This window comes from Miniopterus schreibersii (genome assembly GCF_964146895.1).
Source record: "Miniopterus schreibersii genome assembly, chromosome: 1".
NCBI classification, from domain to species: domain Eukaryota; kingdom Metazoa; phylum Chordata; class Mammalia; order Chiroptera; family Miniopteridae; genus Miniopterus; species Miniopterus schreibersii.
The window spans coordinates 52198549-52320444 of record NC_138101.1 but is presented as its reverse complement, the minus strand read 5'-3'; the positions used below and the strand labels follow the sequence as shown (position 1 = coordinate 52320444).

The 121896-nt window shown below is 40.1% G+C and overlaps 1 protein-coding gene across 2 annotated transcripts; it reads left to right on the top strand.

Annotated features, from left to right (window-relative positions):
- Positions 1-8360: 8360 nt before the first annotated feature.
- LOC308555292 (broad substrate specificity ATP-binding cassette transporter ABCG2-like) lies at positions 8361-83576 on the top strand (the record flags this gene model as incomplete). 2 transcript variants are annotated; one of them, XM_081133352.1, is made up of 16 exons in its annotated part: positions 37243-37576; positions 38888-39109; positions 42591-42650; positions 43257-43371; positions 43961-44113; positions 46401-46558; positions 59892-60043; positions 61602-61706; positions 63631-63878; positions 70801-70883; positions 74072-74161; positions 75811-75935; positions 77451-77605; positions 80158-80247; positions 81110-81192; positions 83168-83576. In XM_081133352.1, the coding sequence occupies 15 exons, from the start codon at positions 38907-38909 to the stop codon at positions 83313-83315; spliced, it is 1968 nt and encodes a 655-aa protein (XP_080989478.1). In that variant the 3' UTR covers positions 83316-83576. The 2 variants fall into 2 exon arrangements, with proteins under 2 accessions (XP_080989479.1, XP_080989478.1); XM_081133353.1 differs by lacking the exons at positions 37243-37576; positions 38888-39109 and adding an exon at positions 8361-8563.
- Between the last annotated feature and the right edge of the window lie 38320 nt (positions 83577-121896).

The window sequence follows — 121896 nt, the reverse complement described above, 5'->3', positions numbered from 1 at the left end:
TTATTTCCCTCTTCATCCCTAATAATTTTAGTCAATGAAAACAAAGTATTTTTAATGGGCACAAACATGTGAAAAGGGTTTTTTGTAGTTGCAAAGATCTCTGAAATAAATTTATTTTTGCATCTGTTTCAGTTGTAGCGTATCAAGAAAAATCTTATTCCTAGGCAAGTAGTCCAAAATAGTTTCAGGTTTTTGAATTGTTTTGTTCATCTGATAACTTTATGATATTCTCTGATTAAACAGAGATGACAAGAGAAGATTTATTCTGAGATACATATAAAAATAGCACAAATGAACACCAGCTTCCAATATGTTAAAGTTTGGTAGAGAGCACATGAAAGGGCACAAAATATTTTGGTAATATTTCTTAAATGTTTAAAAGAAATAAGTAAATACTTCCTATATTTAGAATGAACACGTTGTTTATTGGCCTTTTAAAAAGCTGCTTTATTGAAAATCATTTACCATAAATTTAAAAATATATATTTTTATTGATTTCAGAAAGAGGAAGGGAGAGGGAGAGATAGAAACATCAGTGACAGAGCGTCATGATTCATTGATCGGCTGCCTCCTGCATGTCCCGCTGGGAATCGAACCCGCAACCCGGGCACGTGCCCTAACTGTGAAATGAACAGCAATCTGCTGGATTACAGGCCGATGCTCAAGTGCTGAGCCACGCCCGCCATGGACCATTCAATGAATTTTAGCAAATTCAGAGCTGTGTAACCGTGACTAATCTTATTTTAAACCTTTCTGTCACCTCAAAAAGCTCCCTGCAAACTTATGCTTACCGGTGCCAGCTGTGCCCCTTCCCCGCCTCCCCCCTATTTCCTAGCCTTCCAGCTGAGAGGAGTAGATGGTCTCCTGGAAGCTGCGTAAAAATATTCGTGGTCTGTGCTCCTGTAAAAAGTGTCTGATTTTAGCTACAGACCTGGAAGCCTTGGGTCTTGGACTCCGTGCCTGTGGCAGAAGCACGGGGCTCTACTGGGCTGGGAAGGAGCAGTGTCCCAGGACAGCGCTCCTGCGCGGTGGGCCAGAATGCGGGGCGCATTCCTGTCCCAGGGTGGGTTCCGCGAGTAAGCCCTGGTCCTTTCGCCAGGGCGCCCTGATTCTGAATTTATCTGTCTGTGATGTTTCTTCTTTACCTGAGATAATTGAGTTCATAGTACCACCTTGTGGCCATTCTGCGTCATTACACCCTGGGTTTCTTGCTCTGGCTCAAAGCTTTTCGTTTACCTTTGCGCGTGATCTTTTTCCGCTGTGAAGATAAGAGAGCATCGCTGCTAATGTTTGGATTCAGGGATCCCAACAGAAGAACACACTTCCAGTTCCTGGGTCAGAAGAGACATTTCTGGCTCCTGGGGAAGGTGCACAGAAGGGCTTGGTCACCCCGGTATCTGAAATACCAGGGGGTACTCAGGCCCCTCTGAGTGTAGTTACCCACCCACTGGGGAGGGGCACTCAAGAAGCAGCACTATGGAGGGAAACAACTTCCTACTCTTGATTGGTTGAGAGCAGTTTAAGTTATGGGAAATAAAAACTCAGAAACTCTCCCTGCCCTTCTCCACAAAACATGGGCTGGTGCTATTATAAATAAGAAGTATGGGGCTGAATCGTGCACATTTATATCTAAATGGGTTAACCCGAGGAAAGATGACATGTGTCTATGAATGGGGCACTTTTGATTGGGAAAACTTGGTCTTTCATGATCTGAATTAGGAATTAGAATGGAAGTTTATTTTGGTACTCTGAAGCTAGAGGAAAGTTGCAGAGTCTAAAATAGCTTTCCCACAAGATTCTCTTCTAAAATGACTGAAATCTGTTATACATTAAAACAAAGAAACATAGCAATGGACCTAAATAGACACTTCTCCAAAGAAGACATGGTTAAGAGATACAAATGGCTAAGAGATATATGAAAAAGTGCTCAACATCGCTAATCATCAGAGAGATGCAAATTAAAAGCACAATGAAATATCACTTCACACCTGTCAGAATGGCTGCTACCAACAAATCAACAAATGACACGTGCTGGCGAGGATGTGGAGAAAGGGGAACCCTAGCGCACTGCTGGAGGGAATGCAGATTGGGGCAGCCACTATGGAAAGCAGTATGGAATTTCCTCAAAAGATTAAAAATTGACTTGCCATTTGACGCAGTGATCCCACTTCTGGGAATATATCCTAAGGAACCCCAAACACCAATCGCAAAGAACTTATGCATCCCTATGTTCATAGCAGCACAATTCACAATAGCTAAGATTTGGAAACAGCCCAAGTGCCCATCAGTAGACGAGTGGATAAAAAAGCTGTGGTACATTTACACCATGGAGTACTATGCAGCTGTGAAGAGGAAAGACCTTTTTGCCTTTGGCACAGCATGGAGGGAACTAGAGAGTATTATGCTAAGTGAAATGAGCCAGTCAGAGAAGGACAAATACCACATGATCTCACTTATATGTGGAATATAATAAACAAAATAAACTGATGAACAAAGTGGATACAGTAACCTAGAAGCTTGGAACAAACTGAAGGATCTCAGAGGGAAGGCGAGGAGGGGTGTGAGTGGGGAGATATTAATCTGGGAACTTGTGTGTTTATGGGCATGGCCCATGGACAGGGACATTGGTGTGGGGAGAGCCTGGAGGTGGGATGGATGTGGGGTGGAGGGGATCAGTGGGGTTAAAAGGGGGGCATCAGTAATGGTCTCAACAATAAAGATAAAGAAACATTAAAATAAATAAATAAATAAATAAATAAATAAATAAATAAATAAATAAAGCAAGCAAGCTTTGGAAAGCCCCTAAGAGACTTTCCCTAATGCTACCCCTCTCCCCCCTTTAAACACATTTATCCAACCCTCCCCCTTGCCCTAGAACATTTTCCTCCTCCTGACCCACTCTCCTAATTCTCCACAGCCATTTCCTGACTCACCTGAGCCCATCTTAATGAATCTTTTAAAAATTAAAGTCCAAGCATCACACTTAATCCTACCAGGACCTCCCCTTGCCGAGTAAGAAGTTGCCCTTGCAGCTGGGGTTTGAATCAATGAATTCACAGCACAGGCTGCCCCAGAACACCCCACCCCCACCTCACCCCACCAACAATAGAAACCTGTTATAATTTATGCCCCTTGATCTAAGGCAGAATTAAGGCCTATCACTAAGGGGATCCAAGATCATGGCAGATTAGGGGGAAGCTACACTAACCTCCTTCCAGAACCAAACAAAAATTACAGCTAAATTATAGAGAAATCATCTGAATAACCAACTGAAGACCAGCTGAAGAGAAGCCTTATAACCAAGAATTTACAGAAGAAGCCACATTGAGACTGGTAGGCGTGTGAAGGCTTGAGAGGTCTGGCCCTGCTCCCATGGGTGGCAGCTAAGGTTCTGGAGGGATATCTCAGCTGTGGGTGGTTTCCCCCTGAAAAGCGTGGGGTCTAAACCCCAAGCTGGTCTCTCTAGCCCAGAGCACCAGAGCTGGGAAAGGCTATCACATTACATCTGGTTGTGAAAAGCAGCAGGGGTTTTGTCTGCCAGGGAGAGACAGCTAGAGACACAGGCACCCTCTTAAGGGCAAATGCACAAAATTTTGTTTGCAGCCATGCACCTTGGCTCAGGCAGAGGAAGGGCAGAACAGACTAGAATCACATGAGGTGAGTCTGGGTTTGGAAGCTCTGGGGAGATGACTGAAGGGTCAGCAGCCAAGATTCCTGTGCTGAGTCATTCACCCATACCATAGAAGCCATATTTCTCAGTCAGGGAACTTTCCTCTACAAGGCATCAGCTTGGAGGAAAGCAACAGCCCCACCCTCTGGATTCCCTCTCACCTCACCAGGTGGAGCTTGTGCATTGCTGAGGAATACAACTAGAGGCCCTTTCAGTGACTGAGCTTAACAGGTAACCTGCAGACAGAGGTGAATCTCTGGGTGCCTGAAGACTTTTGCTGACCTGCCCTCAGGCCTGGTGCTGGTAAAAGCTGGCCTTGGCACACAGCTTGATCCTTTCTGTACAACCCAGGCCCAGCAGAGGCAGCCACAAACTGTGGATCACTGATGGCTCCAAACAGGTTGCCCAGGGTTAGTCACAGGCAGCGTCAGAAATTGGCCTGCACCAGAATCCCTCATAAGAGGCTCAGAACCAGTACACCCAGTGGTCAGCTTCAGACAACAGAGCAGGATCTAGTACAGGTCACAAGCAGCATATTCAAAGGGAGATCTTGGCAGACACCCAACCTTCCTGAGGCAAATTCTGCTTCATATGATCAGCACCTGGACAGCAGCTTGCATGCCTTGTTGAGGGCTGAGCCTCATAGTCAGCCAGCCTGAAGGTTGACATCCCACGCACAAACAGGCCAATAGCAATTAAGACTCAATTACAACAGAAGGGCCAATGTAACCCACACAAGGGACATTCTTAGAGCACCCAGCTCAGGTGATGACTGAGACTGTGCCACTGAGTCCCACAGGACATTTACTACATAAAGCCACCCTACCAAGATTGGGAGTCATAGATCTACCTAATACATAGAAACAAACAAAAAGCAGCCAAAATGAGGAGACAAAGAAACATGCTGCAAATGAAAAACAGGAGAAATCTCCAAAAGGGAGCTAAATGAAATGGAGGCAAGCAATTTATCAGATATAGAGTTCAAAGTAATGATTATAGGGATGCTCAACAGCGTGAAAAAGGACATAGAAACCATAAAAAAGGACCAGTCAGAAATGAAGAATGCAATATATGAAATACAAAATACACTAGAAGGAATAAACAGCAGGTTGGATGAAGCTGAGGATCATATCAGCAGTTTGGAAGACAAGGTAAGAAAACAATACACCCAATCAGAACAGCAAAAAGAAGAAATAATTTTTTTTTTTTTTTTTAATGAGGACTTTTGGGACAACATGAGGTATAACAACATCTGCATCATAGGGGTACCAGAAAGAGAAGAGAGAGAGTAGTGATTGAGAACCTATTAAAGAAATAATGACCTAAAAAGGGAAGATCTGTAATATTTTCAACAATAAAGATAAATTTTTTAAAAACTAAAAAAAGAAAAGAAAAGAAATAATGACCTAAAACTTTCTTAACCTGGTGAAGGAAAAAGACACACAAGTCCAGGAAGTACAGAGAGCCCCAAACAAGATGGACCTGAAGAGGCCCACTCCAAGACACATCATAATTAAAATAGCAAAGGTTAAAGACAAAGAGAGAATCTTTTTTAAAAAAATACATTTTTGTTGATTCCAGAGAAGAAAGGAGAGGGAGAGAGAGATAGAAACATCAAAGATGAGAGTCATTGATCAGCTGCCTCTTGCACTCCCTCTACTGGGAATAGAGCCCACAACCCAGGCATGTGCCCTGACCGGGAATCGAACCTCTTGGTTCATGGGTCTATGCTCAATCACTGAGCCACCCAGCTGGGCAAGAGAATCTTAGGAGCCACAAAAGAAAGGCAGTTAGTTACCTACAAGGGAGCTCCCATAAGACTGTCAGCTGATTTCTCAACAGAAACTGCAGGCCAGGAGGGATTGGCACAAAATATTCAAAGTGATGAAAAGCAAGGACCTATAACCAAGGTTACTTTGCGCAGCCAGGCTATCATTTAAAACGGAAGGAGAAATAAAAAGCTTCCCAGACAAGAGAAATCTAAAGGAGTTTGTTATCACCAAACCAGTATTATAAGGAATGTTAAAGGGTTTGCTTTAAGAAAAAGAAGAAGAAAAAGCAAAAGAAAACAAACCAGAGGAACACAGTAAAAAGAATAGAATGGCAATAAATATGTACCTGTCAATCATCACTTTAAATGTAAATGGCTTAAATGTTCCAAACAAAAGACACAGGGTAGCTGAATGGATAAGAAAAAGGGACCCATATATATGTTGTCCTAAAAAAACTCACCCCAGGAAGAAAGATACACAGACTAAGTAAAGGGATGGAAAAAGATATTTCATGCAAATGGAAAGGATAAAAAAGCTGAGATAGCAATGCTTATATCTGACAAAATAGACTTTAAATCAAAGGTTATAGTAAGAGACAAAGAAGGATACTACATAATAATAAAGGGAGCAATTCAATAAAAGGATATAACCCTTGTAAACATTTATGCATCCAACATAGGAGCACCTAAATATGTAAAGCAAATCTTGATGGACATAAGGGAGAGATTGACAGTAATATAGTCATAGTAGGGGATTTTAAAACCCCATGGACATCAATGAATAGATCTTGCAGACAGAAAATCAATAATGAAATGGTGACCTTAAATGACATACTAAAATGGATTTAATTGATATCTTCAGAGCATTTTACCCCAAAGCATCAGAATATACATTCTTTTCAAGTGCACATGGAACATTTTCTAGGATAGATCACATGTTAAGACACAAAACAAGTCTCAATAAATTTAACAAGATTGGAATCGTATCAAGCATCTTCTCAGACTATAATGATATGAAACTATCACAGGAAGAAAACTGAAAAGCACATAAATACATGGAGGCTAAATAAGATGCTCCTAAACAATGAATGGGCTAACAATGAGGTCAAGGAAGAAATCAAAAGATACCTTAAAAAAAATGAAAATGAGAACACAACTCAAAATCTATGGGACACAGGGAAAGCAGTCCGAAGAGGGAAATTCATAGCATAACAAGCTTATCTCAAGAAACAAGGAAAAACACACAAATAAATAATCTAACTTTATAGGTAATGGAATTTGGATAAAGCAAAACCCCAAGTGAATAGAAGGAAGGAATAATACAGATCAGAGCAGAAATAAATGAAATAGAGCCTTAAAGAAATACAAAATATCAATGAAACCAAGAGCTGGTTCTTTGAAAAAATAAACAAGATTGATAAACCTTTACCCAGAATCATCAAAAAAAAAAAAAAAAAAGAGCACCTGAGCCCAGATAAGTCAGGAATGAAAGAGAAGTAACAACTGACATCAAAGAAATACAAAGGATTGTAAGAAAATATGAACAACTATATGCCAAAAAATTAGACAATCTGGAAGAAATAGTTTCTGTTTTAAACTCTGTAATGGCTTATATATTGGTTTGATTTTCTTTTTCTTTTCTTTAAAGATTTTTTATTCATTTTTAGAGGAAGGGGGAGAGAGAAACATTGATGTGAAAGCCACACATTGATTGGCTGCCTCTGGCATGTTCCCTACCAGGGATTGAGCCTGCAACCTGGGCATGTGCCTCACTGGGAATGGAACCAGCAAACCTTTCAGTGCACAGGAAGACACCCAACCAACTGAGCAACACTGGCCAGGGCTGGTTTGATTGTCTTAATTACTTTTATACTTAATTCTAAATCTTCCTGCAATTTAAATATGTTCACCCATTAAGTAATGTGCCATCTCAAACAATTTTAAAGTTTGTCTTAGCTGATTGAAGGAGCATTATAAGCAGTGATATAAAGCCTTGCGCTATAAATTCAGAAACATTTCTCTTGTCCTAAACTGCCCAGCTAAGCCTTTTTTTTTTTTTTAATACCTATGTCATAAATTCCAAAACTACCACCCAAAAAATAAAAAGCAATAATAGTGAGTGAAGGTGATCATGTAGTCTGACCCTGATCTTGAATCTTATCATGATATTCTTTTCAAGCTAGGCAGGTTAAATTCCCACTCATCTTTTTCCTGTTTCATGAGTTTTGGGTAACTTTTACACTCTTTGTATTTATTTATTCGATATGTAATTGATATCTAATTGGAGTTTGTGTATTCTGAGTTGTGTCTGCCTCCGTGATAGGAGTTCCAAGGTTTTTCTTACCACAGTGATATGGGCTGTTCATTGGGAATAGGGCTATTTCTTGCAGAAAGTTTAAAATTGGCTTGTTTTTTTAAATGTTAATAATATATCTTATTGAAAAAATACAAAATATGTTTAGTCAAACTTGTAATCAATATAAAAATGACTAATGAGTTATTCTACATTTTTTTAAAGATTTAGATCTCTATTCTTTTTATTGTTTTTAGTTGAAATATAATTGACATATAACATTAGTTTCAGGTGCAGAACATAATGATTCAGTGATTATATATATTGTGAAAGGATCACCACAATAAGTCTAGTTAACATCCATCACCACACAGTTACAAGTTTTTCTTGTGCTGAGAACTTTAAAGATCTCCTCTTAGCCACTTTCAAGCAGATAATACAGTGTTGTTAACTATACTTACCATGCTGCAAACTACATCCCCAGGACTTATTTCTTTTATAACTGGAAGTTTGTATCAAAATGGACTGCTTTTAAACATACTGTTGTGTTTTGTTTACAACTTCATTTATTCAACTATCAATTTACTATTGCTTTTTCCTCTACAGAAAGGCAGGAGCTCTTCCACATGTCTCCCAGTAATGACCAAGTTTTTATCCCAATGTCACAAGCAAACACTGATGGCTTTCCCGGGATGACCCCTAAAGACCAGAAGACGTTTACTGAGGGAGCTGTGTTAAGTTTTCATAACATCTGCTATCGAGTGAAAGTGAAGAGTGGCTCTCTACTTAGTTGGAAAACAGTTGAGAAAGAAATACTGATGAATGTCAAGTATGTGCATGAACTTTTGTTTTAGTAGCTTTATTGACAGCAGTGAACTTCACAGGTGTTGCTATTCCAAGTACAGGTGCATGGACATTTGTGTACATGTCTGTACAGATACACAGACACATGTTTTCATTTGTTTTCCTCAACTGTGAGTGCAATGGTTGGATCACATGTTAAATATGAGCTTAATTTTTAAAAGAATAGCCAAACTGTTTTTAAAGTGGTTATATCATGTGCATCAACATTTGTTTGAGAAACTGAATAATTAATGTGTCACTTAGTTTTTCCTGGGCTAAGCCTTCTGGTTTAGTGGAAAGAGGCCTGGTTGTGTGATTTACAACTTCCCAACTGTGAAGATAGAATTGTAACCTGTGAGCTTCATTATTCTAGTCTGTGAACTATAAGATCACTCCCTGTACTTTATGAGCCAGACACGTTAGGTATTATGCACTTATATCCTTTATGTTCTAAATGCAGAGTCAGGGGGTTGAAAAAACAACGTATTGTGAAAGTCCTTTGGTTTTCTAAAAGACTTGTTTTAAATGAGTGGCTTGTTTATATAGTTGTTTATCATCTGTAACAATTTACCTAATGCTTCCCCACATTAGACAGACAGACAGAAACTATTTAAATACAAGAAAACACTAACTTAGCTTAAGTTATAAAGTGGAAGTCCAACGTAAGAGAATTCAGGATCCCAATCAATACAAAACTGTGATTTTCATTCTCTTCTTCCATTTCATTCTCCTCTTTCATCACTTGGTGCTGGAGTGGGCAGTAGAGCGAGGAGGGAAATGAGAATAGAACCTACTTGGGACCACATATCTCTCTCTATTCTTTCACAGATGACAGCCACTAGGATTGTTCATGTTCTGAATTCTAGAGAAGTGAGCCTGATTCCTCCTCTATGTGCAGTGGGGAGTGCGTCTAGGTCTCTCAGACAGCATGGCCTATGTGTTTTGTTTAGTTAATTTGTTTGTTTGCTAGGGGAAATAATTATTCCTGGGTGCAACAAGCACTTTTTTTTTTAGCTCTGTGAGCCTGGAGGAGTGGTTGTAAGAGCTCTTGGGCCAGGTATGGCCTCTAACCTGTATAGAATCAGACGCTTCTCATGTGTGCTTGATGCATTCTGTGGATTGTGGTTTTTTCTGTCAGTAGCAGCCAACTGCTCCCAAAAGGCTAGGAAATGACCAGTCAGGGAGAAAAGTTTTGTATGTGGCTGGGGAAGAAAGGGCAGGGACCTGGTATTGATTGGGTGGTGGTGAGGTCAGGGTCTGTGTAGAATTGGATAGAACTTTCTTCAGGCAGCGACACATACAGTCATGCCTACTTCTTTGTTGCTTTCTGGTATTGGTTAAGAAACCCTGACCAGGAAAGTAAGGAGAGGAAGGTAGGCACAAAGCTTTTATCTTTTGCTACATGCCTAGATAGAAGTGCCTGACCTTTCTGAAAGCTGACAAGGTTTTTGTGGAACATTATAGTCAAGAAAATGTTGGTCACTTTAAGTTTTGTGTTAAGTGGAAGGTAATAAGTAATTTGAATATTACTTATTCAGTAATAAGTAATGCAGGTTGGATGGATTTCAACTGCATACTGGGTGAGTTTTCATTTACCTTGCTTATGTTTCAGTAGATTAGTAACTCAGGACACTCAAAGTGTCATCTGCTCAAGGCTTCATCACGTTTTGATGGGTCAGTGGTATGCACTCCAGCAATGTATGAGTTATCATTATGTTTATTCCTGCATTCCTAAGAGCTGTGCTGAATCATTTTGTAATATTTTTTTATTTGTCAATTATAGTTGACATACACTGTTATATTAGTCTCAGGTGCACAACATAGTGATTACACATTCATCACCTTGCTAAGTGGTCACCCCAATAAGTCTCATAGGACACCAGAGTTTTCTTGCTTACTCATATTTCTGGTTTAGGCGTCCATGAGGAAGGTCATCCCTTTCATTCCATGTAGCATTTCTAATTATTCTCTCACGTGCTAGGGTTTACTGAAGAGCATTTCTGGATGGGAGAAAGGTTGTTCTCATTTGTCTTATTTTTGACTTGTGTTTGATAGCACCACCACCACTCAAAATAGTAATTATATTTCATAAACACCGATGAGAATCATGATTTTTATTTTTGCTCTGGACATTTGCATCCTCATTTGTAGAACTAAGTAACTAGGACCTGATGTCTTCTGTGGGGAAAAGAAGAGAAAACAAAATCTGACTATGAGAATTTAGAAAGGTGAGATATGCCTACCTATGGAAAGTCATTCTGCTATGCTTAGTTTCTGTCCATACCTGGCATTTTAGCTTTTCCTCATCAATGCTGAAGGTCTATGGGGGGAAAAATGGTCTGTTTTAGTAGTCGTGTGGATATCCTGTAATCTTCGGGGAAATTCATTATCTATTTGGAGATTTCTTAAGTTAATAATTTATTTTGAAAAAATTTCAAACTTGTGAGAACATAACCCTTTTACCCACCTTTTAACATTTCACTGCATTTGCCAGTCATTTTATCTCTTGAAATAACCCATTGTCCTTAGCATTTTTTCTGAACCATTTGAGAGCAAGCTGTCCATATTGTGCTCTATTATCCCTACCTCCTCCAGTGTATATTTTTCAGAAATAAGAACCCTCTCCTATGTAACTACCCAGTCATTGTCTGGGAGCAGCCCAGGGGATGCAGAGCCTCACAAAAGGTACAGCGGTGGGTCCTAAGGGGCCGTTGGTCCCCATGCTCTTCAGATAGTTGACTGACCACCACATCGTGTCTCCTCAGTCTCATCCAACCTGGTAGGTATTTTCCTGTCTCCCTCCAGGTGATATTGACTTTGATCAACTGGTCATGTTGGTGTCTGCCAGTCTTCACCACAGTGTTCCCATTTCCCCCTATGTAAATCATAAATAGTATAAGCAGAATTACCCCAACATTATTCTAAAACTTTATTTTACCCTCTAAGCTCCCATTGATATCTCCTGACTGAATCAGCAGTAACTATCACTACGATAGTTAACAAAGTGTGACTTTCTGCTTTCATCCATCTGTTTCATATGGACTAGTTGTGTTCTACTAAAAGGAAAACGCTTCAGTCATAATCTCTTCATTCATTTATTTATATCAGTGTAGACTCACAGGTTTACATTTTATATAGTAGCATTCAATAGTAATGCATTATCATTATTTATTTTAATATTCCCATTGTTCCAGTTTGGTCAGTGGGAGACCTTTCAAGGTAAGTCTTTTTTTTTCAGCTCATTATCTCATTTTTTGAGTATTTTGTTGGCACAGCAGACATTCCAGACTCACTGTGTACTTGCCCTGCCTCAGACCTGAATGAGCTGATATTCCTTGTAGAGGAATTTTGTATTTACTAAGAAAGATCTGGGTGTTTGGAATGTTCATTGGTATTGGGATGGCATAGCTCCTAGGCCTTCTCAGTGGACAGACCTAGGGAACATATATGAATGTATACATGTCTACAAACATCTAAAGCTTTTATGTCTTTCTGTGTATACAGATCAAAACCCATGACCTCCAATTCCAATCTAATTCCCTAGAGTTATTTCCACATTTCCACATTTGTAAAGCATCTTCTGAAAAAGTGAAAAACCCGACTCTCGTTATTCTAATGTTCTTACTGATTTCCTCAATCAGTTTTCTTATTTCTTAATATAAGCAATCACCACACCCTCCAGCTGTCTCCTCTCTTCCTCCCACCTCCCTTTGCAGCCTCTGATCTTGGGTGCTGGCCTTTGCTGCACCTCCACCCAGCACTCCCATCACCTTTGCACAAAGAAGGAAGGTAAAGTCTAATAGAAGTGACAGATGCATTATTTGAACATGATATAAGTAGGAGTGTAATTTTTCTTTCCAGTCAGCTTATGCCTATTTCCCATAAGCTTTATTTTACTTCTTATCATTTGTTTTTATTGCAAATATTTGTTTTTCCTATAAGTAATTATCATGTATAAAAAAGTAGGAACTTAGTTTTTCAACAAATTTTAAATGCCTACCTAGTGCCTAGGGACATGAGCCATTTTTCTTGTAGGTTCTGACTAGTGATGACATACTTTTTTTTTCTTTCATAGGTTTCAGGGGTACAATTTTATAATACATCTTCTGTATATTGTATTGTGTGTTCACCATCCTAAGTCTAGTCTCCTTCCATCAGCATTTATCTTCCTTTTACCCTCTCCCACCTCCCCACACACCCTGATGACATCTTTGTACACTAGACTTTTATTGACAGCTTGTTTTTGTTTTTTAAGGTTGGTTTGTGCTTGTTTTCTAATATCTGAAACTTTCAATGAGTGTACTAAATGCAGACTCTAAATGTTTAGAACTAGTTTTAACCAGAACCAGTAAAATAGTCTATTTCTGCATTTGCAGTGGGATCATGAGACCTGGCCTCAATGCCACTCTGGGACCCACAGGGGGAGGCAAATCTCCATGAGTGTAACAGAGAGTGTCAGTAAGCTTTCCCCTTGCAGTTTTTTGTTTGTTTGTTTTTTAACCCTCACTCAAGGATATTTTCCCATTGTTTTTCAGAGAGAGTGGAAGGGAGAGGGGTTAGAGAGAGAGAAACATTGATATGAGAGAGACACATCAATTGGTTGCCTCCCACATGGACCCTGACTGGAGCTGAGCCTGCAACCTAGGTAAGTGCCCTTGACCAAAATCGAACCCAGGACCTCTAACCACTGAACCAAATCCACTAGGGCCCCCTTGCTGTTTTAATGTGCTTTCAAAAATCACTTTTACGAGGGCAGGTATTAGTTGAATCTTTGCTGCATGACTGGTCTGGTTCCAGGTGCTATGGATCACATGCAGCCATCCAGCTGTGGTTCTGTCCTGAGGAGCAGGAAGTCCTATTAGGTGAGCTTTACTACCAGGATGTGGTAGATGATTGCCATACAGCTGTCAGCTATGATTTTCAATAATACAGGGTGGGGGGAGGGGTATGACATTGAAAGTGGGGAGATGGAGGGGAATCATAAATGCAGTGAGTCTCAGGAAAGGAGCATATTTGCCTGTGTTGGTACTTCAAAGGTCAGACAGCTTGGAGGGCAGTTAGAGAGGTCTGTTGGGTCAGGCAACAGTCCCTTGCTGTCATCTTTTTGGCTTTATTGTAGCATTCAGTAAATAAATAAATAAATAAAATAGGAAGGTGAGAATTTTTAAAAAATAGGTAATTTTAGTTAAGCCGTGGAATTTCTTTTAATTTTTAAAAATTTATGCATTGAATTTGGAGAGAGAGAGGAAGAGGGAGAGAGAGGAAGGGAGAGAGAGAAAGAGAAACATCAATGATGAGGGTAATTGATTGGCTTCTTCCTGCTCACCCCCTACAAGGGGTTGAGCCCACAACCTGCGCATGTGCCCTCACTGGGAATTAAACCAAGACCTCCTGAATCATAGGTTGACTCTGAACCACTGAGCCACACAGGCTGGGCTGGGTCATGTTTTCTTATCCATTCAGCTACCCTATATCTTTTGTTTGGAGCACTTAATCCATTTACATCTAAGGCTATTATTGATAGGCACTTATGTATTGCTATTTTTGTTCTTTATACCTATGTTTCTCTCTATTTCTACTTCTTATTACAGCAGTCCCTTTTTCATTTTCTGCAGTGCTGGTTTGGTGGTGATAAACTTCTTTAGCCCTTTTTTGTCTGGAAGCTCTTTATTTCACCATCTATGGTGAATGATAGCCTTGCCGGATAGAGTAGTCTTGGTTTCAGATCCTTGCTTTGCTTTCCCTTCTGGCCTGTAGAGTTTCTAATGAGAAATCAGCTGATAGCCTGATGGGAGCTTCTTTGTAGGTAATAGATTGCCTTTCTCTTGCTATCTCTCTTTGTCTTGAATTTTTGACATTTTAATTATGATATGTCTGGGTGCCAGCCTCTTTGGATTCTTCTTGCTTGGGACTCTCCATGCCTCCTGAACTTGTGTGACTTTTCCCTTGACCAGGTTAGGGAACTTTTCTTCAAATTGGTTCTCTAACCCTTGCTGAGTTTCTCCACCTCCTGGAACTCCTATTATGCAAATATTCTTACGTTTCATGTTGTCCCACAGCTTCCTTAAATCGTCCTCCTGTTTTTTAATTGTTTTATTTTTTTGGCTCTCTAATTGAGTGATATTTTCTACCCTGTCTTTGGTAAAGAATTTGGGTGGGAGTAAAAGAGAAAAGGGAAACTAATGAGAGGTTTATGCTACTAAACTACTGAAACAAAACATTCTACAAATATAATCTCCTAAATTTGTTGGGGGGCATTAATGGATATTTTCTCATGTTGAGGGCAGCTCACAGAATACTGCAGTTGATAAGATCATTTGAGCCAAACACGATAGTACAGTAGTACTGCACCTATATTCATGCTGTGATCTTGACTTCTAAGATTTCTTTACAAATTTTGCTTAACTTTAAATAGCCTGGGAAGCTCTAAAAAATCCCTCCAAGTCCAGGCAAACCAAAACAATTAAATCAGAATCTTTCCCAAGAGATTCCAACATGCAGACAGATTGAGAACCTTCTCGACCCTCAACGTGCATATGAATCACCTAGGAATCTTGATAAAAATCCAGACTCTGACTTTGTACATCTAGGGTTCCATAGAAGATTCTGCATTTCTAACCATCTTCCAGGTGAGGCCATGCTGCTCCTCCTTAGTCCCTTGAATAGAAAGGAAGAGATTAGACAGATAGTCTAGATTATCAGCTATCTAATCACTTTGCCCTGCCTGTTGTACCTTCCTTATTGCCTCTCTTGTTTCCTCTTCTGTACTTTCTGAAACCTTAGCATACCAGAAGAAACTAAAAATAAAAATAATGAGGTCTAGACATAGCCTAAAAATACAATACTTAAAAAAAAAAAAAAAAGGTGTGCACTCACTCTCTCTTGAGCCCCACCCTTTTCCTACCCCCTCTTTCCCCAGGATGAGATCTCTTTCTGGAGCATGTCTATGCCTTTCCCTGCTCTCCTTTCCCTTGGAATGTTTTCTTTGCCTCTTTCTTTCTCCTAAGCTCTAAGGGCTCTTCCTTTGCCCCTGTAACTTGTTTCCTGAGCCCATGCAGCCCAGCTGGCTCACTTCTTCCAGGGCTCACTTCTTTTATCTTTGTGACTTCTAAATATATTTTTGCTTGAAAATATATTTTAAAAAACAGTTCATATGGCAGGTATGTCCTGCCAAACAACCCAGCCTAAGCTCTCTGGACTAATAATATAAGGATGTTTGACATTTTATTTGCAAAATCTCACTTTAACTCATGTATGCAATAATCTTTCTCTCAATTTTCACTGTCTTGTACCTCCTCAACTTGAACCTCATACTTTATATGGTGTTGCTGCATATTTTAAGGAGGACTCTGCTCAAAACCATGACAATGTCACCAAATAGCCTTATTTTATTAAGAATATCAAGAGAAACTATTTGTTCTATGGATCATATTTTGTCATGATATGCTATTTTCTACCATATTTTAGGGTCCATACTTGTGATATATTAAGAAAATCTGTTAATTTTCCTCTAAGCAGACACGTATGATATTTCCTGGCATAATAGACTTCATAAAATGTTGTTGGTTTTTTGTTCTTTTAATAATAATAATAATAATGATAGTAATAATAATAGCTAACTTTTATTGTGTGCTTACCGACTGCTGGAAACGTCTCTAAACACTTTACATAGTTGAACTTATTTTGTCCTTCCAGTAACCTAGGAGATAGATGCCCCCTTTTTGACAGATGAGGAAACCAAGAACTTGGCCCAGGTGACAAACTATGAGGTAGTAGAAGTAGGATCTGAAGCTTGGCAGCCTTGCTGTATTATTTGTGTCACACTGGTTCTAGCATTGTTGTTTGTATGTACAAGTCTCTTGATTAAATTCTGGTTTATATATTTCCCTTTAAATAGACATAGGTTTTGGAGCAGTTTTAGGTTCACAGCAAAATTGAACAGAGTGTACAGAGACTTCCCACATACCCCTTGTCTCCACAAATGCATAGCCCTTTCTCACTGTCAACATACCCTTCCAGACAGGTAGATTTCTTACAATTGATAAACATACGCTGACACATTATTTTCATCCAAATTCTGTAGTTTGAATTAGGGTTAACTCTCAGTGTTGTGCATTCTAAGGATTTTGACAAATGTATAATGACATGTATTCACCATACTTGTGTCTCATACACAATAGTTTCACTGCCCTAAAAATCCTCTGTGGCAACCTCTAATCTTTTAACTGTCTGCATAGTTTTGCCTTTTCTTGAATGTCATAGAGTTGAAATCATACAGTATGTAGCCTTTCCAGATTGGCTTCTTTCACTTGGTAACATGAATTTAAGTTTCTATCATGTCTTTTCATGGCTTGATAGCTCATTCCTTTTTAGTGAAGAATAATATTCCATTGTCTGGATGTACCACAGTTTATTTATTCTTTCACCTACACTCAGAGTGGTGACTTTGAAGGTTCTTACGTGTCTGACTGGAATTTGAAGTCTGATTGCCTGGTTTGAAATGCCAATTTCTGTCCTCTGGAAAGCACCATTTTTTGTTTGTTTCTATGTTTGAATTAGTTCTCAAGTGATTAACTGCTGCTCAAGCAGAAGTAATTGGTGCTTCACAAGTAGTACTGAGGTAAGACCAATCTAGTTAAGAGGCTGGGCCTCACCTACATGGGTTCAGAAACTGGATCTTTTCAGTGTTCTGTACTGATGGGGCTCAAAGTTGCTGATTCATAATAACTAAACTCACAGAAAATTGAGGTATGAATCAGAATGATAATTGATTTTCCTATGGGACATTCCTTTCTGTGATCAAGTTACTTGAGTTTCCTAAGTAGGCACTTCCAGATATCAAAATAAATAAAAGTGGATACACTTAAGAGTTTTTTTCATCCAAGTAGTGGAAAATGCTTGTGTAAACTGTCTCTACCCAAAACAGAGTAAAACCTCTTTAGGGAGTGGAAATTTCATATTGCCCACATTCTGTGTTAAAAAATATGGTCAAGTATTCTCAACTGTAATAATTGTGACTAATGGTAATAAAGACACATTTATGGGATGCGTCTTCTATGCCAGGAACTATGCTAAAACCTTAATCCTCACAGGATCTTTGGAAATAATGATGATTAGACTTTGGTAGGTTAGGAAAGTTAAATGATTTAGTCAAGATTGCCCACTCATTTAGTTAAAACCAAGATGCAGGATTCAAATGCAGAGCTCTCTGGGCTGACCATACACCGTATGGATTCTCAGCAATTCATGGACTGTTTTGTTTTTTTCCAGTTTCTATATAGACCAAACTTTTTGTGTCGACACATTCTTTATTCTGATAAGTTATTGTAAAACTAGTTATACATTTAGCTTTGGCCAGCTAATAAAGATGATTGTGAAAAGTCTTCCATGAAATGTTATAACCTAGGATATTTTAAACATATATAAGAAATGTAGAGAATATTGTAATAAATAGTTATATGCCCACTATGAGGATTTTTAACCATGAGCATCGCTGTATCCTCTACAAAGGGATTCTTTAAAAATATAAATCAATCAGGGTGCTTTCTTCTCAAAATCCTCTGATGGCTTCCCACATCTAAATAAAAGCTCAAAGTACCAATGAGCCACTAAGCTCTACCCCATCTGGCTCCTTGGTAGCCCTCATTCCATCAGCTACCATTCCCCTCCCATTGCTGACACTGCAGACACACTTACCTTGCTATGTATTGCGTTGAAGATGCCAAGCACGTCCTGTCTCAGAGCCTTTGTGCCTACCACTTCCCCTATCTGCACCACTCTGATTTCTGTATATTCACTAGGTTTAAGTTTAATTGGAGGACAGTGGCTTCAACAATATAACATTTATGTCTCACGTATAAGAAATCTAGAGGTAGGCATTCCAGAGATAGTGTAACGAGAGCCCACATTCCTTCTGTCTTGTTGCTTTGCCATATGAGGCTCCTGTTCTCAAAGGAGTCATCTCAGTCCACAGCAGCCGAAGGAACTCCACTCATCATGTTTGGATTCCAGCCAACAGGAAAGAGGAAGAAGGAAAGAGCACCCTGTTGTGTTTCTGTGAAACGTTGGGGAAGGAAGAAATAGAACACCTCATTTAAAAAAAACTTTTTTTTTTAAAAGTTAAACCGTTGCTGTCTAAATAAAATCACACTTACCTTCACGGGAGCTTTTAAGGTGTTCTTTTGAACTGAACTTGTTTCTAATTATTCTTTTAGTTAAAATGTAGTCGAGCTTGATCTTTTTGTACCACCTGTGGCCCAGGGTCATTCAGATTTCTTTTGTGTTAGCAACAGAAACCTTTTTAAAAATTAAAATTAAATTTATACAAAAATATATTTATTGTTTATATGTTAAAATTTATAGTGTTTATTTATTAGGAAGTTAGTCCATAAAAACAAAGTATTTTTGGTGTGCACAAAAATGTTATGAAAAGGGTTTGTTATAATTGCACAAAGCTTCTGAAATAAATTTATTTCTGCATTTGTTTTAGTTGTACAGTATTGAGAAAAATCTAATTCACAGACTGGTAGAAATGGTGTCAGGTTTTTGTATTGTTTTTTTCATGTGACAATTTTATGATTTTCTCTGATTAAACAGAGATGACAAGAGAAGATTTATTCTGAGATACATATAAAAGTAGCACAAGTGAACACTGAGGCTTCCAATATGTTAAAGTTTGGTAGAGAGCACATGAAAGTGCACAATATGTTTTTGTATGATTTCTTTAATGTTTTTAATAAATAAATAAATAAATAAATAAATAAATAAATAAATAAATAAATATTTCTCTCTATATTTAGAATGAACACCTTGTTTATTGGCTTTTTAAAAAACTGTTTCATTTAAATTTATTTCCCATAAATTTTAAATGTACCATTCAATGAATCTTAGTAAATCCATAGAGTTGTGTGAACCTTACTAATACAATTTTAGAACTTTCCAGTCACCTCAAGAAGCTTTCTGCAACCCTATGCTCACTGGTGCCAGTTGTACCCCCTCCACCCCATCCCCCTTATTTCCTGGCCTTCCAGCTGAGAAGCTGGTGAGTTAGGGTCTGTATAAAAATATCCGTGGTCTGTGTTCCTGTAAAAAGTGTCTGAATGTAGCTACAGAACTTGCGAAAGGTAAAAATGAAAAGTGATTTTGGCCCAGCCAGAGTAGCTCAGTTGGTTGAACATTGCACAGTGCACCCAAGGGTTGCCACTTTGATTCCTGGTCAGGGCACATACCTGGGTTTTGAGTTCCATTCCTGGTTGGGGCAAGTACAGAAGGCAACAGATCAATGTTTCTCTCTCTCTCTCTCTCCCCCTCCCTCCCTCCCATCCTCTCTCTAAGCATGTCCTTGTGAGGGGTTTAAAAACAAAAGTGATTTTGTCTTTGGGAGGCCTGTGACCTGGTTAATTTTATGAACTTTGTAATAAACTGGAATGTTTCTATGGTATTAGAGGACAGTTCTTTTGATGTGCAAAGTTTTCACTGTATAATTATATTTTATTGATTGGCAAGTTGCAGATGACATTCTTAATGGTCTTGGACGCCCATCAAAAGAGAGACTTATTCCTGTTTTTAAGGGAAATGGTTTTAGTTTTTGACCATTGATTATGATGTTGGCTGTAGGTCTGTCATATATGGCCTTTATTATGTTGAGGTATGATACCTCTATTCCCACTTTGCTGAGAGTTTTTATCAGAAATGGGTGCTGCTAGATTTTGTAAAATGTTTTTTCTGCATCTATTGATATGATCATATGATTTTTGTCCTTCATTTTGTTTATGTGATGTATCACATTTATTGATTTGAGGATGTTGTACCAGCCTTGCATCCCCGGAATAAATCCCACTTGGTTGGGGTGTATGATCTTTTTAATGTATCGCTGGATCTGGTTTGCTAGTATTTTGTTGAGGATTTTAGCATCTATGTTCATCAGGGATGTTGGCCTGTAATTTTCTTTCTTGGTAGGGTCTTTATCTGGTTTTGGGATTAGGATGATGCTGGCCTCATAAAAGAGTTTGGGAGTTTTCCCTCCTCTTGAATTTTCTGGAATAGCTTGAATAGAATAGGTGTTAATTATTCTTTGAATGTTTCGTAAAACTTGCCTGTAAATCCATCTGGTCTAGGACTTTTGTTTGCTGGGAGTTTTTTGATTACTGCTTCAATTTCATTAGTTGTTATCAGCCTATTCAGGTTTTCTGCCTCTTCCTGATTCAGCTTTGGAAGATTGTATGCTTCTAGGAATTTGTCCATTTCCCCCATGTTGTCCAGTTTGTTGACATATAGTTGCTCGTAGTATTTTCTTACAATCCTTTGTATTTCTGTTGGGTCAGTTGTTATATCTCCTCTTTCATTTCTGATTTAATTTATCTGGGTCCTCTCTCTTTGTTTCTTGGTGAGTCTGGCTAAAGGTGCATCAATCTTATTTACCTTTTCAAAGAACCAGGTCGTGGTTTCATTGATTTTTTGTATTTTTTTTTTAGTCTCTAGGTCATTAATTTCTGCTCTGATTTTTATTATTTCCTTCCTTCTGCTTCCTCGGGGCTTTGCTTGCTATTAGCATTCTAGTTCTTTTAGTTGTTGTGTTAAATGGTTAGTAGAGCTTTTTCTTGTTTCTTAGGGTAGTCCTGTAGTGCCATGAACTTTCCTCTCAAGACTGCTTTCCCATAGGTGTTGGGTTGTTGTCTGTTCATTTTTGTTTTTTTCCAGGAAATGTTTGATTCTTTCTTGATCTCATTGGTAACCCATTCATTGTTTAATAACATGCTATTTAGCCTCCATGTGTTTGCATATTTTTGACTTTTTTTTATAGTGGTTGATTTCTAGTTTCATGGCATTGTGATCTCATGGGGTAAGAGAAACAAAAGAAAAAATAAGCAAATGGGACTACATCAAACTAAAAAGCTTCTGCACAGCAAAAGAAAACAGCCTCAAAATACAAATGAACCCACGGTCTGGGAAAACATATATGCCAAGGATATATCTGATAAGGGGCTAATTTCCAAAGTGTACAAAGAACTCATACTACTCAACAAGAGGAAGACAAACAATCCAATTAAAAAGTGGGCAAAGGTCCTGAATAGACATTTCTCCAAAGAGGGCATACAAATGGCCAAGAGACACATGAGAAAATGCTCAACGATGCTAATCATCAGAGAGATGCAAATTAAAACCACAATGAGGTATCACTTCACACTTGTCAGAATGGCTCCATCAACAAATCAACAAAAGACACATGTTGGCGAGGGTGTGGAGAAAGGGGAGCCCTAGTATACTGCTGGTGGGAATGCAGACTGGTGCAGCCACTATGGAAAACAGTATGGAGATTCTTCAAAAAATTAAAAATGGAGCTGCCTTTTGACCCAGTGATCCCACTTCTAGGAATATATCCTGAGAATCCTGAAACAGTAATCAGAAAGAATATATGCACCCTATGTTCATAGCAGCACAGTTTACAATAGCTAAGATCTGGAAACAGCTCAAATGCCCATCAGTAGATGAGTGAATAAAAAAGCTGTGGGACATTTAAATCATGGATTACTATGCAGCTATGAAGAAGAAGGATCTCATACCGTTTGGGACAGTATGGAGGGACCTGGAGAGTATTATGCTAAGTGAAATAAGCCAGGCAGAAAAAGACAAACATCACATGATCTCACTTCTAGGTGGAATCTAAAGAACTTAATAAATCGATGAACAGAATAGATTCAATGACATGGGAGCATGGATCAGACTGACAAATCTCAGAGGGAAGGAGGGGATTGGGTGGGTGAGTGGGTAGAATTAACCAAAGAATTTATATGCATATATGCATAACCCAAGGGCACAGACAATGGTGTGGTGAGGGACTGGGGAGGGGGGCCGAAGTGGTCAATGGGGAGAAAAAGGGACATCTGTGATATTTTGAACAATATAAAAAAAAAGAAAAAAAAGAAGAAGAGGGACTTAAAATACCCAACAAGCCCTGGTGGGGTAGCTCTGTTGGTTAGAGCATCATCCCAATATGCCAAGGTTGAGGGCTTGATCTCCGGTCAGGGCACATACAAGAAACAACCAATGAATAAGTGGAACAACAAATCAAGTTTTCCTTCTCTCTCCCTTCTTCTCCCTCTCTAAAAAAAATAATCAATAAATTTAAAAAAAAAAAAAGCAAAATGAGGGTATCCTTGCTAGTTGTGATACCTGAAATGATGTAAGTCGGTTCACATATAGAATCCCATGTGTAGTCAAAGAACAACTGCTATCTTCCACAAACTTTAATACCCTTTGTTTCTGAGACAGCACTTGCTGCTTTCAAACTGCTGTAAAAGTTGTCTTGAGTCTTTCAGTAAAAGAGGCAACACTACATAGGACTTTTCCCCACCTGCTTTTGACAGATTGACTTCATGGATTTAAAACTCCCTTTTCTGGAGCTGATAAGGTGACAATGCTCCTTTGAAAAAAATGCAGGTGAGACCTATCCTGTAGGTCCTTTAAGAAAGTATAGACCAAACAGGCCCTGTGGGTAAGTAGTAGAACTCATTGATCAAGTGTTTGGTGACAACAGGCAATGGTTACTTGAAGTTATGTTAAAGTCTATTCTTATAGTAGGTTGAAAAGAAGTGATATAAAGGATGGGTGGTATAAAAGCCTGGTGAGGATATAGAGGCTTCTTCATTGACTATCAAATGAGGGAGCACCGCCAGTTGTACTTGAGGGCGAGGGGTGGAGATAGTATAGTTCTGCATGACTCACCCCATGTTGCAAGCCTCACTGGCCTGACCACATTGCTTAAACAGGAGGAAGACCAAGAGGAAAAGCCCCTTTCATAGATCTGTTCTGATCTTGCTGAGAACTTAATGCATTCAGTACCACCTGTGAGAAACAAACAGGCCTAGGGCAAGGGTTGAGGCCCTTCCTTCTCTAGCTGGAACTGGAGGATTTTATGCATTGGTTAAAGTGTGTTGGGAATTTGATGGCACTTAAAGTTGTTGAACCTGTCTAGAATGCCCCATTGGTACAGTCGAAATTTACTTTGGACGTGGAAACAAATCTTAAATTGGACAGTGGACTGATGCAAGCGTATGGGTGGACTCTTTAGAGCCAATATACTTAATGTAACTGAATTATTTCTGAATGCATTATAGTAAGAGTTGTTTAAAAAAATTTATCGTGCCTATTTGTAGTCATTTTCCTTTCCCACCCCCAAGCCCCAGACAAATCTAATTTCTGACTCTATAGCTTTGCCTTCTCTAGGAACTTCATTAAATAAAATCCTGCTTTCTTTTTGTCTGGTTTCTTTCACTTAACATGCTTTTGAGGTTCATCCATCTTGTAGCATAAAACATTCATTTTTATCCCAGAACAGTATTTTATTGTATGGATATACTAGATTTTATTTATCTATTCACCAGTTGATGTATATTTGTATTGCTTCCAATTTTTGGCTATTATGAATAAGGCTACTGCAAACATTTCTTACAGGCCTTTTTGTGAATATGTTATTATTCTCTTGGATAGATTCCTAGGAGTGAATTTGCTGAGTCATATGGTAAATTAATGTTTAACTTTTTAAGAAATTGCCAAACTGTTTTCCAAAGTAATTGTACCACTTTACATTCCCATCAGCAATGTATGAGGATTCCAGCTTCTCCACATCCTCTCACCAACTCTTGTATTTGTCTTTTTTATTATAGCTATTCTAGGTAGTGTGAAGTGGTATCTCATTGTGATTTTATTTTGTTAACATTTTTAAAAAATTGATTTTAGAGAGAGGAAGGGAGAGAGAGAGAAACATCAATCATTGCTTCCCACACATGCCCCAACTGGGGATTGAACCTGCAACCTGAGTATGTGCCCTGACCAGGAATCCAACCTGCCACCTTTTGGTGCATGGGACCAACCAACTGAGCCACACTGGCCAGGGCTCACTGTGATTTTAATCTGTACTTCCCTAATGATTAAAGATGTTGAACATCTTTTCATGAGGTTATCAATTATTCATGTATCTTTGGTGAAATATCTATTCAAATCTTTTGACCAGTTTTAAATGTTGTATTTATCTTCTTGGTATTGACTTGAAAGGGTTCTTTATGTATTCTGGATACAAATTGTTTCTCTATCCTATAAATTTTTAAAAACGCATGTGCAATATTTGCATTTTTAATTTTAATTCTAGAATGAAACCAAAATGTATCAATGTTATTTACTTATTGGGGGAAAAAGTTCATGCTGTAGATACAAATTGTTTATCAGGTATATGATTTGCAAATATTTTCTCTCAGTCTGTGGTTTATCTTTTCATTTTTAAAATAGTTACCATGTAGGATAACAATATTTATGTAATAAGTTTGTGGAGTCCTTGAAGCCTCTCTTTGGTAACCTAGGATTATCAGACTACAATCTGAAGCCCTCTACTAGTGAGCATTTCATTGGTGTTTGAGCAAGTCATCTTCAGCAGGATCGTAGACAGTGGAGTTGAAAGGGACCTTACAATTACATTACCAAATGCCCTTCCAACTTTGCAAATGAACTCCTGCCTATTTGAATGACTTACTTGCAATGCCTGTATGCAAGGCCTGATGGAGCACTGGAGGCCAGCCTTAGATTTGAGGACAAGCAAAAACATCAGGGGTCATGAGTTCAGTTAAGGCAGAAGCATAAAGTGAAAAAGTCAGTATTTCCTGATAAGATGAGGTTTTCTGGCTCATGATGTAGAAATTTAGGCATCAAAGAGAAGTAAGGAAGAACTCTGAACTCTGTAGAAACCACGCTTTAATAATAGAAATCCACGTCAATGCCTATGGTCTTAAATAATAACAAAGGAAAAAAACCTCATGGTGTTACATTGTATTATGTTTAATATATACAGGCCAACTTAACACACTTACCTCAAACCACCGAATGCCTCCTTTACATTTATGATTTATGTACGTTTCTTTTTGTATACACCTTTATACTTACCTCATTTAGTCATTTAACAATGAATTTATTGAGGAGGTATAATAAAAAGTACTGTCCTTAAAAAGTAATTTATACTCTTATAAGAAAGATACCAAAATAAGCAGTTCTATAATTATGGACTAAATACTATAACATGTTTTATAAGTAGGTATTTTTATAAGAATAAAAATAATACCATGACACCAAAAGTTGTTTCTTTGAAGGGATCAACAAAATTGACAAAGCTTTAGCTAGATTGACTAAGGAAAGAGAGAGAAGATTCAAATTACTAAAATTAGAAATGAAAGTGAAAACATTATTACTGATTTTTATAGAAATAAAAATTCTTACTGAAAAATGCTACGAACAATCATCTGTCAACAAACTGGATAACTTAGATAAGATGGACAAATTTCTAGAAACATACAGTCTGCCAGGACCAACTAAAAAAGAAATAGAAAATCTGAATAGACCTGAATAAATCTGAGTCAGTATTCAAAAACCTCCCAACAAAGTAAAGCAATGGTCAAAATGACTTCACAGGTAGATTCTACCAAATATTTAAAGAAGAACTAACATCAATCCTTCTCAGACTTTTCCAGAAAATTAAATGGGAGGGAATACTTCCTAACCCATTCTGTGAGGTCAGCATTCCCGATACCAAAGCTACAGACAGGCACTACAAAAAAAAGAAAATTATAGACCATTATCTTTTGTGAATATAGATACAAAAATGCTCAACATTATACTACAAATTGAATCCAGTAACGTACTAAAAGGACTACGCACCATGACCAGGTGGGACTTAACTCTGGAATGTGAGGATAGTTCAACATACAAAACCCAATCAACATATAAAAACACCACATTAATAGAACGAAGGGAAAAAACGACATGATGATCTCTGATGCAGAAAAAGTATTTCACAAAGTTCAATACCCATTCCTGATAAAAATTTTAAAAAGCCACACTGAATAAACTGGGAATAGAAGGAGACTTTCTCTACATGATAAAGGCCATATATGAAAACACACAGCTAACATAATACTCAATGGTGAAACACTAAAAGCTTTTCCCCTAAAATCAGGAGCGAGACAAAGATGCCTACTTTACCAATTCTATTCAACATGGTATTTTCTGGAAGTTCTAGCCAGAGCAACTAGGCAAGGAAATGAAGGCATCTAAATTGGAAAGGAGGAAGTAAAATTATCTATGAATGCTATGTCACAGATGACATGATCTTATATGTAGAAAACCCTAAGGATTCCCCCCCCCCCCCACACACAAAGGAAACCTGGTAGAGGTAATAAATGAATTCAACAAAGTTTCAGGATACAAAATCAACACACAAAAATCAGTTGCTTTTCTATACTTCAGCAAAGAAAATCTGAAAAAGAAATTAAGAAAACAATTTTAGTATGGTGATTACCAGAGGGAAATGGGGATGGGGGAGGTAGAAGAGGGTAAGGAGGGATAAATGGTGATAGAGACATGACTGGGGTGGTGAACACACTATACAATATACAGATTATGTATTATAGAATTGTATACCTTAAACCTATTTAATTTTATTAATCAATGTAACCCCAATAAAGTCAATAAAAAAGAAAACAATTTCATTTACAATAGCATAAAAAAGAATAGAATACTTAGGAATAAATTTAACCGAGCAGTGTAAATTTATACACTGAAAACTACAAAAAAAAAATTGCTGAAAGAAATTGAAGAAAGCATAAATAAATGAAAAGATATCCTGCATTCATAATTTGAAGATTTAATATTGTTAAGATGACAATGCTACCCAAAGCGATCTGTAGATTAAATGCAATCACTATAAAAATCCCAATGACATTTTTGAAGAAATAGGAAAACTTATTTTAAAAGTCATATAAATCTCAAGTGACCCTGAATAGCCAAAATAATCTTGAAAATAAAAGAAGAAAGTTGGAGGTTTCATACTTCCTGATTTCAAAACTTACTACAAAGCTACTGTAATAAAAACAGTGTGGTACTGGCATGAGGACAGACATATAGACAATCGATTACAATAGAGAGCCCATAAATAAACCCTTGCATATATGATGGTAAATTGATTTTCAAAATGGGTACCAAGATCTTTCAATGGAAAAAGGACAACCTTTTCAATAAATGGTGTTAGGAAACTATATCCACAAGCAAAAGAGTGAAATTGGACCCTTTCCTTACACCATAGACAGAAAACTAACTCAAAAATGGATCAAAGACCTAAGGCTAAGAGCTAAAACTATAACACTTTTGGAAGGAAACAGAAATATCATTATTACATTGGATTTAGCAATGATTTCTTGGATATGACAGTGTTACTTATTTTACAGGATGCTTTAACATCTTTGGCCCATGACCACTACGTGCCAATAGCAAGTCTCAGACATTCTGACCACCAGAAAGATTACTGAACATTTCCATTTATCCTCTGTGGGGGGCATGTACTGCCACTAGTTGAAACCACTGCAGGACTGAAGAAAGTGCTTCTATGTTGTTAACAGCATATTTTCAGACATAGGAAAGAAAACTTCATCTGGTAGGGTATCTTTTCTGCCTACTGTCCTGAACATAGCTGGTTAAATTGCTTAATTACCACTTTGGAAACTTCCCTTATTTAAAAATTCACTTTTTCATAAAAATAATACATCTCATTTTAAACAATTCAAACTATGCAGAAAAATTTTAAAGTGGGTAATAAAATTAACAATTCATGCCCTCACCAGTGTGGCTCATTTGGTTGAACATTGCCCCTATGTACCAAAAGGTTGCTGGTTCCATTCCTGGTCAGGACATATGGCCTGGTTTTGAGCTAGGTCTGTGGTGGGGTGTGTGGAAGGTAGCTGATTGATGTTCCACTATCACATCAATGTTTTTCTCCCTCTCCCTTCCTCTCTCTCCAAAAAAAATGAATAAAAAAATATTTTAAAAAATTCACATTTTGAGCTTCACTCTTAACAAAATCTCTCTTATTTAATTTGAGGCCATAATACATATTTGGACATTTAAAACACAGGAGCTTTAAATAGTTTCATTTTAAGTGGTATCAATTAAATTTCTGCTAGATTAGAGTGACTTACATGTCTTTCCAGCTCCTTTCACTTCCTCCTTAGATTTTATTATTTATAAACTTTTATGTTTATATTTATATTATGTTCTATAAACATAATTTCCACAGTGAATAGTATTATTTTCTACATAAATATACTTATACACATTACCAATCTTTTTACTTTTCTCCCCAAGTTATTTATTTGATCTTTCGGTTAATTAGCTGGGTTTTGTTGTTTATTGGTATTTTTCCAACTAGCGTTCATGGATGCTGCCTGCCCTGACTTCTTTTATGGTCAAGAATATATGCCATCACATGACACAGAGTATAGGGCACTTAGAGAAATAGTATGAACCACACCGCACAGAAGGGACAGGGACAGAGTCTTAGTTTACATCTGCAGGCCTAATGGCTGGACATGTGAGTAGACTCTCAGAAAAGGCAAACTACAATTCGTGGTCACTGGACAGGTGATACGTGGTTTGGGACCTGAATTAACATTCTTTGCATGATTGAAAACACAAGCCTATCATTTAAAGGCTATTGGGATGGGTAATTTCCCCAGGTGTCTGAGAGAAGCAAACACAGACTTTCCCAGGTGAGCATATCCTCAAGCAGTCCTCAAAGAATTCCTCCAGATACACAGCCAACAAAAAACTCACAATAAAAAAATGATAAGAACAGAAATCCAGCAAGCCATGGAGAATAGAACCAGAACCAGAAACACAAAGATTTCAGAGAGTATAATGATCAGAATTAAAATAAAAAGAATTCTACTTGAAATATTTTAAAATGTGAAAAATGGCAATGAAAACTTAAGCAAGAACTGGACACTCATCAAATGATTAGGCCAATTTGAAAAAGAGCAAAATATTACTTTTAGAAATAAACAAACCCTGATCATTGAAATTAAAAGTTCACATGGATAGAAGGTTAAATAGAATATTACTACAGCTGTGTAGAGAATTAGTGACCTAGAAGACATATCTGAGAAAATTATCCAAGATACAGCCACAGAGAGAGAGAGATGTGGAAATATGTAAAGAGGCTGAAGAGACATGGGGCAATAGAGGTAGGCCCTTCAGGCTGTATACAAGTCTTCCCGTTTCCTGTTGCTGGAGCAGCCCAGAGGTGACATCCCTAGTCAGAACTCACCAGCAAAATTTGTGGGTTTTTTTAGGATTAACATGATTTATTTCATTATCAGTCTTACAAACTACCGCAATTGGGCAAGATCAAGATAGTGACTTGAATCTCACAAACTTTTGTTGAGGAAGAATCAGATTTAGGAAGCCCTGTTACTGAGCAGAGAGCAGTGGAGGCACCCCAGGTTCATCCGGCAGGCGTTAAAGACCTTCCCAGATGCAACAGGTGAGACCTGCCACTTCACAGTCACAGGCCCACTCCAGTGGCTCTCAGTACCCACTGCTCTCCTTTGGGGAGGCACAGAGGCCTCTAGAGTTATGAGGGAGGCAAGATGGGCTGGGGGAGCGTCCCCACCCATCTGCTGTCTCTGCCTCAAAATCCCAGTCCCCGAAGCAGAGCCACACATCCTGAGGCAGCAGTGAACACCGTCTCCCACCACCTCCTTGCTGAGGCCGGCCCCATCCCTGCGCTGGGCTTCAAGCTGTGAGCTGGCCCCAGTCCCCTGCTCCATGCAGTTTTAGTTCCCTTTATCTGGCCAGACTCCTTACCACCACACCACCATTACCTGCATTCTTACCTGTTAGGGTTTCTTTCCTGGAGATATTTATCTTGGATTTGCAATTGCCTGGACTTTTCTTGTTTTTCTTCCTTTATTTTGATCCACTGTAGTTGAGGGGGATTTAGAAGGGTGAGCAGATTTATTTTACCTCTTCTTTCTAACTTTTTTAGCAGTTTTTACAGGAAATAATGGTGTCATTATTTCTTATATCAGCACTAATACAAACAGCCAAATGTAAGCATAAATTGTTTACTAGCTGTATGACCTGGGGCAAACTGCTTAATCTCACTATGCTTCAGTTTCATCATTTGCAAGACAGAGATTTTAATAGAACCCACTTAACAGCATTGTTGTGAAGATTAAATGAGGTTTTAAAAAAAACAAAACAAACCCATAAAACCAGAAGGCTCTTAGAATATTGCAGGTAGTAAGTACTCCATATTTACTAGATATCATTATTGGCATTGGGTAAAAATTAAGGTCACATGTTTTCTAAGGTTACATTATTAAAAGTCTTAATTCAACCTTGTGACATAGGGGTTATCACTGTTAATGTGAGGTAAGAAATTGAGGCACCCAAGGGTCAACTAGCAAAAACTGTATAGGTGAGATGAAACTTGGGTACATCTAGATTGGCTTATGGCTTTGTCACTCACAGGGTAATTAATGTATGTTTCTTGGTCTAATACTGGTTCTGGGTGAAGCTATAAGTGTTTGGCTTCATTGACATCAGCTAGTATAATACTAAGCATGACAGCCAGATGTGAAAAAATTCTAAGACGTATATAATGAATCAGAAGTCATTTAATGCTCATTACACTTTAACTTTAGTTGGTCCCATAAATAAACTCTTATTTCTACAGGCAGTAAAATGCTTATAGTAGTCAGTAATGTATCATATGAAAGAGGTAAGTCTTTCATGAAAACCTCCTCCATTTTTACAACATAGCAGATTCAGGGATGGGTGGATAGGTCCCTGAATTATATAAGATAAACTCACTTTTACTATTCAGTCAATATATATTTATCAAGTACCTTTTGTGTTAAGGCTCTGAGCAAGGCTATATTTAGGAAATACCCTGAGATATTATTACCCTCATAATTTTCAATAATGATACTACAAAGTTTTTAGCTTCTCGGGTTTGAGGTCTTGAAGTCAGCTCTTACCTTTAATGTTCTATCAGTTACTAGGTACTATATATAGTACTATATATTCTTCCTTTATAATTTTTTTGATGCCTCTTTCCTCATGAATTTTTCCACCATTGCTCTACCGCAGTCTATATTTTTCATTTCCAGACTGAACTCTGCCTCCCCACACCCTTCATCCATTCTGTATGTGAGCAGATTAATCTTTCTAAAAAGATTACTTGGGCAATGTCATCCCTCTACACTAAACTGTCAATAGTTTCTTCCTCTCAAGCAAGATAAGTCTAAACTCCTTGGTTTGGAATTCATGGCTGCCACAATTTGGTCCCAGATGATTCTCTCACATTTCTGTTCAAGAGTGCAACCTTTGAGTTGCTTCTTGGGGAATAGGTTTCATGAACAAATGTTCTATACATGTTCTGCAATGATGAAACCTACTTAATTAACTTGTTTCAATCTAGCATTTCCCCATCCTTTCCCCCTGTCTGCCCCTCCCTGCATAACACTTATTCTAGTTTGGAAGATAAAATAGTCCTTCCCTCATTGGATTATTTATTACAAGAGGTGATTGTTGAGGGACTCAGGAGGGGAGTTCCCAAGCAAACATGTCTAAACATGGTACAGGCACTTCAGCAGAGGGCGAATGAGGACCCCTCTGCCTTTCAAGAACCAGTTTTTCAGGTGTACAGGGAACACGCTGATATAGATCCTCAAGTGGCTGAAAATATTTTCATGATAATTGGACTTTTATTAGCTAGAGTTTTCCAGACATTAGCGAAAAAATGTAGGCAGTAGATGGGGCATTCCGAATGAATCCCTTGCAATTGGTTGATATTGCTTACAAGAGTTACATCAAAAGGGAAATGAAAAAAACCCAAGTGGCCACCATCTTTTGTAGAAGAGGCCAATAGCCAAAGGCAGAGAGGGCCAAAGGAAACGAAAAGAAGGCCACCTCTGTCCCCTGATCAATGTGCACACTGCGAAAGCAAGGGCCACTGGAAGAATGAATCCCCAAAGAGGGAAGACAATCGGGGAGAGAAATGCAAAGGACAAAGAGCGCCCACGGTCATGCTAAAGGGCTCATGGGGCCCGGAGGCTCAGACCCTCCAGAGGCCTGTCTCCACTCTCCCCCAGGGCCTTGAATGGAGAAGCAAAAAGTGGGCCTTTTGATTGATACAAGGGCCACCTACTCCATCCTCAACAGCCCTCTAACCAATCTTCATTCCAGCGACAGTGATGGGATTCTCTAAAACTCTGGAGCAGCAGCCCTTTTTGGAGCCATTAGAATGTACGATTGGCGATGCCCAGCTAACTCATAAGTTTCTATATGCCCCCGGATGTCCCATTTCTCTCCTAGGATGAGATTTGCTTTCTGAGCTGGGGGCTCAGATCATCTTCCTCCCAGAGGAGCAACATGCCGGGCAGTTTTCTTGTACAAGATCAAGGTAAGCCTGAACCAGCCCCATTCCCAGCTGAAATAGAGGCCCAGGCACAGCCATCGGGATGGGCTCAAGGGGAACCAGGAAGAGCCAAATGGGCTTTGCCGGTCAGGATTGACGTAACACCAGGGGCAAAGATTCCCCTCAGCAAGCAGTATCCCTTGAAAAAGGAAGCCTTGGAAGAAATCTGGCTACTGATTAAAAAATTCCTCAAATCTGGTCTAATTTCACCATGCTGGTCCCCATATAACACTCCCATACTGCTAGTAAAGAAACCCCAAATGGGAATACTGGTTTGTCTAGGACCTGTGGAGGCTATAAGTGAAATCACTCAGGATATACATCTTACTGTGGCCAATTCTTACACTCTATTTAATGGGATACCTGGAGACAGTGAATGGTACTCTGTCCTGGACCTCGAAGGTACTTTCTTCTGAGTGCCGGTTGACCTGGCTTCACAGCTGCTTTTCACCTTTGAACGGCAAGACCCGTAGTCTTGACTCTGGTTAAGACTCAGTACTGTTGGACAGTCCTTCCCCAGGGGTTCAAGAACACCCCTACCATTTTCAGGGAGACACTAAGCAAAGACCTGAAAGAGCTGCAGTTTCAGAAGGGCATCCTGCTACAATACGTGGATGACCTCCTGATCACAGGACCCATATGTGAGGACTGTCTGGAAAACACTATTGACACCGTCAATCACCTGGCAAGCTTTGGCTATACGGTCTTGGCTCCAAAAGCTCAGATTTGCAAGCAGACTTTCTCCTGGAGCCTGGCAAAAGGAGTTTAATAGGGGACCATAAGGACACTATCATTCAGATGCAGCCCCCAAAGACCAGGAGGCAGCCGAGAGGATTTGGGGGAATAGCTGGGCACTGCCGCATTTGGGTCCCTAGCTTTGGACTCATAGCAAGACCCCATATGAGGCTCTAAAGGGGCCAGAGGACAGTCCCCTGGACTGGCATAAGGAATGTGAATGGGCCTTTGAGACCTTAAAGGCTGGTCTGGCAACGGCACCTGCTTTGGGTCTCCCAAATCTGCTGAAACCTTTTCTTCTGTTTAGGCAGGAGAGGAAAGAAATTGGACTTGGGGTTCTCACTCAGACTCTGGGGGGCCACCCACTGCCTGTTGCATACTTTTCTGTGAAATTAGATCATACAGTTCAGGGTTGGCCAGCATGCCTAAGAGCAGTGGCGGCCACCTGTGAGCTTATACAAGCAGGGAAGTTTTCTCTTGGCCAACCGATCACTCTTTCAGTGCCTCATCAAGCCCTGGGCCTACTGGAACAATGAGGAAGCTGCTGGCTGACCACAGGATGGATGGGGAAACACCAGGCGGTACTCTTGGACAATCCCAATGCCACTGTTAAAATTGTAAGGATTCTTAACCCTGCTACACTGCTCCCTGAACCTGATGGCACTTGCCTGTCTCATGACTGTGTCGAGGTCATAGACGAGGTCATGCTAGCTGGTCCGATCTTCAGGACTTCCCACTAGAAGGGGCTGATTGGACTTTATATGTAGACAGGAGCAGTTAGGTAGATCAGGGAAAGAGGAAAGCAGGGCAGATAGCCACATTGGACGAAACTATAGAGGCTGAGGCATTGGCTCCAAGGACTTCAGCACAGAAGGCTGAATTAATTGCTCTTACCAGAGCATTAGAATTAATAAAGGGAAAGTGTGCAAGCATTTATACAGACTCCAAATACACCTTTCTAGTTTTACATGCCCCATGGACATGTAAGGAGAGAGAGCTATTGATTGCCAGCAAAAAGGACATCAATTTTGTACCAGAAATCCTGGACTTATTACAAGCCATCCTAAACCCTGCCCAGGTGGCTGTAATTCATTGCCCAGGGCATGAAGAGGAAAATACAGAGATAGAAAAGGAAATAGGATTGCTGACAAAATGGCAAAGGATGTGGCTAAGGGTGAACATTTGTTACCATTAATGCCTGCCCTAGACTTGACCCTGTTTCACCCAGAATACTTTGGTGTTTCAGATCAGGGACGGGCAGAGAAATGGAAGTTTAAAGAAACCAAAAACAGCTAGAAAATAAATAAACATAGAATTGTCCTCCTTCCTGAATGACTGATAGAACTCATTTTAAAATGTATTTATGAGGCCACTCACTATGGAAGGGACACTGTCTTCCTACATCTATCCCTCGGTGACAGGCCCCAGAATTTCTTGGGTGATCCTTCAGGTAACAGCCAAATGCCCCACATGTCAGGAGGAACAATTCTAAGACAGATAGATCCTCATTGGAGGAAGGAGAGGAAGCAGTGCCAGGGCCAAATCCCCACTCAAAGATTGGCAGATGGACTTCACCCAAATGCCGAAGTCTAGGGGGCTGAAAATATTTGCTTGTTTTTGTTGACTCATTTCAGGCTGGGTAGAGGCAAACCCCACTCAGACAGAGAGGGCTTCTGACCAGTCAAGGCCCTTTTAAAGGACATAATCTCTTGATTTGGACTCCCCAGTAGCTTACAGGGTGATAGTGGACGGGCTTTTGTTTCTGAGATCACTCAAAAGGTCAGCAAGTTTCTTGGCATAACCTGGAAGCTATATACAGCCTGGAAACCACAGGCCTCAGGGAAGACTGAGAAAATGAAGCACACCCTAAAGGAGAATATACCCAAATTGTGTCAGGAGACTCATCTGCATTGGGATCAGGTGTTGCCAATTGCCCTGCTCAGGATTAGAGTAGCTCCCTGAAGCAGGATTGGTTTGAGTCCCTATGAAATAATATATGGGCAACCCTTTCAGGCTGCTATATAGGAACAGGAGATATATATGTAGGTCATGATGCTAAAATTAAGAATTATACGCAGCATTTAATCAAACACTGACTGTAATTAATGATTTGGCATATGCTAGGGATTTTTCTGTCACAGGTCCATTACAAGCCGAAGACAGAGTTTTATTCAAAACATGGAAAACTGGATCGCCAGACAATCAACTGGGCCCTGGGACATGCTTCTCACCACTCTGAAGCTGGCAGGGGTAAAGCCCTTGATCCATCCCACCAGAGTGAAGAGGGTGCCAGAAGGGGAAGAATGGGTGACCGAACACAAGGAACACCTCAAGGTTGTCTTTCAAAGGCAGCTTTCGTCATAATCGTGCTCTTGACCACTGCTGGTCTGGCTGGAGGTGAACTGATTCCGTTCAGAAGAGATGAAAATATTTGGGTGTATTTATCCATCCAATATATTTTTTTATCCTCAATAGAGGATATTTTTCCATTGCTTTTCAGAGAGAGTGGAACAGAGAGAGAGAGAGGGAGGGAGGGGGAGAGAGAGAGAGAGAGAGAGGGGGAGAGAGAGAGAGAGGGAGAGAGAGAGAGAAACATAGTGTGAGAGAGACACGTTGACTGGTAGCCTCCAGCACCCACCAGACCAGACCAGGCCTGGGATCTAGCCCTCAAAGGAGCCGTGTGCCCTTGGCCCCAATCAAACCCGGGACCATCCAGTCTGCGGGCCAAAGCCCAGCCACGGAGCCAGGTCGCTAGGGCCGGATATTATAATTTTTGTTTGTAAATGCAAACCTGAAACTATCTAGATGCAAGCACTAATTTCCGGGAGTAGATACAGCAGGTGGATTTTGGCACAGCCACACGCACTCATAAAGCCTGATACCAGCGCTTGTCCTGAATCTTGCAAATCCCTTTCCAACTTTTCCATAAGATCAGTGACTTGCAAAGAAGTGTTTATTACAGGACTATAAAGAGTACATTTAAACTGTTTCCAGTAATATTTACACTCAAAAAGTTTTCTTTCCACCCCCCCCCCATCCACCCCCCCATCCCCGCCGTCTCCCGCCTCGTAGATTTCGCTCCTGTTTTCCTGGGCCTGGGGCGCAGGAACCTAATTTCTGAGAAGCGCATTAAACAGAGGCCGCCACTGGCTCTGGACCGGCACCAGGAGAACAGCCTTGGCGCCAGCGACCCCCGGTGCTTGGGCGCGGGCCACCTGCGGTGACCAAATCCACCCAGGGCGGACGAGGTGTTGGTGAGCTGGGGTGCAGTCCTGTGATTACAGGGCTCGTCCCCAAATGTCCGTTTCCTACGAGCCCTGAACAGAGTTTTCGGCTTGCCCCTGAGTGTTGCGTGACCCGGACCCACGGGGGGTGGCGGCGGATCCCGCGCGGAGCTCGGTGCTCACTCGACCAGGGACCGGGGCTCGCTCGTAGCTTCTGGCGGCCAGGGGGCGGCGCCACGCCTCCCGCCCTCCCGCGGGCGCGGACCCCGAGCGGGACCCGGGGGAGGGGCCGCCCCGCGTCTCTCCGCCCCGGGCCGGGCCGTGCGTTATAAAGCCGCGTCCCGCGCAGCGCGCTCTCTTGCCGCCCCGCTAGCGGACCGCTGCCCATCGCCGCGACCCTGACGGCGACCGCGACCGCCACCCCGGGCCGGCCCCTCGCCGGGTGTCCCCACACGCGTGAGCGCTGGGCCCGCGGGGAGCGCGCGGCGCGTTTGGCGGGCTGTCCGCGGGGCCGTGGGCGTTGGTGCCGGGACGCCGCCTCCTGCGGGCTTTTCGGTCCCGAGTCCCCGGTTACAGACCGAGTCCCGAGCGCGCAGGAGGGAAGGGGGAGCCCAGGATCCTCCCGCAGAGACTGGGAGACGCAGGAAGGAGGCCCCTGGACAGGAGCCGGGAGATTTGGAGAAGCTTCTTCACGTCGGAAAGCACAGTACAAATGCTTGTGAAGTAGGACCTGCTTCCTTAGGTAGGTGGGGAAGGGCTGGCGGACTCACCTCCGCGCTCATAGGGCTGATTTTAGTGTCTGCCGCCGACCACATGGACCTGAGACCCGAGCCCTTGACCTGCTGAGTGAGTGGTGACTGCCCTTTGGGACGCCTGTGGCTTGGACGGTCGGTGGGTGTTGGGAGTACATTTGGTAGAAAATAGAAAACTGTTCAGCTGAGATGACTAGGTTCTAGTTAGTTCCTCCGAGTTTAATTTGATACTGAATATGAAAGACTTAGCACAATACCCTCCAGAGATCCATCCAAGTTGTTGCAGATGGAAAGGTTTCGTTCTTTTTTATTGCTGAGTAATATTCCCTTGTATACATGGACCTCCTCCCTCTCTTCCCCCCTCCTCCACCTCACCGTCCTCCCCCTCCTCCTCCTTTTTATTGATTTTAGCCTAGCTGGTTTGGCTTAGTGGTTAGAGCATTGGCCTGTGGACTAAAGAGTCGTAGGTTTGATTCTGGCCAAGGGCATGTACTTCGGTTGCAGGCTTGAACCCGGGGCAGTGCAGGAGGCAACCCATTGATGTTTCTCTCTCTTTCTCTCCCTTCCACTCTTTCTGTAAAGCAATGGAAAAAATGTCCTTGGGTGAGAATTTTTAAAAAATTGACTTTAGAGGGAGAGGAAGGGGGAGAGAGAGAGAAACATCGACTTGCTGTTCAATTTATTTATTTAAAAAGATTTTTTTATTGATTTTTAGAGAGAGAGAGGAAAGGAGAGGGAGAGAGAGAAACATCGATGTGAGCTCCTGCCTCCAGCAGCCCCCAGCTGGAGATTAAGCTGGAAACCCTGGCATGTGCCCTGACCAGAATCGAACTGGCACCTTTCCCTGCACAGGAGGGCACCCAAGCAACTGAGCCACACTGTCCAGGGCTGTTCTGCTTATTTATGCATTCATTGGCACTCTTTTAAGATTTAGATATCTATCTTTTTACTGTTTTAATTGAGATATAATTGACATATAACAGTTTCAGGAGTACAACATGATTCAAAGATTGTATATATTGTGAAATGGTCACCACAACAAGTCTAGTTAACGTCCATCACCACACAGTTATGTTTTTCTTTTCTCATGCTGAGAACTTTAAAAATCACTTAGCCACTTTCAAGCAGATAATACAGTGTTGTTAACTATACTTACCATGCTGCAAACTACATCCGCAGGACTTATTTCTTTTATAACTGGAAGATTGTAACAAAACAGACTTGGTTTAAGTATATTATTACTTAGTGTTTACAGTCTCATTTTCTGGACTATCAACTTGCTGTTGCTTTTCCCTCTACAGAAAGGCAGAAGCTCTCCAGATGTCTTCCAGTAATGACCAAGTTTTTATCCAAATGTCACAAACACACACCAATGGCCTCCCCGGGATGACTCCCAAAGACCAGAAGACGTTTACTGAGGGAGCTGTGTTAAGTTTTCATAACATCTGCTATCGAGTGAAAGTGAAGAGTGGCTCTCTACTTAGTCGGAAAACAGTTGAGAAAGAAGTACTGATGAATGTCAAGTATGTGCATGAACTTTTGTTTAAGTAGCTTTATTGACAGCAGTGAACTTCACAGGTGTTGCTATTCCAAGTACAGGTGCATGGACATTTGTGTACATGTCTGTACAGACACATACACACATATTTTCATTTGTTTTCCTCAACTGTGAGTGCAATGGTTGGATCACATGTTAAATATGAGCTTAATTTTTAAAAGAATGGCCAAACTGTTTTTAAAGTGGTTGTATCATGTGCATCAACATTTGTTTGAGAAACTGAATAATTAATGTGTCACTTAGTTTTTCCTGGGCTAAGCCTTCTGGTTTAGTGGAAAGAGGCCTGGTTGTGTGATTTACAACTTCCCAACTGTGGGGATAGAATTGAGCTTCATTATTCTAGTCTATGAACTATAAGATCACTCACTGTACTTCATGAGCCAGACACGTTAGGTATTATGCACTTATATCCTTTATGTTCTAAATGCAGAGTCAGGGGGTTGAAAAGACAATATATTGTGAAAGTCCTTTGGTTTTCTAAAAGACTTGTTTTAAATGAGTGGCTTGTTTATATAGTTGTTTATCATCTGTAACAATTTACCTAATGCTTCCCCACATTATACAGACAGACAGAAACTAAATATAAGAAAACACTATTTTAGCTTAAGTTATGGAGTGGAAGTCCAACGTGAGAGAATTCAGGATCCAAATCAATACAAAACTGTGATTTTCATTCTCTTTTTCCATTTCTTTTCTTTTCTTTTTTTTTTTAAATATATCTTTATTGATTTCAGAGAGAGGAAAGGAGAGGGAGAGAGAGACATAGAAACATCAATGATGAGAGAGTCATTGATCAGCTGCAGCCCGCAACCTGGGCATCGAACCTGACCGGGAATCGAACCCTGATCGCCTGGATCCTAGGTCAGCGCTCAACCGCTGAGCCACACCCGGCCAGACCTCTCTTTTCATTTCATTCTCCTCTTTCATCACTTGGTGCTGGAGTGGGCAGTAGAGCGAGGAGGGAAATGAGACTAGAATCTACTTGGGACCACATATCTCTATTCTTTCACAGATGACAGCCATTAGGATTGTTCATGTTCTTCTGATTTCTAGAGAAGTGAGCCTGATTCTTCCTCTATGTGTAGTGGGGAGTGCGTCTAGGTTTTTCAGATATTATGGCCTATGTGTTTAATTTGTTTGTTTGATAGGGGAAATTATTATTCCTGGATACAACAAGCACTTTTTCTAGCTCTGTGAGCCTGGAGGAGTGGTTGTAAGAGCTCTTGGGCCAGGTATGGCCTCTAACCTGTATAGAATCAGATGCTTCTCAAGTGTTCTTCCGCCCCCCCCCCATATGTTTTTTTTATTTCAGAGAGAGGAAGGGAGATGGAGAGAGAGATAGAAACATCAGTGAAGAGAGAGTCACCATTGATCAGCTGCCTCCTGCACTCCCCCTTGATCCCGGGGATCAAGTCTGCAACCCAGGAATGGGCCCAGATCAGGAACTGAACCGTGATGTCTTGGATCATAGTTGATGCTCAACCACTGAGCCACGCCAACCAGGCTCTCAGTGTTCTCAGTGTTCTTGATGTGTTCTATGCGCTTGTGGTCTTTTCTGTCAGTAGCAGCCAACTGCTCCCAAAAGTTTAGGAAATGACAAATCGGGGAGAAAATTTTTGCATGTAGGTAGAGAAGAAAGGACAGGGACCTAGTATTGATTGGGTGGTGGTGAGATCAGGGTCTGTGTAGAATTGGATAGAACTTTCTTCAGGCAGCAACACATACAGTCATGCCTAGTTCCTTGTTGCTTTCTGGTATTGGTTAAGAAACCCTGACCAGGAAAGTAAGGAGAGGAAGGTAGGCACAAAGCTTTTATCTTTTGCTACATGCCTAGATAGAAGTGCCTGACCTTTCTGAAAGCTGACAAGTTTTTTGTGGAACATTACAGTCAAGAAAATGCTGATCACTTCAGATTTTGTGTTAAGTGGAAGGTAACAAATAATTTGAATATGTGCAGGTTGGATGGATTTCAACTGCATACTGGGTGAGTTTTCATTTACCTTGCTTATGTTTCAGTAGATTAGTAACTCAGGACACTAAAAGTGTCATCTGCTCAAGGCTTCATATGTTTTTCTATGATTCATTAGAACATATTCCTGCAATAGATGAATTCTTTACTTGCATTCCTGGGTTTATAAAAATGGGGTCAATATTTTTTTCTTTAATTACAGTGGACATATACTATTATATTAGTTTCAGGTGTACAACATGGTGATTAGACATGTATGCCTGTTACTGAGTGCTCACCCCAATAAGTCTCATAGGACTCCCGGGCTGAAGCACTGTGTACAGACACTGCACTGTGAAGTTTGTCACTCACCACAGCTGTATAATCCGAGTAGTTGCCCCCGTGAAAGTCATTGTCTGGGAATGAATAGCCTTCTGCTCTGCACCTTCCAGGGGAATGGGTCCTGTGTCCTCTGGGGAGTAAAGTTGGATTTACCTCCCAATTCCACAGAGATGGGCGTGGACGCCGGGGTTTCCAAGGGGCTTCCTCAGGCCTCCATTGCATCAGGCCCCTGTGGCTGCGGTGGGCCACCCTTTCCTCTCCTTACTCCAGCGCATTCTCCTAACCATTCTAGCAGTTGCCTTCGGGGTGAAATTCAAATTCATGTTTGCATTCTTCCTGAGTCTCAGCACAGTCAACTCTGCCTTAATTTTTTCCTACCTTCCTCCTCTATCTGAATATTCTCTACCCACCGTCATCTACGGAATTTGTTTGGAACATGCAGTGTCCACGCCCTGTGTGTACGTCCCTAAAGGTCATCCCCAATAGAAAGTGGCGTCTCCCCCTACGAAACAGAATTTTCCAGGGCATATGTTTTACTTTTACAACTGGAGTAAGAATTTTGTCAGCATTAGGAACTGGTGAGGTTTTCTTTTTAATGCCCAAGGTGCTTTTTTTCAGTCATTGAATTTCTACTTCAGATGTATTGTTCCTTGGTCTGACTAGATTGAGTGGTGAGAGCACTAATGCTGGTGGCTCTAGAAGCCCGTCGACTGCCTCATTATCTAGAACTTGACTGGGCGGCAGATCAGGCGGCCTGAAGTAATTCTCAGCAATCGCTACTCAAGACCTGCGGTGCACTTTACATTATGTCAGAGAAGTAAGGGTAACAGATGTTTCAGGAGAATCTTTTACTTCAGGGAACCTTGAAAGTTTGTGTGCCCTTTTCCAAAAAGTGTAAGTGGTTTAGAAAATAATGGAAAGGAATTTAGAGAGACCTGAGCCATTTTTCCTATAGGTGCTGACTAGTGATGACATCCTTTGTGTACTAGACTTGTATTAATTGACATTTTGGTTTCTCTCTTCCTTTAAAAGTTGTTTTGTGCTTATTTCCTGTCTAATTTCTTCAACTTGCATTGAGTGTACTAAATGCAGACCCTAAATGTTTAGAACTGGTTTTAACCAGAACCAGTAAACCGGCCTGTTTCTGCATTTGCAGTGGGATCATGAGACCCGGCCTCAACGCCATTCTGGGACCCACAGGGGGAGGCAAATCTTCGTGAGTATAACAGAGAATCAGTAAGCTTTCCCCTTGCAGTTTAATGTGCTTTCAAAGCTGGCTTTTACCGGGGCAGGTAGTAGTTGAGTCTTTGCTGCATGTCTGGCCTGGGCCTAGGCGCTATGGATCACATGCAGCCATCCAGCCGTGGTTCTGCCCTGAGGAGCAGGGAGTCCTGTTAGGTGAGCTTTACTACCAGGATGTGATCGGTGATTGACATACAGCTGTCAGCTATGATTTGAGCTAATGGGGAGGAAATTGAAGGGGATGACAGTGAAAGTGGGAGATGGAGCAGAGTAATCATGGAGTGAGCCTCAGTAAAGGAGCACATTGCCTGTGTTGTGATCCCAGAGGTCAGGCAGAGTGGAGGGCTGTTTGTGAGTTCTGCACTGGATCAGCCAACAGTGCTGTGTTTTCACATTTTGGGGCTTTACTGTAGCACAGAGTAAAAAAAGGAACTTGGGGATTAAAAAAATACGTAATTATAGTTGAACCATAGAATTCCTTGATCAGCTAATTTTCTAACTTGAACAGAATTTGTACTCAGAGTGGCTGAGAGATATAACCTGAGTTGGAGAAAAACACACCATATATGTCCTTTTACAGGTTGTTAGATATCTTAGCTGCAAGGAAAGATCCACAGGGATTATCTGGAGATGTTTTGATAAACGGAGCCCCTCGACCTGCCAATTTCAAATGTAACTCAGGTTATGTGGTACAAGTAAGTATTGGTCCATTTCCATTTTAGATTTCTCCTCCTTTCTGTGGGCAAGTGCCTTGCTGGAGTTCAGTTTGGTTTCCATTGATTACATGACATGAGCCTAGAATCAGCTTTTTTTAAAATACCAGCTTTTTACAGTCTCCCATAAGATATAGAATAGTGTTTAATGAAAAGGCAGGGAGAATCTAGAAAATGAACGTTATAAGGACAATGATACCAATTCTAGTTGTCATATTCCCAAAAGAAGCTACTGTCTTACTTTTCCCCTACCTTTAACTCTCTCCTTCCCTTAGTTTAGAAAAGTTTTTTGACAAATGTTTGTGTAAAGCAGTCTGGAAATGTCTGCTAGTAGTAATCCTAATTACCTGTGTTCTATTTAGGTGTACAGTTAGGGAATGAGAATTATTCCTCCAGGCTTTGTAGCTATCTGTATATGGAGTTATTTTTATATTTGTATAACTGTGAGTTCATCATTAACTAGAGCTTCCCCTTGGGTATGTCATTTTTGTGGATTAAGTTGTACATACTGACGACTGATGTTACTTGAAAAGACCTGATATGTCTTGTTAAAATGCCTTTTTGCCTTAAGGATGATGTTGTGATGGGAACGCTGACAGTGAGAGAAAATTTGCAGTTCTCGGCAGCTCTTCGCCTTCCATCAACTATGAGTAATCGTGAAAAAAATGAACGAATAAACTTGGTCATTCAAGAGTTAGGCCTGGCTAAAGTGGCAGATTCCAAGGTAATATGCCCTCCCCTGGGTGGGTGGTGTTACTGTTATTTGGAAGTTTCTATAATGTGTGTGGTCATAAGTGGCTGCTTTCTGTAACGATGGGAAAAGTGACTAGCTGCATAATATGAAGGTGGAAATTAACCGGGAAAAGAAAATGAAAATGACTGAATCCTGCAGGTGAAGTGTGGCCGTGTGGGCTGGTAAGTAAACATGTTCTTGCAAAGACCAGGCTCCACTTCCCTGTGATGACAGCGCTTGCTCCGCCCCCACACTAATTGTGTTAAGTCCTGTCTCATTCAGTATCTGTTCACTAACTTTCCTGTTTTTGTTTTCTCTTTCCTTTTTTAGCTAGCCTTCCTCTCTTCCTCCAGGGGACTTTGTCCTGTTACTTTGGAGGTATATTTCTGGAATTCATAAATGAGGAAAATCCCATGGCTATTGCTCTATATGTTTGACTTTGCTGTAATTTTGCTTCCAACATTATTTTCAGTCCAGTTAGCATTTGCTTCTAATTTGTGTAGCACCCAAGTTGTTTTCCTATAGCCCTTCTTAGGGCACTTTGTCTCCCACCCCTCCCCCCTCATCCTCCCTCCCTCCCTCTCTTGTGCCAGTGTAGCTTACAGACTGCCATGTGCCGGGCTCCCTTGGGTGTTACAGGTAACAGCTGTGGGCAAGAGACACCAAAGTAGCTCCCTGTGTGGTTTGTGCAGGATCAGGAAGGGGAAATGAGATGAGTGAGGGAACGATTTACAGTTGATGAGTAGACGTGGAAGATTTTCTGGGAAGACATTTGAGGTTTTGGGTGAAGATGAGCTTCTCAGGTTGTCATGGCTCTAGTTTAATTCCCTGGGCTGCCCCTACTCAAAGGTGATGGAGATGGGGTATTCTGCTGGCTGCTGCTTCATATGATGCTTCTGACAGTCTTTATGTAAAGTGTATTTTGCTGTATTTTATTTTGAAGAATAAGTTTGAGCTGCTACCATTTACCACTTATTTTCATTTTATGAGTGAGTGGGCTCCCTTTGCTGGGACTCTGTTTATGTGATTCTGTCTTTCCACTAAGGTGCTTTCCTGCCTCTGCCATTAGGCTCTCATTGCCTGGGTTCCTTGCATGGATTTCCAGGGAACATGAGCTGAAGGCAGTTGTTGACTGCTAAGAATTTATTTATCTAATTGATCAAAACAATAGATTAAAGATGTTTTACCTGTTATGAAATTTTAAACATAAGAGACATGTAGGGAGAATGGTCTGATTACTGTAGTAATGACATGACTGCAGTATAATTAATGCAATGATATGATTGCGAATAACGTTCACCTAGATTTCCCAGTTGATACTGAGTTATTCAATCACGGCTTCAGGTTTATCTTTCTGAAGTATTTAAAGGAAAGTTATAAATATCATTTTTTGCCTCTGAAAACATATTTTTATTTTACAAAAGAAGGACATTTGTCTACAAGACTACAATAGCATTACCAACTAACAAAATTAATAATATTTTAATATTAGCTATATAGAGTCCATATTTTTTCACAGTTTTCCAATAGTTTCAAAATGCCTTTTATAGCTCTATCGTTATGGGATCTAATCAAGGGCATGAGTAGCCTTTGACTATTCTCTGTTTGAAGACTCTTACTAGAAGAGCTGTTTCCCGCCTCCTGCTTCCTCCCAAACCTTCCTGCTCCCCCACCACACTCAGTGACACTGACTCGTTGGAAAGACGGAGCCAGTCACTTGTAGAGTGTTCTGCCTTCTGAATCTGCCTGAAAGAAGGGGTCAGGAATTCTGCTGTGAGTAGGGTAGAGACAGGGTCGATTTGGGAAGCCTTACAGTGATTTAGGAGGTGCTAATGTGGATGGTAGAAAGTGCACTTTCTTTGCTGCCAAGGCCCAGCTCTTCTTGTGAGTCCACTGAGGACTTTTTGGTAGGACAGAAATGGAGGTGCATAAGAAGACTAATAAATTACAGATGTTTTCACCTATTCCTCTCCTATTTTTCATCCCTTTTTGGACTGTGATTTTACTTTGTTAGGTCTGTGTCTTTAAGTTCTAACTTCTGATCTTAAAACTAAATATTTGGCTCGATAAGGAACACATAGAACTGTTTAAAGCATGGGCTTCATATCACGCTTAGCCACATACCAGCTCTAACCTGAGCCTCAGTTTACTTGTCTAATTAAAGAGAATCCCACCTCTTCTCCTACATACTCATTTATTTGCTATTCAGAATAAATGAGGATTTGAGATAGAGTGCCTCTTGGTTATTTTTGTAATCATGATAACATTTGTGTGTTAGGTTGGAACTCAGTTTGTTCGTGGTGTGTCTGGAGGAGAAAGAAAACGGACTAGCATTGGAATGGAGCTTATTACCAATCCATCCATCTTGTTCCTGGATGAGCCCACAACTGGCTTAGACTCAAGCACAGCGAATGCTGTCCTTTCTCTCCTGAAGAGGTAAATGCGATGGGAACATTATTTTATGTTCAGACAATATCTGATGACCTGCTGTGTACCAGGTAGTATTCTTGATGTTTGGGATGCAGACAAACATTTCTCTCTTCTTTGTTGGGGGGAAACAGTCAATTAACAAATACGAGTTTCAAGGAAAATGAAGCAGAGTAAGTATATAGGGAAGGCTGATGCGGTGGGGTTCAGTGGTGCTGTATTAAGTGGTAGGATGCTCAGGGGAGACCTCAGCGATGTGCCCTGTGAGCTGTGAATGAGGTCTGGGTGTCTGGGGGAGAGATTTCCAGTTGGAGCAGCCAGTGTCTCTGAGGCGAGCATCCCCAATGTGTTTATAACTCCAGAGGCCAGAGCGAGTGGAACCCAGTGACCTAAGGGGTGTGCGGGTTGGTTAGTGAATTGGTTTGCTCAGGCTGCCGTAACATGTACCACAGACTGGGTGGCTTAAGCAACAGAAATTACTTTTGTCACAGTCTTGGAAGCCAGAACTCCAAAAACAAGGTGTTTGTCAGGATTTTGTCTTCTGAGGCCCCTCTCCTTGGCTTGCAGGCAGTTGCCTGCTCACTGTGTCTTCACTTCATATCGCCTTAGTGCGGCTCATCTCCTCTTCTTGTAAGAACACTAGTCTTTATCAGATTAAGGCTCACTCATATGACCTTCTTTAGCGTTTATTACCTCTTTAAAGATTCTGTCTCCAAATGCTGTCACGTTCTGAGGTACTGGGGCTTACAAATTCAACATACGAATTTTTGGGAGACAGAATTCATAACAGTTAGAATAGGACATGAGTTGGAATTGAGTGGGTGGCAGATTATATATGCCGCTAAAAAAGTAAGAACTATGGCTTTTACTATCCCTAGGTCACATGGGAAGCTTTTAGAGAGTTTTATTTTATTTTATATTTTTCATATAGTAAGATTTGTTTTAATTTTTCAATCTGAACCCACAAACAAACCCCAAAATAAAAAATCAAACTATACTCATATATACAGTATGAACATTTTCAGAGCACTTACATTAGGAAACACTGTGTTTCTCTTCAATCCTATGACAATACTATATATACCACAATAATATTTACAAATACAATTGCATCAGCATTCCTACAGACACCATTTCAATTCACAAGAAAAAACAGCAGTCTTCCCACACTTTGTTTCCTCATACCTGCTGCCTGTTTGCATTCCAGCAGGGCAGGTTTCCATACGTGCTTTTATTTGTTTATTTATTGTTTGTTTATTTTTTAATTTTTCAATGCCTTTATTTATTAATTTATGTATTTACTTTTAAATTTTATGTTTGTTTAAAATATTACAAATGTCCCTTTTTCTCCCCAATGACCCACTCCACCCTGTCCTACCCCCCTTCCCAGTCCCTCTCCCCACCATTGTCTGTGTCCTTGGGTTGTGTATATATGCATATAAATTTTTTGGTTACTCTCTCCCCCTCCACCCATCCGCCTTCCTCCATCCCTCTGACATTCGTCAGTGTGATTTATGCTTCCATGTCATTGAGTCTATTCTGTTCATCAGTTTATTAAGTTCTTTAGATTCCACATGTAACCAAGATCGTGTGATGTTTGTCTTTCTCTGCCTGGCTTATTTCACTTAGCATAATATTCTCCAGGTCCATCCATACTGTCCCAAAGGGTACGAGATCCTTCTTTACAGCTGCATAGCATTCCATGGTATATATGTCCCACAGCTTTTTTATCCACTCATCTACTGATGGGTACCTGGGCTGTTTCCAGATCTCAGCTATTGTAAACTGTGCTGCTATGAACATAGGGGCGCATATATTCTTTCTGATTAATGTTTCAGGATTCTTAGGATACATTCCTAGGAGTGAAATCACTGGATCAAAAGGCAGTATCATTTTTAATTTTTTGAGGACCTTCCATACTGCCTTCCATAGTGCCTGCACCAATCTGCATTCCCACCAGCAGTGCACTAGGTTTCCCCTTTCCCCACATCCTCACCAGCATGTGTCATTTGTTGATTTGTTGATGGAGCCATTCTGACACGTGTGAAGTGATACCTCATTGTGGTTTTAATTTGTATCTCTCTGATGATTAGCGATGTTGAGCATTTTCTCATACGTCTCTTGGCCATCTGTATGTCCTCTTTGGAGAAGTGTCTATTCAGATCCTTTGCCCATTTTTTAATTGGGTTGTTTGTCTTCCTCTTGCTGAGTAGTGTGAGTTCTTTATACACTTTGGAAATTAGCCCCTTAGCAGATACATCCTTGGCAAATATGTTTTCCCAGACCGTGGGGTTCCTTTGTATTTTGAGGCTGTTTTCTTTTGCTGTGCAGAAGCTTTTTAGTTTGATGTAGTCCCATATGTTTATTTTTTCTTTTGTTTCTCTTGCCCTAGGAGATGTATCAGTGAAAATTCCACTACATGGGATGTCTGTGACTTTACTGCCTATGTTTTCTTCCAGGATTTTTATGGTTTTATGACTTACATTTAAGTCTTTTATCAATTATGAGTTTATTTTTGTGTATGGTGAAAGTTGGTGGTCTAGTTTCATTTTTTTGCATGTATCTGTCCAGTTTTCCCAGCACCACTTATTGAAGAGACTGTCTTTCTCCATTGTATGCTCCTGCCTCCTTTGTCAAATATTAACTGACCATAATGGCGTGGGTCTATTTCTGGGGTCTCTGTTCTGTTCTGTTGATCTATTTGCCTGTTGTTGTACCAATACCAGGCCGTTTTGATTACAATAGCTTTGTAGTACAGTTTGAAGTCTGGTAATGTGATCCCTCCCACTCTGTTCTTTTTTCTCAAGGTGGCTGCAGTTATATGGGGTCATTTTTGGTTCCATATAAATTTTTGAAATGTTTGTTCTAGGTCTGTGAAATATGCTGTTGGTATTTTAATAGGAATTGCATTGAATTTATAAATTTCTTTGGGTAGTATGGATATTTTAATAATATTAATTGTTCCAATCCACGAGCATGGTATATTCTTCCACTTGTTTAAATCTTCCTCTATTTCTTTTTTCAGTGTCACGTAGTTTTCTGAGTACAGGTCTTTCACATCCTTGGTTAAGTTTATTCCTAGGTATCTTATTTTTTTAGTTGCAATGGTAAATGGTATTGCTTTTTTAGTTTCTCTCTCTGAAAGTTCATTGTTGGTGTATAAGAATGCCATTGATTCCTGGATGTTGCTTTTGTATCCAGCTACCTTGCCAAATTCGTTTATCAAATGTAGTAGTACTTTGATGGAGTCTTTAGGGTTTATTATGTACAGTATCATGTCATCTGCAAATAATGACAGTTTTACTTCCTCCTTTCCAATTTGGATACCTTTGATGTTTTCTTCCTGTCTGATGGCTGTCGCTATGACTTCCAGTATTATGCTGAGTAAGAGTCATGAAAGTGGACATCCCTGTCTTGTTCCTGTTTTTAATGGAAATGGTTTCAGTTTTTGCCCATTGAGTATGATGTTGGCTGTAGGTCGGTCATATATGGCCTTTATTATGTTGAGGTATGATGCCTCTGTTCCCACTTTGCTGAGAGTTTTTATCAGAATTTGGGTGGTGGATTTTGTCAAATGCTTTTTCTGTTTCTATTGATATGATCATATGATTTTTGTCCTTCATTTTGTTTATGTGATGTATCACATTTATTGATTTGCAGATGTTGTACCAGCCTTGCATGCCCAGAATAAATCCCACTTGGTCATGGTGTATGATGTTTTTAATGTATTGCTGGATCCAGTTTACTAGTATTTTGTTGAGGATTTTAGCATCTATGTTCATCAGGGATGTTGGCCTGTAATTTTCTTTCTTTGTAGGGTCTTTATCTGGTTTTGGGATTAGGGTTATGCTGGCCTCATAAAAGAGTTTGGGAGTTTTCCCTCCTCTTGAATTTTCTGGAATAGTTTGAATAGAATAGGTGTTCATTCTTCTTTGAATATTTGGTAAAACTCGCCTGTAAATTCATCTGGCCCAGGACTTTTGTTTGCTGGGAGTTTTTTGATTACTGCTTCAGTTTCATTAGTTGTTATCAGCCTATTCAGATTTTCTGCCTCTTCTTAATTCAGCTTTGGAAGATTGTATGCTTCTAGGAATTTGTCCATTTCCCCCATGTTGTCCAATTTTTTGGCATATAGTTGCTCATAGTATTTTCTTACAATCCTTTGTATTTCTGTTGGGTCAGTTGTTATATCTCCTCTTTCATTTCTGATTTAATTTCTTTTGGTCCTCTCTGTTTCTTGGTGAGTCTGGCTAAAGGTGCATCAATCTTATTTATCTTTTCAAAGAACCATGCCTTGGTTTCATTGATTTTTTGGTATTTTTTTTTAGTCTCTATGTCATTAATTTCTGCTCTGATCTTTATTTCCTTCCTTCTACTTCCTCAGGGCTTTTTTTGCTGTTCTCGTTCTAGTTCTTTTAGTTGTTGTGTTAAATGGTTCATTAGATCTTTTTCTTGTTTCTTGAGATAGGCCTGTAATGCTATGAATTTTCCTCTCAGGACTGCTTTTGCTGTGTCCCATATATTTTGGGTTGTTGTCTGTTTTTTCCATTTCTTTCCATGAAGTGTTTGATTTCTTTCTTGATCTCATTGATAACCCTTTCATTGTTTAAAAACATGCTATTTAGCCTCCCTGTGTTTGAATATTTTTGAGTTTTTTTATAGTGGTTGATTTCTAGTTTCATGGCATTGTGATCCGAGAAGATGCTTGATATGGTTTCAATCTTCTTGCATTTGTAGAGACTTGCCTTGTGCACTAACGTGATCTATTTTTGATAATGTTCCATGTGCACTTGAGAAGAATGTGTATTCTGCTCTTTTGGGATGAAATGTTCTGTAAATGTCAATTGAATCCATTAGATCTAGTGAGTTATTTAAGGTCTGTGTTTCCCTGTTGATTTTTTGTCTTGATGATCTGTCCAATGCTGACAGTGGGGTGTGAAAGTCCACTGTGATTGTGTTGCTGTCAATCTCCCCCCCTTAAAGTCCACCAAGAAAATTTTAATATATTTATGTGCTCCTATATTGGTTGCATAAATGTTTATAAGAGTTATTTCCTCCTGTTGGATTGATCCCTTTAATATTATGTAGTGACCATCTTTGTCTCTTGTTATGGTCTTTATTTTGAAGTCTGTTTTGCCAGAAATAAGTATTGCTATTCCAGCTTTCTTTTCCTTTCCATTTGCATGGAATATTTTATTCCATCCCTTCACTTTTAGCCTGTGTGAGTCTTTTGCTCTCAGGTGGGTCTCTTGTAGATAGCATATATTTTGGTCCTGTTTTCTTATCCATTCAGCTACTCTATGTCTCTTGATTGGACAATTTATTTCATTTACATTTAAGGTTACTATTGATATAAACTTATTTACTGCCATTTTTCCCCTTTATGTTGCTGTACCTTTCTCTCACTATTCTTTCTTTCTCTTACAGCAGTCCTTTTATCTTTTTTTTTTTTTTTAATATATCTTTATTGATTTCCAAGAGAGGAAAGGAGAGGAGAGAGAGAGACAGAAACATCATTGATCAAGCCCACAACCCGGGCATGTGCCCTGACCGGGAATCAAACCCCGATCGCCTGGATCCTAGGTTGACGCTCAACCGCTGAGCCATGCCCGGCGGGGCTACAGCAGTCCTTTTAGCATTTCTTGCAATGCTGGTTTGATGGTGCTGAACTCCTTTAGCTTTTTTTTTTTTGTCTGGGAAGCTCTTTATTTCACCTTCAATTTTAAATGATAACCTTGTTGGATAAAGCAATCTTGGTTGCATGTTCTTTTCATTACTTTGAGAACTTCATGCCATTTCCTTCTGGCCTGAAGAGTTTCTGTTGAGAAATCAGCTGTTAGCCTTATGGGGCTTCCCTTGTAGGTCACTGCTTGTCTCTCTCTTGTAGCCCTTAATATTTTCTCTTTGTCCTTGACATTTGCCATTTTCATTGTGATGTGTCTTGGAGTGGGTCTCTTTGGGTCCCTCTTGTTTGGAATCCTCTTTGCTTCCTGAACTTGTGCGGCTTTCTCCTTCACCAGCATAGGGAAGTTTTCAGTCATTATTTCTTCCACCAAGTTCTCTATCCCTTGCTCTCTTTCCTCCCCTTCTGGCATTCCTATAATGCGAATGTTGTTTCACTTCATGTTGTCCCAAAGCTCCCTTAGACTGTCCTCATGCTTTTTAAATGTTTTTTCTTTTTGCTGCTCTGATTGAGTGATTTTTTCTACCTTGCCTTCTAAGTCACTTATTCTATCCTCTGCTTCATTGAGCCTGCTTTTAATTCCTTCCAGTGTATTCTTGATATCAGATACAGCATTCTTTATCTCTGTCTGAGTTGTATTTATGGTATGTATCTCTTTTTTCATGTTTTCACTAAGGTCTTTGATCTTACCCTCAAGTGCCTTGTTTTTCTCATTAAGTTCCTTGAACATCTTCATAATCAATACTCTGAGCTCTGTTTCTGATAGCTTGCTTAACTCCATCTCATCAAAGACTTTTTCTGGCAATGTTTCCTTTTCTTTAATTTGGGGGTTGTTTCTTTGTCTCCCCATATTGGTAGGTCTTAGTGTTTGTATCTATATATCTTGTGGGGTGGGATTTTGTCTTGTGAGTCCAGTGCAGCCCAGAGGTGTCTTTTCCTTATACTTCTGAGCTCTCTGCTCCAGGCATGTCCCTTTTGTGGATGTCCCTTTTGTGGGTTCTTTGGTTCTCCTGTTATGGTTGGGTCTAGATTGTTGTTGACCAGTCCTTGGGAGGACTCTCCTCTCAGGTTGGCTAACTGTGTGTCTCAGCCTCAACCTGGTCGTGTAAGCTGTTGTTCGGGTGCTGGCAAGGCAGGACAATACACAGCTAAACTTCCAGGAAACGAGGGGTATCTTACAAAATATCTTGACAGTCACAATGAAGACAACCCAAGTGAAAATAGAACTGGGAGAGTGAAGGGAGAACACACACACACACAAAAAAAGCTTTTAAAAAAAAGAGAGAAAGAAAAGTAAAGCTTGGAGAGAGAGGTATACTGTTAATAGTGATGAAAATTTAGAAAATAATAATAAACTAAAATGTAAAAAATAGAGAAGCTACTGGAAGATAATAGAGGCAGAGAAAAGATTCTGAAAGAAGGACCAGCAAAAAATTAAGGGAGAGAATAGGAATAGGATAATAGTTGAAAATGATAAAATAAAAATACAATAAAGAGAATAAGAGAAACTAACAATTGAACAAAAAGACAGGAAGACAGAATGGAGGATAACAAAAGAATGAAAGAAAAGAAGAAGAAAAAAGAAAAAAAAAGTAAAAAATAAATTATGCCAATGAATCGAAAGGAGAAGATAAAGCCTGGTCAGAGAGGGAGTCTGATAAGAGATTTGGGGGAAACTGTAGAGGAAAACAGTAAACTTATTGGTTTTAATGATAAAGTCCCAGCCATTAAGCAGGGATATCAAGAAAGTCTTGATAGTAGAAGCAAGGATAAAACAAAACAAAGCAAATAAAAAAAAATAAAACAGAGAGACAAAACAAAAAACAAGCTAAGCAAAACAAAATTATTTTATTAAAAAAAAAGGAAAAAAAGTTAGTTAAAAAATATATAACTTTTTTTTTTAAATTATAAAATTTAAAAAGAAGAAAAAACAAATTATTTATCTCCTTTCTCTTCTTCCTAAGGGAAAAAGAGAAAAATCAAACAAAAAACTAAAAAAACAAAACAAAACAAAATGTCAATCAGGTGAGTCTCTTCTGGGGCAGCTTATGTTGCCTGAGGCTCTGTGTTTTGTGTGCTGGTTTCAGTTCTCCTGGGCGGTACTTGTGTATCACCCAATGTGAGGAGCCGTCTAGGTTTGGCTCTGGTGTCCTTCGGTAGATGGTTGATCTGAGGCTCTCTGAAAAGACCACCTCCTCTTGGCAGCTATTTTGCAACTTTGTAGTTGCCTGGTCTTCCTCCAGAGTTTTCTGTAGAGTCTTTAGGGTGCAGGGTGGCTAGTGTAGCCCAGGGTATCACTCCCCTTAGAGGTGTTGCTGTCAGGCGCTCACTCTGCCAGAGTTAGTCTCTGCTCCACAGCCAGCTCCTCAGTCCCTACCCTGTCCTCTGATTCTAGTTCCCCAGGCTCTGTCCTGCTGCAGCTTCAGATTGATTTCAGCCTGTTGCCTTTTCTGTAGGGGCCGTTTCAGCAGCCTGGGCTCAGTGCGTTCTATTAAAATCACATTCTCGTGGGCCCTTTGCCTGCCCAGCCCCCAGCAGGGTTTTCAGCGTTTCCTCCAGCTCCCAAACAACAGTCCCTGAGAGTCTTATTCTTGTGATGTCCTCCTGTGAGCTGCTCTCCCTTCCCCCTCAGGACTGTGCCCTGGGGGGTGTCTGGGTCTTCAGTGAGCTGGGCCCGCCCCTTTCCTGTTGGGAGCGGTGCTCCCGGCTGCGGGAGAGGCTGGCAGGCTCCGCCCCTTCCTGCTCAGCTCTGGTTGGCTGGTCGCACCAGACCCGCCCCTCAGACCATCTACTGTGCAGACCCCAGGCCCAGCCTCGGCTGGTCTGTCCGTGCAGTGCACGCTGGGAAGGTGGGAGCCAGTTGAGGGATCAGACTCACAAATGAGCAAAGCAACACACAGGCAGAAAGTCTGCCCTGCAAAGAAAGTCCTGTCACCCACGCACGAAGGCACCCAGCAGGAGGGGACCCAAAGTCAGTTCCACGCAGCTCCCCACACCGCTGGTCTCAGCAAAGCTGGGGCAGCTTCAAGCGCCACCACGGGGCCCCTCAGGGCTGGTCACCGATCCCAGCCTCCCGGCACCAGGAGCTCAGGGTGGGAGGGCTCCTCCCCTCCCCCATGCCAGGCAGATTCAGTGCTTTCTGGGGCTCAACACAGTGCCCCACAGGGAGGCAGAGGGTCCCCGTGTGCAGCTGCTCAGCCCCGACCTCTGGTCCCTTACTACTCAGGTGCCACAGGCTTTGGGACATCCCTTCCTATGGTCAGCGCCCTGAGCTTTAGACGCTGGTCGTGGCCTCCACTAGAAGCTTTGTTTCCTAGGAAGGCACCATCTGCCATTAGAGGCTTTGTTTCCTAGGAAGGCTCTGACCCCTCCGCACAGGCACCCCACCCCCCTGGGGCCCTCTGCCCTCCACGTGGGGTGCTCCTTCCCCTCTTGTCGCTCCGGGTGTGGGGTCCCCGCTTTCGGGTGCCGCCCGCACTCCCGAGGGGAGGGAGCTTTGCAGCCTCCAAGCCTCGGGGCTCAGCCCAGCACAGGCTTCAGGGGGGATCCCCCTTCCTACGCCCCCTCTCTTACCGGACTCTCTGATGTTCCTTCAGTGCTCCCCACTCGCACTCCGTCCACTCAGGTATGTTTCTCTGGTTTTTCCAAGCTGGCTAAATAAGATTTTAGGAGGAAATCGAGTCCGTGGCTGGGAGCGGGGGCGCTGCTGCTTCTCACAGCACCGCCATTTCCCCTCCCCTTCCTCCACACATGCTTTTAGAACTTCAGCTTTTAAAACCCAACAGTGGCTATTTGAGAAGTCACCTCCTTTCCAGACCCAAATACAAGCAATGAGAAATTTGCCCTTTAAAAATAACAGCCATTGGTTTATCAATGGGAATGGTGACATTTACCCACCAAAAGATGTGTAAAAAAATTGCATGAAAGGAAAAATAAATAAACCTGTTGCAAAGCAGTCTTACTTATGCTATAGTTCAGAACACTTAAACATAAAACTGTCCTGAAAGTTTTTAAAGTGATTATTCATGTTCAAATTAAAACTGTGTGACAAATCTAATGAACACAAGCTGATTTGGTAAAGGTTCAAAGACTCACATTCCAGCAGTGTCATTTCACACTCCCGCAAGATTTTGGTGTATAGGACAGTGCTTCAACCCACTGAGCCTCAAGCCAGGGCCAATCTTTCTTTTTTTATGCTTAGTTTCAACATCGCTGGGGAAAAAAAATAGCCAAACCATCAATTGGGCAAGGGTGAGTGCAAAGAAAGCCGTCAGGAGGCTGTTTGTAGGAGCTCAGTTGAAATATGATTGTGGTTTTGACTAGGACAGTGAGTGTGAGGTGATGGGAAGTAGGTGGATTCTGTATTTACTTTGAAGATAGAAGCAATATGATTAGCTCATGAACTGGGTATGAGGAGGGAGTATTGGGAGTATGACTTCTAAAATGTGGGGTCTGAAAAATGGAAGAATGGAGTAAGAGGAACAGCATTTCCTTTTATCAAGAAAGACTGTGGGAGGATCATGTTAATAGGAGAAATTTCAAAAGTTAAGTTCTTTGGCACCTTTATTTCATTAATTTTTTTAAAGTTTCAGTCTTAAAGAAGAGGTACAAGATATTATAAAGAAATCCCATGTTGCACTGCTTGCCTGACTGACTCAGTGGTTGAGCGTCTTCGACCTATGAACCAGGGTGTCATGGTTAGATTCCCGGTCAGGGCACTTTCCCAGGTTGTGGGCTGGATCCCCAGTAGGGGGTGTGCAGGAGACAGCCGATCAGTGACTCGCTCCCATCACTGATGTTTCTCTCTCTCCCTCTCCCTTCTTCTCTATTTGAAATCAACTTAAAAAAATAGCATAAAAAAAAAAAAAAATCCCATGTCCCCTTACCTATATTCCCCAACTCTTGGCATTTAACTGCTTTTGCTCTTCCGCTCCCTCTTCCTCCTCTACACCTACGCCAGTGTTTCTTTTGGACGTTATTCCCTATCACCTCTAAACACTTGGGAGAGTAACTCCAAAAATTAAGGACACTCCTTTTGTATCATCACCTTACTGCGCACACCTCCCAGCCAGGCAGTCACATTGATACCATTGCTGCCATCCAGTCCATAGCCTCTAGACTACAGCAGCTGGCCCTGAAGCATCTTCTTCCTTCCTGTCTCAGGAATCTTTCCAGAAATACACTTTTCTAAGTCTGAGCAGTTCTTCAACCTTTCCTTGCCTCTCATGTTCTCACTGGTCTTTGAGAGTACATTTCACGGGTGGCCCTGAACCTGGGTTCATCTCGTAAGTTTTCTCATGACTAGATCAGGCCATGAATTCTTCCCAGGGATACAACAGAAGTGATGCTGTGTACCTGTTGTGTAACATCAGGGGCTGCATGGTTATGACTTCCCCAGCCCCCATAGGTGATGTTAGCCGTGATCACCTGGTCATGTTTATCTCTGCTGTGAAATAACTAGTTTTCCCTCTGTAATTGATTAGTATTTTGTCAGGGGAGCTAATCAGATATTATGCCAATACTCTGTTCCTCATCAAATCTCCACCTAACTTCCTGCCTGTGTCATGTAGTGTGATGGTTGCCAAGTGGTGATTTTCTATTTTTGTCATTCTTTCCTCATATATTAGTTCACATTCTATGTAAAGAAGTTTTTCATGAGTTTATAATAATATTTTCAATTCTAAACTAACACCTGAGTTTGTTTTTTTGTCTTCATTCTTCCCATGTTTGGAACTTTTCAGACAGTGAGAAACCTGTCTCCCATTATCTCAGTATATCTATTTACTTGTGCAGCCAATTCACTTAATTGTTCAGTGTTACCAATCACTCTGGCCATTTCCTGTGCTCACCATCCCCCAGAACCTTCCCTCTCCCAGGCCTCATTTTTAAAAAGACGCCTGACTCACCACCTTTGTATGGCATTCCCTCCCTATTCTTACCTTCCTTCCTCTGATGCCCATGTTCCTGTAAGCAAGTCTCTATGTGAGGATGAGAAGAAACATGAAGATGGGAAGATGTCTGAGATTTTAGACATCCTGAGTTTCAAATGTCAATTGCACATGTAAGTGAAGATGCCAAGTAATGGGACTGGGGTTCAAGCTTAGCTAGAGAATATACCCATGGTATTTTTTATCATCTGTAACTATGTTCACAATGTTTATTAGAGGGATGATGAATCGACAAAGACTACTGTAAATATCTTTACTATGTTTTGGACTAGTGAGCACACAAGCATCTTTCCTCATGCTGGAGCTCTAACCCAGTCTTCTCAAGCTCCACTGTGCACACTGATCACCTGGGGTCTTGTTAAAATGCAGATTCTTATTCTGCAGCTCTGAGGTGGAGCCCAAGATTCTCCACTTCTAATGGGAGGCACTGATCCTGATGCCATCGGTGCTCAGACCACACTTAGAGCAGCAAGACCCTCACAACAGCCCACTTCCCATCTTCCAGTCCTTTACTGGCTCCTTATTGCCTACTGACTAAAGTTCCAACTTCTGAATATAGGGATTCATCATGGGCTTATATTTTGACAGTCTCTTTTGTTAGCTTCCCATCTCTTCACCTCTCAACTCAGCTCTGCAGTGACACTGAACTACTTGCAGTTTCCTGAACAGACCTTGTCATCAGAAACTTTGTTCTCCATGTTTCCTTCACCTTGATGACGCTTTTTCTTTGTGGCTTATTCCTGTTGGCCCCCTTGACACGATCTTATATCATCATCAGACTGGCTTCTAGCCTCCTATTTTGCTTACAAGGAACTCTCAGCTCTTTTTATTCCACATTGTATTGAAATGATTGATTTACTGGCCTGATCCTCCTTGAGTCAAACAAACCTGTACACTCAGCTAGCAAATAGTAGGTGCTTAGGAAATGCTTCAGTTAAAGTGATTCTTCTCATAAAATATATTTAATAACAGTTTCGGAACAGTGATTTTAGCCTTGTTTCTTTGACCCATAAGTGTAGTAAATTCTGTGTAAATATAGTTTAGCAATGTTTTGGCAATGGGCCAACAAATCCCAGCCCTGCCCCTTCCTAACTGTGACATCATGGGCCAGTTGCTTAACCCTCTAGACTTTATGTATAAAATGAAGGTTATAATACTGTTGGTACTGTCAGTATTGCCTTATGACTGCCTTGTAACAATATTGTGAAAATTCAGATATTGGTATTTATACAGTATTTAACAAAGATATGGTAAGTATTCAGTAATGTTAATAGTATTATAGGACAGAAGAATGAATACCAATTCTTAAAGACTTGATGGCTTCAGTGGTCAATGAGAATGAGAATACAACCATTATTTTAATATTTAGTCCATAATTAGTTCTCAAACTTGAGTGTACTTACAAGTTACTTGGGTCCTTGCTAAAAATATGGATTCCTTAGATCCTATAGGTCTGAGAAGGCTGTCCAGGATTCTGAGTTTTTAATTAATGTTGTAGTTGATTCTGGACCACTCACTCTTTAAAAAACTTTATTCATAAGAGCATTGAATCTAGGTCCCCTAACTCTCTGAGAGATAGTATGGCATGAAAAGTTAGTAAGAGAAAATCAAGGTGAACTAGGAATGTGCTAAAGGCAGGAATAAAGTTTTTTGCGAAGAAGTACAAAATTCAGATGTTTAATGACTCATTGTTTTCTCACTTTTATCTTAGTATGTCTAAACAGGGACGAACCATCATCTTCTCCATTCATCAACCTCGTTTTTCCATCTTCAAGTTGTTCGATAGCCTCACCTTATTGGCCTCAGGAAGACTAATGTTCCATGGTCCTGCTCAGGAGGCCTTGGGGTACTTTGCATCAGCTGGTATGGTTGCCTTTTCATGCAGTGAGATCCTTCGTTCATAGAATCCTGGAAGAGGGCAGACGGGATACTGCTTGATCTTCGAGTAGAGATAACATGGGTTCCACCACTCCAGTCTGGTGCTAGAATTTGTCCTCATTTTGCAGCACTGGCTTGTTGTTTAGATCACTTTCTTGCCCTGTTTGAGCGTGCATGCATACTCTGTGTATGCGTTGGACTCTTTCTACTGGGCCTCTACTGTTCTGCTCCCAACTCTAGTGCCCTTTTCCTAATAGTTCAATAAATATATTGGCCTTATAATCAGTTATTAGTCTAACTGAACATTTTTTGAAAGGCCTAATACTGCCCTTCACCTCCACACCTCCTCATTCCCCCAAATAGTTTGTCTTCTTTTTTTAACTGAATTTTTTGTTTGTTTTTTATTTTTATTTCTTTAATTTTATATTTATCTTTATTTTTGAGATCATTTGTCTTCTTGACCATATAACAGATCAGGCTATGTCATTTTTCCATTGCATGGGTTTGCCTTGATGAGGTTTCATGGAGATGCTGATTCATTTTGTAGTAACATTTGATTGAAGATTTCATCCTTGTGTGGATATGAGTGACTTACCAGTCAATAGAATGGCTACTCCTGAGTCTGACTTCAATGGGCCAACATTTCTGACAGCTCTGGGCTGCCTGGTTGTATTTCAGATGAAAAGTCCTAATTTTTGAATTGCTCATGCAGTCTTCTTTATTTTAGAGATATAGAGATATTATTATAGATGATGCTCCATGACCCCAAATATAGTTTTAAATATTTTCTAGCTATCTTTGAAAATTTGTTTCTGTTCAGACTCTATCATTTAACATACATGTGTCTGAGGAGTCTAGAGGAGATGAATCTAAGAGAAGACTACAGGCCAAATTGAGTTTAGATAATCAGGCACAAGAAGTGAGGGAAGGTAAAGCATTCAGGTGTGTTATATTGGTCACCTTTTCTTGAGAAAGCTGCTCTGGTGATTTGTTCTCTATGCTGGGATTGTAGCAGCATAAGAGATGATAATCTGGACCTGAATTTACTAGGTGGAGAAGCAGCCTGTTGCTAAAGTGGGTGCTGGCATTCTGGCAGTCCGTAGGTGAACCCAGAGAATAGGACACACCCCGGGCTGGCTTTGCTGGTTACCTTGCTTTGAGGAGCATTAGTTCTACCTAGAGCTTTTTTCTTTTTTTTCTTTTCCAACTTCTAATTTTCTTGTACCGATATCTATGTTTTTTAATACATACTGGTAAGCACAGGACATACTGGTATTTGTTTCAGGTATCATGAATTATGTTGGGCAAGGCTTTCTGGGCTTTCAAGGTTGGTTTGGAGTATGATTTTTGCCAGGAGATAGAATTGTTGGCATATTGTATGACTAAATACATAAAAAGAAAGAGAAAACTAATGAGAGAAGAGAGAAAGAGAGGGGAAAGCCATTAGATTCTGTCTCTCCCAGCTTCACCTCCCGCATCCCCAGAAAGTGAGTCTTTATTTCCTAAGACCATCGTGTTTGTGTACCTGTGTTGTCTTCTGTAGGTCACCACTGTGAGCCCTATAACAACCCCGCAGACTTCTTCCTGGATGTCATTAATGGAGACTCCTCTGCTGTGGTATTAAACAGAGAGGAGGAAGGTGATGAAGGTATGTGCATCTGTCCAGAGTCACAGATTATCCCCTAATTGAATTGCCTGAAGTTTAGCAGTGTGGCAGCTGATTAAAATGTAGCTTTGTGAATTTATTTAACTAATACCAGTTGTATCTGTTGAGGCCCCGCTTCCTGGTAGACCACCATCTCCTTGTTGGGCCCACACATGGTGGAAGTGGGGAGGGGGCTCCTGGGGCGTCTTTTATAAGGGCACTAACCTCACTCACAAGGGCTCCACCTTCACAATCTAATCACTCCCCGAAGTCCCTACCTTCATATACCATCACATTGGGGATTGGGTTTCAGCATATGAATTTTGAGGGGACATAGCATTCAGTCTATAGCACCAGTCAGCACAGATTTTGTTCTCCATAAGTGCTTTATTTTTATTTAATTTATAAATGATCATTTATACAATAGTGACAGTTCTAAAAGGAATTTCTCTTAAAAAATATGCTCATGGTGCCCTTGCCGGTGTATTCAGTGGTTAGAGCATTGGCCTGAGCACCAGAGAGTCTCAGATTCAATTTCCAGTCAAGGGAATGTACCTGGGTTGCAGGTCAATTCTCAGCCCCAGTCGGGGTGCATGCAGGAGGCAACCAGTCAATGTGTCTTTCTCACATTGATGTTTCTCTCTCTCTCTCTCTCTCTCTCTCCCCCCCCCTCCCTTCCTCCCTTCTTCCATCCCTTCCACTCTCTCTAAAAATCAATAGAAAAAAATATCCTCGTGTTCCTCTTGAAGATTAACAAAATAATAATAATAATATTAAAAATAAATAAAATAATAAAAATTATGCTCATGGTTTATATAGTGTTTTGAAATAAGAAACAGCAATGTATGCATTTGTACATAGTAGAAAGCAAGGACGAGGGTTTTCTATTAGGAATTACAACTTATGCCCTGGCTGCTGTGGCTCTGTTGGTTGGAGCATCAGGTACGGTACACTGAAAGGTGGCAGGTTGGATTCCCAGTCATGGCACATATGTAGGTTGTGGGTTCAAACTCCTGTCAGGGTGCATATGGGAGGCACCAATCAATGTTTCTCTCTCATACTGATGTCTCTCTCTCTCTCTCCCTCTCTCCCTTCCTCTTTTTATATTTTATTTTTTTAATTTAATCCTTACCTGAGGCCATGCTTATTAATTTTAGAGAGAGAGGAAAGGAGAAGGAGAGGGAGAGAGACATCAATGTGAGAGAGAAACATCAGTTGGTTTTCATATGCACTCTGACTAGGGATGGAACCAGAAGCCTAGGTATGTGCCCTGACCGGGAATTGAACCCGCCACCTTTCAGTATACAGGAATGGACACTCCAACTAACTGAGCCATACTGGCCAGGCTCTTATCTCTCTAAAATCAATTTAAAAAATCCTCTAGTGAGGATTAAAAAATAATGATGATAAATAAATTAAAAAAGAAAAGAATTTTAACTTCTTATGGTAGGTTTACTTTATTTTTAATCTTTACCTGAGGATATGTTTATTGATTTTGAAAGAATGGAGAACCGGGGGAGGTAGAGAAACATCAATTGCTTGTTTCCTGCCAGGGATCGAACCCGTAACCTAGGTATGTGCCCTGACTGGGAATTGAACCCTTAACCTTTTTGTTGTACGGGACGACACTCCAACCAACCGAGCCACCCATCTGGGGTCCTATGGTAAGTTTATTTAGAAAGAATCAGGATACAAATATTATAGTTTGGGAAAGGTCAATGGGTTTTCTGTATCCATAAGTGCATAGAGGTAGTCAGGACAATTAACTATATTTTTCTGATGTGTAAAGCGATGACAGATGTAATAATTTTTGTACTCAAGCTTTAGAATTTAGGTGTTAGGGAAGAATCTAAGAAAGGGGTTCCAGAAAAATGGGCCAAATCCGCGATTTTGTTAATGTTTCCCTCTGTCCACTTTTATTCCAAAGCCAAGGAGACTGAAGAGCCTTCCAAGAGAGAGAAGCCACTCATAGAAACATTAGCTGAGTTTTATGTCAACTCCACCTTCTACAGAGAAATGAAAGCTGAGTTAGATCAATTCTCAGGAGTTGAGAAAAGGAAGAGCTCAGCCTTCAAGCAGATCGCCTATGCTACCTCCTTCTGTCATCAGGTCAAATGGATTTCCAAGCGTTCCTTCAAAAACTTACTGGGTAATCCCCAGACCTCTATAGCTCAGGTAACCTGAGAAATTCTTGTAATTATGTTGTGAAATACTCATGTGAAATCATTAGATTCTGATACAACCTATTTTAGGATTATGGTTATCTTCTACCCACCCTTCCACTTATTTATCCCCTTTCTATTCCCTTTCTGAAACAGTCAGTAGAACAAATAAGACACAATTAAATTTTACGTACAGGAAAAAAAATTTAAGTTCTTTTGGACTGCCTAATTCAGAATTTTTATTGATTTAGACAAGCTGTAATCATCTTTTTTTTCTCATTTTTAAAAAATATAATTTTATTGGTTTCAGAGAGAGAGAGGGAGGAGAGAGCGATAGAAACATTAATAACGAGAGTCATTGATCCGCTGCATCTTGCACACCCCGTCCTGGGGATGGAGCCTGTAACTGGTGCATGTGCCCTGACTGAGAATCAAACCGTGACCTCCTGGTTCCTAGGTTGATGCTCAACCACTAAGCCCCACGGGCTGGGCTGTAAAAGATGATCTTTGAAGAGAAAATACTTTTGCAAAAATGGTGAAATACAGGAATCATTTAATCCTGTTTATGGTTTTCTGGTAGCTGCACATGTTCATTTGCTAATTTATTCAACAAGTTCCTGTTGATCATGTGCAGCATTTAGGAGCTTATACACAGCAGTGAACAAAATTGGTAAAATTAAAAATCCTTGCTCTCCTGCAGCATACTTTCTTTTAAGGTGAGGCAGCTGTTAAATTAGGTGTCCCCAAAAATGTATACACATACTTTGAATTATTTTAAAGGCTGTGTTTATTAAAATACATTTCATTTTCAAAATGGAGCTATCAGCTGTTAAAGTGTGTATATATCTTTGGAGACACCCTGTATATAGTGTGACAGAAGGAGAAATGGGCCATGGAGAAAGTTTAAGCAGGTTAGAGGAGAAAGGAAGAGAGAGAGAAGGGAGGGAAATGGAAAGTGGGGGGGGAAAGGAGGGTTGGTTGCATTTTAAATCGGGTGGTCAGGGAGGCCTTCGCTGGATGTCAGTGAGTGACCTGAACCTGGGAGGGGCCGCCACTGTCTGCGGGCAGAGCCTGTGTCCCGGGGCTGCTCCTCATCAGGGACCTTCGTGCACTTAGGGCTCTAATCCAGGAGAGCAGTGGGCACCTCAGTCAATGTGCCGTGGACACAAAGGTAGTGAGCAGACTCCACTTCCCTTAAATAAGGCTGTTCACTGTCACATTAAACTGCTCTTCATTGAGATGAAATAATGCTCTTTCCGCCTTTGGGCTGGTCCGTTGATAGTTGTTGATTGTTGCTCCTTTGTGTTTTTCTGTTATTCTCAAGCTCTCGGTCGTATAAAATCCTAGTATTTCCACTTTGTTTGTGATCATTTCTAAGGATATTAGCCAGTTACTTTTGGGGTGGTTAATGTTATCATCGATCATGGAATTTCTGTTGACTGCTAAAAGATGGTACGTAGTTGGCTCTAATGAACCATTGCTGACTTCCTACCATGAGCACCATAATTTTCATACTTTAGTACTATTGCCCTCTGAGTATTAATACTAAGAGCCTAGATCCCTATCTGAGGTGTTCTCCTAATTGTGCCAGACATGTTTGGCACTTGCTATTTGGCACTTCTGTCAGAACATGAGCACTTTTGTACACTGTCAACCAAGAGTAAATTTCTATACTTTTAGAGTGGATTTGATGTCATTTGGAAACAAGTCTGGTGCATCGGGTCAGTCTGGTTACCCATTGCTCAACAGCGAGACGATGTAATGGGTGGAGTTCATTCTTCAGTGTGATTTATGCATCACCTTTTTTTACTTGGAAAATAACTTCAATATCTCTTGCCCGTAAAAGTGTTTTTTAGGTGTCTTATCCAAGTCACACACATTATAGTTCTGGGCAGAGTGTGATTGGAGTGTGAAACTATTTCTACTACACCACCATTCTGTATCTTTTGGTGCTAGACTCCCTTCAGGTGCAAACCGAAGGCTAGTACCCCCAGGTCACATGTGCAACCTATTTGCTTCCTCAGTGAACACAATTCCAGCAATGATCAGAGCACTGGCAATCTCATAGAACAAGACAGAACCTTGTATCTCTGAGCATCTGATTGGCGGGGGTGTTACAGCTCTTGCTCAGATTTATGGAATATTAGCTTAGGGTAGGAGTAGGCAAACCTGTTTTAATAAAGGGCCAGATAGGGCATATTTTAGGCTTTGCACGCCGTGTGGTCTTTGCGTCATGTAGTCAACTGCCATTTTAGGGAGAAAGCAATCATATTAATATGTAAAAAATAAATGTGCACGGCTGTGCTCCAGTTAAACTATTAATGGACACTGAAATCAGAATTTCATATAAGTTTCAAATAATCTGTTAGTATTTGAATATCATATAAATTTCTCTCCTTTTTTCAACCGTTAAAACAAAAGGTAAAAATCGTTATCTTATGGACTGAAAAACAGGTGAAGTGTCCCGTTTGGCCTGAGGGCCATAGCTTATTGACCACTGGTTTTGGGTCTTTAAACTTGCCTGTATGTCATTTGCTTCTCCAAATGTTTGAACGTGTATCTATAAAAACGTTTTATGGCTTTCTGCTGATAAATCTTGTATCTGTAGTCTTACAGCTGTACTTAGGTTTGAAATAGTCATTTATATGAGTCACAATTTGCCTCTGATAATGCATTTTACCAGAGGTTTTATTTGGAAGATCTTAGATGGAATAGATTATCTGTATAAGAAGATTTAATGTTCACTGAAAGTGCTTTGTGTGTTCTGATCAAATCAATTTGGAAAACATTATTATTATATCTCTTGGAGATTCATTGTTTCTATTAGCATGGTAAACATTTGAGTATGGATTAATTTTTGTAGTGATGGCTATAAACATCCCTCAGAACTCACCTCGAGAAATGTTCGTAAGCACATTTGAACAAAGATGCAATCACATATTTTGGGAATTTTTTGCTTTTTTTCTTTTTCTGTTCAGACCGGAAGCCAGATACACAGATACATGGGTAGGGTCTTCTTGTCCACTCCATTGTACAGTGATTGTCTGTTGTTGTTTTTTTAATACAAGAAAGAATAACATAGGTACACCTTGTAAAAGCATAAAAATATTGCAGGATTAATCATTTTACCAATATGTTTGAAAATTGACATTGAAAGTACTTCTGGAACTTTGAAATATTTAGGAAACATCCTAGTGTTAATACCATTACTCTGTTAGTATAAAATACCAAATTTGAATGCAAAAGAAACAAAACATGGGGAGTGTCCAGTTTAAAAAGTCTAAATATTCTTAAAGTTTACTATGTGAAACACAGATTTGTATACATGTTGATGGAGGCATCATCACTCACTCAGAAGCTTGATGTGTCAATATGAAGTACATATTTTCTGAGGGTAATTAAAATATGCAAGGGTAATAGATGTTTTTGTGAGATTTCTTACTGTCTTATTAGCAAAGAAATTTTTAAGGCCATCTTAGATCATCTTTCCAGACAGTGGTTTTCACAAAGCAGCCTTCACAGATCATGGTCCTGCTTTCCAACTTGGTTTGCTCATGTGTAAAGAGCGCTTGACAAGTTACTTCAAATCTGATACCATTGCACAGTTGTAGTACTGAGATTTGTTTGTTTAACATTGAAGGTACATTGTGGGATATTTTATGTTTCTTCGGTTACTGTTGCTTATACTTTTATATTTAATACAATTTAAAAGTACAGTAAATAGAATTTTCTTAAACATTAAATAAATTATATCCTTAACTCTTTGTGTGTGTCTTTAAGACACATTTTATCAATATTAAAAACAAAGTGGTTACCCCTACTTCCTTATCATACAAAATTCAAGTGTTATAAGTTTTATTGTGCTTTTAAAATTGTATTTATTTTTAATGTTCAGAGTAAAGCTATCCTGCTTTCACTTGAACCTCTTGAAGTATTTTAAAATGATGCATGTTCACAAGTACAAAGGTTGAGAGCTCAGGACAGAGCTCTTAGCCACTTGAATTTTATTTTCCTCCCCCAACAACTTTGCTCGATGCCAGCACTGTTCCCCTGCTCTCTGTGGCATCCCCAGGTTAGCAGCCCGAGCTGGACCCTGAACTGGCAGTGCCTGGGAAGCCCCTGGAGGAATCTAGGTTTTCCAATCTTCTACTTTGTTCTCCTTCAGTCTCCCCAACACACAGATAAATTATTTTTATTTCAATTTAGAAGGCAGTCTAATAGCATATACTATTTTATATTTTCACAATATAAATATTTTGGATAAGCCATTTAAATGATGTTTTTCAATGGAGAGATTTGATTATAGCCATCTATATTATTATAATGGTGTGTTAAGTTTTTACCTTTAATTAAAACTCTTTTTTTCTCAATTTATCTTTTTTTGTTGAAAGTATTACAGGTGTCCCATTTTCCCCCCAAGATGACCCCCTCCACCTTGCTCCCACCCACACCCCAGGCCTTCACCCGGTTATTGTCTGTGTCCATGGGTTATGCATATATGCATATAACTTCTTTGATTAATCTCTTCCCACCGAAATATGATCATCTGTTGCATGTTTCAAATCTCTGGATCTATTTAGTTTGTCAAACTCTATTGTTCATTAGCTTCTTCTTAGAGAAGACCCTTCAACATTTCATGTAGTACTGGTCTGGTGGGGATGAACTCCTTTAGCTTTTCCTTGTCAGAGAAGCTCTTTATCTGACCTTCAATTCTAAATGATAGCTTTGCTGGGTAGAGCAATCTTGGTTGTAGGTTCTTGGTTTTTATCACTTTGAATATTTCTTGCCACTCCCTTCTAGCCTGCAAGGTTTCTGTTGAGAAATCAGCTGACAGTCATATGGGTGCTCCCTTGTAGGTAACTAACTGCTTTTCTCTCACTGCTTTTAAGATTCTCTGTCTTTAACCTTTGGCATTTTAATTATGATGTGTCTTGCTGTGGGCCTCTTTGGGTTCTTCTTGTTTGGGACTCTCTGTGCTTCTTGGACTTATAAGTCTATTTCTTTCCCCAGGTATGGGAAGTTTTCTGTAATTATTTTTTCAAATAGGTTTTCAATTTCTTGCTCTCTTTCTTCCCCTTTTGGCACCAGAATAATAGGAATGTTGGGCCACTTGAAGTTGTCCCAGAGGCTCCTTACATTATCTTCATATTTCGGGTTTCTTTTTGCTGTTTGCTCTTGTGGTTGGGTGTTTTTTGTTTCCTCATGTTCCAAATTGCTGACTTGACTCTCGTCGTCCTCTGCTCTACTGTTGATTCCCTGTAAATTATTCTTCATTTCAGTTCGTGTATCCTTCATTTGTGATTGGTACTTTATTATGTCATCAATGGTCTCATTTGTTTTAATAGTCTTACTAATCCCCTTAAGCATCCTTATAACCATAATTCTGAACTCTGTATCTGTTAGTTTTCTTGGTTCTATTTTATTTAGTTTATTTTCTGGAGATTTTTCTGTTCTTTCCTTTGTGACATGTTTCTTTGCCTCCACATTTTGGCTGCTTCCAGGTGTTTGTTTCTATCAGGTCGAGCTGCTATGTCTGCTGGAATTGGTAGAGTGGCTTTGTGTAGTAGGTGTCCTGTAGGGTCCAGTGGCTCAGTCTCCCCAGTCACCTGAGCTGGGCCTTCTAGGTGCTCCCCTGTGTGGGCTCTGTGCACTGCCCTGTTGTAGTTGAGCCTTGGTTGCTGTTAGCATCCCTGGGAGGAATTGACCCCCAGGCCAGTTGGCTGTGAGGACCAGCTGCAGCTACAGCCAAAGAGCTGCTGTGCTGGAGACACCCCTATGGAGCAGGGTTTACTCCAGTGGGGCTTTGGTGTTCACCAAGTGCACCCCTTGAGTGTGTCACTCATGCCTGTGGAAGGGTTGTAATCCAGCGTGGTTGAGTCTGCCCACCAGGTGCACTGTCTCTGGGGCCTCCCGGGAGGTGCAAAGTCAGCCTGTGCCAGTGCCTTGCCCAGGGCCACCCAGCATGAGCGACACAGCAAACCGTAGCTGGCTGCTACTTGTGCTGGGCGTGGAGGTGCCCAGGAGAGGCCCAGCTATGAGCCAGTGCAGCTGCCCCTAGTGCCAGGCCTGGGGCCGCTTATCAAGCCCTATGGGGCCCACTGTTGCTTGTTTGAGAGATTTTAGGAAAGTCCTAAGCATGAGGCTCGAGAGGCCATTTGCACAGAAAAGCCCCCGGAAATGGCCTGGATGAGCTGCAGGTGGGGAGGGGCGGGGCCTCCGGGAATCACGGGGCGGGGCCAAAGGTGAGTCAGGTGCTGGGGATTCAAACCTGGCGCCTGCCTGCCGGCTGTGTGCGGGGAGGACTCGCCACAGGAGCCATGGCCTCCTCCAGCCCTTCTGCCCGGGAGGAAGCCGCCCTCCAGCTCTCGCCCGGATCTCAGGCAGGTTAGTTCCTCCCCGTGTGTCCCGGGTCCTTTCAGGCTGCTGCCCGGCGCTGGGCTCAGGGAGCGTCCGAGTGAGTCCGTGCGCGGGCCCCTTAGAGGAGCTGCTGGGGCTCCTGCAGCCTCTGCGACCCTCAGGGACAGTCCCCGCTGGTTTCACAGCCCGGAGTTGTGGGGACGTCTCTCCCCGGCCCTGGAGCCCTGGGCTGGGGGCCTGCTGTGGGGCTGGGGGCCTGGTGTGGGCCTGGGACCCCTCCCTCCTCCGGGAAACCTCTGCCGCCGAGATTCCCTCCTGGGTTTAAACTGTGGCACCGGGTGTGGGCCCGTGGCTGCGTCTCTGTGATTCAGCCCCAACCCGCCCACGTCTCCGCCCCTCCTACCGGTCTCGATGCTTTTTCAGTTCCCTGGCTGTGGGGCTTCTGTTCAACCAGATTCCAGGAGGTTCTGAGTTATGACTGTTCCATATTTTAGTTGTAATTTTGATGTGGTTGCGGGAGGCGGCAGGTGCATCTGTTACCTACTTGTTCAAGAACCTGTCTTTTTCTTTTTGAAAAGATGATTGTATCAGTTATCCTGGGACTGGCTATCGGTGCCATTTTCTATGGCCTAAAAAATGACTCTACGGGAATCCAGAATAGGTAAGCACATTTGGACCTTGACTTTAAGAAAGTACTGTTACTTTGTTCAAGGTTATGAACTTTTATTACAAATTTGAATTTCAGACAAGTACAGGACAAAGTGAGGAGTAGGATAAATCAGTGGATTGAAAGCTGCATGGAAATGTTATTTTCTTATATATATGGTGGTAAAATGCACAGAACATAAAACGTACCCTCCTGTCCAGGTTTAGCTGTGCGCTTCGGTGGCATTAGTGACACTCACATTGTTGTGCAGTCGCCACCATCCAACTCCAGGACACTTACTCCCAAAGTGAGTCTCTGTGCCCATCGAACAACAGCTCCCTGTCCCCCTTTCCCCAGCCCCTGGAAACCACCGTGATGCTTCCTGGCTCTGAGTTTGACTTCTGTAGGCCCCTCATACACGTGGACCACACAGCATTTGTCCTTGGGTGACTGGCTTGTTTTCCTTAGCATAATGTCTTCAAGGCTCATCCATGTGTAGCATGTGTCATAATGTCTTCCTCTTACAGGCTGAATAATATTCCTTTGTAACATTTTGTGTGTTTGTTTTACTCACTACATTTTGTTCACTCCTTTGTCTGTCCATGGAGACATGGGCTGTTTCTGTCGTTTGGCTGTTGTGACTGATGCTGCTGTGAGCATGGGTGTACAGGTAACTATTTGAGTCTCTGCTTGAAATTCTTTTGGATATATACCCAGAAGCGGAGTTTCTGGATCATTCAGTAATTCTATCAGTTTTTTTGAGGAACTCCCATCCTGTTTTCCTATAGCAGCTGCACCATTTTGCATTTCTACCAGCTGTGCACAAGGATTCAGTTTCTCCCCAACCTGGGCACCACTTACTGTTTTTCATAATAATAGTGAATTGCTATCTCTTTGTGGTTTTGAATTGTATTTCCCTAGTGATTAGTGATGCTGAGCATCCTTTCATGTGGTTATTGGCCTTTTAAATGTCTTCTTTGGAGAAATGTCTATTCAAGTTCTTTGCCCATTTTTTAATTGGATATTTTTATTGTTGAGCTGTAAGAGTTCTTTATGTATTTTGAATATTAACCCCCTTATCAGATATAAATTAATAGATATTTTCTGCCATTCTGCGGGTTGTCTTCTCTGTTGAAAGTGTTCTTTGATAAACATAGTCCAGTTTATCTATTTTTTTCTTTTATTCCCTGTGAATTAATTTCCTTTTTATGTTTTGATTTGCATTGAGGAGGTAGATAGGATTCAGATTTTTCAAACTGTTACATGGCCTACTAGCTTGAAAAGAATTAGAATACATTAAAATTCTTTAACAAGAAGTATTTAGTATTATAAAATAAATCCTTATAATTTAAAAGGAATTTCAATATCTAGTAGTTTTAAATCCTTATGAACATTATTGTTCTGTTAAATGTAAGACAATAAATTGAGCTGAATGTTGCCATATCCCATGTTTCTGGAAGTAGCTAATACTTTGATATTAGGCTTTTTTTTTTTTTTTTATCTTTCAAGGTGTGTATCTGCTTGTATACTGGTCCTGGCTATTTTTCATTTATTCATTATTGTATAAATATTTACTTTTTAAAAAAAATATTTTCACTTGCTTCTCTCATTTTTAAAAATTTACTTTGAACACAGCCTGTTGCTGTGTTAAAATAATAATAATTTTTTATTATTATTTGTGTTAAAAACAGTTCCTTAGTGTCTATGGGCCCTTTGTTTTTTGGGTTGTATACTCAGGTTTACATTTTTTAATATGCTTTCTTTATTTTGTAATTTAAATAATACGCAACTTCATCTCTTTTGGTTTCTACTCACATCCTCAATGTCAATTAAATTGTTTGGGTGTGCAGGGAAGCCCAACACTGCTACGGGGATGCTGGCACGCTGACAAAAAATTTATACTTCTATCAAAGTGCAGATGAAATGAGTACTTTCCTTTTGAAACCTTAATTATTTTACTGAGAGAGGCATTAATAGTCTTCCTTTTTTATATGTGCACAAATTAATTTTTCCTTTATAAGCATGATTTGCTTTCATTTTTTAAAAAACTTTCCTCTATTTCACATGGAGTAGTTAAGGGGTTCTGGTTGACTATTTTTTCTTCTTTTTTTTTTTTTAGTATGTTTTATTGATATTTTATAGAGAGAGGAGGGAGAGGGATAGAGAGATAGAAACATCGATGAGAGAGAAACATCATCAATCAGCTGCCTCCTGCATGCCCCCACTGGGATCAATCCTGCTACCCAGGAATGTGCCCTGACTGGAAATCGAACTGTGACCACTTGGTTCCTGGGTCGACGCTCAACCACTGAGCCACACCCGGCCGAGCAATTGGCTTTCATTTTGAGTACATTGGAAACCATGTTGGCAGTGGGATGTCCAGGAAAATATGAATGTTCTTCTGATGACTGTGTGGTGAATGTATATAATTAGGTATCAATAGAGGTTTCCCTTCACTCTTTCATTTTGTCTCCTCATGTCTTAATTTCTTCTTTACTCAACTTTGACAAAGTGCTTAATAGAACTTTTAAACTTTTGAAGGTTTTATTTGGGTGTTTCTCCATTCATATATTGGGAATGGTACTTGTGTTTCTGTTAGTTGAAATTAAAGTTGGTAGCATTTTTATGGCCTGTGTAATCATCACCTTGGCTACTGTAACAAAGAAGCACAGACTGGGTGGGTTATACAACGGAAATTTATTTGTTATAATTCTGGAGATTTGGGTGCCAACATTTTTGGTTTTGATGAAGGCCCTCTTCTGGCTTCCTGCCTTCCTGCTGTGTCCTTGAATAGCACAGAGAGAGCTTTGATGTCTTTCATTTTTCTTCTAAGGGCACTAATACCCTCCTGAGGCTCCCCACCCCCATGACCTCATTAAAACTTCATTACCTTCCAACAATGCCACCTCTAAATATCACTTGAGGGGTAGGATTACATCATAGGGAGGGCACAATTTAATCCATGGCAACACAGGACTGTGAATTTCAAACTGTGCTCTATGGAGTCCCTGGGGCACCACTGTGGAGACACTGGGATGGGGAGAGACCTGTGCAGACTCATATTTTGCTTCCCTCGCTGTTTTAACCTGAACAGTTGTTTAATGTCCTAAGATATTATTTGAAGAAAGAGTTTAGTGGGTAGGAATTGATCTAAGAGTGTTTAATTGACTGCAGTACTTTTGTTTCCCTTCTCTCTTTCGCAGAGCTGGGGTACTCTTCTTCCTGACAACCAACCAGTGTTTCAGTAGTGTGACATCCATGGAGCTCTTTGTGGTCGAGAAGAAGCTGTTTATGTGAGTATGTTTCTGTTCTGAGAAGGGGGCTGTTTAATGTCAGGGCTATTGGTCATACTGGTCACATGCAGAATTGGGCCACAGATTGGTTTCTGGGGATCACCAGTGTTCATTGAGAAAAAGCAGCCAGGGCCTGGGAAGGAAGTCATGAGCATGTGGGGCCTGAGACCAAGGGTAAAGGGAGTTTCAAGATTAGGGCATACACACTTACCTGGTAGGGGAGATACCATGATCAGGAAGGTGGTTACCCAGGGCAAGGCTTATCCATTGCACTCTGGATGTGCTGATCCCTGCGATTTCCCCAAATGTGGGAAACTCGACTGCATAATATGTGGTAGTGGGGGATTGTGTTTGCACTCTCCTCTGCTACAAAAAAGTGAAGAGTAGGGCAAAGAGAGGATAATGGTGATGGAAGAAATAAAATCATATATATTTTTTTAAATAAAAAAAAATGAATAAAAATCATGTTAAAATCCACATAAGCAAAAATATGTATTATAAAAAAACATTTAAAAAAATTAGGGCATTGCCAGTAAAGGCAAATGGAACAGAAAATGCAAGAAATGGAGGCTGAAAAGGATCTTTTGTTTTAGCAAATAAGAAGTCATGATGTCCTTCATTAGAAAAGTTTGAGGGGCTACATTAAGAGAAAGTAGTTAAATTGTAAATTGAAGGTAGGAAGGGAAAGTTGACAAAGAATATAGACCAAGCCTAGCCCTCAATGGAAGGGAGAATGGAAAGAGCCAGAAGGTAGCTGGTTTGTTTCTTGTGTTTTTCTTTTCTTTTTTAAGTCTTTTTATTGATTTTTAGAGAGAAAGGAGGGAGAGTAAGAGAGAACATCAATGTGAGAGTGAAACATCAGTCAACTGCTTATTTCATAGTCCCTAGCTGGAAAGGAGCCCGCAACCGTGGGCATGTGTCCTGACTGAGCATTGAACCAGCAGCCTTTTGGTGCATGGGGACAACACTCAGGCAATTGAGCCACACCGGCCAGAGCTGTTTCTTGTGTTTTTTCAAAGTTGGAAGAGATCTGCCCATATTTATGTGCTGGGGGAAAGGAACCATCAGGGAGGGAAAGAATGAAGGTGTTGGTGGAAGAGTCTGGAATCGCAGGAGGGGGGTGTCGGGAAGAGGAGGGACCGAGGTCTTCACTGGGGAGAGAACAGGATTTGGTGGCTGACAGGGGTGTATGGTTGGGAGGCACAGTCACTGAAGGCAGAAGTGCCATGTTGTTTTTCATGCCGAGAATGGAAGGAGTGAGAAGCCTCAGTTATCTGGAGCTGCAGTGGGGGGCGTGCAGAATAGTGGCACCACCTTCTTCCTAATCAGCAGTGGGGAGAAAGCAAAGCCTGTGTGACCACTGAAATCGGCCACCTGGAGTGGGGGTTCTGAGGCAGAGTGGGCGGCACCAGGAGAGAATCTGTAATGAGACGAGGGGTCATCGCACAGAGCTCTTGGGAATGACGTCTCGGGGAAGCGTGCACCTGAGATGGTGCCTGATGCTGACCGGGTGAAGGTGGCGGGGCAACCTGGAGGATGTGAGGAGCTGTAGTTGTTCAGACCCCTGCTGGCAGCAGAATGGCTTAATCACCTGCTCTGTGCCTTCTTAAACTAATGTGGGATGCATGGTATGAATTTTTATTTTTTAGGCATGAATATATCAGTGGATACTACAGAGTGTCATCTTATTTCTTTGGGAAACTGCTATCTGATTTACTACCCATGAGGATGTTACCAAGTATCATACTTAATTGTATAACATACTTCTTGTTGGGTAAGCAATATGACAAAAACTATGGGCCTGTAGTCTTGGATGTGAGGGCAAGCTAATTTTTTTGTGTGGCAAGCATTCTTTTTGCTTTCCAAAACCCTAGACCAAGCCACGTGATAAGGAAACATCTATCTATTGTGCACACTCTGAAATAACTGCCCTCTGAGGACATTTTTGTTGACTTTTCCCAAAGTTAGTTTGGGAAAACTATTTATATACCTATTTATAAGACTATATTTTACTGAGTGATGGTATGTGTCATATATAGACATGGAAAGAATTAATAAAATATTTGAGATGGTGCTAGAGGAGCTGGAGTAGGTTATTTATTACCTATTTTCATATATAATGAAAGAATGAGACTTTGGGACTTATTAGTTTAATAAAAATACTTTTTTAATATAAGTAGACAGATTCATTGGTGCATCATGTTTACACTTCTCCCCAGACTCTGCCTTGGAATTTCCATATATTTCACTGGTGTGTGTGTGTATATATATATATATGTGTGTGTGTGTGTGTGTACACACACACACACACACTCTCTCTCTCACACACACACACACACAAACACCAGAAATGTATATATTTTTGACAAAACACTATAGGAGAAGATCCCCTGATTGAGTTTAAGCCTCCATTTTACAAATAAGGGGTGTATCATAAAGAATTAGCCATAGAACCTGGGTCCTCAGCTCCTGACTGGTGTTCTTATGGCTGCTCCAAAACCTCCAGAGTGTATGACCCATAATAAGTGCCCGTTATAGTTTACACGGTAGTTCTGTGAACTTCATTTGACCCCATCCTCAAGCCCAAGCTCTATGGTACGTTGTCTCAGAGCCTTGGTTCTGGAAACACTTTCTCAGACAGTGAAACTCCTGGGAGGTCATGTGACCCTGATCTCCCAGTGTCTTCACTGACAGTTACAGCGAACAGTGAGGGATGTGGCGATGTCTGGGGGAAGCATGTGCTCTCGACACGTTTCCTTCTTAGAGAGAAGGCAGTAGAATTCTGGCCAGTGTGTTGCCTCCAGCCCTCCATCTCAGGCACTCAGAAATTGGTAATAATCACACAACAGGGAGCATGGGGGTTACGTGAAAAAGTGCTTATGCAGTTGTACAAAAAAGAAAGCTGTGCCTTGCCGGCATGGCTGAGCATTGAGCATCGACCTATGATCCAGGAGATCTTGGTTCAATTCCCAGTTGGAGCACATGCCCAGGTTTTGGGCTAGATCCCCAACAGTGGGCAAGCAGTAGGCAGCTGATGACTCTGATCATTGGTGTTTCTGTCTCTCTCTCCCTTCCTCTCTCTGAAATCAATAAAGATATATTTAAAAAAAAATCTGTATGATGTTTTTATACAGTTATATGGGGGGGCAGTGAAATTGGTGACTCGGGGTGGTTCAATAGAAGATGAAGTTTTTAAATCTCATATTCATTTCTCAAAATATTTGCACAATAAACAATCCCCAGTACACAGTGACCTGGCAGTTGGATTAACCCCCATTTTCTTCCTAAGGATTGAAACCGGTGGTGGAGGCCTTCTTCATCATGATGTTCACCCTGATGATGGTGGCTTACACGGCCAGTTCCATGACAATGGCCATAGCAGCAGGTCAGAGTGTGGTATCCGTAGCAACACTTGTCACGAACCTGCTTTTTGTGTTTATGATGGTGAGTAGGAACTGTGCTTCTCTGAGAAGTAATTATTTCTTCTGTTCCTTCTGCAAATTTACCTGTCTTAGACAACTTGTTCTGGGGATTTTGTCAATGAGAATCTTAGCTTTAAGGAAGCCATATCTTAAAATATAACATTACCGATCATACCAGCTTTTTCTCGACCCTACCTAGCCTTTTTTTGTAATGTTCTAATATAATTGCTATAACTTTAGTTAGCACGTTATACAAATGAGATTTTAAAAGATGCTTCTTGGTGACATACAGTGAAACCTTGATGACCGGGAACCTTAAAACAGAAATTTTATTTTAAAATATTTTTAAAAATATGCTTTTATTGATTTTTAGATAGAGAGGAAGGAAGAGGGATATAGAGATAGAAACATCAATGAAAGAGCAACATCATCAATCAGCTGTCTCCTGGACACCCCCTATTGGGGATCAAGCCAAAAACTTTGGCATGTACATTCACTGGAAATTGAACAGTGACCTTTTGGTTCTTAGGTCGATGCTTAACCACTGAGCCACACCAGCTAGGCAAAAACTGAAAAATTTGACTGGAAGATTCCCTCATAAAAATGCCAGGTTCACCCTGTGTTGAGCTCAGTGGTTAGAGCATCACTCATGCACCAAAAGGTTATGGGTTTGCTCCCCGGGAGGCAACCGGTTGATGTGTCACTCTCACATCAATGTTTCTCTCTCTCCCATCCACTCTCTCTGAAAAGCAATGGAAAAAATATCCTCGAGTGTGGATTAACAACAACAACAAAAAAAGTCAGAGTCATTGTCTGACTTCTGCCCTGGTGTTAGAGAACTGCTGGCTTATTTCCCCAGCAGGTGGGATGTTTCTTTTTTGGATTAAATACTTTATCTGTTGTTGTTTTGCCTTTTTGTTTTTTATAATCCTCACCAGAGGATATTTTTTCCATTGATTTTTTAGACAGAGTGGAAGGGAGGGAGAGAGAGAAAGAGAGAGACAGAAACATCTGTTTGAGAGACACCCATCAGTTGGTTGTCTCCTGCACGCAACTGGGGCCAGGGAAGGAATGTGCAATCCCCGTACATGCCCTTGACCAGGAATTGAAAACTCCACCCTTTGGTGCACGGGCCAACGCTCTAACCACTGAACAACACCAGCCAGGGCTGGATCAAATACTTTCCAAGGGAACATCTAAGTCCCATGAGAAACAGAACAGTGGGTGGCATGGGTAGTATATCTTGATTCCTCCTACATTTTGAAAAGGAGTGTTTTAAAAATAGTGAAATATTCCAAAGTCCACACAGTCCTAGGTCCCCTCCTTTCTGAGTTCTTGACATTTGCTTATATCAATATATTTCTGATTACCTGTTTTAAAAATGGTTACTTAATCCTATTCTTATACGCCCTTAATTTTGCATGCATATAGATGAATGAACAGGTAAAAGGAACCAGTTAGCACATTTGCCCATAACATGTCAAGTAAACAGGAATGCTAGCCTGTTTACTTACTACACATGTCCTTTCTGCTAGAGTAGGAGTCGATGTCTTTAAAAGTTTATAAATAGCATACTCTTGCCATTGAAAACTACCAATCTAAACATCATTGGGAATGTGGAAAACCTTGCACATATTTCCAGTGTCATCCAATAAATAAAATGTCCTTCAATATATAAAAATGTTTTGTTTGATATATTAGATGCTATGATTTATTATTATTTAATATTTTATATATAGAACTTTTAAAACCACATGTAACATTGTCACCCCAATAAATTTAATGAAAAACACACATATGTAAAACCATATTTTACTGAGAGATGTACCATATTAAGCACTCTGTTAGATCAAGTTGAAAAATATGTGTTCCCACCAGCACCATTGTCCTTGTTAAGCCCATCCCAGCATGGGAAGTGCCAATTAGGAGAAGTTTTGTATGAACCTCTCCTTATGTAGCCATCTCTTGCTGGAGTGGTCCTTCCTGGGGTCTCCATGGCAGTACCGCTTTTTGGTAGCCTGAAATGAAGGCATTGATTATATTTTATGATGCACTTCACATTATGTTGTACTGGTTCTAGACTTTGAGTTACTTTAAGTTTCCATTCTAATCCCCAAATTATTCCTAAGGTCATTTGGAGATAGAATGCAAACCCTTGAAGATCACAAAGCTTCCTGTGTTAAGGAAGTATAGAGGCACATGAGGTGCTCAGGATATGTGCTGGTGTGTCTGTTGGTGGGAACATATAGTGGTTGCATCTTTAGAATAGTCAGGACTATGGACTTTCCATTGTGTGCAGTTACAGAGAAAGTAAAAGCCTCGACAATTATGAATCTTCTAATTAAATGAAATATAAATACACTGTAATTTCTTTAAAACCACAAACAGCCTCAGCTCAGAGGGGAATACACATGCAAAGAGGATATGGTGTTTAGAGAAGTGAGAGGAATTTCAAGAACACATTGGCCTCAGCAGAAATGTTTGCAAGGTTGTAGGGGAGTTAAAGAGGGTAGGCTTTAGAATTCTTCATGACACCAGTCCACCAGTTCTGATGTTGGGATTTGCTCTTTGTAGATTTTTTCAGGGCTGTTGGTCAACCTCAGAACCATTGTGCCTTGGCTCTCATGGCTTCAGTACTTGAGCATTCCTCGGTATGGCTATGCGGTAAGTTGTCCTCTTCTGTCCCTATGACTAGTCTATTTTTCCTAAGCTAGGAATATCAGATTAAAGCCTGACCACCTCATGTTGCTGGACATGAGCTGTGGAGGTCTCCTAGGAATTTTAGGAGCAGTGAAAGAGAGTTTCCTTTTAAGCCTTGGGTCACCTTGATGATCACCTGGCTTTCCACAGTCACCCTGGGGTTTGAGGGAGGTGAAGGGTCGGGAGATAGCTCATAGTGAAGCAGGAAGATTGACCAACTGATGTACAAAATGTAGTTGCTTTTCAATTCAATAAGGAAATTCATGAGAGGATGGGAGCCTAGAGTACATGTTTTATATTGAAAAGGAAATTAGAAGGAAAACCAAGACCGTATAATATTCACAGGTACTATTAGCTTTAGAATCTAATCAACTATAAAGAAAACTGTCTGTGTCTTAATATAGTATATTGAAGTTTCCTATTCCCAAGAATTATAACTGATTTTTATTTAAAAAACAAGAACCATATAAAATATGTTACCATAAATTGACAATTGTCATTGAGTACCACAGTATTGTTTTAATGATAGTGTTTTGGGGTTATAACACTGGGCAGAGAAGGATGACAGTGCTATGTGGTAATGTAGACAGAGCTCTCTTGGCAAAATATTTTCTTTGTTAGAACCCCAGATCCTATCCCTAGTACTCTTGATTGCCAGGAAAAATCATTTTAGTTGCTCTGGTGTTGCAGAGACTATGAATGTGAGGCTTGTTTTTTTTTCCAGAGATAATAATAAAGATTAAACCAACAGGATGATCTCATGATAACTCTTTGGAAACTTTGAAACTAAAACTATTTACCTTGCCCACTCCACCTTGCGTTATAGGCTTTGCAGCACAATGAATTTTTGGGACAAAACTTCTGCCCGGGACTCAATGTCACAGCAAACAATACCTGCAGCTTTGCAATGTAAGTTTACATTCAGTGTCATAAATGGGCTTGCTTACTGTGTGGTGTGATGGAGAAAGGCCACTGGGCTGAGCGCTTGTGAGTCCTTTCAGGGACACTGGCTTCTCTGAGACTAAGTTTTCTTATCTGTAAAGTGCATTGTTGTCCATTAATGCATATGAAAGTACAGTACAACTCCTAGATATTCTACTCTAGTCAAAATTGTATTTAAGTTGGGGAAGTATTTATGTGATGTTTGTTTTAACAAATCCTTTTGCTGTTTTGATTGTGGCTGTGAGATTTGATTTTCAGGACACAAAATGAGCTGTTTTTATTTGTTAGCAAGGCCTTACACTGATGCACTGTCTAAATCATGTGATGTGTATAGTCCATAAACTTACGGCTTCCTGTGAGTCGAACCCATGGCAAAGAGTATGAGCTGAAAGGGCAGAAGATTTGGAAAAGGAGTGAACATTTTTCTTCCACGGCCCTGGCACTTGTCTCTTCCTCCTACATTTAGGAGACATCATGAAATCAAAGTCTGCACAGTTTTTGTTTTTCTTTTTTAAACTAACCTGGAATACTGCCGGTATCCTTTAGAGAAAGGAACACATCTTTCAGTAAGCTGAGAAGGAAATCTCATTTTTTGCTTAATGTCAGTAAAACAGAAATACAGATTTTAATAAAATTAGAGGATTTGTTTTAAAAATTAAATGACACTCTCCTATTTGATGATTGTTAATGGTTTGATTTTGATACATTAATGGAAGAAAAGAGAACACTGGTATCCTAAATCTCATGACCATTTATTTACAACAGAAATAATACTGCATAACAACACAAATTGCGATTTTGAAGTACAATTGGTTCTTGAACACAGAACTGCATGGGTCTGCTTATACTGGGACTTTATTTTTAAATAAATACTGTGAATATATTTTCTCTTATGATTTTCTTATTAATATTTTTGTTTCTCTAGCTTATGTTATTGTAAGAATGCAGTGTAAAATACATATAACATACAAACTATGTGTTAATCGACTTTTCTCTGGTCAGCAGTAGGCTATTGGTAAATTTTGGGCGAATCAAAAGTTACATGTGGATTATTGACTGTGTAGGAGTCTCTGCGTTAACCTCCCCGCCCCCCCCACGCTGTTCAAGGGTCAACTGTGTTGCCAGGAAACCTCTAAGAAGGGAAGATTTCTTTATCTTGACCACTACCCCTCTTTTTTGATCCGGGTATGACATTGTTTTGGAACTGCTAAATTCCAAGAGTCATACAACAGTAGTACCAGACAATAATTGTGGCTGTGCCCAGTATTTTTAGTAGCAGGTGCTGATCTAACCCGGGGCAGCGCTCCTCCATCCTGCTCCACTCCAGCTGCCACGGAGGCCTCACCTGGTGACTGGGCCTCTGGTGAGGTCTTGTGGCCGAGCGTCTGCCCTGCTCATTCCGGTCTTGGTGCCAGAGCTGACGGACTGCGACTGTGAGGAAGCCCTTCCTCACCCCTTTTTCTGGTTTTGGGATTCTCAGCCTGCTTTCTTTTCATGGCTGATTTGTGGGTAATGAGTTCTATGAAGAGCTTGGATCAGTTCTGTAAGGGCCTAGATGTGATCTGTAAAAGCGGAGGTTTTCCCCTTCAGGAATAAGTGAAAATTTGCTTGATAACATTTCTGCCCTTTGAATTGAGCAGCTTCGTAGATTTGGAGCCAAATGAACCTGGAGAGGAGAGGAGAGGATAGTAACTTGGTTCAAAGTGCGAGTCTGGGAACTTGGCTAAGTTCCTTAAGCTTTTGTCTCTTTGTCTTTTAAATGTGTACAGTGTCCACCCCATTGAGTTGTTTTAGGGATTGACTAAACTTATATGCAGGTTGCTTAGTGTGGTATCAAGCAGACTTGTAAGTACTCATTGACTTCTTTGAGGAAGAGCGAATGTATTGAGTAAAATTGGACAGATGCTAAGAATGTATTCGTGTTTTTTCTGTTGAATTTCAGATGTACTGGAGAAGAATTTTTGAGAGACCAGGGCATTGACCTCTCACCTTGGGGCCTGTGGAAGAATCACGTAGCCTTGGCATGCATGACTGTTATCTTCCTTACAATTGCCTACCTAAAATTGTTATTCCTTAAAAAATTTTCTTAAATTCTTCTCTAATTTACATGATTTATCTACATATTCAAAAGGGAACAACTTAGCCCTGGCTGGGTAGCTCAGTTGGTTAGAGTGTCACTCCGATACGCCAAGGTTGTGGGTTTGATCCCCAGTCAGGGCATATAACAAGAGTCAACCAATGAATGCATGACTAAAGGGAACAACAAATTGATGTGTGTGTGTCTCTCTCAAATCAATCAATGAAAAATTTTAAAAATAAAATAAAAAGGAAACATCTTGATTTAAATAGTCAATAAAGTATTTTTTGTCTTTTAATTTGCCATCATATTATTGTTCAGCCAGAATTATTTTCAACAGAAACCTTCTTAGAAATCACAATGAACTGAATTATGAAAAAACCCAAGCCATAAACTAGTGCTATTATGTACTGTTTGTTAGCTCATCTAGTGAGAAGGTACCCACACAGAGAAATCCAATTTAATCTAAAAAAAAATTGAATCCCTAAAACACACTACAAGTCACTAATATCTGTTAGCAGTTTCCTCATCTTTAAAATGAGTAAGTGTGCCAGTTGCCTTCCAGCTTCAATATGAAATGAATCTATGATCTGCCCACATTTAATAAATAAATAACAAATGTGTTGATGCTGTGGTGGAAATATGAAATCTAAACTCTGTTGGAAAAACCCAGTGTTATTTATTGGGTGAAAAAGCTATTATGATGGAAAAGCTTGGATAATTCTTCTAAGGTTAGTAGAACTTACTGAGATATTTCTGTAGTGGAATTAGAATATCTCAGGGGTCTTGGCTGCGCCTTTGGACTGTAGGTGCGGAGAGCCAGGACCTGGTGACTTTCCCTTCCTGGGGCAGTTCAGTGGTTATGGGCAGGAGATCACCTGGGAGCTTTGCTCAAATACAGGTGTCTGGGCCCTGCGAGCCCTGACGCATCAGCATCTCCAGGGCACCTCCATAAGGAACTGTCATGCCAGGATGTGGTAGCTTCCAAGAGCTTTCCCAGTTCTGGATATTTTAGCCTTATGACATAGTAACTGATATAAGTGGCCCTATGTAGGTTTTCTTATTCCCTCATATACATCTCACTTATTTACACATCATTTTTCATTCTAACCTTTACCAGTAATAGGGAATTGTTTTTTTAACTTATTTTTTATTAAAGGGTAATGTAGGGAAATGTATAGTTCGGTAAATTATCATGCAAAGAACACCCCATGCAACCACCAACCAGATCAAGAAGTAGAAATTACAGTGCATGGATTCCTCCCTCATGCCCTCCCAATCACTATTTCCCCACTTCTTTCTGAATTATTTTTGAAATGAAGCTCATATAGTTCCCTCTGTTGCTATTATCAGAACTTCACAGCCTCAGCCTAGTAGTCATTTGGTTAGACGTTGTCCTGATAGACACCAAGGTTGTTGGTTTGATCCCTGGTCAGGGCACGTACAAGAAGCAACCAATGAATGTATTAATAAGTGGAACAATGAATCGATGTTCGTTTCTCTCTCTCAAAGTCAATAAATTAAAAAAACTTCTAAAGAATTTAAAGCAGACTACTTCAAAAAGAACATCACTACAGCTCAGTTTTGTGTTCCTGCGTGCATAGATACATTTTTAATGAAGTCCCCCTTCCCCTTTTAATAAACTGTTAATTTTGGAATGATTTTAGATTTACAGAAACATTGCAAATGTAGCGTGGAAAGTTCTCATATACCCTTTGCCCAGCTTCTCTTGATGTTAGCATTTTATATACCATGGGACATGCCAAAACTAAGAATTTAATATTGTTGTGTTAGTGTTAAGCTATGCACTTTATTCAGATTTCACCACTTTCCTACTAATATTCTTTTTTTTTTGATCCTCACCTGAAGATATTTTTTTATTGCTTTTCAGAGAGTGGAAGGAAGAAAGAGAGAGAGAAACATCCATGTGAGAGAGAAACACAGATTGGTTGCTTCCCTCATGCCCCCTGGCTGGGGTGGGGGACCGAGCCTGCAGCCGAGGTGTGTGCTCTTGGCCAGAATCAAACCCGAGACCCTTCAGCCCCAGGGCCCGCGTTCTACCGCTGAGTCAAACCCCCTACGGCTCTACTAATACTCTTTTGCTCCAAGATCCGGTTCAGGAGCCACATTGCATTTAATCATCCCTTTTAAAAGCAAATCCTTTTCAGTATTATAGGAATTAAGTGAGCTGAGGATCACCAGAGTGTCCGCCCCTGTGACTGGTCCTTTGGGAATGTCATTTAGCAGCACCAGGAGTCCTGCCATGTTGTTGCAACATCAGTCCAGGGTCATAGCTTTAAATTTTTATCTTTGAACGTTAAGGAACATTTTTCTTCTTTTAAATGACATTTGATTAATGCATCATTTTTAAAACACATTATTACTCTCTTTTACTTGATTATTGTATAACCATTAGGGTTAATCAGTTTTTTTCTGTTCTTGGTACAACTCCTTCTTTTTACATAACCCTGGCTTACCCACAGCTTTTTGTTAATACGGTTCCTCACACAATGAGAAATATATTACACAGAGAGCTGTGATATATATTTCATATATGTATGCATGTGATATATATATATAAATATCTATACTTCATACACGAAAAATACTTAAAAGGCAAAATAGCCAAAAATATTACTAGTACCCACTTTTAAAATTAATAGGAATTTAAATATATCATACTTATCCTCCCTTTGTATTACAATTATCTTTGTATATAATTCTGTTTTTAATTATGTTTAGAGTCTTGCCCCTAAGAAATTGCTGCCTATTTTTATTAATGTGTTGTTGATGGATTTTAAATTTACCCTTTTTTAGAAATAGCTAATTTCATCATCTTTGAATATTTTTGTATTCAATTTATACCAGTGTTAACAAAAATTCCAAAAATATTTAAAAGAGAATTTTATTCCTATATGATTTGTGAGGGACAAAACCCCCTTTATGAACTGAAGACATGTTCAGAATGGACAGGCTACAGCAGGGTTTATTAAGGCAGAAGTTGCAAGGAGCTGATAACAGATGGGCTGCTAGGGGAAACCTGACGAAAAACTTACATCATTGGTTTCTGATTGGTGGGGTAACTGGATTTTCAAGGGTTGACCCACACAGCTGTCAGCAAGTGAGGCTGTGAGATGAGAATAATGGGTTATATACGATCAAACATTCATCAAGTCCTAGTTGCAGCCTCTGCCTGTAGAACAACAACAACAAAATGTCTTAGGTCACACATTTGTAGCACAGGCAGTATTATTAAACAAGGACACAACAAGTGCAATTGATCAAACAGCACAATCAGCAGAAGGGGCTGCTCGATCTGCAGGCAGTTTTGAAGCCTAAAAGGGCAAAGTTAAGCTCTGTAGGCAGCTTCAGAATTCACGCTGAAAAATATTCAAACCATGGGCCACACGTTATAATATTAAAGCTCTTCTGAGTCCTCACCAGTTATTTCTTATTACAATGAATGAAACCAGCCAGTTAGGTCAAATGATCCCGTTAGTCTATTGCTTATGGACAAATTGTCACTGAAACCAGATGGTAGAAAACTTGGATTGTAATCCTATACATCCTATAAACTCGTCAGAGCGTTTCTAGATTGCTAAGGTTTGAAAGCAACAAAACTTCTCAAGAGGCAAATGGATAAAAACGAGAAGACTCGCTCTGACGTTCAGAGTTGGAGATGGTGACAGCATGGTGAGTCTCAGCGGAAACTTCCATGCTCTTCACACTATGTGATCTCTTCATGGAAGAATTAAGCCACACCGTAACCGGTGTTAGAAAGGCAACGTCCTTGAGTACCTTCTTGTGCACGGGTAGCCAAAACAAAAACCAAACAGGGATGTTATTCAAGAGCTCTTCTTATTGTGCTGTTAACATTCTCAGCTCATTACTCTGATTCTGGTGTCCACGAGTCACACGTGTCCCGAACACCCATTTAAAAAAATATATTGAGAGAGACACATCAAGATGGCGGCGTAAGTAACAGCTGCACCCGCCGCCTCCCGGAACCACATCAAAATTACAACTAAATGCAGAACCACCATCACTCAGAGCCTCCTGAGATCTGGCTGCACAGAAGCCCCACAACCAGGGAACTGAAGAAGCACAGAGAAGGTAGGAGGGGCGGAGACTGGGCTGCGGGCCCACACCCGGTGCTGCCGTTTAAACCGGGGAGGGAATCTCAGTGGTGGGGGTTTCCCAGAGGAGTGAGGGGTCCCAGCCCCACAGCAGCCCCCAGCCCAGGGCTCCAGGCCGGGAAGAGACGTCCCCACAACTCCGGGCTGTGAACCCAGCGGGGACTGTCCCTGAGGGTCGCGGAGGCTGCGGGAGCCCCAGCAGCTCCTCTAAAGGGCCCGGCACGGACTCACTCGGACGCTCCCTGAGCCCAGCGCCGGGCAGCAGCCGGAAAGGACCCGGGACACTCGGGGGGGAACTAACCTGCCTGAGATCCGGGCGAGAGCTGGAGGGGCGGCTTCCTCCCAGGCAGAAGGGCTGGCGGAGGCCATGGCTCCTTTGGCGAGTCCTCCCTGCACACAGCCGGCAGGCAGGCGCCATGTTTGAATCGCCAGCACCTGACTCACACCTTTGGCCCCACCCCGTGATTCCCGGAGGCCCCGCCCTCCCCCCCTGCAGCTCATCCAGGCCATTTCCAGGGGCTTTTCTATGCAAAGTGGCCTCTCGAGCCCCATGCTTAGGACTTTCCTAAAACCTCTCAAACAAGCAACAGCGGGCCCCATATGGCTTGATAAGTGGCCCCAGCCTGGCACTAGCAGCAGCTGCACTGGCTCATAGCTGGGCCTCTCCTGGGCTCCTCCAAGCCCAACACAAGTAGCAGCCAACTACGGTTTGCTGTGTAGCTTATGCTGGGTGGCCCTGGGCAAGGCACTGGCACAGGCTGACTTTGCACCTCCCGGGAGGCCCCAGAGATAGTGCACCTGGTGGTCAGACTCCACCACACTGGATTACAACCCTACCACACCCACTAGTGACACTCAAGGGGCGCACTTGGTGAACACCAAAGCCCCACTGAAGTAAATCCTGATCCATAGGGGTGTCTCCAGCACAGCAGCTCTCTGGCTATAGTTGTAGCTGGTCCTCACAGCCAATTGGACAGGGGGTCAATTCCTCCCAGGGACGCCAACAGCAACCAAGGCTCAACTACAACAGGACAGTGCACACAGCCCACACAGGGGAGCACCTAGAAGGCCCAGCTCAGGTGACTGGGAGGCTGAGCCACTGGGCCCTACAGGACACCTACTACACAAAGCCACTCCACAAATTCCAGGAGACATAGCAGCTCTACCTAATACATAGAAACAAACACCAGGAAGCAGCCAAAATGGGGAGGCAAAGAAACATGTCACAAAGGAAAAAATAGAAGAAATCTCTAGAAGAGGAACTAAATAAAATAGATCTAAGCAAGCTAACAGACACTGAGTTCAGAATTTTGTTTAGAAGGATGTTTAAGCATACTATTAGGGAAATAACTGAGAAAATTGATAACATAAAGTACCAATTTGAAATGAAGGCTACAGGAACTGAAATGAAGAATAATTTATAGTCAACAGTAGAGGACACTGAGAATCAAATCAGCAATTTGTAACATGAGGAAACAAAAAGCACCCAACCAGAAGAGCAAAAACAAAAAAGAATCCAGAAATATGAAGACAGTAGAAGGAGTCTCTGGGACAACTTCAAGAGGCCCAACATTCGTATTATTGGGGTGCCAGAAGGGGAAGAAAGAGACCAAGAAATTGAAAACCTATTTGAAAAAATAATTACAGAAAACTTCCCCTACCTGGGGAAAGAAATAGACTTATAAGTCTGGGAGCACAGAGGGTCCCAAACAAGGGGAACCCAAAGAGGCCCACAGCAAGACACAGCATAATTAAAATGTCAAAGGTTAAAGACAGAGAATCTTAAAAGCAGCGAGAGAGAAGGAGTTACCTACAAGGGAGCACCCATACCACTGTCAGCTGATTTCTCAACAGAAACCTTGCAGGCCAGAGGGGAGTGGCAAGAAATATTCAAAGTGATGAAAACATAGAACTACAACCAAGACTGCTCTACCCAGCAAAGCTATCATTTAGAATTGAAGGTCAGATAAAGAGCTTCACAGATAAGAAAAAGCTAAAGGAGTTCATCACCACCAGACCAGCACTACAGGAAAAGTTGAAGGGTCTTCTTTAAGAAGCAGCTAATGAACAAAAGAATCTGATGAACTAAATAGATCCAGAGTCTTTGACACAGGCAACAGATGATCATATTTCAGAGGAAACAGGGAAGGGGGGTGGAGGGTGGTAAGAGATTGCATGTATGCATGCAAAGAAGTTATATGTATGTATGCATAACCCATAGACACAGTCAATAACGGGGTGAAGGCCTGGGGAGGGGGTGGGAGTGAAGTGGAGGGGGTCAATTGGGGGGAAAAATGGGACACCTGTAATACTCTAAACAATAAAGATAAATTAAAATATATATATATATATTGAAACTGTATTGGTTTCCACAGTTGAATAAGGGATTATGCCTTGAAAAAGACAGCTTTTACTTTTTCTGTTACCGCTCAAAATCTTGATCATTTTTGTTTTGATGTGTCGACCTGCAACCCTGGGAGAGAGAGAGCTGAATAAACTTCTACCCACTTTATGAAATATATAAAATTATAATTATGCATTAGAGCTCACGGGCCCTACTAACCTTTATTTAAACAATTAATCATTCCACTCAAAAAAATGGTCTCTAGCCCTGACTGGGTAGCTCAGTTGGTTAGAGCATCATCCCAATAGGCCAAGGTTGTGGGTTTGATACCTGGTCAGGACACATACAAGAATCAACAAATGAATGCATAAATAAATGGAAATACAAATGGATGTTTCCCTTTCTCTCTCTCTTTCTCTCTCTCCTGCTCCCCTTTCTTCTTCCTCTCTCTCAAATCAATCAATCAAAAAAATTTTTTAAAAAGCAGCACAGTCAGGTTTCATTGAAAGTTGAAAATATAGAACAAGACAGTGGGTGGAAGTGCTTGTCACAGGAACATTTAAATGGAAATGTACTTTCCAAACTGGAAGAAGTTTTCTGCTATCTTCCCACTGGTTGCCAAGAGATTTCATAAGTAGAAGTGGAAATGATAGATTCTGCTCATGTTTTCCTTAACAACACAATAGATGAGGGGTATGTTTATGGGCTGAAGCATTTAATTACTGGTCTGCAGTGTATTTTAAACAATTGAATCCTTTGCTGCAGTCTTTTTAAGGGGTGGGGCAATTATTGGGAAGAGCAGCAGTCAATATCTCTGCACTGATAATACTATGTAAAATATTTGTATTGTGAGTGTACATTTTATTTGTATTTATACTTTTGGCAGAAGGGTTAACTTCTTTTTATAATCTTAATCAGGAAAATTAATTATTTGTTTGTTAGAAAACTATGGATAATAAAGGAACTTTAGAATGTTAAAAAAAAAAAAAAATGTGCTGTTTGAGCCCTGGCCAGTGTGGCTCAGTGCACTGAAAGGTCATCAGTTCAATTCCTGGTCAGGGCACATGCCCAGGTTGCAAGCTGGATCCCCAGTTGGGGTGGGTTCAAGAGGCAGCCAATCAATGTTTCTCTGTTTCTGTCTCCCTCCCCCTTCATCTTTCTCTCTCTCAAATCAATAAAAAGGAATCAATTTTTAAAAAGTTTGCTGTTTGAAAAATAAAAATTTAAAAGTGTATTAGTCTCCAGATATGTTGGGATTTTCCAGTTATCTTCATTTTATTGATTTTTAGTTTAATCCATTGTGGTGTGAGAACATACATTGTATGATTTCTATTCTTTTATATTTGTTAAGATGAATAAAAAAATTTTAAAAAATAATAGATTTGTTAAGATAATACTTACCTGGCAGGGGAGATAGCATGATCATGAAGGTGGTTTTCCCAGGGTCAGGCTCACCCATTGCACTCCAGCTGTGTTGACCCCTACAAGTTCCTCAAATGTGGGAAACTTGACTGCATAATTTGTGGTAGTGGGTGACTGCTTTTCTGCTCTCCTCTCATCGCCCAAATAAAGGAATTCATAAATTTGTTAAGATGCATTCTCTGACCCAGAATGTGGTCTGTCCTGGTGAGCTTGAGGAGAATGTATAATCTGCTGTTGGAAGAAATAGTTTATAGGCACCAATTATATCCAGTTGATTGATGGTGCTATTGTGTTCAACTATGTTCTGACTTATTTTCTCTCTGGAGGATGTTTCCATTGCTGATAAAGGAATGTTAAAGTCTTCACTTCTAATTGTTGATTCATTTATTTCTTTTTGTAGTTCTATAAATTTTGCCGTATGTATTTTGATGTGCTCTTGTTGGGTAGGTACACACTAAAGGTTGTTGTGTCTTCATGGAAAATTGACCTTTTGATCATTACGTTATTTCCCTCTTCATCCCTAATAATTTTAGTCAATGAAAACAAAGTATTTTTAATGGGCACAAACATGTGAAAAGGGTTTTTTGTAGTTGCAAAGATCTCTGAAATAAATTTATTTTTGCATCTGTTTCAGTTGTAGCGTATCAAGAAAAATCTTATTCCTAGGCAAGTAGTCCAAAATAGTTTCAGGTTTTTGAATTGTTTTGTTCATCTGATAACTTTATGATATTCTCTGATTAAACAGAGATGACAAGAGAAGATTTATTCTGAGATACATATAAAAATAGCACAAATGAACACCAGCTTCCAATATGTTAAAGTTTGGTAGAGAGCACATGAAAGGGCACAAAATATTTTGGTAATATTTCTTAAATGTTTAAAAGAAATAAGTAAATACTTCCTATATTTAGAATGAACACGTTGTTTATTGGCCTTTTAAAAAGCTGCTTTATTGAAAATCATTTACCATAAATTTAAAAATATATATTTTTATTGATTTCAGAAAGAGGAAGGGAGAGGGAGAGATAGAAACATCAGTGACAGAGCGTCATGATTCATTGATCGGCTGCCTCCTGCATGTCCCGCTGGGAATCGAACCCGCAACCCGGGCACGTGCCCTAACTGTGAAATGAACAGCAATCTGCTGGATTACAGGCCGATGCTCAAGTGCTGAGCCACGCCCGCCATGGACCATTCAATGAATTTTAGCAAATTCAGAGCTGTGTAACCGTGACTAATCTTATTTTAAACCTTTCTGTCACCTCAAAAAGCTCCCTGCAAACTTATGCTTACCGGTGCCAGCTGTGCCCCTTCCCCGCCTCCCCCCTATTTCCTAGCCTTCCAGCTGAGAGGAGTAGATGGTCTCCTGGAAGCTGCGTAAAAATATTCGTGGTCTGTGCTCCTGTAAAAAGTGTCTGATTTTAGCTACAGACCTGGAAGCCTTGGGTCTTGGACTCCGTGCCTGTGGCAGAAGCACGGGGCTCTACTGGGCTGGGAAGGAGCAGTGTCCCAGGACAGCGCTCCTGCGCGGTGGGCCAGAATGCGGGGCGCATTCCTGTCCCAGGGTGGGTTCGGCGAGTAAGCCCTGGTCCTTTCGCCAGGGCGCCCTGATTCTGAATTTATCTGTCTGTGATGTTTCTTCTTTACCTGAGATAATTGAGTTCATAGTACCACCTTGTGGCCATTCTGCGTCATTACACCCTGGGTTTCTTGCTCTGGCTCAAAGCTTTTCGTTTACCTTTGCGCGTGATCTTTTTCCGCTGTGAAGATAAGAGAGCATCGCTGCTAATGTTTGGATTCAGGGATCCCAACAGAAGAACACACTTCCAGTTCCTGGGTCAGAAGAGACATTTCTGGCTCCTGGGGAAGGTGCACAGAAGGGCTTGGTCACCCCGGTATCTGAAATACCAGGGGGTACTCAGGCCCCTCTGAGTGTAGTTACCCACCCACTGGGGAGGGGCACTCAAGAAGCAGCACTATGGAGGGAAACAACTTCCTACTCTTGATTGGTTGAGAGCAATTTAAGTTATGGGAAATAAAAACTCAGAAACTCTCCCTGCCCTTCTCCACAAAACATGGGCTGGTGCTATTATAAATAAGAAGTATGGGGCTGAATCGTGCACATTTATATCTAAATGGGTTAACCCGAGGAAAGATGACATGTGTCTATGAATGGGGCACTTTTGATTGGGAAAACTTGGTCTTTCATGATCTGAATTAGGAATTAGAATGGAAGTTTATTTTGGTACTCTGAAGCTAGAGGAAAGTTGCAGAGTCTAAAATAGCTTTCCCACAAGATTCTCTTCTAAAATGACTGAAATCTGTTATACATTAAAACAAAGAAACATAGCAATGGACCTAAATAGACACTTCTCCAAAGAAGACATGGTTAAGAGATACAAATGGCTAAGAGATATATGAAAAAGTGCTCAACATCGCTAATCATCAGAGAGATGCAAATTAAAAGCACAATGAAATATCACTTCACACCTGTCAGAATGGCTGCTACCAACAAATCAACAAATGACACGTGCTGGCGAGGATGTGGAGAAAGGGGAACCCTAGCGCACTGCTGGAGGGAATGCAGATTGGGGCAGCCACTATGGAAAGCAGTATGGAATTTCCTCAAAAGATTAAAAATTGACTTGCCATTTGACGCAGTGATCCCACTTCTGGGAATATATCCTAAGGAACCCCAAACACCAATCGCAAAGAACTTATGCATCCCTATGTTCATAGCAGCACAATTCACAATAGCTAAGATTTGGAAACAGCCCAAGTGCCCATCAGTAGACGAGTGGATAAAAAAGCTGTGGTACATTTACACCATGGAGTACTATGCAGCTGTGAAGAGGAAAGACCTTTTTGCCTTTGGCACAGCATGGAGGGAACTAGAGAGTATTATGCTAAGTGAAATGAGCCAGTCAGAGAAGGACAAATACCACATGATCTCACTTATATGTGGAATATAATAAACAAAATAAACTGATGAACAAAGTGGATACAGTAACCTAGAAGCTTGGAACAAACTGAAGGATCTCAGAGGGAAGGCGAGGAGGGGTGTGAGTGGGGAGATATTAATCTGGGAACTTGTGTGTTTATGGGCATGGCCCATGGACAGGGACATTGGTGTGGGGAGAGCCTGGAGGTGGGATGGATGTGGGGTGGAGGGGATCAGTGGGGTTAAAAGGGGGGCATCAGTAATGGTCTCAACAATAAAGATAAAGAAACATTAAAATAAATAAATAAATAAATAAATAAATAAATAAATAAATAAAGCAAGCAAGCTTTGGAAAGCCCCTAAGAGACTTTCCCTAATGCTACCCCTCTCCCCCCTTTAAACACATTTATCCAACCCTCCCCCTTGCCCTAGAACATTTTCCTCCTCCTGACCCACTCTCCTAATTCTCCACAGCCATTTCCTGACTCACCTGAGCCCATCTTAATGAATCTTTTAAAAATTAAAGTCCAAGCATCACACTTAATCCTACCAGGACCTCCCCTTGCCGAGTAAGAAGTTGCCCTTGCAGCTGGGGTTTGAATCAATGAATTCACAGCACAGGCTGCCCCAGAACACCCCACCCCCACCTCACCCCACCAACAATAGAAACCTGTTATAATTTATGCCCCTTGATCTAAGGCAGAATTAAGGCCTATCACTAAGGGGATCCAAGATCATGGCAGATTAGGGGGAAGCTACACTAACCTCCTTCCAGAACCAAACAAAAATTACAGCTAAATTATAGAGAAATCATCTGAATAACCAACTGAAGACCAGCTGAAGAGAAGCCTTATAACCAAGAATTTACAGAAGAAGCCACATTGAGACTGGTAGGCGTGTGAAGGCTTGAGAGGTCTGGCCCTGCTCCCATGGGTGGCAGCTAAGGTTCTGGAGGGATATCTCAGCTGTGGGTGGTTTCCCCCTGAAAAGCGTGGGGTCTAAACCCCAAGCTGGTCTCTCTAGCCCAGAGCACCAGAGCTGGGAAAGGCTATCACATTACATCTGGTTGTGAAAAGCAGCAGGGGTTTTGTCTGCCAGGGAGAGACAGCTAGAGACACAGGCACCCTCTTAAGGGCAAATGCACAAAATTTTGTTTGCAGCCATGCACCTTGGCTCAGGCAGAGGAAGGGCAGAACAGACTAGAATCACATGAGGTGAGTCTGGGTTTGGAAGCTCTGGGGAGATGACTGAAGGGTCAGCAGCCAAGATTCCTGTGCTGAGTCATTCACCCATACCATAGAAGCCATATTTCTCAGTCAGGGAACTTTCCTCTACAAGGCATCAGCTTGGAGGAAAGCAACAGCCCCACCCTCTGGATTCCCTCTCACCTCACCAGGTGGAGCTTGTGCATTGCTGAGGAATACAACTAGAGGCCCTTTCAGTGACTGAGCTTAACAGGTAACCTGCAGACAGAGGTGAATCTCTGGGTGCCTGAAGACTTTTGCTGACCTGCCCTCAGGCCTGGTGCTGGTAAAAGCTGGCCTTGGCGCACAGCTTGATCCTTTCTGTACAACCCAGGCCCAGCAGAGGCAGCCACAAACTGTGGATCACTGATGGCTCCAAACAGGTTGCCCAGGGTTAGTCACAGGCAGCGTCAGAAATTGGCCTGCACCAGAATCCCTCATAAGAGGCTCAGAACCAGTACACCCAGTGGTCAGCTTCAGACAACAGAGCAGGATCTAGTACAGGTCACAAGCAGCATATTCAAAGGGAGATCTTGGCAGACACCCAACCTTCCTGAGGCAAATTCTGCTTCATATGATCAGCACCTGGACAGCAGCTTGCATGCCTTGTTGAGGGCTGAGCCTCATAGTCAGCCAGCCTGAAGGTTGACATCCCACGCACAAACAGGCCAATAGCAATTAAGACTCAATTACAACAGAAGGGCCAATGTAACCCACACAAGGGACATTCTTAGAGCACCCAGCTCAGGTGATGACTGAGACTGTGCCACTGAGTCCCACAGGACATTTACTACATAAAGCCACCCTACCAAGATTGGGAGTCATAGATCTACCTAATACATAGAAACAAACAAAAAGCAGCCAAAATGAGGAGACAAAGAAACATGCTGCAAATGAAAAACAGGAGAAATCTCCAAAAGGGAGCTAAATGAAATGGAGGCAAGCAATTTATCAGATATAGAGTTCAAAGTAATGATTATAGGGATGCTCAACAGCGTGAAAAAGGACATAGAAACCATAAAAAAGGACCAGTCAGAAATGAAGAATGCAATATATGAAATACAAAATACACTAGAAGGAATAAACAGCAGGTTGGATGAAGCTGAGGATCATATCAGCAGTTTGGAAGACAAGGTAAGAAAACAATACACCCAATCAGAACAGCAAAAAGAAGAAAGAATTTTTTTTTTTTTTTTTAATGAGGACTTTTGGGACAACATGAGGTATAACAACATCTGCATCATAGGGGTACCAGAAAGAGAAGAGAGAGAGTAGTGATTGAGAACCTATTAAAGAAATAATGACCTAAAAAGGGAAGATCTGTAATATTTTCAACAATAAAGATAAATTTTTTAAAAACTAAAAAAAGAAAAGAAAAGAAATAATGACCTAAAACTTTCTTAACCTGGTGAAGGAAAAAGACACACAAGTCCAGGAAGTACAGAGAGCCCCAAACAAGATGGACCTGAAGAGGCCCACTCCAAGACACATCATAATTAAAATAGCAAAGGTTAAAGACAAAGAGAGAATCTTTTTTAAAAAAATACATTTTTGTTGATTCCAGAGAAGAAAGGAGAGGGAGAGAGAGATAGAAACATCAAAGATGAGAGTCATTGATCAGCTGCCTCTTGCACTCCCTCTACTGGGAATAGAGCCCACAACCCAGGCATGTGCCCTGACCGGGAATCGAACCTCTTGGTTCATGGGTCTATGCTCAATCACTGAGCCACCCAGCTGGGCAAGAGAATCTTAGGAGCCACAAAAGAAAGGCAGTTAGTTACCTACAAGGGAGCTCCCATAAGACTGTCAGCTGATTTCTCAACAGAAACTGCAGGCCAGGAGGGATTGGCACAAAATATTCAAAGTGATGAAAAGCAAGGACCTATAACCAAGGTTACTTTGCGCAGCCAGGCTATCATTTAAAACGGAAGGAGAAATAAAAAGCTTCCCAGACAAGAGAAATCTAAAGGAGTTTGTTATCACCAAACCAGTATTATAAGGAATGTTAAAGGGTTTGCTTTAAGAAAAAGAAGAAGAAAAAGCAAAAGAAAACAAACCAGAGGAACACAGTAAAAAGAATAGAATGGCAATAAATATGTACCTGTCAATCATCACTTTAAATGTAAATGGCTTAAATGTTCCAAACAAAAGACACAGGGTAGCTGAATGGATAAGAAAAAGGGACCCATATATATGTTGTCCTAAAAAAACTCACCCCAGGAAGAAAGATACACAGACTAAGTAAAGGGATGGAAAAAGATATTTCATGCAAATGGAAAGGATAAAAAAGCTGAGATAGCAATGCTTATATCTGACAAAATAGACTTTAAATCAAAGGTTATAGTAAGAGACAAAGAAGGATACTACATAATAATAAAGGGAGCAATTCAATAAAAGGATATAACCCTTGTAAACATTTATGCATCCAACATAGGAGCACCTAAATATGTAAAGCAAATCTTGATGGACATAAGGGAGAGATTGACAGTAATATAGTCATAGTAGGGGATTTTAAAACCCCATGGACATCAATGAATAGATCTTGCAGACAGAAAATCAATAATGAAATGGTGACCTTAAATGACATACTAAAATGGATTTAATTGATATCTTCAGAGCATTTTACCCCAAAGCATCAGAATATACATTCTTTTCAAGTGCACATGGAACATTTTCTAGGATAGATCACATGTTAAGACACAAAACAAGTCTCAATAAATTTAACAAGATTGGAATCGTATCAAGCATCTTCTCAGACTATAATGATATGAAACTATCACAGGAAGAAAACTGAAAAGCACATAAATACATGGAGGCTAAATAAGATGCTCCTAAACAATGAATGGGCTAACAATGAGGTCAAGGAAGAAATCAAAAGATACCTTAAAAAAAATGAAAATGAGAACACAACTCAAAATCTATGGGACACAGGGAAAGCAGTCCGAAGAGGGAAATTCATAGCATAACAAGCTTATCTCAAGAAACAAGGAAAAACACACAAATAAATAATCTAACTTTATAGGTAATGGAATTTGGATAAAGCAAAACCCCAAGTGAATAGAAGGAAGGAATAATACAGATCAGAGCAGAAATAAATGAAATAGAGCCTTAAAGAAATACAAAATATCAATGAAACCAAGAGCTGGTTCTTTGAAAAAATAAACAAGATTGATAAACCTTTACCCAGAATCATCAAAAAAAAAAAAAAAAAAGAGCACCTGAGCCCAGATAAGTCAGGAATGAAAGAGAAGTAACAACTGACATCAAAGAAATACAAAGGATTGTAAGAAAATATGAACAACTATATGCCAAAAAATTAGACAATCTGGAAGAAATAGTTTCTGTTTTAAACTCTGTAATGGCTTATATATTGGTTTGATTTTCTTTTTCTTTTCTTTAAAGATTTTTTATTCATTTTTAGAGGAAGGGGGAGAGAGAAACATTGATGTGAAAGCCACACATTGATTGGCTGCCTCTGGCATGTTCCCTACCAGGGATTGAGCCTGCAACCTGGGCATGTGCCTCACTGGGAATGGAACCAGCAAACCTTTCAGTGCACAGGAAGACACCCAACCAACTGAGCAACACTGGCCAGGGCTGGTTTGATTGTCTTAATTACTTTTATACTTAATTCTAAATCTTCCTGCAATTTAAATATGTTCACCCATTAAGTAATGTGCCATCTCAAACAATTTTAAAGTTTGTCTTAGCTGATTGAAGGAGCATTATAAGCAGTGATATAAAGCCTTGCGCTATAAATTCAGAAACATTTCTCTTGTCCTAAACTGCCCAGCTAAGCCTTTTTTTTTTTTTTAATACCTATGTCATAAATTCCAAAACTACCACCCAAAAAATAAAAAGCAATAATAGTGAGTGAAGGTGATCATGTAGTCTGACCCTGATCTTGAATCTTATCATGATATTCTTTTCAAGCTAGGCAGGTTAAATTCCCACTCATCTTTTTCCTGTTTCATGAGTTTTGGGTAACTTTTACACTCTTTGTATTTATTTATTCGATATGTAATTGATATCTAATTGGAGTTTGTGTATTCTGAGTTGTGTCTGCCTCCGTGATAGGAGTTCCAAGGTTTTTCTTACCACAGTGATATGGGCTGTTCATTGGGAATAGGGCTATTTCTTGCAGAAAGTTTAAAATTGGCTTGTTTTTTTAAATGTTAATAATATATCTTATTGAAAAAATACAAAATATGTTTAGTCAAACTTGTAATCAATATAAAAATGACTAATGAGTTATTCTACATTTTTTTAAAGATTTAGATCTCTATTCTTTTTATTGTTTTTAGTTGAAATATAATTGACATATAACATTAGTTTCAGGTGCAGAACATAATGATTCAGTGATTATATATATTGTGAAAGGATCACCACAATAAGTCTAGTTAACATCCATCACCACACAGTTACAAGTTTTTCTTGTGCTGAGAACTTTAAAGATCTCCTCTTAGCCACTTTCAAGCAGATAATACAGTGTTGTTAACTATACTTACCATGCTGCAAACTACATCCCCAGGACTTATTTCTTTTATAACTGGAAGTTTGTATCAAAATGGACTGCTTTTAAACATACTGTTGTGTTTTGTTTACAACTTCATTTATTCAACTATCAATTTACTATTGCTTTTTCCTCTACAGAAAGGCAGGAGCTCTTCCACATGTCTCCCAGTAATGACCAAGTTTTTATCCCAATGTCACAAGCAAACACTGATGGCCTTCCCGGGATGACCCCTAAAGACCAGAAGACGTTTACTGAGGGAGCTGTGTTAAGTTTTCATAACATCTGCTATCGAGTGAAAGTGAAGAGTGGCTCTCTACTTAGTTGGAAAACAGTTGAGAAAGAAATACTGATGAATGTCAAGTATGTGCATGAACTTTTGTTTTAGTAGCTTTATTGACAGCAGTGAACTTCACAGGTGTTGCTATTCCAAGTACAGGTGCATGGACATTTGTGTACATGTCTGTACAGATACACAGACACATGTTTTCATTTGTTTTCCTCAACTGTGAGTGCAATGGTTGGATCACATGTTAAATATGAGCTTAATTTTTAAAAGAATAGCCAAACTGTTTTTAAAGTGGTTATATCATGTGCATCAACATTTGTTTGAGAAACTGAATAATTAATGTGTCACTTAGTTTTTCCTGGGCTAAGCCTTCTGGTTTAGTGGAAAGAGGCCTGGTTGTGTGATTTACAACTTCCCAACTGTGAAGATAGAATTGTAACCTGTGAGCTTCATTATTCTAGTCTGTGAACTATAAGATCACTCCCTGTACTTTATGAGCCAGACACGTTAGGTATTATGCACTTATATCCTTTATGTTCTAAATGCAGAGTCAGGGGGTTGAAAAAACAACGTATTGTGAAAGTCCTTTGGTTTTCTAAAAGACTTGTTTTAAATGAGTGGCTTGTTTATATAGTTGTTTATCATCTGTAACAATTTACCTAATGCTTCCCCACATTAGACAGACAGACAGAAACTATTTAAATACAAGAAAACACTAACTTAGCTTAAGTTATAAAGTGGAAGTCCAACGTAAGAGAATTCAGGATCCCAATCAATACAAAACTGTGATTTTCATTCTCTTCTTCCATTTCATTCTCCTCTTTCATCACTTGGTGCTGGAGTGGGCAGTAGAGCGAGGAGGGAAATGAGAATAGAACCTACTTGGGACCACATATCTCTCTCTATTCTTTCACAGATGACAGCCACTAGGATTGTTCATGTTCTGAATTCTAGAGAAGTGAGCCTGATTCCTCCTCTATGTGCAGTGGGGAGTGCGTCTAGGTCTCTCAGACAGCATGGCCTATGTGTTTTGTTTAGTTAATTTGTTTGTTTGCTAGGGGAAATAATTATTCCTGGGTGCAACAAGCACTTTTTTTTTTAGCTCTGTGAGCCTGGAGGAGTGGTTGTAAGAGCTCTTGGGCCAGGTATGGCCTCTAACCTGTATAGAATCAGACGCTTCTCATGTGTGCTTGATGCATTCTGTGGATTGTGGTTTTTTCTGTCAGTAGCAGCCAACTGCTCCCAAAAGGCTAGGAAATGACCAGTCAGGGAGAAAAGTTTTGTATGTGGCTGGGGAAGAAAGGGCAGGGACCTGGTATTGATTGGGTGGTGGTGAGGTCAGGGTCTGTGTAGAATTGGATAGAACTTTCTTCAGGCAGCGACACATACAGTCATGCCTACTTCTTTGTTGCTTTCTGGTATTGGTTAAGAAACCCTGACCAGGAAAGTAAGGAGAGGAAGGTAGGCACAAAGCTTTTATCTTTTGCTACATGCCTAGATAGAAGTGCCTGACCTTTCTGAAAGCTGACAAGGTTTTTGTGGAACATTATAGTCAAGAAAATGTTGGTCACTTTAAGTTTTGTGTTAAGTGGAAGGTAATAAGTAATTTGAATATTACTTATTCAGTAATAAGTAATGCAGGTTGGATGGATTTCAACTGCATACTGGGTGAGTTTTCATTTACCTTGCTTATGTTTCAGTAGATTAGTAACTCAGGACACTCAAAGTGTCATCTGCTCAAGGCTTCATCACGTTTTGATGGGTCAGTGGTATGCACTCCAGCAATGTATGAGTTATCATTATGTTTATTCCTGCATTCCTAAGAGCTGTGCTGAATCATTTTGTAATATTTTTTTATTTGTCAATTATAGTTGACATACACTGTTATATTAGTCTCAGGTGCACAACATAGTGATTACACATTCATCACCTTGCTAAGTGGTCACCCCAATAAGTCTCATAGGACACCAGAGTTTTCTTGCTTACTCATATTTCTGGTTTAGGCGTCCATGAGGAAGGTCATCCCTTTCATTCCATGTAGCATTTCTAATTATTCTCTCACGTGCTAGGGTTTACTGAAGAGCATTTCTGGATGGGAGAAAGGTTGTTCTCATTTGTCTTATTTTTGACTTGTGTTTGATAGCACCACCACCACTCAAAATAGTAATTATATTTCATAAACACCGATGAGAATCATGATTTTTATTTTTGCTCTGGACATTTGCATCCTCATTTGTAGAACTAAGTAACTAGGACCTGATGTCTTCTGTGGGGAAAAGAAGAGAAAACAAAATCTGACTATGAGAATTTAGAAAGGTGAGATATGCCTACCTATGGAAAGTCATTCTGCTATGCTTAGTTTCTGTCCATACCTGGCATTTTAGCTTTTCCTCATCAATGCTGAAGGTCTATGGGGGGAAAAATGGTCTGTTTTAGTAGTCGTGTGGATATCCTGTAATCTTCGGGGAAATTCATTATCTATTTGGAGATTTCTTAAGTTAATAATTTATTTTGAAAAAATTTCAAACTTGTGAGAACATAACCCTTTTACCCACCTTTTAACATTTCACTGCATTTGCCAGTCATTTTATCTCTTGAAATAACCCATTGTCCTTAGCATTTTTTCTGAACCATTTGAGAGCAAGCTGTCCATATTGTGCTCTATTATCCCTACCTCCTCCAGTGTATATTTTTCAGAAATAAGAACCCTCTCCTATGTAACTACCCAGTCATTGTCTGGGAGCAGCCCAGGGGATGCAGAGCCTCACAAAAGGTACAGCGGTGGGTCCTAAGGGGCCGTTGGTCCCCATGCTCTTCAGATAGTTGACTGACCACCACATCGTGTCTCCTCAGTCTCATCCAACCTGGTAGGTATTTTCCTGTCTCCCTCCAGGTGATATTGACTTTGATCAACTGGTCATGTTGGTGTCTGCCAGTCTTCACCACAGTGTTCCCATTTCCCCCTATGTAAATCATAAATAGTATAAGCAGAATTACCCCAACATTATTCTAAAACTTTATTTTACCCTCTAAGCTCCCATTGATATCTCCTGACTGAATCAGCAGTAACTATCACTACGATAGTTAACAAAGTGTGACTTTCTGCTTTCATCCATCTGTTTCATATGGACTAGTTGTGTTCTACTAAAAGGAAAACGCTTCAGTCATAATCTCTTCATTCATTTATTTATATCAGTGTAGACTCACAGGTTTACATTTTATATAGTAGCATTCAATAGTAATGCATTATCATTATTTATTTTAATATTCCCATTGTTCCAGTTTGGTCAGTGGGAGACCTTTCAAGGTAAGTCTTTTTTTTTCAGCTCATTATCTCATTTTTTGAGTATTTTGTTGGCACAGCAGACATTCCAGACTCACTGTGTACTTGCCCTGCCTCAGACCTGAATGAGCTGATATTCCTTGTAGAGGAATTTTGTATTTACTAAGAAAGATCTGGGTGTTTGGAATGTTCATTGGTATTGGGATGGCATAGCTCCTAGGCCTTCTCAGTGGACAGACCTAGGGAACATATATGAATGTATACATGTCTACAAACATCTAAAGCTTTTATGTCTTTCTGTGTATACAGATCAAAACCCATGACCTCCAATTCCAATCTAATTCCCTAGAGTTATTTCCACATTTCCACATTTGTAAAGCATCTTCTGAAAAAGTGAAAAACCCGACTCTCGTTATTCTAATGTTCTTACTGATTTCCTCAATCAGTTTTCTTATTTCTTAATATAAGCAATCACCACACCCTCCAGCTGTCTCCTCTCTTCCTCCCACCTCCCTTTGCAGCCTCTGATCTTGGGTGCTGGCCTTTGCTGCACCTCCACCCAGCACTCCCATCACCTTTGCACAAAGAAGGAAGGTAAAGTCTAATAGAAGTGACAGATGCATTATTTGAACATGATATAAGTAGGAGTGTAATTTTTCTTTCCAGTCAGCTTATGCCTATTTCCCATAAGCTTTATTTTACTTCTTATCATTTGTTTTTATTGCAAATATTTGTTTTTCCTATAAGTAATTATCATGTATAAAAAAGTAGGAACTTAGTTTTTCAACAAATTTTAAATGCCTACCTAGTGCCTAGGGACATGAGCCATTTTTCTTGTAGGTTCTGACTAGTGATGACATACTTTTTTTTTCTTTCATAGGTTTCAGGGGTACAATTTTATAATACATCTTCTGTATATTGTATTGTGTGTTCACCATCCTAAGTCTAGTCTCCTTCCATCAGCATTTATCTTCCTTTTACCCTCTCCCACCTCCCCACACACCCTGATGACATCTTTGTACACTAGACTTTTATTGACAGCTTGTTTTTGTTTTTTAAGGTTGGTTTGTGCTTGTTTTCTAATATCTGAAACTTTCAATGAGTGTACTAAATGCAGACTCTAAATGTTTAGAACTAGTTTTAACCAGAACCAGTAAAATAGTCTATTTCTGCATTTGCAGTGGGATCATGAGACCTGGCCTCAATGCCACTCTGGGACCCACAGGGGGAGGCAAATCTCCATGAGTGTAACAGAGAGTGTCAGTAAGCTTTCCCCTTGCAGTTTTTTGTTTGTTTGTTTTTTAACCCTCACTCAAGGATATTTTCCCATTGTTTTTCAGAGAGAGTGGAAGGGAGAGGGGTTAGAGAGAGAGAAACATTGATATGAGAGAGACACATCAATTGGTTGCCTCCCACATGGACCCTGACTGGAGCTGAGCCTGCAACCTAGGTAAGTGCCCTTGACCAAAATCGAACCCAGGACCTCTAACCACTGAACCAAATCCACTAGGGCCCCCTTGCTGTTTTAATGTGCTTTCAAAAATCACTTTTACGAGGGCAGGTATTAGTTGAATCTTTGCTGCATGACTGGTCTGGTTCCAGGTGCTATGGATCACATGCAGCCATCCAGCTGTGGTTCTGTCCTGAGGAGCAGGAAGTCCTATTAGGTGAGCTTTACTACCAGGATGTGGTAGATGATTGCCATACAGCTGTCAGCTATGATTTTCAATAATACAGGGTGGGGGGAGGGGTATGACATTGAAAGTGGGGAGATGGAGGGGAATCATAAATGCAGTGAGTCTCAGGAAAGGAGCATATTTGCCTGTGTTGGTACTTCAAAGGTCAGACAGCTTGGAGGGCAGTTAGAGAGGTCTGTTGGGTCAGGCAACAGTCCCTTGCTGTCATCTTTTTGGCTTTATTGTAGCATTCAGTAAATAAATAAATAAATAAAATAGGAAGGTGAGAATTTTTAAAAAATAGGTAATTTTAGTTAAGCCGTGGAATTTCTTTTAATTTTTAAAAATTTATGTATTGAATTTGGAGAGAGAGAGGAAGAGGGAGAGAGAGGAAGGGAGAGAGAGAAAGAGAAACATCAATGATGAGGGTAATTGATTGGCTTCTTCCTGCTCACCCCCTACAAGGGGTTGAGCCCACAACCTGCGCATGTGCCCTCACTGGGAATTAAACCAAGACCTCCTGAATCATAGGTTGACTCTGAACCACTGAGCCACACAGGCTGGGCTGGGTCATGTTTTCTTATCCATTCAGCTACCCTATATCTTTTGTTTGGAGCACTTAATCCATTTACATCTAAGGCTATTATTGATAGGCACTTATGTATTGCTATTTTTGTTCTTTATACCTATGTTTCTCTCTATTTCTACTTCTTATTACAGCAGTCCCTTTTTCATTTTCTGCAGTGCTGGTTTGGTGGTGATAAACTTCTTTAGCCCTTTTTTGTCTGGAAGCTCTTTATTTCACCATCTATGGTGAATGATAGCCTTGCCGGATAGAGTAGTCTTGGTTTCAGATCCTTGCTTTGCTTTCCCTTCTGGCCTGTAGAGTTTCTAATGAGAAATCAGCTGATAGCCTGATGGGAGCTTCTTTGTAGGTAATAGATTGCCTTTCTCTTGCTATCTCTCTTTGTCTTGAATTTTTGACATTTTAATTATGATATGTCTGGGTGCCAGCCTCTTTGGATTCTTCTTGCTTGGGACTCTCCATGCCTCCTGAACTTGTGTGACTTTTCCCTTGACCAGGTTAGGGAACTTTTCTTCAAATTGGTTCTCTAACCCTTGCTGAGTTTCTCCACCTCCTGGAACTCCTATTATGCAAATATTCTTACGTTTCATGTTGTCCCACAGCTTCCTTAAATCGTCCTCCTGTTTTTTAATTGTTTTATTTTTTTGGCTCTCTAATTGAGTGATATTTTCTACCCTGTCTTTGGTAAAGAATTTGGGTGGGAGTAAAAGAGAAAAGGGAAACTAATGAGAGGTTTATGCTACTAAACTACTGAAACAAAACATTCTACAAATATAATCTCCTAAATTTGTTGGGGGGCATTAATGGATATTTTCTCATGTTGAGGGCAGCTCACAGAATACTGCAGTTGATAAGATCATTTGAGCCAAACACGATAGTACAGTAGTACTGCACCTATATTCATGCTGTGATCTTGACTTCTAAGATTTCTTTACAAATTTTGCTTAACTTTAAATAGCCTGGGAAGCTCTAAAAAATCCCTCCAAGTCCAGGCAAACCAAAACAATTAAATCAGAATCTTTCCCAAGAGATTCCAACATGCAGACAGATTGAGAACCTTCTCGACCCTCAACGTGCATATGAATCACCTAGGAATCTTGATAAAAATCCAGACTCTGACTTTGTACATCTAGGGTTCCATAGAAGATTCTGCATTTCTAACCATCTTCCAGGTGAGGCCATGCTGCTCCTCCTTAGTCCCTTGAATAGAAAGGAAGAGATTAGACAGATAGTCTAGATTATCAGCTATCTAATCACTTTGCCCTGCCTGTTGTACCTTCCTTATTGCCTCTCTTGTTTCCTCTTCTGTACTTTCTGAAACCTTAGCATACCAGAAGAAACTAAAAATAAAAATAATGAGGTCTAGACATAGCCTAAAAATACAATACTTAAAAAAAAAAAAAAAAGGTGTGCACTCACTCTCTCTTGAGCCCCACCCTTTTCCTACCCCCTCTTTCCCCAGGATGAGATCTCTTTCTGGAGCATGTCTATGCCTTTCCCTGCTCTCCTTTCCCTTGGAATGTTTTCTTTGCCTCTTTCTTTCTCCTAAGCTCTAAGGGCTCTTCCTTTGCCCCTGTAACTTGTTTCCTGAGCCCATGCAGCCCAGCTGGCTCACTTCTTCCAGGGCTCACTTCTTTTATCTTTGTGACTTCTAAATATATTTTTGCTTGAAAATATATTTTAAAAAACAGTTCATATGGCAGGTATGTCCTGCCAAACAACCCAGCCTAAGCTCTCTGGACTAATAATATAAGGATGTTTGACATTTTATTTGCAAAATCTCACTTTAACTCATGTATGCAATAATCTTTCTCTCAATTTTCACTGTCTTGTACCTCCTCAACTTGAACCTCATACTTTATATGGTGTTGCTGCATATTTTAAGGAGGACTCTGCTCAAAACCATGACAATGTCACCAAATAGCCTTATTTTATTAAGAATATCAAGAGAAACTATTTGTTCTATGGATCATATTTTGTCATGATATGCTATTTTCTACCATATTTTAGGGTCCATACTTGTGATATATTAAGAAAATCTGTTAATTTTCCTCTAAGCAGACACGTATGATATTTCCTGGCATAATAGACTTCATAAAATGTTGTTGGTTTTTTGTTCTTTTAATAATAATAATAATAATGATAGTAATAATAATAGCTAACTTTTATTGTGTGCTTACCGACTGCTGGAAACGTCTCTAAACACTTTACATAGTTGAACTTATTTTGTCCTTCCAGTAACCTAGGAGATAGATGCCCCCTTTTTGACAGATGAGGAAACCAAGAACTTGGCCCAGGTGACAAACTATGAGGTAGTAGAAGTAGGATCTGAAGCTTGGCAGCCTTGCTGTATTATTTGTGTCACACTGGTTCTAGCATTGTTGTTTGTATGTACAAGTCTCTTGATTAAATTCTGGTTTATATATTTCCCTTTAAATAGACATAGGTTTTGGAGCAGTTTTAGGTTCACAGCAAAATTGAACAGAGTGTACAGAGACTTCCCACATACCCCTTGTCTCCACAAATGCATAGCCCTTTCTCACTGTCAACATACCCTTCCAGACAGGTAGATTTCTTACAATTGATAAACATACGCTGACACATTATTTTCATCCAAATTCTGTAGTTTGAATTAGGGTTAACTCTCAGTGTTGTGCATTCTAAGGATTTTGACAAATGTATAATGACATGTATTCACCATACTTGTGTCTCATACACAATAGTTTCACTGCCCTAAAAATCCTCTGTGGCAACCTCTAATCTTTTAACTGTCTGCATAGTTTTGCCTTTTCTTGAATGTCATAGAGTTGAAATCATACAGTATGTAGCCTTTCCAGATTGGCTTCTTTCACTTGGTAACATGAATTTAAGTTTCTATCATGTCTTTTCATGGCTTGATAGCTCATTCCTTTTTAGTGAAGAATAATATTCCATTGTCTGGATGTACCACAGTTTATTTATTCTTTCACCTACACTCAGAGTGGTGACTTTGAAGGTTCTTACGTGTCTGACTGGAATTTGAAGTCTGATTGCCTGGTTTGAAATGCCAATTTCTGTCCTCTGGAAAGCACCATTTTTTGTTTGTTTCTATGTTTGAATTAGTTCTCAAGTGATTAACTGCTGCTCAAGCAGAAGTAATTGGTGCTTCACAAGTAGTACTGAGGTAAGACCAATCTAGTTAAGAGGCTGGGCCTCACCTACATGGGTTCAGAAACTGGATCTTTTCAGTGTTCTGTACTGATGGGGCTCAAAGTTGCTGATTCATAATAACTAAACTCACAGAAAATTGAGGTATGAATCAGAATGATAATTGATTTTCCTATGGGACATTCCTTTCTGTGATCAAGTTACTTGAGTTTCCTAAGTAGGCACTTCCAGATATCAAAATAAATAAAAGTGGATACACTTAAGAGTTTTTTTCATCCAAGTAGTGGAAAATGCTTGTGTAAACTGTCTCTACCCAAAACAGAGTAAAACCTCTTTAGGGAGTGGAAATTTCATATTGCCCACATTCTGTGTTAAAAAATATGGTCAAGTATTCTCAACTGTAATAATTGTGACTAATGGTAATAAAGACACATTTATGGGATGCGTCTTCTATGCCAGGAACTATGCTAAAACCTTAATCCTCACAGGATCTTTGGAAATAATGATGATTAGACTTTGGTAGGTTAGGAAAGTTAAATGATTTAGTCAAGATTGCCCACTCATTTAGTTAAAACCAAGATGCAGGATTCAAATGCAGAGCTCTCTGGGCTGACCATACACCGTATGGATTCTCAGCAATTCATGGACTGTTTTGTTTTTTTCCAGTTTCTATATAGACCAAACTTTTTGTGTCGACACATTCTTTATTCTGATAAGTTATTGTAAAACTAGTTATACATTTAGCTTTGGCCAGCTAATAAAGATGATTGTGAAAAGTCTTCCATGAAATGTTATAACCTAGGATATTTTAAACATATATAAGAAATGTAGAGAATATTGTAATAAATAGTTATATGCCCACTATGAGGATTTTTAACCATGAGCATCGCTGTATCCTCTACAAAGGGATTCTTTAAAAATATAAATCAATCAGGGTGCTTTCTTCTCAAAATCCTCTGATGGCTTCCCACATCTAAATAAAAGCTCAAAGTACCAATGAGCCACTAAGCTCTACCCCATCTGGCTCCTTGGTAGCCCTCATTCCATCAGCTACCATTCCCCTCCCATTGCTGACACTGCAGACACACTTACCTTGCTATGTATTGCGTTGAAGATGCCAAGCACGTCCTGTCTCAGAGCCTTTGTGCCTACCACTTCCCCTATCTGCACCACTCTGATTTCTGTATATTCACTAGGTTTAAGTTTAATTGGAGGACAGTGGCTTCAACAATATAACATTTATGTCTCACGTATAAGAAATCTAGAGGTAGGCATTCCAGAGATAGTGTAACGAGAGCCCACATTCCTTCTGTCTTGTTGCTTTGCCATATGAGGCTCCTGTTCTCAAAGGAGTCATCTCAGTCCACAGCAGCCGAAGGAACTCCACTCATCATGTTTGGATTCCAGCCAACAGGAAAGAGGAAGAAGGAAAGAGCACCCTGTTGTGTTTCTGTGAAACGTTGGGGAAGGAAGAAATAGAACACCTCATTTAAAAAAAACTTTTTTTTTTAAAAGTTAAACCGTTGCTGTCTAAATAAAATCACACTTACCTTCACGGGAGCTTTTAAGGTGTTCTTTTGAACTGAACTTGTTTCTAATTATTCTTTTAGTTAAAATGTAGTCGAGCTTGATCTTTTTGTACCACCTGTGGCCCAGGGTCATTCAGATTTCTTTTGTGTTAGCAACAGAAACCTTTTTAAAAATTAAAATTAAATTTATACAAAAATATATTTATTGTTTATATGTTAAAATTTATAGTGTTTATTTATTAGGAAGTTAGTCCATAAAAACAAAGTATTTTTGGTGTGCACAAAAATGTTATGAAAAGGGTTTGTTATAATTGCACAAAGCTTCTGAAATAAATTTATTTCTGCATTTGTTTTAGTTGTACAGTATTGAGAAAAATCTAATTCACAGACTGGTAGAAATGGTGTCAGGTTTTTGTATTGTTTTTTTCATGTGACAATTTTATGATTTTCTCTGATTAAACAGAGATGACAAGAGAAGATTTATTCTGAGATACATATAAAAGTAGCACAAGTGAACACTGAGGCTTCCAATATGTTAAAGTTTGGTAGAGAGCACATGAAAGTGCACAATATGTTTTTGTATGATTTCTTTAATGTTTTTAATAAATAAATAAATAAATAAATAAATAAATAAATAAATAAATAAATATTTCTCTCTATATTTAGAATGAACACCTTGTTTATTGGCTTTTTAAAAAACTGTTTCATTTAAATTTATTTCCCATAAATTTTAAATGTACCATTCAATGAATCTTAGTAAATCCATAGAGTTGTGTGAACCTTACTAATACAATTTTAGAACTTTCCAGTCACCTCAAGAAGCTTTCTGCAACCCTATGCTCACTGGTGCCAGTTGTACCCCCTCCACCCCATCCCCCTTATTTCCTGGCCTTCCAGCTGAGAAGCTGGTGAGTTAGGGTCTGTATAAAAATATCCGTGGTCTGTGTTCCTGTAAAAAGTGTCTGAATGTAGCTACAGAACTTGCGAAAGGTAAAAATGAAAAGTGATTTTGGCCCAGCCAGAGTAGCTCAGTTGGTTGAACATTGCACAGTGCACCCAAGGGTTGCCACTTTGATTCCTGGTCAGGGCACATACCTGGGTTTTGAGTTCCATTCCTGGTTGGGGCAAGTACAGAAGGCAACAGATCAATGTTTCTCTCTCTCTCTCTCTCCCCCTCCCTCCCTCCCATCCTCTCTCTAAGCATGTCCTTGTGAGGGGTTTAAAAACAAAAGTGATTTTGTCTTTGGGAGGCCTGTGACCTGGTTAATTTTATGAACTTTGTAATAAACTGGAATGTTTCTATGGTATTAGAGGACAGTTCTTTTGATGTGCAAAGTTTTCACTGTATAATTATATTTTATTGATTGGCAAGTTGCAGATGACATTCTTAATGGTCTTGGACGCCCATCAAAAGAGAGACTTATTCCTGTTTTTAAGGGAAATGGTTTTAGTTTTTGACCATTGATTATGATGTTGGCTGTAGGTCTGTCATATATGGCCTTTATTATGTTGAGGTATGATACCTCTATTCCCACTTTGCTGAGAGTTTTTATCAGAAATGGGTGCTGCTAGATTTTGTAAAATGTTTTTTCTGCATCTATTGATATGATCATATGATTTTTGTCCTTCATTTTGTTTATGTGATGTATCACATTTATTGATTTGAGGATGTTGTACCAGCCTTGCATCCCCGGAATAAATCCCACTTGGTTGGGGTGTATGATCTTTTTAATGTATCGCTGGATCTGGTTTGCTAGTATTTTGTTGAGGATTTTAGCATCTATGTTCATCAGGGATGTTGGCCTGTAATTTTCTTTCTTGGTAGGGTCTTTATCTGGTTTTGGGATTAGGATGATGCTGGCCTCATAAAAGAGTTTGGGAGTTTTCCCTCCTCTTGAATTTTCTGGAATAGCTTGAATAGAATAGGTGTTAATTATTCTTTGAATGTTTCGTAAAACTTGCCTGTAAATCCATCTGGTCTAGGACTTTTGTTTGCTGGGAGTTTTTTGATTACTGCTTCAATTTCATTAGTTGTTATCAGCCTATTCAGGTTTTCTGCCTCTTCCTGATTCAGCTTTGGAAGATTGTATGCTTCTAGGAATTTGTCCATTTCCCCCATGTTGTCCAGTTTGTTGACATATAGTTGCTCGTAGTATTTTCTTACAATCCTTTGTATTTCTGTTGGGTCAGTTGTTATATCTCCTCTTTCATTTCTGATTTAATTTATCTGGGTCCTCTCTCTTTGTTTCTTGGTGAGTCTGGCTAAAGGTGCATCAATCTTATTTACCTTTTCAAAGAACCAGGTCGTGGTTTCATTGATTTTTTGTATTTTTTTTTTAGTCTCTAGGTCATTAATTTCTGCTCTGATTTTTATTATTTCCTTCCTTCTGCTTCCTCGGGGCTTTGCTTGCTATTAGCATTCTAGTTCTTTTAGTTGTTGTGTTAAATGGTTAGTAGAGCTTTTTCTTGTTTCTTAGGGTAGTCCTGTAGTGCCATGAACTTTCCTCTCAAGACTGCTTTCCCATAGGTGTTGGGTTGTTGTCTGTTCATTTTTGTTTTTTTCCAGGAAATGTTTGATTCTTTCTTGATCTCATTGGTAACCCATTCATTGTTTAATAACATGCTATTTAGCCTCCATGTGTTTGCATATTTTTGACTTTTTTTTATAGTGGTTGATTTCTAGTTTCATGGCATTGTGATCTCATGGGGTAAGAGAAACAAAAGAAAAAATAAGCAAATGGGACTACATCAAACTAAAAAGCTTCTGCACAGCAAAAGAAAACAGCCTCAAAATACAAATGAACCCACGGTCTGGGAAAACATATATGCCAAGGATATATCTGATAAGGGGCTAATTTCCAAAGTGTACAAAGAACTCATACTACTCAACAAGAGGAAGACAAACAATCCAATTAAAAAGTGGGCAAAGGTCCTGAATAGACATTTCTCCAAAGAGGGCATACAAATGGCCAAGAGACACATGAGAAAATGCTCAACGATGCTAATCATCAGAGAGATGCAAATTAAAACCACAATGAGGTATCACTTCACACTTGTCAGAATGGCTCCATCAACAAATCAACAAAAGACACATGTTGGCGAGGGTGTGGAGAAAGGGGAGCCCTAGTATACTGCTGGTGGGAATGCAGACTGGTGCAGCCACTATGGAAAACAGTATGGAGATTCTTCAAAAAATTAAAAATGGAGCTGCCTTTTGACCCAGTGATCCCACTTCTAGGAATATATCCTGAGAATCCTGAAACAGTAATCAGAAAGAATATATGCACCCTATGTTCATAGCAGCACAGTTTACAATAGCTAAGATCTGGAAACAGCTCAAATGCCCATCAGTAGATGAGTGAATAAAAAAGCTGTGGGACATTTAAATCATGGATTACTATGCAGCTATGAAGAAGAAGGATCTCATACCGTTTGGGACAGTATGGAGGGACCTGGAGAGTATTATGCTAAGTGAAATAAGCCAGGCAGAAAAAGACAAACATCACATGATCTCACTTCTAGGTGGAATCTAAAGAACTTAATAAATCGATGAACAGAATAGATTCAATGACATGGGAGCATGGATCAGACTGACAAATCTCAGAGGGAAGGAGGGGATTGGGTGGGTGAGTGGGTAGAATTAACCAAAGAATTTATATGCATATATGCATAACCCAAGGGCACAGACAATGGTGTGGTGAGGGACTGGGGAGGGGGGCCGAAGTGGTCAATGGGGAGAAAAAGGGACATCTGTGATATTTTGAACAATATAAAAAAAAAGAAAAAAAAGAAGAAGAGGGACTTAAAATACCCAACAAGCCCTGGTGGGGTAGCTCTGTTGGTTAGAGCATCATCCCAATATGCCAAGGTTGAGGGCTTGATCTCCGGTCAGGGCACATACAAGAAACAACCAATGAATAAGTGGAACAACAAATCAAGTTTTCCTTCTCTCTCCCTTCTTCTCCCTCTCTAAAAAAAATAATCAATAAATTTAAAAAAAAAAAAAGCAAAATGAGGGTATCCTTGCTAGTTGTGATACCTGAAATGATGTAAGTCGGTTCACATATAGAATCCCATGTGTAGTCAAAGAACAACTGCTATCTTCCACAAACTTTAATACCCTTTGTTTCTGAGACAGCACTTGCTGCTTTCAAACTGCTGTAAAAGTTGTCTTGAGTCTTTCAGTAAAAGAGGCAACACTACATAGGACTTTTCCCCACCTGCTTTTGACAGATTGACTTCATGGATTTAAAACTCCCTTTTCTGGAGCTGATAAGGTGACAATGCTCCTTTGAAAAAAATGCAGGTGAGACCTATCCTGTAGGTCCTTTAAGAAAGTATAGACCAAACAGGCCCTGTGGGTAAGTAGTAGAACTCATTGATCAAGTGTTTGGTGACAACAGGCAATGGTTACTTGAAGTTATGTTAAAGTCTATTCTTATAGTAGGTTGAAAAGAAGTGATATAAAGGATGGGTGGTATAAAAGCCTGGTGAGGATATAGAGGCTTCTTCATTGACTATCAAATGAGGGAGCACCGCCAGTTGTACTTGAGGGCGAGGGGTGGAGATAGTATAGTTCTGCATGACTCACCCCATGTTGCAAGCCTCACTGGCCTGACCACATTGCTTAAACAGGAGGAAGACCAAGAGGAAAAGCCCCTTTCATAGATCTGTTCTGATCTTGCTGAGAACTTAATGCATTCAGTACCACCTGTGAGAAACAAACAGGCCTAGGGCAAGGGTTGAGGCCCTTCCTTCTCTAGCTGGAACTGGAGGATTTTATGCATTGGTTAAAGTGTGTTGGGAATTTGATGGCACTTAAAGTTGTTGAACCTGTCTAGAATGCCCCATTGGTACAGTCGAAATTTACTTTGGACGTGGAAACAAATCTTAAATTGGACAGTGGACTGATGCAAGCGTATGGGTGGACTCTTTAGAGCCAATATACTTAATGTAACTGAATTATTTCTGAATGCATTATAGTAAGAGTTGTTTAAAAAAATTTATCGTGCCTATTTGTAGTCATTTTCCTTTCCCACCCCCAAGCCCCAGACAAATCTAATTTCTGACTCTATAGCTTTGCCTTCTCTAGGAACTTCATTAAATAAAATCCTGCTTTCTTTTTGTCTGGTTTCTTTCACTTAACATGCTTTTGAGGTTCATCCATCTTGTAGCATAAAACATTCATTTTTATCCCAGAACAGTATTTTATTGTATGGATATACTAGATTTTATTTATCTATTCACCAGTTGATGTATATTTGTATTGCTTCCAATTTTTGGCTATTATGAATAAGGCTACTGCAAACATTTCTTACAGGCCTTTTTGTGAATATGTTATTATTCTCTTGGATAGATTCCTAGGAGTGAATTTGCTGAGTCATATGGTAAATTAATGTTTAACTTTTTAAGAAATTGCCAAACTGTTTTCCAAAGTAATTGTACCACTTTACATTCCCATCAGCAATGTATGAGGATTCCAGCTTCTCCACATCCTCTCACCAACTCTTGTATTTGTCTTTTTTATTATAGCTATTCTAGGTAGTGTGAAGTGGTATCTCATTGTGATTTTATTTTGTTAACATTTTTAAAAAATTGATTTTAGAGAGAGGAAGGGAGAGAGAGAGAAACATCAATCATTGCTTCCCACACATGCCCCAACTGGGGATTGAACCTGCAACCTGAGTATGTGCCCTGACCAGGAATCCAACCTGCCACCTTTTGGTGCATGGGACCAACCAACTGAGCCACACTGGCCAGGGCTCACTGTGATTTTAATCTGTACTTCCCTAATGATTAAAGATGTTGAACATCTTTTCATGAGGTTATCAATTATTCATGTATCTTTGGTGAAATATCTATTCAAATCTTTTGACCAGTTTTAAATGTTGTATTTATCTTCTTGGTATTGACTTGAAAGGGTTCTTTATGTATTCTGGATACAAATTGTTTCTCTATCCTATAAATTTTTAAAAACGCATGTGCAATATTTGCATTTTTAATTTTAATTCTAGAATGAAACCAAAATGTATCAATGTTATTTACTTATTGGGGGAAAAAGTTCATGCTGTAGATACAAATTGTTTATCAGGTATATGATTTGCAAATATTTTCTCTCAGTCTGTGGTTTATCTTTTCATTTTTAAAATAGTTACCATGTAGGATAACAATATTTATGTAATAAGTTTGTGGAGTCCTTGAAGCCTCTCTTTGGTAACCTAGGATTATCAGACTACAATCTGAAGCCCTCTACTAGTGAGCATTTCATTGGTGTTTGAGCAAGTCATCTTCAGCAGGATCGTAGACAGTGGAGTTGAAAGGGACCTTACAATTACATTACCAAATGCCCTTCCAACTTTGCAAATGAACTCCTGCCTATTTGAATGACTTACTTGCAATGCCTGTATGCAAGGCCTGATGGAGCACTGGAGGCCAGCCTTAGATTTGAGGACAAGCAAAAACATCAGGGGTCATGAGTTCAGTTAAGGCAGAAGCATAAAGTGAAAAAGTCAGTATTTCCTGATAAGATGAGGTTTTCTGGCTCATGATGTAGAAATTTAGGCATCAAAGAGAAGTAAGGAAGAACTCTGAACTCTGTAGAAACCACGCTTTAATAATAGAAATCCACGTCAATGCCTATGGTCTTAAATAATAACAAAGGAAAAAAACCTCATGGTGTTACATTGTATTATGTTTAATATATACAGGCCAACTTAACACACTTACCTCAAACCACCGAATGCCTCCTTTACATTTATGATTTATGTACGTTTCTTTTTGTATACACCTTTATACTTACCTCATTTAGTCATTTAACAATGAATTTATTGAGGAGGTATAATAAAAAGTACTGTCCTTAAAAAGTAATTTATACTCTTATAAGAAAGATACCAAAATAAGCAGTTCTATAATTATGGACTAAATACTATAACATGTTTTATAAGTAGGTATTTTTATAAGAATAAAAATAATACCATGACACCAAAAGTTGTTTCTTTGAAGGGATCAACAAAATTGACAAAGCTTTAGCTAGATTGACTAAGGAAAGAGAGAGAAGATTCAAATTACTAAAATTAGAAATGAAAGTGAAAACATTATTACTGATTTTTATAGAAATAAAAATTCTTACTGAAAAATGCTACGAACAATCATCTGTCAACAAACTGGATAACTTAGATAAGATGGACAAATTTCTAGAAACATACAGTCTGCCAGGACCAACTAAAAAAGAAATAGAAAATCTGAATAGACCTGAATAAATCTGAGTCAGTATTCAAAAACCTCCCAACAAAGTAAAGCAATGGTCAAAATGACTTCACAGGTAGATTCTACCAAATATTTAAAGAAGAACTAACATCAATCCTTCTCAGACTTTTCCAGAAAATTAAATGGGAGGGAATACTTCCTAACCCATTCTGTGAGGTCAGCATTCCCGATACCAAAGCTACAGACAGGCACTACAAAAAAAAGAAAATTATAGACCATTATCTTTTGTGAATATAGATACAAAAATGCTCAACATTATACTACAAATTGAATCCAGTAACGTACTAAAAGGACTACGCACCATGACCAGGTGGGACTTAACTCTGGAATGTGAGGATAGTTCAACATACAAAACCCAATCAACATATAAAAACACCACATTAATAGAACGAAGGGAAAAAACGACATGATGATCTCTGATGCAGAAAAAGTATTTCACAAAGTTCAATACCCATTCCTGATAAAAATTTTAAAAAGCCACACTGAATAAACTGGGAATAGAAGGAGACTTTCTCTACATGATAAAGGCCATATATGAAAACACACAGCTAACATAATACTCAATGGTGAAACACTAAAAGCTTTTCCCCTAAAATCAGGAGCGAGACAAAGATGCCTACTTTACCAATTCTATTCAACATGGTATTTTCTGGAAGTTCTAGCCAGAGCAACTAGGCAAGGAAATGAAGGCATCTAAATTGGAAAGGAGGAAGTAAAATTATCTATGAATGCTATGTCACAGATGACATGATCTTATATGTAGAAAACCCTAAGGATTCCCCCCCCCCCACACACACAAAGGAAACCTGGTAGAGGTAATAAATGAATTCAACAAAGTTTCAGGATACAAAATCAACACACAAAAATCAGTTGCTTTTCTATACTTCAGCAAAGAAAATCTGAAAAAGAAATTAAGAAAACAATTTTAGTATGGTGATTACCAGAGGGAAATGGGGATGGGGGAGGTAGAAGAGGGTAAGGAGGGATAAATGGTGATAGAGACATGACTGGGGTGGTGAACACACTATACAATATACAGATTATGTATTATAGAATTGTATACCTTAAACCTATTTAATTTTATTAATCAATGTAACCCCAATAAAGTCAATAAAAAAGAAAACAATTTCATTTACAATAGCATAAAAAAGAATAGAATACTTAGGAATAAATTTAACCGAGCAGTGTAAATTTATACACTGAAAACTACAAAAAAAAAATTGCTGAAAGAAATTGAAGAAAGCATAAATAAATGAAAAGATATCCTGCATTCATAATTTGAAGATTTAATATTGTTAAGATGACAATGCTACCCAAAGCGATCTGTAGATTAAATGCAATCACTATAAAAATCCCAATGACATTTTTGAAGAAATAGGAAAACTTATTTTAAAAGTCATATAAATCTCAAGTGACCCTGAATAGCCAAAATAATCTTGAAAATAAAAGAAGAAAGTTGGAGGTTTCATACTTCCTGATTTCAAAACTTACTACAAAGCTACTGTAATAAAAACAGTGTGGTACTGGCATGAGGACAGACATATAGACAATCGATTACAATAGAGAGCCCATAAATAAACCCTTGCATATATGATGGTAAATTGATTTTCAAAATGGGTACCAAGATCTTTCAATGGAAAAAGGACAACCTTTTCAATAAATGGTGTTAGGAAACTATATCCACAAGCAAAAGAGTGAAATTGGACCCTTTCCTTACACCATAGACAGAAAACTAACTCAAAAATGGATCAAAGACCTAAGGCTAAGAGCTAAAACTATAACACTTTTGGAAGGAAACAGAAATATCATTATTACATTGGATTTAGCAATGATTTCTTGGATATGACAGTGTTACTTATTTTACAGGATGCTTTAACATCTTTGGCCCATGACCACTACGTGCCAATAGCAAGTCTCAGACATTCTGACCACCAGAAAGATTACTGAACATTTCCATTTATCCTCTGTGGGGGGCATGTACTGCCACTAGTTGAAACCACTGCAGGACTGAAGAAAGTGCTTCTATGTTGTTAACAGCATATTTTCAGACATAGGAAAGAAAACTTCATCTGGTAGGGTATCTTTTCTGCCTACTGTCCTGAACATAGCTGGTTAAATTGCTTAATTACCACTTTGGAAACTTCCCTTATTTAAAAATTCACTTTTTCATAAAAATAATACATCTCATTTTAAACAATTCAAACTATGCAGAAAAATTTTAAAGTGGGTAATAAAATTAACAATTCATGCCCTCACCAGTGTGGCTCATTTGGTTGAACATTGCCCCTATGTACCAAAAGGTTGCTGGTTCCATTCCTGGTCAGGACATATGGCCTGGTTTTGAGCTAGGTCTGTGGTGGGGTGTGTGGAAGGTAGCTGATTGATGTTCCACTATCACATCAATGTTTTTCTCCCTCTCCCTTCCTCTCTCTCCAAAAAAAATGAATAAAAAAATATTTTAAAAAATTCACATTTTGAGCTTCACTCTTAACAAAATCTCTCTTATTTAATTTGAGGCCATAATACATATTTGGACATTTAAAACACAGGAGCTTTAAATAGTTTCATTTTAAGTGGTATCAATTAAATTTCTGCTAGATTAGAGTGACTTACATGTCTTTCCAGCTCCTTTCACTTCCTCCTTAGATTTTATTATTTATAAACTTTTATGTTTATATTTATATTATGTTCTATAAACATAATTTCCACAGTGAATAGTATTATTTTCTACATAAATATACTTATACACATTACCAATCTTTTTACTTTTCTCCCCAAGTTATTTATTTGATCTTTCGGTTAATTAGCTGGGTTTTGTTGTTTATTGGTATTTTTCCAACTAGCGTTCATGGATGCTGCCTGCCCTGACTTCTTTTATGGTCAAGAATATATGCCATCACATGACACAGAGTATAGGGCACTTAGAGAAATAGTATGAACCACACCGCACAGAAGGGACAGGGACAGAGTCTTAGTTTACATCTGCAGGCCTAATGGCTGGACATGTGAGTAGACTCTCAGAAAAGGCAAACTACAATTCGTGGTCACTGGACAGGTGATACGTGGTTTGGGACCTGAATTAACATTCTTTGCATGATTGAAAACACAAGCCTATCATTTAAAGGCTATTGGGATGGGTAATTTCCCCAGGTGTCTGAGAGAAGCAAACACAGACTTTCCCAGGTGAGCATATCCTCAAGCAGTCCTCAAAGAATTCCTCCAGATACACAGCCAACAAAAAACTCACAATAAAAAAATGATAAGAACAGAAATCCAGCAAGCCATGGAGAATAGAACCAGAACCAGAAACACAAAGATTTCAGAGAGTATAATGATCAGAATTAAAATAAAAAGAATTCTACTTGAAATATTTTAAAATGTGAAAAATGGCAATGAAAACTTAAGCAAGAACTGGACACTCATCAAATGATTAGGCCAATTTGAAAAAGAGCAAAATATTACTTTTAGAAATAAACAAACCCTGATCATTGAAATTAAAAGTTCACATGGATAGAAGGTTAAATAGAATATTACTACAGCTGTGTAGAGAATTAGTGACCTAGAAGACATATCTGAGAAAATTATCCAAGATACAGCCACAGAGAGAGAGAGATGTGGAAATATGTAAAGAGGCTGAAGAGACATGGGGCAATAGAGGTAGGCCCTTCAGGCTGTATACAAGTCTTCCCGTTTCCTGTTGCTGGAGCAGCCCAGAGGTGACATCCCTAGTCAGAACTCACCAGCAAAATTTGTGGGTTTTTTTAGGATTAACATGATTTATTTCATTATCAGTCTTACAAACTACCGCAATTGGGCAAGATCAAGATAGTGACTTGAATCTCACAAACTTTTGTTGAGGAAGAATCAGATTTAGGAAGCCCTGTTACTGAGCAGAGAGCAGTGGAGGCACCCCAGGTTCATCCGGCAGGCGTTAAAGACCTTCCCAGATGCAACAGGTGAGACCTGCCACTTCACAGTCACAGGCCCACTCCAGTGGCTCTCAGTACCCACTGCTCTCCTTTGGGGAGGCACAGAGGCCTCTAGAGTTATGAGGGAGGCAAGATGGGCTGGGGGAGCGTCCCCACCCATCTGCTGTCTCTGCCTCAAAATCCCAGTCCCCGAAGCAGAGCCACACATCCTGAGGCAGCAGTGAACACCGTCTCCCACCACCTCCTTGCTGAGGCCGGCCCCATCCCTGCGCTGGGCTTCAAGCTGTGA